We start from the raw sequence: 144,179 nt of genomic DNA, 5'->3' as shown, positions 1-144,179 counted from the left end.
GAGGTAGAATGCCCTTTGAGTTCAATTCCCAATAATACACACACACACACACACACACACACACACACACACAGAGTGCAAATATGTCACTTTATTTTTCTGTTTATTCACTTAAAGAAGGTAGATTCCAGCCACCAGTGGGGGCACACACATGCAGTCCCAGTACTTTGTGGAAGGCTGAAACAGGAGGATTGGAGGCTCAAGACCAGCCTTGGCAATTTAACAAGACTTTCAGCAACCTATTGAGACCCTGTTTCATAATAAAAATTAAAAAGGGCTAGGGGCATAGAGCTGGGAGGTTGAATGCCCCTGGGTCCAATTCTCAGTACCAAAAAGAGGAGAGAGACAGAAGCCATTCCTCCCTGCAGACCTCCCTGGGGCCCAGCATCATTCTCAGGGCACCAGAAAGCCCTCATTTCCAGTGGTGCCACCATCACTGTTGTAGCTGGGACAGGAGCCCCATAGAAGTGAGAATCCGGCCAGAGGATGCACAGCCAGGGCTCCCACCCAAGACCAAGTCCATTCTCCTGCCCTGCAGGAAGCTCAGCAGGCCAATTCTCACCCTTCCCTGAGTCCTGGGCCAAGCCGCCAGGGAAAGGACTCTCCAGGAAACCCGTGGTTTCTGCCCCCCACACGCCTGCCAGGACCACAGCCTTCCCTTCCCTCAGCTCGGAGGTCCCAACTCCTCTCCACACCCGGGGTGACCCAGGTGGTCTGTGGTTGGGAAGGCTGAGCCAGCAGAGGGACCCGTGCCAGGTGGGGGGCCGTGTGACCACAGGCTGGGAACGTACACACACACACACACACACACACACACACACACACACACACGTGCTTTTCCATGGGAAGCCAGCAGCCCGGCCCCTGCTCAACCCCATCCAACCCCAAACCCGATGCCAGCTTTCTCAGGAAAGCTAGACGGGCTGAGGACCCAGGAATTGGTGTGAGAAGCCATCGGCGGCCTCCGAGGTGGGGGGAGGAACGCAGCTGTGGACAGGGCGAGGCTTTTGCTGGCGCCAACTGATCAAGGGCTTCTGTCCCTCCTCAGAACTCAAGGCGAGGGGCCAGCAGGGACCCAGGGCAGGGAGAGGACGCTGCCAACCACAGTCGGAGACAGAGGGGAGAGAGCCCCCGCCAGGGAGAGACATCAGAGACGCAGAGGCTGAGCGAGACTCCATGGAGAAGAGTTACGGGCACCGGGAGAGAGGAGTTGGAGTAAGAGGGACCTGCCAGTCGGGGCATCCATCCCTGCACGGGAGGGGCTCTGGCAGCCACACTCAGGGCAACCAATATCTTCTGCTGATCTGAGTTGAACTGGCATGAGGCTGCCCAGGGAGCCCTGTATCAATTAGGAGATAAATTAATAGCCAGGACACAGGGCCTGGCACCTCCTAGACCCTCAGTGCAGGTAAGCCGTCACTCTATGTTGTTCATTGTTTTTTAATAAAGTGCAGGAGCAGGGGGTAGTGGTGCATGTCTATGATCCCGGTACTTGGGAGGCTGGGATAGGAAGGTCGCAGGTTCAAGGACAGCCTCAGCAACTTAGTAAGATCCTGCTTCAAAATAAAATAATAAAATTGGAGCCAGGATATATGTCAAAGATAGAACAGCACTGGGTTCAATCCTCAGTACCAAAACTCAACAACAATAACAACGAAAGTGTCAGGCGCCCCCAAGCCAGGGAGGGGCGAGCTGCCCAGAAAACCCTGCAAGCCAGCGTGTAGGCCAGCGCTGAAGGCCAGGCATGGCCCAGCAGTCCCTGGATCTCCAGAAATACCTTCCCTCTTCCCTCCAAGATCTTTCTACCCCTTCCTTCCCCAGGTCCTCTGCCTTGCCCACACCATCCAGGCCTAGGAATCCAGTGGCCGCTCTCTGGCCAGAGACAGAGCTTGGAGATGCTTTCTCAGGAAATGAGGCCCATAGAAAACGGGGTACACTGCGCCTCTGCTATGCAGACCCCAGCATCTCCTTCTCTGCTACTTAAAACACTTCCTCACCCCAGCACTCCAATGCCTCCCCAGATGTCAGCTGAGGTCGGCTCAGCGCCGCCAAGTAGCAGGAGGTTCTCCACCGAGCTCAGATCTCCTCATCTGCTCATGACACCCCAAATATCCAGAAGCGTCCTGGGGGTGCGTGCCAGTTCTGAAAGGCGAAGTGACCCACCCGAGGGTCTGGCACAGGCTCCATGCCCACTGCTCACCCAGGAGAATGCCGGGAAAACAGGTTCCCAGAGACACAGCCCTCCCCTGCCTCCTCTGGTGGGGTCAGCCTGGGCCACCTCCCCGCCCTGCGTCCATGTCACCCTGAGCTGCCGACCTACGCAAAGCCAGGCGGCGGCCAAAGATCCAGGGAGAATGTTTGGAAAGGTTGAATGCCTTTCACCATCAGCAAAAGCCTTGGGTCCTGCGCTCCTCCCCCACACCCAGCTTCAAGTCACTGTTGACACCACCACACTTACCAAGTACCAAGCGATGGGTTCGGCCGTGTCCTCCTCGCCACCACCCTGCCAATGAGAGACGACCGTGGCCCCTATTGTAAAGTGAGAAGCAGGCTCAGAGGAGCAAAGTCACTGCCCCGCAGTCACAGAGCAGGCTAGTGGTAGAACCAGGATTGGAACCCAGCCACTGTGACTCCAGAGCTTGCCTGTTCCACCAAATCATCATCATCGCAGTCCCAGACCTCGGCGGTTTATTTCCCAAATCTCACATCCTAACCCTAACGCCGGGAGGTAGGTGTGGAAACTGTCTCTGCGGAAATGCACACCGAGGCGCAGAGACTCGTTCGATCTGGGGCTCAAAGCCAGCTTTAGATCCCAGAATTCGTGTCCCAGGCCTTGCTGCCCAGGTTCCAGGATAAGACACAGCCCTGTGTTGGATTCAGGAAGAGTCCCGGTCCTCGGGAATACAGCTGGCAGCCACAGAACTCAGCCCTGTCCTGATCTCTTAGTATTCAGGGCGAAGTAGAGTGTGGCCCCCACCACTCAGGCCTTTGATTTCCCACCCAAGGGCACCCAGCACCTTGTGCCCTTGGTCTCCTGGGGCTGCTTTGGGCTTGGTTCCCTATGCAGCAGATTGGAGGCAGGGCTGGGAGAACATAGCTGGCCTCTCTGTGCCTACCACGCCTGGGGAGTTTGCAGGGCTGGTGGGAGGGGGAGGAAAGGCCAGCCCCGCTGATCTCCCAACGGAGGAGCTAAAGACTCAAATACAATGCAGAGAAGGGATGCAGGGTCCGGGATCTGAGCAGACAGGGGGGCAAAGGATAGGGGCAGTGGGATTGGTGGGTGACCGAGCCGGCAAGGGAGTGTGGCGGGCACTGGCTTCTGAATGCATAGCAGCTTTGGGCCAACTACCCCTCAGTGCCCAGTGCTAACAGTGGCAGGGATGTTGGGGTGGCCTATCCCCTCCCCCACAGGCCTGCAAGGAAGCACTTGGTCTGGAGACAGAGACAGGGAAGGTGGAAACCAAGACCCACTGCAGCCCCTCCCAGGTACCCACATTTCAGAAGAGTTTTAGGTAATAATTCACCCTGTCCAGTTTTGGCTTGTCGTGGCCATCCAGAGTTTTCTAGCCCACGCACTGACCCCATCAAGCTGGTATAATTTCCGCCCAGGGCCAAGCTCAGTGTTTGAGGTAACTTGGGTGGCCTGAGGGTGGCTTGTTGAAATATTAAATATCGTCTGAGAATACTTCCTGGCCAGTCTGTGACCGGATCTGCCTGCTCAGGGCTATTTCCCCAGAGAACCTACCACAGAATGGGTCTCAAGAAATATTCGGGGAATGTGTGAATGAATAAATGAATGAATGATCCCGTGAAGGTCTTCAGAGTGGTCTCAAAACTCCTAGAGACTCCCAGATTCTTTACTCCCGGCAGTAGGACCGCTTCCCTAAACCCAATAGAATCCTTACCCATCCCCCAGCGCTCTCAGCAGAACCACTCATGGGTTGACAGCATCATTAACTCTGTCCTAGCCGCAGAGAGACAATGGGCTCACACCAGGGACAGACAGGGAGCATGAACTGCAAGGGTGCTGGGGGCCTAGCCGCCGCTTCCAGTGAAAATTAGAGGGTAAAAGGGAAGAGAATTTATCTACAAAACCATAAGGCCACAGCAAGGTCTCTGAGAAAGCCTCTATGCTTGTTTACAAAAATATGCAATTATGTATTAACTGTTCCGCAGTAATTGCACTTGGCACTTGTTTTTAATCTACTCACAGTCGCCATTTCAAGTTTAAAAAGGATGCTGGGCAGAGAGGAGAGGACAAGGTCATTGGTGAAGCTCTCAGCTCTCAGCTCATTGCAGAGGGTGTAAGCACACCCTGGACCTCAAGCTCCTCTTCAGAAACGTGGGGCTCAGAATGGCCAGTAGTCAGAAGATAAGGATGCCACTAAGCCAATACTTCCAGCCTGGTGCCAGGCACGGAGCAGCCCAGGAACACCAGCAGTTTTGATTGGACTCATGAGCTCCTCTGTGTGAACTGTGTCTCTGGGCTTTACAGCAAAACTCAAGGGACAGAATGATTCTTCCTGTTCCCATCTACACACCTGAGTCTCCCAATAGCCCTAGAAAAAGAGGTTCTCAAAATGAAATTGTGCATATAAAACCCTTAACCTGTAGCTAGGTGTGGTGGCACACACCTGTAACCCCAGTACTTGAGAAGCTGAAGGAGAAAGAACACAGGTGCAAGGCCAGCCTTAGCAACTTAGCAAGACCCTGTTTCGAAGTAAAAAATAAAATAGGGCTGGGAATGTAACTCAGAAGCTGAGTTCAATCCCCAGAACAACAACAACAACACACACATACACACACACACACACACACACACACACACACATTGGGTGTGGTGGCACAGGTCTGTCATACCAGTAGTTGGGAGGCTGAGAGAGGAGGATCACAGGTTCACGGTCAGCCTTAGCACCTTAGCAAAGCCTTCCACAACTTAGTGAGACTATTTTAAAATAAAAAATAAAATAGGGCTGGGGGTAGAGCTCAGCTGTAGAACCCCTCTAAGGTCGATCCCCAGTACCACAAAAACAAAAACCCTTACCACAAAACCTGATATGATATTCACTCCCGAAAAATGTTTGCTGTAGCTATTATTCATAATTCTCACAAGAAAAATAATGGGGGAGTTAGTCACTGAGAGGTTAAGAAACTTGCTCAAGGTCACACAGCTAGCAAGCCGCAGAGCTGGGATTCCAGTGCAGGCAGCCAGAGTGTCACCACTTTATGCTCCTTCCGTCTGATAAACGTTTAAATCAATCCACTCCACTCCAGAGACCCGGGCCCAAGGAGACAGTGATTCAAGATTTTTCCGTGACAGATGTCTGAAAGCACACACTTACTTATATAGGAAAGGTGATCAGAGCCAGAGGGGATCTTAGGGCCCATGTTTTATTTAACAGAGACTCTCTCGGGCTAAACGGTAAGCCTAGACTCGGGAACAGGGTGACTGCTGTCCCACCATGGCGTGACAGCCCAGGACAGGAGCCAGCACATGCTAGCTGAGTGACCCTGAGTGGTTTGCTTAGCCTCTCCGTGCCTCAGTTTCTTCACTGGCAAAGTAGAAAGAAAAAGTAATTTACCAGATTATTGTGGAAAAATTAAAAAAAAAAAAACATATAAAAGTACCAGCCACAGTCAAAGAGTTCCACACGGGCTAGTTTAGTTTGTTTTAGGTTTGGTGACGATCGCTGCTATTTTATTCTTTATCAAGCAATATAAAGCCCACTCCTAATGATTGATTTTTGCCCTAAAAATCGACACCTTGCTTTGCAGAGGGCTCCGTGGCTGCGCCTCTCAGCCTGCCTCCTCTGGTCTCCCCCTTTTTCTTCCTTCCCATCCTGATGCCCCATTTTTCTCAGCAGCACAGACCTTTCTCTCCAGACCCAGGGCACAAAGCCTGCACTTCCGCAGGAAGCAAGCACTGAATAGATTTAGCAGGTTCTGATAAATGTCACGTTTATTTTGGTGCCAATAGAGTCACTGCATTTTAATGAGGGCCCCACCCCCACCCCCGCCCCAGATGTTGGTGCCGGTGGGGGTGCCGCGTGTTCCGCCACCACCCCACAGATGAGGCTCTGGTGAGCGCCCGCTGGAAGAGGGTGCAGGGTTTGGCCTGCCAGCCCCGTCTTGGGAGCCAGGCCTTCCCTGCTTCTGGGTGGCTAGCTCTGCCAACCAGAATCTTTTATGCCTCCTTTTAAACCTCAGTCTCCTCATCCGAAGCAAAGAATCCTACTCTTTGTCCCCTGCAGAATACTTGCCACCCGATGGATGCTCCCAGCTGGAGGCTGGGCACCTTGGAGATGTTCTGTGCATGTGTTTGTTGATTCTAATTGATTCCAAAGATTTAGGCCCCAGGGAGTAGGCCGGGAGAGGTTGGCTGGGAGAGCCAGCGCTGAGCTGCTGCGTGGGAGGAGCTGAGCTGGGTGGCTGAGCCAGCAGCTTCCCCAAACCAGAGACTGAGCGCCTCTGATCAGGCCCCTAATCCAGAAAACCCCACCCAGGAGGGGAACCCAGGGCCCTGGAAGGGGGAGGCTGCAGGGAGGGGCAGGGCCAGAAGGAGATCTTCCTTTCATCCTCCTCTGAGCTGCTGGGGGATGCACATAGACCGGGCTGCTCTCAGACCCCCACCCCCACTGTGGCCGCTTCCAGCGTCCTGGGCTGGAGAGTAGGGGGGTGATGAATCGGTGTTGGGGGCAGCCCCTTGAGGATCCCTCCCACACAGGCTGTAAAATAAAATCCAGCCTTTCTTTGCATTTTGCTGAGCCTAGGTGTTCTTGGGGTTCCTATTGTCTCTGGGTTGTGTGCTCTGGAAGCTCCCCCCTCCCCAGAGTTGTGAATCAGAGCCTGTATGGAAACGAGCAGAGTTGGGGGGGGGGGCAGTGCCAGCGTGAGAGGGGCTCAGGGATATCAGAGATGCCGGGAAACAAGGCCTCTGCAGTCCAGGGCAGAACCCCAGGGAGGTCCCAGGAAGCACGGGGAGGGGACAGGGAAAGGAAGGCAGAGAAGAAACCCAGTAGAGGGTACAGGGCAAGAAAGTTGCCAGGAACACAGCTTGGCGGCACAGGCCTGTAATCCCAATCCTTGGGAGGCTGAGACAGGAGGAATGCGGTCAAGGACAGCCTTAGCAATGTAGCAAAACTCTCATCAACCGAATGAGAACCTGTTTCAAAACAACAACAAAAAATTAAGCCGAGCGTGGTGGCCCACGCTTGTAATCCCAGCATTCCTGAGGCTGAGATGGAGGATCATGGTTCGCAGACAGCCTCGGCTACTTAGCGAGGCCCCTTGCAACTCAGTGAGACCCTGTTTCAAAAGTAAGGAATAAAAAAAAAATTCGGGCTGGGGGTGTCACTCAGAGGTAGAATGCCCCTGAGTTCCATCCCCAGTACCACACACACACACACACACACACACACACACACACACACACAATTAGAAAGGGCTGGGGGTATAGCTCAGAGGTAGGATACACAGGGCTCAATCTCCAGTACTACAACAAAAGGAAGAGGCTAGAAGGCTGGGAAGAGGGTATGGGTGAGAGAGGGAAGTTGAATACCTGAAATCAAAATGCAGTGGGGAAGAAGAAGAAATACTACTGCTCTATGGTGCCATCGGGTGAAAGTAGTTTATCACAGCTTACTACAGACTTGAAAGGAACTAGAAGAGAGGATTTTGACAACACAAAGAAATGATGAATGTCTGACGCGCTGGAGATGCTAATTACGCTGATTTGATCATTACACAATGTATGAATTGAAACACCACCTTGTACCCCATACGTACATACAATTATGATACATCAATTTAAAATTGTAAGAAGCCAAGAAAGAATATTTTAGAAGTACAAAAGAAAGGCTATTTTGTCTGCTAAGTTGAGGGCAGATGTAGGGGTCCTGAGAGCAGAAGCCAAGCCCAGAGAGGAGAAGGGCCCAGGGAGGAGAAGGGCCCAGGGAGAAGGGCCCTCATCCAGGGTAGAAACTCGGGGACAAGAGCTCAGGTAACAGTCGTGGGGGGAAGGGACAGGGCTCTGGCTCTACCTTGAAGGTGGAGCCATGGGGATTTGCAGGTGTAGAGGCAAACAATTCTAAGTGCTACAAAGAAAAAGCACAGGGAAGCAGAACCCTTGGTGAGACCCGAGGAGCAACTGAGGAAGCCAGCCTGAAGCCAAGACTCGAGATCTGAGTAGGAGTTAATTTGGTAAAGATTTAGCAAATTCTAAATTCCAGGTCATCTATGGCTTCCTGACCGTGAGGGGAGAGAAGTGTGTGGGGATGGAGGAGGAGGCTGCTTTCTCTAGGGACAGGGTGAGACTTTGCTGGAAAGAGCCCAAAGAGTGATACTTTGTTACCTAGTATCCACAACCCAAAACAGCCTTGCTGAGGTCGACCTGGCCATTATAGATGAGTTAGTGAGTAGGTTTCTTGAAACGACGCCTCCGTGGATCCCGGTGCCCCGCGCGCTGTCGGGCGCTCATCAGGGCTCTGCAAAGACTCTGCCAAGCAGATTGAAGTGCAAACATTTGGAGTTCTTACTCAAGGCTCGACTCTGCAATTAGATGATTGCATAACCTTAATATGACCGATCTCGCTGGATGTGAATTGCGCAGCTGTAACCACAAAAGAAGGTGGCATTTCTGTTTTCTGGTTGAGCTCAAACATTATCTGTGCGCAAGTCATAATTTTATAACAGCCACTTTTGGCGAGAAAAGGCTTTGTCAGTCAGAAGATGCAGTTGAGAAAAACACATATATATATGCAGTACAAGTGCTTAAAGAGACGGTCATAATGTCAGGCTTTGCCTGGGGGAATTCATATACTTCAGGCCAGGAAGTTGGAAAACTCAGAGCCCATGCACGCTGAACCTCCCGGGACAGCACAGTTTAGCTGCCGCACATGCACCACACTGAGAGTCAAGGAATCAGCTTGGTATTCATCAGCAATTGCACATCACACCCCGTTCATCAAGCCTCATTGTTCTGTGGGGACGTGAGCTACGACTCCCGGCTCTTCAGATCCGAAATCCTAGCAGAAATCTTCGCCCACCCCCGGAGGCCCGGCTTGAGGGACTCTAGGACACAGCCCTCAGATGCCCTCCTTGCCTCTCAGGCCCAGCCCAGTGACCCTCGAAAATGGAATGCTGGAGAAATCAGGGCTAAGGAAGCCAAGATGTCTCCTCCATCTCAGGCCCAGGATTTCAGGAGAAACAGGGCTCTGAGCAAGGAGAAAGGGGGGGGGAGGGGAGGGGAGGGGAGGGGAGAAATAAAAATAAAAAAGTATAAAGTAGGTCTGGGAGTGTAGACCAGAGGTAGAAGAGAGAGAAGAGAAGAGAAGAGAGAGAGATGGGGTGAGAGGACCCTAGTAAAGGGACACATACATTTAAGTATCATTATGAATCTCACTATCCTGTACAATTGCATTGCACCAATTAAAAAAAAAACAAAATCAAAACAAACAAACAAACAAACAAAAAACGTTAAGCCAGGCGTGGTGGTGCACGCTTATAATTCCCACGCTTGGGAGGCGGAGACAGGAGGATCACACAGGTTCGAAGCCAGCCGCTCTGGCTTAAGAGACCCTGTTTCCAAAAATAAAAAAGTATAAAGTAGGTCTGGGAGTGTAGACCAGAGGTAGAAGGGCTTCCAAGGAACCCCAGTACCACCAAAAAAAAAAAAAAGGTTAAAATTTAAGAATAATATATTGTAGCCAGGCATAGTAGCCCACACCTGTAATCCCAGTACTTGAAAGGATCGCAGGTTCAAGGCCAGCTTCAGGAACTTAGTGAGACCCCCAGCAATTTAGTGAGATCCTAAACCCAAATAAAAAATAAAATAGGACTGGGGACATAGTTTGGAGGTAGACCATCTCTGAGTTCAATCCCCAGGCCAAAAGGAAAAAAAAAAGAAAAAGAATAGTACAGCGTGGTGGGGAGGTTGGAAGACAAGACCCAGGGCCAAATGGGGAGCACTGAAGACTCTGTCGGGGAGCATGTGTGCGCATGCGTGTCATGGCATCTGGCCAGGGCTATAATTGCGTGGCTGAAACTAATGACAAAGCCAAGACCGCAGGCTAAGCTCCCTGGAAGACAAGCACGGAGACGGGGATTGGATACGGGAGGCTTACTGGGGAGTACTCTCAGGGGAAAGTGTGCCCGTGGGAGAGGCCAGGCAGCGCCAGTGGACAGAGGGGCAGACAGGCCGCTCCTCCAACTGGAGCTCGGAAGCTGGGGTGATCCTCCAGGGTCACCCCCAAGCTGGGGGAAGGAAGCCAAGCTTTTTTGCTCCAAAACGGCCAGCCACTAGGTATGGGCTGCCCCATGAACGGTCTGACCTTGGATGATGTGACTCTGTAGTCAGAGAAGTTTCTGGAGAAGGCTGGCAGCTGAGACCTAGCAGCTAATTGGCCACCTCCCCAGCGGCTGGTAGAATCAGCCCTGAGGTCCTGAATAAGGGCGTGGGCAGGGCTGCAGAGCGTCGCCAACCCCAAGTGAACAATGTGAGAAGCCAGGCCTGGTGGCACACGCCTGCAATGTCAACGCTTGGGAGGCTGAGACAGGACGCCCCCACCTTCAAGGCCAGTCTCGGAAACTTAGGGAGACCCTCGGCAATTTAGTGAAACCCTGTTTCAAATTTTAAAAAAGGATGGGGTTGTAGCTTAGAGGTAGACTACCCCTGGGTGCAATCGAGAGAGAGAGAGAGAGAGAGAGAGAGAGAGAGAGAGAGAGAGAAATTAATTAATTTCAGGGCAGGGCTAGGAGTATAGCTCAATGGTAAAGCACTTACCTGGCATGAGCAAAGCCCTGGATTCAATCCCTAGCATTGAAAAAACATTATTTGAAGGCAAAGAGAACCCAAATTGGGCGGAAGCCATAGCATGTCCTGAGGTGTAAAAGAATCCGGTGTGGGCCAGAGGAGGTATTCATGATGGGTGAACCAATGGGCTACTGGTTCTGAGACAATGGCAGGCTCAGCCTGGTCCCTTCATTTCAGTCCCTGTTCCCCACCCCTCCAAAAAAGCATCTACCTTGGGCCTTTGCCAAATGGTCAAGCTGAGTGAAAGCCAGAGCCTGGGAGCCCGGAGCTGACCAGAAAGGAGGGCCCTCACTCCACCAGCCAGCATCACCATGGCTGCACAACCTGCTGGGCACCCGCACCTGCAGGGCTCTGTGCAAACACCATGAGGGCGCTGTCACACCAACCGCAAGACAGGCCTAGGAAGCAGAAACCCTAAAAGATGCAGTGAGTCAGAGTCGGGGTGGGACTCCCCCATACCTTCCTCCTCCAGCCCAGAATTTGCTTCCCTTATGAAGACATCTGCTTAGACAGTCACAGGACTCTCAAAGTCATTTGCATGTTGCTGGGCGTGGTGGCGCACGCTTGTAATCCCCGCGCTTGGGAGGCGGAGACAGGAGGATCCCGCAGATTCGTAGTCAGCCTCGCTGGCTTAAGAGACCCTCTGTTTCCAAATAAATAAAAAATATAAAATAGGTCTGGGAGTGTAGCCCGGAGGTAGAAGGGCTTCCAGGAATCCCAGTACCACCAAAAAAAAAAAAAATTCATTTGCATGTCAACTGCCCTCCTCTGCTCCCATCTCAAACGTGCACATCACTTGTGTTTGAGATTTTAGTAAATGGTCCAGCACCCACTCAGGTGTATAGAGCAGAACATGTCATGTTGGCCCTGGAGGCCCCTGGCAGCCCACATCCAGCATGTCCTGTGGGTGTGCCCCCTTCAGCCTAGACTCTATCCACCTCTCTCCACGCCCATTAAGCACAGCTCAGCTCCAGGAAACAATACTCCTGGCTACATCCTCCTGCCACTAAACTTGCTCCTTCCAGTGTGTTCTCTCTGTAAAGCCGGAGGCGCTTTCTAAAGAAGTCTGAATGAATCCAGTCACAGCTCTCCTCTACTAAACCCCTTCCCTGTCTGCGCCTATTTCTAGATATTCTCTACAGCCTTCTCTCCCCTTCATTCACACACAAACACACACACACACACACACACACACACACACACAAACACAAACACACACACACTTTATATCTGTGCTGTCTATGTAGTGATAACTGGTCATGTGTAGCTATCGGGCACTTTGAAATGTGTCTACTCTGAGTTAACTAGGTTAGTAAATAATATATAAAAAACTTTGCCACTTGGTCTGTAAAGGAAGGATGTGAATATCTCACTGATAATTTTTATGTCTGAGTGGTAATATTTTTGGCTCATGGATATTAATATTGGGTCATTGGATAATATCGGGTACCTATTTCGATTACCCTCTCTAAGGTGGCCACTAGAAAATGTGCAGTTACATGCGTGGCTCCCATTCATCCCCACTGGATGGTGCTGTCATAACCCACTGGGAGGGAAGAGCCCCCTCGCACCCCACCAACACTCAGGCATTTGCTTGGAGAACATGCCCCGCCTGAGAATGTCCACTGACCTAACAAAAACGTTGTATTTCAGAGCATCCGCCTCTGAGTTGATGCAGAAGAGACAGCCATCAAGGGGCCTTTACTTTTCAAGTTCTGCGAGCCCTGGGCAGACAGAAAGCAGGATGAAACAAGAGGGGCTGCAGAGATGTACCCCCAAAATGGCAAGGACCACGCAGCTGTGAACCCCAGCGATGCAGCCAGTGTGTGCGGTGAAGGGCAAACTAGCCAACACTGTCTCTGAGATGACTTGTCCGGGCAGACAGTGTTATGTGGGTGTGATGAGGACTTCACAGGCGAGGATCAGGATCAAGGGGGGACAGGGTTGCCAGATCTAGGGAGGTAGCTGACATGGGTCTTCATAGAGGTTTAAAGAGAAAGAATATTGTGCTTAGAATAAAAAAATGAATGGGCCTTAAGAAAGACAGCAAGGTTCAGAAATCCCTTCAGATTTCCCCTAGCAGTGTCAGTATTTTTTCTGGAACTCTCTAGACAGCTATGCCTTACAAAGTTTTAAATGCTTTCAGCTATGATAGAATTTCCATCAGGTGCTGTGATAGCCTGGTGCTGTACAGAAGAAGGGACGGAGGTGTGCAGGCAGGAAGGACAGCGTGGTATCCTGGGCAGGGGGAGGTAGTGTGAGGAGCAGCCAGGACAAGCTCTGGCCGGGGAGCTGCAAGCTGACGGAGCCACTACCAGACACGTCCCTGCCTTCCCAGGCTGACCTGGAGGAAGATGACCCGAGTCACCCAACACACAGCCTCCCTGGCCAGCACCGCCCCCTCTGGTCTTTGGACTGAGTTCAGACATCACCTCCTCCAGGAAGTCTTCACAAGTGTCCTCAGTCCGGGCCAGGCATCCTTTCCCAGCATTCCCATGAGGTCCATTCCTGGCTCCAAGGTCACTGGTTATCCGCTTGACGTGCTTCCTGGGCAGTGGGCACCTGGAGGGCAGGAAGCAAGCGTGACTCACCTTTGCCATCCCCGCACCCAGCTCAGCTCTAACACACAGAAGGTGCACGATAGACATGTGGCGGATCAACAAAACATACTAGGTGGACCTTGGATACCAGAGGAGCGCCCTTGCCCGGTGTGGTGGTGCACACCTGTAATCCCAGGACTTGGGAGGCTGAGACAGGAGGATCACAGGTTGGAGCCAGCCTCAGCCACTTAGTAACACCCTCAGCAACTTAGCAACCTGTTTCAAAATAAAATAGGGCTGGGGGTGTAGCTCAGAAGTAGAATGCCCCTAGGTTTGATCCCCAATACCACCAAAAAAAAAAAAAAAGGAAAAGCACCCTCCACTGGTCCTCTCTTCAAGTTCATCCGAGGTCTAGCCGACTTCTGGCTCCTAGAAACTTCTGCTTTTCAGCTTGACCATGTCCAGTGTCAAGAAATAACCCTGAAGTCTCCCAAACCCTAGTTCGGGAGGAGATGATTGGCATGTGTTTCTGCGCCCTCTGATGAGAGAGCTCTTTCCTAATTCTCCCATCATTTAAACCAGCCCGGATCCTGATTGATAGGAGAGCCATTTTTACAAAGACTGGGAAAAATGGCTTTTAATATCAGTTTTTAAGAAAGAAAGTATGGCCCCTATAAACTGTTAAACTTCACTTTATTGACCATAAATCTGTATTTTGCTCAATGCAAAAGTTTTTCATCTTGTACAGAAAAATGCTGAAGCAGCGACAGCCGCTGAAAACAAGAAGTTTTCTCTTACGGACAATTTATATGAAAAAGTTATTGAATTTCTGGTTAGGGAAGCCAGGCCAGGCATCGCGGCGCCCCCCGAGGGCCAGGCCAGCGGTGCCAGACGTGACCCGTTGCTGATCAATGCCAAGAGAAAATTAACCAATTGTAAGTCTATTAAGTTGTGGGCACCAGGGATTTCAGAGCCCAGAGCGAAGACGCGTTTCTCCCTGGAGACCTTAAACGGAGGCTTTCTTTGCTGAAAGGGCAGCCAGTCTTGCAGCCAAAGCGAGAGCTAGAAAGAGCTGACTTGGGCGAGCACCAACTAGCTACGAGGTGCTTTCACGATTAACGTCTCATTTAATTCTTGCGACGGTGGCTTTCGCAGCCGCATTTGGCAAATGAACCAACGCAAAGCTAGAGAAGTGACGGACTTATTCAGCCTGGCGTGGTGGGATGATGCCTGGAATCCCAGGCAGGTCTTGGGAGGCTAGGACAGGAGGATGGCAGGTTCAAGGTCAGCCTCAGCAACTTAGTGAAGCCCTCGGCTACCTAGGGAGATTCTGTTTCAAAATAAAAAGGGCTGGGGATATAGCTCAGAGGAAGAATGCACCTGAGTTCAATCCCCAATATTCAAAGTCTCACAGCTTGGAAGTTACTAATTTCCCAGAGCCTCGGTTTCCACCCATCCATCAAATAAAGCTGAAAGTACTGAGACCAGGACTTGCACAGAGACGATGCTCAAAAAATGTGTTTTCTTCCTGAGGTCATAGAAGGGCAAAACCGTGTTTTGGAGCCGAGGCTGAATGATTCAAATACCAACACCCCAACCGCTCCGGCCACCCCCGCAGAAAGTGTCTCTTTATCAGCCTCCCTGAACCCAGATGCCTTAAGAGCCGGGCGTGGTGGCGCACGCGCTGGTAATCCCAGCATTCGGGAGGCTGAGACCCAAGGATGACGGTTTGCGGACAGCCTCAGCTACTTAGTGAGGCCCTCTGCAACTTAGTGAGACCCTGTTTCAAAATAAAGAATAAAAAATTGGGCAGGAGGTATAGTTTGTTAGTTAGCTAGTTTTTGCTATGGATTGAACCCAGGGGCATTCTACCTCCAAGCTACCTCCCCAGCCCTATTTTTTATCTTTATTTAGAAACAGGGTCTCACTAAGTTGCAGAGGGCCTCACTAAGTAGCTGAGGCTGTCTACAAACCCAGTTCCTCCTGTCTTCGCCTCCGAAGTACTGAGATTACAAGCGTGCGCCACCACGCCCGGCTTCCTCACCAGTTTTAAACCACTGTAACGCCGGGCATGGTGGCACATGCTTATAATCACATTTGGGAGGCTGAGACTGGAGGATCACAGTTCGCGGACAGCCTCAGCTACTCACTGAGGCCCTGCGCAACTTAGTGAGACCCTGTTTCAAAAATAAAAGAGTAAAAAATAGGGCTGGGGGTGTAGCTCGGAGGTAGAATGCCCCTGAGTTCTATCCCCAGTACCGCCAAAAAAAAAGAAAAAACACTGTAAGTGCTATTTTTTGTGGCAGTCTTGATGATATGGTTATGGGGAAAGAAATGTAAATATAAACCTGTAATTAATCAAGCATAAATATGTATATTCTTCAGTACTTAATAAATATACATAACATTTACATATGATTGCATAAATATTTACTTATACATACATAATATTTTATAATTAAAAACCTGTTAGGATCAAATGAGATAAGAGCTGGGAGACCGCCTCAAGAACCGTTGGGGTCTATAGTTGAGAAGACACCAGGAGGCCTGTCACCTGCCTCTGTCATCCTAAGACTCAGGAAATCTATACTCTGTGTGTGTGTGTGTGTGTGTGTGTGTGTGTGTGTGTGTGTGTGAACAGAGATGATTGAACCCAGGGCATTCTACCTCCCAGCTACACCTTCAGCCATTTTTATTTTATTTTTGTTTTGTTTTGTTTGGAAACAGGGTCTTGCTAGGTTGCCGAGGGTCTTTATATGGCTAAGGCTGTCCTTGAACCTGAGATCTTCCTGTCTCCGCCTCCCAAGTACTGAGATTACTGTACATAGAAGGACCAATAATCTGGAGTTGCCTGTGATGAGGAGTGGGGGGGATGTAGGACTTCTGATGCAAAATCTAGGACAGTCTCAGACAAACCAGGACAAGTTGGTCTCCCTAGCTGTAAGGATGGAACAGACCCAGCAGTCCTCACCTCCCTGAGCTACAGACCAAAGAGAAGCTGGGATCCCGGAGGCTACTGGTCTTTCACAGCGCCCAAGCCTCCAGCCCAACTCCTAGGGACCAGGTTCTCCCAGATGCCCATTTTTCTTACAAGATCCCAGGAAGGACTTTACACTGCACCCCTCTCTACTGATGCTGTGTCCTCCCTCCCTCCTATCTACCCTCTCCTCCTCCTCTTCTTCCTCCTTCTTCTACTCTTCCTCCTCTTCCTCCCCCCAAGTCTAAAATGTCCCCCTCAACCAATGAACGTGGCTATTGAAGCCTCCAAAGCTCTTCCTGCTTCAACCAGTTTTCTCTCATCTACTCACCTTTCCCTCCTATCCTTCTGTGATAAAACAAAATAGAAAGAAACAAATAAGAATCTGGAAGTTGAGCACCGATTTTATAACAATTCCCATGCCGGCCACTTAGACACGGGACACAGAGACAAACAGGCCATAGCCCGGGCCCTGAGGAGTGCAGAGGTAGGAGCAGGGCTGGCAGACGGGAGGGAGGCGGCCGGCATGTAAGGGGTGATAAAGCAGCATCATAATAGCAGGGATTTATTGAGAGCGCACTCTGCAGCAGACCTTGTGCCAAGCGCAGTTAAGACAGTGTTTCTTTTACTTCCTGCAGCGTCCCGAGGAGAGAGGTATTACTGTTGTTATTTCTCATTTTCCACCTGAGGTAGTTAAGGCTTAGCTGGTTAAATAATTTGCTCGTCCTCGGCAATGCTAGCAAATGATACAGGTGTCCTGGAACCTCCACTCACCACAAAATCCTTTCTGTTAGCCACTGCATCGTACTGCGGTACCATCCAAAATGAGGAAGGTCGGAGGAAGCTTAGGGCTCTCCCCAGCTGGTAGGAGAGCAATCAGGAAGTCTTCCCAGAAGAGGTGGCCTTTGAGTTCCATCTCTTCTTTTTATAAATATAGTTTTATTGGTGCATCGTAACCAGGCATCATGTCGCGATTTAATGCAATGGAAACATACGTGTACACGGCACCCGGTTCATCTCCCTCATGATCCCACTCCGCTCCCCCTCCTCCCTGTTCATAGTATCGAAATTGGCGTTGATAGCATCATGAATGTACATAGGATTGTTGAACTTTTTCCTTCAACAAGTCTTCCCCCTCCCCTTGCCACCTCCATCCCCAAATCCCCTAACTTTCACAGATGAGAGAAATCGTATGACTCTTCACTTTCTCGGACCGGCTAATCTCAGCACAATATTCTTGAGTCCTATACAATTTTTTTTTGCAAATGACATAATACGGCTGAGTAAAATTCCACTGTGTGCATATAGTGCAGTTCTGTCTTTCAGGGTACAGAGTTCACTGTGTGGACAAGGAGAGACAGAGGCCATTGACTCACGAAAGAACTCCCAACCCCAATCTTCAGAGTGGTTTTCTAGCACGCTGGTTTTGGCCACAGATGTCTATGGGGAAGACCTGTGCGTCAGGGCTGGGGAGGGAGGCAGAATCAGACCACGAGGACCATGTTGCTAGGTGCTGGCCTCTGACCCTGGAAGCGAGCGCTGGGAGCTTTTGAAGGCTGTTAGGTAGGAGAGTCACTGGAAGAAGCAGTGACAGAACTCAGACAGGCCCAGTGGGATAAGTAAGAATGAAGAGATTCAGGAGAGATTTCCTAAGCCAGTGGGCAAGGCCTCGTGTTTGGCTGAACTTCCCTGGGAGACAAGGAAGAGAGACTAGCAGATGGTGGAGAGCAGGAGAATTCCTAGCTAAAGAAAGTATGTAGATTGTGGCACCGTTTGCTATGAGCCAAACAGAGGAGGAGAAGCAAGCTCAGAGAGGAAGCCATGCCTGTGTGAGCTATTGGTGAGAGATGTATCTGGAGACATCCACTAGGCAGTAGGGTGAGAGCTCAGGAGAAAAGGTGGAACTGAAAGCACCTCCTACGTTAAGATCTCTGGGGATATTTGAGTGGTGCACTTGAATGTCACACTTAAAAGTGTCTTCCCATAAAATAACAAGCAGGACGCTGAGAACCAGCTTCTATCTTCATGTCTTTCTCATTTTTTAAAAGTCCACTGACAGCCGGGCATGGTGGTGCACGCTTGTAATCCCCGCACTTGGGAGGCGGAGACAGGAGGATCGCGCTGGTTCGGAGCCAGCCTCGCTGGCTTAAGAGACCCTGTTTCCAAATTAAAAAAATATGAAATAGGTCTGGGAGTGTAGCCCGGAGGTAGAAGGGCTTCCAGGAACCCCAGTACCACCAAAATAAATAAATAAATAAATAAATAAATAAATAAATAATAAATAAATATCCACTAGAGGATGGAATGTATTTACTGAAGCTATACTGTCTTATTAAGAAATTTGAAGAAATACAGAATACTAGAGACTATATCTGAATATCTTTACTTCCTTGTATACACACACATACACACACACACACACACACACACACACACACACACACACACAATTTTGACTTTAAAAAAAAACACCCAGGTAGGTGGCACATGCCTGTAATCCCAGAATTTAGGGGGCTGACACAGGGTGATTGCAGGTTCAAGGCCAGCGTGTAGTAACTTAGCAAGAATTTTTTTTAATAAAAATAAAAGCCAGGCATGTTGCACATGCTTGTAATCCCAGTACTTGGGAGGCTGAAACAGGAGGATGGAGGTTCTCGACTAGCCTCAGCTACTTAGTGAAGCCCTCTGCAACTTAGTGAGACCTTGTTTCAAAATAAAGAATTAAAAAATAGGGCTGGGATTGTATACATAAGCAAATAAGGTGACCTGAAGGGATGGGGGGTGGAATTCCATAATGTACATGATGTACTTTAACAAACATATCAAAGTCAATCACTAAGCCAAGTATAAGAAGGCGGGAGGGGGGAGAGGATGGGGCGGGAATTGCATAAGGGCTAATTGGGTGATGTGTGCATGTAAGTCTCTACCATCTTGTATCCCATTAAGATGTATGACTATAATGCACCAATAAAAAAATTTTTTTTAAATAGGGCTGGGGTATAGCTCAGAGGTAAAATGGCTCTGGGTTCAATTCTCAGTGCCACAATAACAAAAAAACCAAGGAGAGTTTGCAGGGATTCTGCAATCATTATACACAGCAGACCATCTCGAACACTGGACAGCTCACTCATTCAGTCCTTACCACAGTCTTCCACAGTCTTATACTCTTATTTTCCCCATTTTTTTTTTTTTTTGTGGTACTGGGGATGGAACCAAGGGGCTTTCTACCTCCAGGCTATACTCCCAGCCCTATTTTATATTTTATTTGGAAAGAGGGTCTCACTAAGTTGCTGAGAGCCTCACTAAGTAGCCGAGGCTGGCTTCGAATCTGTGCGATCCTCCTGTCTCAGCCTCCCAAAGCGCGGGGATTACAATCGTGCACCACCACACCCAGCTCTATTTTCTCCATTTTACAAAGGAGAAGTTTCAGGCTCAGAGAGATCATTTAGCTTCCATAAGGCCACGATGTAAATAAGTTGTTCAGGGATCTTTTGAACCCAGATCTGCCTAAGCCCGAAGCCTTGGCCGTAACACCATGGCGCCCAGATGTGCTGCGGATCTGTGATAACATGGCAGTTGTTCCACAGTGAAATGAGCCAAGTGTTTTAAGCCCTTAAATGACTGCTAATTGCCTTTTCTGGGGATGGACTTTTCTTTGAAACCTTGCCCTTCCTCTGCTCAGGAGCTGTTTAAATGATCCTGCAACAAAAGGGCTGTTTGCTTTCTTCTTCCTTTATGTCCTTACTTGGCAAAATAAAAAGTTGGCAGCCCTGTGTTCATCCTCAAAATATTCTTGCAGTGTTTCCTGGCCCATGAATTCCCAAATATTGGAAATGACTGTACCGGCCTCATCCTGAAACCATAGCACTTCAAAAGGCAAGGGGCAGAGGGAAGGCTGCCCACCACCATGTCTGGGCGTGAAAGTAGCAGAGACACGTCGGGACCCTTGCTGTCCCCACAAGGGCCAGGGCACACCTGCCATCCCAGGGCTGGCACCAAGAAGGAATAAGCAAAAGTCTTTGCCCGCACCAATGCTCGCCCTACACCCCAGCGGGGAAAGAGGAATGCTTATCTTCCAAAGATCATTTTGTAAACTCCATCCTTGATGGTTCAAGCAGGATGGAGGGGATTAAGAAATGAATATGAACAGTGTAACCCGACAAAAGACCTTTTATATCCTCGCCTCCCCAGACACATGCTCTGCCCGGAGCCCAGGGGAGGAGAGGTTTTCTCTAAAATCTTTGAGGTCAACAAACAGGACTATTTTGAGATTCCAGGACTGAAGCCTGCTTTCTCCTTCCCGAGCCCGTCAGGCAGGAGCCCACGGCACTCTGATTTCTTCTCCTCTGTCTGGCTGCGGCTTTCTGTGCTCCGAGGGAGTTTCTTCTTCCCCTCTTCCTCCCTAAAAAGGATTCTGTATCTGTAAAAAAAAAAAAAAAAATGATTGAGGCTTACTATGTGCTGAAAATAGCATACACAAATTCAAGCATGCCACTAAAATTCATTTTTTTAATTTTATTTTATTTGGTACTGAGGATTGAATTCAGGGGCATTCTACCTATGAACCACACTCCACCCTCTATTTCATTTTTATTTTGGAACAAAGTTTCACTAGGTTGATGAGAGTCTCACTACTTGCCAAGCATGTTCTTGAACTTGTGATCCTCCTGTCTCAGCCTCCCAAGTACTGCGATTACAAGTGTGCACCACCACACCTGGCTAACTTTTTTATTTCAAAAGTAGCACATGCTCATTGTAAAAAAAAAAAAAAAAGACAGAAAGAAAGAAGAAGGAAGAGGAGGGAAAGGAGGAGGAGGAGGAGGAGGAGGAGGAGGAGGAGGAGGAGAAGGAGGGGAGGAGGAAGAGGAGGAGGAGAATCTACACATGCATTGGATAAGTTGTGTATCCTCCATAAGCTTCATTTTCCTTGATTATAAACTAGAAACAAGAATTGGACCTGGTGGCGCACACCTGTTCTCCCAATTCTTGGGAGGCAGAGACAAAAGGATTGCAGGTTCAAGACCAGCTTAAACAACTTAGTGAGGCTCTCAGTAACTTAGTGAGACCCTGTTTCAAAATAAAAAATAAAAAAGGCTGGGAGTGTAGCTCAGAGGTAGAATGTCCCTAGGTTCAGTTCCCAGCATCAAATAAATAAATGTAAGAACAAGAATTAGTCAATAGTGTAGACAGAGACCAATACTACTAACACTCTTGTGTACATACCCCTGGCAGTTTTCTAAGTGTTTATTAATGATCATTGGTATTAATAAATTTTTTGTTCAAAAATAGAATAATATAGCATATTACTTTTTGGCTTATTCTTTAGAAAAAGCTTTGCATGTCAAGGTATCTGTACCTAAGAATCAGGTTTTAGAAGGCAATTGGTAGTGGAGGGAACTGAGTTGAGGGTCACATAGTCTAAGCAAGCCTCAAAGTTCAGAGAGTCAGCAATAGAGCAAAACTCAAGTCTCGTTCATTTTGCTGCACCTCGGGTTTCTAGTTACAAGTCAGGAGACTTGTTTGTGCTTGAACAAGGTGAAACCCTGGAGGCCAAGTTCATACAGCCTGGGGTGCCATGGGGCAGCAGTAAGTTCTAGAATAACGTGAGCACTGCAGACAGTGCTCCCAGGTGTCCTTACTGGCTTGTACCTGTCTATGACAAAGGACAGTTGGACAACCTCTCTGGTCCACAGGGTGCTGGTGTGTAGGAAGGTGGGGTAGTCATAACTTCTGGAAATGGCCCCCAAAGTTCTATACCTCCTAGACCCCAGACCTATAAGTATGATGAGACATCCTTGCTGTGTTGTTTTATGATGTAATTGTCCTTAAAAAGGAAATTGTCCTGCCAGGCGTGGTGGCGCACACTTGTAATCCCCGCGCTTGGGAGGCAGAGACAGGAGGATCACGCTGGTTCGAAGCCAGCCCCGCTGGCTTAAGAGACCCTGTTTCCAAATTTAAAAAAAACTATGAAAATATGTCTGGGAGTGTAACCCAGAGGTAGAAGGGTTTCCAGGAACCCCAGTACCACCAAAAAAAAAAAAAAAAAAAAAGGAAATTGTCCATGGGGGCCTCATATAATCACATGATTTCTTTAAAAGAGAGACTCTTCTCCAGCTGGTGGCACAAGAGGAAATCAGATTTAAGCTCCCTGGTTGAATGTAGGAAGTCTTGGGAGCAGAGAGTGGACCCTGGCAGCCAGAAATAAACAAAACTTCAGGTGTACAGCCATGAGGAACTGGACTTTGTCAAAGACCTGAAGGAGCTTGAAAACAGATTCTTTCTCAGAGCTTCCAGATTCTTATCTGGCCCAATCCAAGCCCAGCCAACTCCTTGATTTCAGCCTGAGATACCCTCAGTGCAGAACCCAGGCGAGCCTGTCTAGACATCAAGCCTAGAGGATGAGGAACCAATAAATGGAAGTGGGGATTTGCTTGAAGCCACTCAATGTGTAGTTATTTGTTACACAGCAGTAGCTAGCTGACACAGAGGGCGTCCTCTTTTCCTCATTCACCGTCCATGTCCGCAGCTTTGGCAGAGAAACATTCTCAGATGTACACAGGAAGCTTGAATAGACGTTAAGTAGTAGACCAAAATGTTATAAATGGAAGATTCCATTCCCAGAGAGCTAAAACATTTATAAAATCCTAATTATACCTTGCTGTTAGACACGGCCCTCAGAAATACATTTATTCTCTACATAGTTCTTCAATTTTGTTCTTTTCTTTCCCATTGCCACCCACAGTCAATCTCTCCAAGCCAAACACGTATCCAGTGGGGCTAAACATTATACTATTTCACAATGACAATATACCAATAAAGATTTTTTTAAAGATTTGACCATTCCATCTTTATCATTATAGTATAAAATTATAAAACTTAGTGTCTTATCACTTGCCTCAAAAATCTCATTTACAGCTGGTCATGGTGGGGCACACCTGCAATCCCAGTACTTGGGAGTATGAGACAGGAGGATCACAGGTTCAAGTCCAGCCTCAGCAATTCAGCAAGACTGCCATAAACTTAGAGAGACCTTGTTTCAAAATAAAACATAATAAAGACTGGAGGTATAGCTCAGAGATCAAATACCCCTGGGTCCAATCCCCAGAATCACAAAAAAAACTCTTGTTTTCCCATTTATTCCTATAAAATGATAGACAAAATTACAATGATATGCAAACAGTGGTATAATGTCTGTTGTGCAAACAAAAATGGTGTCATTGCTCAAACTGGACTCCAAAGAGTGAAAGGTGCCAATGTTTGAGGGCCCAAAGGTCTCGGTTGGCCAACACACGCAAGTGAGACATCGGCCTGAAGCCATTTGCAGGTGCCCGTGGGTTCAAAAGGTACAGTGCTGTGCACATAAGACTCTGGGAGCCGAGGACCTGTCCTGAGTCTTACTTAGGTCCTTTCCTCTGTCGCCCTGTTCTGCTTCCTGCTGACTCCTCCCCATGTCCATGATGGCCATCTGTGTCTGGATGGTCACATTTTGGTCCCCTCTGCTTGTGCAAGATGATTACCAGCTATGGCATCCATAACACCAGGCACTGGTGTTCTCCACCTGCCAAAGCACAGGTCTATGGTTAAAACTTAAGAGACTTTTCCTTCCCCTAAGGTTGTTACTTCCCTAGGGATGCTCTAAACAGTTCCACAGACTCACTCAACAGCTTGAACAACAGAACTTTATTTTCCCCCACTCTGGAGGCTGGTGTCTGAGATGGAGGTGTTGGTGGTTTGGTCTCTTCTGGATCCTCTGTCGGTGGCTCTCCCTGCTCTTTCCCATCATCTCCCCCGGTGCATGTCTCTGTGTCCAAATCTCCTCTTCCAAGAAGGACACCAGTCACACTGGATCCGAGCCCACTCTCATGGCCTCATTTTAACCTAATCACCTCAGACTCTAGATGTAACCACATTCTGCAGTACTAAGAGGTTAAGGAGTCCAACATATGGATTCGGGGGGACAATCCAGCCCCCTTGGGCTGCATCACGGACTGTTGTCCCCTCTCTGCCTTCATCTCCCAGTTGAGGCACTAGAGGGGCCCTTTAGGGCTCTCAGCCTAGACTCAGAGGAGAGTCCAGGTTCTGCGCCCCCAGGCTTCATGGCCCTTCCTGGGTCTTCCCAGCACACAGCACCATCACCATCAAAGGCCCCAGACAAGCCCAGAGGACCTATGTGAAGGCCTCTGAGTGGCTGCCGTCTCAGGTGGAGACATGAGTCGGGGAGTCCTGGGCCCATAGGTACAGGCCAAAGCCTGCAGGGCAGTCCTGATGGCCTGACCAAAGGTAGGCAAGGAGCGGATAGGAGGCTCCAAAGCCACCCAGCATCCCGGGGTGGAAAGAGAGACGGGAGCGAGGAGGCCTTGTGTGAGCCAGCAGCGTTGCTCTACCTAGCCTTGCGTGACCTTTACCACTTATAAAAACAGACCCAGGGAAGCCAATAGATTGACCACACGTCTCCAGCTTGAACATTGATGGCCAGAATTCAAATCCATGTCTGTCTGCCTTCGAAGCTTGTGCTAATTACCCCACCTTCCTTGAAGAAGCTCCAGCCCTAGTCCCCAGGGGAGGTGGGAAAACAGCACAGCTTTGCAGAAGTCTGGATTGGGAAAGTCAGCGCCCTCCAAAGAAACATAGCCCTTAAAAACGATAGACCGGAGAGGTGAGCTGCCTCTGGAAGCATTCATGGTCCAGTGCCTCTGTTCTGCTGCATCTTCTCAGTCTCACACCAACCCAGTGCCCAGTCGGCCCTGAGACAAGGAAGCACAAACACTGGCCCAGCATCATGGCTGGAGGAGAGGAAGGCGCCACATGGGCAAACATGGACAGGGCCGGAGGCCACTTAGGGGTCCCCACCTCTTGCTCACGCTGATGTTTCATTCACACAACATCTGAGGGTCTTTCAGAGGTGCAGCTCGTTCTTCCACCTAAAGTTTCAAGAGACAGCACATCATTGTTCATAAAACCCAAGCTTGTTACTGCGTCCATCAGGACTCATTCCCACTGTCCCAAGACGCGGCCCCTCTCTACCCCGCCTTTTACAAACACACATTCTGGCCGGGCCTGGTGGCGCACGCTTGTAATCCCCACGCTTGGGAGGCTGAGACAGGAGGATCGCTCAGGTTCGAAGCCAGCCTCGGCTACTTAGTGAGGCTCTCCGCAACTTAATGAGACCATGTTTCCAAATAAATATATAAAAATAGGTTTGGGAGTGTAGCCCAGAAGTAGAAGGCCCCTGGGTTCCATTCCCAGTACCACCAACACACACACACACACACACACACACACACACACACACACACACTCCTGTTGCATCTCAAAGCAGAGACCTCGCCCTATCCCACTGTTCTTGGCAGAGAGAAGGCGATATGGTGAATAACTGAATGAGTGAACAAATGAATGAGATGTAAGGGACCAAGGTGGACATTCCTGGCTTTGCAGTTCTCTTCTGAGTGGTGGCTCAGGGCTGTCTCTGGCCTTCCCTGGATCCTCGGAGCTCTCTCCATGCAGGCAGCAGGTGTAGATGGAGCCAGGGGACCACTGCATGGGAGGTGGCAGGGCCCAGCAGCCGTGAACATCACTGCCACTAGAGTTCACCACCCAGACATGATGATGACGGCCCACTTACTGCGGTGCCTCAGAGATAAAGGACACAGTATTGGGTGGGCACCAAAAGCCACTCTGGCAAGGCACCAAGAGTTTTATGCACGCCAAACTCACCAACAGCCTGAAAAAGCCCCCTCCACGTGCCACTGGGACGGGCTCTTCTAATCCTTGCCCCTTCCCTTCAGACCAAAGGCCAGCCTTCATGTCTCTGCCCTCTCTCAAGCAAAGCTGAGCTTCTCTGTAATAAGAGGTGAGTGGGGAGAAGGGGAAGCAGCGTCATTTCCCTAGATACCAGGACATGAACGAGGCTTTCTCTGCCCCCTCCCCATACCCACCCTCAATGTAGCTGTCAAAATGCCATATGTTGGGGGGTCCATGAACAATAGAAATTTACTTCTCACCTTCCTGGAGCTGGGGGATCAGATATCGGAGTACTAGAAAATATGGTATCTGATAAGACCCACTTCCTCACACTCGGCACCTTTCTGCTGTGCCCTTGCTAGGCAAAGAGTCATGGCAGCTCTGTGGAGCCTCTTCTAGAAGGACACTAATCTCACGCACAAGGGGGCCAACCTGTAGAACTTACCACCTGCTGACCATGCCTGCCTCCTAGTCAGGAGGTTGAGGACCTCAACAAATGTTCACTGCAGCCAAGAAGAAGGCTGGCCCCATGAAGGGGTTCTCTACAGCCTTCCTCACACCAACATCCAGATGTTTCCAGATTGGTCACAGCAGCATAGATGGGTCTTTTGGACAAGAATATCTGTTTTTTTTTACCAAGAGGCCAGGTAGGTGGACTGAAACTCTCTCCACATGTCCTGACATCCCAGCCAACAGGGAAAGTGGAGGGACTGAGATTTCACTTTCTCAGAAACAGCAGATTCAGCAGATGTGGCTGCGACAGGAGACACAGATCCGCACCGGCTTAATTTCCCTCAGCCTTTATCACCATACATGGAGCAGGAGCCATTATGCCCTGTCCGGCAGCCAAGGACTCACCTCGTCTGGTGTTGGTGAAATGATACTCCAGCCTCCAGGCTCACCAGACAGCTCTGTTTCTCAACACTCACATGGCTGGGATCCTTACCTGCCCTGTTTCCGATCAGGACAGAGACCCACAGTCCTAGCAATTTGGGGCTCTCAGAGAATGAAGGCCCTTCTAAAAACTGAGCCAGGTTTGGAGTCCATAAGAAAGGAAAAGGCTACAACGAAGCCAACATGTTCTGGGGATCAGAGCCCCATTTCCACATCTCAGAAGGGGAGAGGAGCCTTTTCCAGGAACACCTAGGACAGTTGAGCAGCAGCCAAGAAAGGATGGCTGCCTTAGAGAAGGATGGCTGCCTTAGAGAAGGATGGCTGCCTTAGAAAAGGATGTCTGCCTTAGAGATGGGATGGCTGCCTTAGAGAAGGATGGCTGCCTTAGAAAAGGATAGCTGCCTTAGAGACAGGATGGCTACCTTAGAAAAGGATGTCTGCCTTAGAGATGGGATGGCTGCCTTAGAGAAGGATGGCTACCTTAGAGAAGGATGGCTGCCTTAGAGATAGGATGGCTGCCTTAGAGGATAGCTGCCTTAGAAACAGGATGGCTGCCTTAGAGACAGGATAGCTACCTTAGAAAAGGATGTCTGCCTTAAAGATGGGATGGCTGCCTTAGAAAAGGATGTCTGCCTTAGAGATGGGATGGCTGCCTTAGAGAAGGATGGCTGCCTTAGAAAAGGATAGCTGCCTTAGAAACAGGATGGCTGCCTTAGAGACAGGATGGCTACCTTAGAAAAGGATGTCTGCCTTAGAGAAGGATGGCTGCCTTAGAGAAGGATGGCTGCCTTAGAGAAGGATGGCTGCCTAAGAGTAGGGATGGTTACCTTAGAGAAGGGATGGCTGCCTTAGAGAAGGGATGGCTGCCTTAGAGAAGGATGGCTGCCTTAGAGAAGGATGGCTGCCTAAGAGAAGGGATGGCTGCCTTAGAGAAGGATGGCTGCCTTAGAGAAGATGGCTGCTGCCTTGGAGTAGGAGTGGCTGCCTTGAGGACAAAGACCTAGTCTCCAGACTCTGGATTCTTATGTCAGTGATTTATTTATTTATTAATTTATTTATTTTTGGTGGTACTGGGGTTCCTGGAATCCCTTCTACCTCCGGGCTATGCTCCCAGACCTATTTCTTTTCTTTTTTTTTTTTTTTTTGGAAACAGGGTCTCTTAAGCCAGCGCGGCTGGCTTCGAACCTGCACGATCCTCCCGTCTCCGCCTCCCAAGTGCAGGGATTACAAGCGTGCGCCACCATGCCCGGCTATGTCAGTGTTTTAAATGCAAGGCCTCTGCTAGAACGAGCCCAGAGCCTCCCAGTCTTGGTTAGAGCCTAAAATAAAAGAGGGAGGTGAATGAGGGAAGAGGGGAGAGGTGCTGCCAGCCTCATCTCTCCACAGTTGATCTCCTCCCTCAGGACCCCATCTCGACCTGAGATTGGGCTTCTGGATTCTGCTGTGGGGGGCCTCACCTTTGCCCCAGCCCCCCTTTGCTGCCATAATCTTCCTTCTACTGCACCCCACAACCTGAGAAAGGACCCTCAGCTCCCTGGGGCTGAGACCTCTCCTTCCTATATCCCCAGGCAGGAATCCACAGGGCCCATCTCTTCAACCTACTTACCAAGTTCCCCCAAAAGCCCTGGACATTTTTTCTTTCTTTATGGACAAACCCTCTCTCTGAACCCCTAATTTGTGCATAGCCTCACGCTCAGCTCCAAAGGTAAAAACTGACCAGCAGTGCTCTCGGTACTGCAACTCAGAGGAAGGAGAGAAGAGCAAAGGTAGTGACAATAACAAGGGATAACGCTCCACTCTCTTCCAGCACCTTCTACAGGCCAGAGCCAGACTTTATGAAATGTGCGCTAGAGATGCATTTGCCCCGGTCCCCAGGAGAGACAAAGAAACATCAACACACGATTTCTCACTCTGCTGCGAGTCTGTCCCAGAAAATGTCGAGAGCAAAGACCCAACACCTTGCTGGGCTCTGTTTGGCAGATGCATGGAGGACACCGTTTCTGAAGTCTGAGAGTTCAGAGCAGATGTTTTTGGTGTCCCGTCAGGTCTGTAAGCATCAGAGTTCTTGATGCTCTCCTGAGCACCTTCTCTGGCCCCAGGAACCTGCAGAGGCTGGCAGCCCTGGTAGGGCAGCTCAAAGGACCAAGGAATGAGCGCCCTCCCGTGCAGAGAAGCCCTGAGCAGCTAATGGAGGGGAGCTGGTGGCCTCATGCCCAGCTCCTGTCTCCCACTGGTGGTGCCAGCTCTGAGGTGGGTCCTGGTGGGCCCCCAGCAGCCAGCCAAAGCAGCATCCTGCCATTAACCCAGCCTGCGCCGGCTCCCTCCCCTCCCCTACCTCGATGCCAGCTCCCAGACAGTGCTTCCTGGAGTCACCTCCAAACCCCTTGCACCAGGATCCTTTCTTCAGGGGCTGCTTTGGGAGGATCCCATCTAAGGCAGTGTTCAAAGACTTCCCACACCTCGGTCTCCACCCAAGCCCACCACGTTCTTCCCTTCCACCAAGCCAAGGGCCACCTACATGGGCCTCCACTCTGCTTGGCCGCCCAACCTGGACCCTCCACCCTCACTCCTCCCCACTCTGCTCTCAAATTCTGCTCAAAAGAATCTGTTACCTCACTGGGCAGTGTCACACACCTGTCGTCCCAGCAAGTCGGGAGGTTGAGGCAGGACAAGCACAAGGTTAAGGCCAGCTTTGCAATTTAAGGAGATCTTGTTTCAAAATAGACTTTTTTTTTAATAAGGGTGGGGAGTACTGGGGGATGGAGCTCAGTGGTGGAGCACCCCTGGGTGAGATCCCCAGTGCCAAAAAATAAAATAAAATAAAAATCCTTTTTCTTCTCCAAGGTAAGTTCAAGTTCTGTCTCTTCCACAAGCCATGACAGCCACAAGGACTCCACCTGTGCCAACCGCCCCAACCCCAGCCCTGTGTGGACTGAGGAAGGACACGGAGGAGGGGCAAAAATACTGAGAAACCTGATTGCTTCCCTTCTGAAATCTCTTCTTTGTGTTTGTTTCGTTTCTGTGGCACCACTGGTTGGACCAGGGACATTCTGCCTGCAAGCTAAACCCCCAGCCCTTTTTTATTTTTTGTTTGGAAACCGGTTCTCACTAGGTCGCTGGGGGATCTTCCTAATTTGCTGAGGCTGTTCTCAAACCTGCGATCCTCCTGCCTCAGCCTCCCAAGAACTAGGATTACAAGTATGTGCCACCACACCTGGCTGTGAAATCCATTCTTGAAGAGAAGAAGAAGAAAAAGAAGGCAGAGGAGGAGAAGGAAAAGGAGGAGAAGGAGGAGGAGGAAGTTTTTTTTTTAAAAGATAGATTTAGAAGAGGAAGAGAAAGGCAAGAGCCAGAAAGCTCCATTATAGAGAGATTTGGAGGGTGGAGAGTGAGAGAGAAAGACAGAGAAGAAAGAGAAGAAAGAGAAAAAAGGGGAAAAGAAGATGAGATGGAGTCAGAAACCTCTATCAGCCTGAAATGATTGGCTCCCAAGGGGAAAAAAAAGTAAATCTATTTTTTTACATTTTCAGTTCCACCCCCCATGAAGCCACCCTCTCTGATATTTTTTGAGGCTTCCATAAAAAGATATGTGTTATTTGTGGCCACTGCCAATACCCTGGCCACATAACGAGCCAAGTTTATGCTACACCCTATCTGGAGGTGTGTGTGTTTGTGTTCCGAGGGATTGAACATTCTACCTCTGAGCTACACCACCAGCCCTATTTTATTTTTTTATATATTTTTTTCTTTTTTGCAGAACTGGAGACTGAACCCAGGGGGGGATTCTACCTTCCAGCTACACCCCCAGCCCCATTTTTTATTTTTTATTTTGAAACAGGGTCTCACTAAGTTGCAGAGACCCCCCCCCCATGTTGCTGAGGCTGTCCTTGAACCTGTGATCCTGCTATCTCAGCCTCCCAAGGACTGTGATTACAGGTATACACCACCATGTCCTGCCATTTGGGAATCTTAAAATGGAGGTTCATATCTATTTTAATTCAGTAGCAGAGACCCACATCTGGGTCCTTTCCTTGGGCCCCTAAAAACTAACGGTCCAAATGCCCTGCCAATCCCCCTCTCCAAACTGAGAAAGAGGAGGGGGCAGAGGGCACCTGGCTCCAGGGCCACACTTCCCCTTGGGATAGAGCTACACTGTCCTTCCCCTCCCCCCTGTGATCCCAGCCCTCTCCCACCTCACCCTGAGTCTGACAGGCTGCCCTAATGGATCGACCGTGGCCTTTGCTGGAGGGGCTAAATATAAAACTTTCCTGCGCTCCTCTTGTCAAAGTTAAAAGCTTTTCATGTCTGTGTTAATGTTTTTTTCTGTCTGCTGGCTCCAGTGACAGATGCTGCATCTGGAGCCGAGTAGTAACTGGAGAGTGAGCGCCTGGCAGGGGCCGGGGAGGTGGAGGCGATTTATCTCCGGAGTTTAAGCAGGATGACATGGCTGGCAACCCGAGGGGGGCGAGGCTGTCACCTGATTACTAATTCCAAGATTTCTCCTCGGAGAGGGAGAAGGAGTGAGCTGGGATGAAGGGTACAAAAAGCAAATCAATAAACAGGTTAGCGTGCGCGTCGTTATTAACTCCCGGCCTGTCAGCGCCCCATCGAAGCGATCGCTCCAGGCGGCCTCGGATTTAATGGTCAGTGCGATGGATTTACTGTAAATGTTATCTGAGGCGGGGCAGGGGCAGAGGGCGCGAGGAGCCCTTCATTGACAAATCATTGGATTGCGTGTGGATGCATGCGGCCATTTCTGATTGTGCATAAGTAACCCAGAGCTTAGGTCCTGGGTGGCATTTCCTCCCTCTGACTTAAACGCTGCCTCTCTCCTTTCCCTGCATCCTTCCCTTCTGGAAGTTTCCAACAGCCAGGATCTTTCTATGGGCCTACTGACCTGGTCCTCAGCAAATCTGAAAAGGGTCAAGCAGCAGGTTTGTACCAGGAACCTCTGGGATCCAGAGAGAATCTAAGCCAGGATGGAACCTAGATCCCATAAAATTCAAGGCTGCGTGTCAGCAGGTGAGATGCCTCTGGAAGGTCAGTCCTAAGGGAAGGATGCCCTGCGCTCAGGATCCAGGCCATGTCGCTCTTGATCACGTTCCAGGGCCAGCTTCTCCTGAGCCTCCTTCCCTGTGCTTACTAACCGCAAAGGCTGGTGGGAAGACTTGACTATGCCCACTCATCAGAAATAGGTTTCTGTCCTTCCTTTATGCCAGGAGCCACGGCAGAGCAAGAATCCAGTCAGAGCTCACAGGAGGGGAGGATGGTGTTTTCAAAAGCAGGGACACTCTGCACCGTTGCACTGGTTGTACACTGCAGAAGCCTAGGGGATGTCATTCCCACCGTGACGTCTGTGAATGGCACTCTGGAGTGTGCATCATGAGTGCATGTGCAGCCGTCTCAAAAAAGGGACAGCGCCAAATGGACCAGGGAGAAGCAGCTACCCATGCCAGTGGACATCAAGAACCTTCCCAGAAGATTGCAATCAGCAAGGTCCACCAGGCAAGCCAGGCTGGGTTGTCTCAACTGCTGAGAAGGTTTTTTAGAGCCCTGTTGAAAACTGTTTCTGTGAATACCCAGATTAAAAAAAAAAAAAAAAAGTCTGTGGGAATCCCAGGGGAGGCAACGTTTATCTTAGCTTCTCTAGATGTATTTTTTTAAACCAAGCACATAAACTCAAGGTCCAGCAAGGGGTTTTTGTTCTACTGATGGGTGAAAAGCTTAGATGCAAAAATACTCTGCTCTCCCAGGCACTGAGACTGCTCCTGGGGTCAGAATCGGAGCACGTGTCCTCTGGACTCTCAAAAGTAAGACATGAGCCAAGAAAGAGGCCACCACACCCGGCTCCCAGGACTCTTTTCAAGAAACCATGTGACCCAGGCATGGTGACTGTATACCTGTAGTCCCAGTACTTGGGAAGCTCAGACAGGAGGATTGCAGGTTCAAGGTCAGCCTCGGTAATACAGCAAGACTCTTGACAACCTAGCTAGACCCTATTTTAAAACAAAAAATTAAGCCGGGCATGGTGGCTCATGCTTGTAATCCCTGTACTTGGGAGGCAGAGACAGGAGGATCACAGGTTCATGGCCAGTCTAGGCTACTTAGTGTGGCCTTTTGCAACTTAGTGAGAACTTGTTTCAGAATAAAGAATAGGGTGAATTCATTCGAACCACCCCCTCATGTTACCATGAGGCTGTAACTATCTTCTGTATTTCTCTTTTTAATAAACTTCTTTAAATCTTCAGCAAGAAAAATAAAGAAAGAAAGAATTAAAAATAGGGCTGGAGGTGTGTGGTTCAGAAGTAGAATGCTCCTGGGTTCAATCCCCAGTACCACACACACACACACACACACACACAAAAAAAAAAAAAAATGGCTGGGGATGTAGCTCAGAGGTAAAATGTCTCTGGGTTCAATCCTTAGTGAGAGAGAGAGAGAGAGAGAGAGAGAGAGAGAGAGAGAGAGAGAGAGGAAGGAAGGAAGAAAGGAAGGAAGGAAGGAAGGAAGGAAGGAAGGAAGGAAGGAAGGAAGGAAGGAAGGGAGAAAGAAAAAAATCTATGTGGATTACTCCTCAGAATCACCTTCAGAAGCACAGAGCAAGGGTCGCCCAGGGCATCAACCCAGCAACCACTCTGGAGTGCTGCCTCTCAGCAGCTGAGCCACTTCCTGTGCAACCAGAGAGAGCCCTGGAACAAGGGAAGAAAGATTCCTGGAGGCTTAAGAGAACACAGGAGTCGTCTCAGGAGCAGGAGGGCAAGAGGGGCCAAGAGCCTCTGGGGTAAGTCATCAGCCGCATCTTAGAGACCCACCACCCTCAGGCCAAGTCCCACCTGCCCCAATCCTCCACTGCAGAAACACTACCGCCTGCAAACCCGCTGCTCTGGGGCAAGCAGCCACTACTGTCTCTGCAATGTCAGCTGGGTACCCCAAGGAAGGTGCTTAGTCCAGGACTGTCAGGTGTAGGGTGTTTCTCTGAGGCCAAGATACCTGCTTCAATGAGCGCACCCCAGAGATTGCTTTGTATTTCACTCTGGGACATCCTTGGCAGCAAGCATAGACCCCTAATCCTCCCCTGAGAGGTCAGCTTTGTGATTCACATTTCCCCTTAACACCCTAAGGCGCCAAAGGAAGAGGTGATTGCAGTTAGCACGCCCAGCAGCTATCAGCCAGAATCAGCAGCACTGCAGGTACCTCAGGGTGAAAGTCACCTGCAGAGCTGGACCCGAGAAAGGCACCCATAGCCATCATCCACAGGGCAACCCTTCATCCCCCAGAGTGGTGGCCACGTCCCTCCAGGGCCCTCCCATCTCCTGAGGGTGTCCCAGCTCTTCCTTCCGTGGAACCAGCTCCCTGTTGAAATTCCCTAGCCGGATTCCGAGCCAGTGTTTGAAATGCCTACAGTGGGTCCTGTGCTGCTGTCTGACCCGGTTCCCAGCCCCCTCCCAGCAAAGGTCGCCGTCCAGTGCCCTGTCTTTTATACTGCTTTCTGTCTTTATTCTGTCTCCCACACCAAAACACAGGGCCAGGATTTCCCTGTGTTTTGTTCACAGGGTCTGTATGGTCTTACACATCCCTGGCTCACAGATGGTGTACAACAATTACTTCTCAGATAATTAAATGCAGAACATGCCAGACAAGGACCCCAGACTCAGACAAGGACCCCTAAGCCCCATTCAGGTCCCTGCCACTTCTCCACTGCACAGCCCAGCTGCCCCTCTGCCTGCCGCCCCAACCCCACACTTAGCAGACTCCTGACACACCCCCAGCAGGCTCCTGACTCGGCCAGTGGGTGTGTACAGTGAGGCTGGCTGCAGAGCCTGGCACTGGGTACATGCAGGGACACATGCGGGAGACGTGCCAGGCGGCACCAGTGACCTGGACCGCCTGCCCTGCAGGGAATGCTGAGCCAGGGCCAAGCTGCACAGGCAAGGTCCATCCATAGGGCGAATCCAACTGCTGGGCTGCTCCGGCCCCGAGCGGCTCAGTGTATATGTGCATGTGCTCAGATCTACTGCTGTGAGTGAATCCAAAATTCACCTGCAGGAAGTTCTGTCCCGAGGTGATGGTAATAAGAGGCTGGGCCTTGAGGAGCGATTAGGACACAAGGCTCCACCCCCTTGAAGGGGATTAGTGTTCATAAGACAGAAGCTCCAGAGAGTTGTCTGACCCTCCCACCTCTCCTGCCATGTGAGAACCCAAGGGTCACATCTCACCAGACACTGGACCCGCCTCTGCCAGCACCTTGGCCTTGCACTACCAGCCTCCTGACTGTGAGAAAGAAACTCCTGTTGTTTCTAAATGACCCAGTCTAAGATGTTTTGTTATAGCAGCAAGAAGGGACTAGAACACCTACACATATGCATACACACTTGTACATGCACACTGTGTGCACACTTGGACATGTCTGTGAATAAACCACACATACCTGCACATATGCCTGCGCTATGAACACACATGCATGCCTACATATGTGTGCGTGTGCTCACACATGTAGGCACATCTGCACGTGTACACTGGCTCCTACACGTGCTCACAGGAGCACGTGCATGGGCCCATGTGTGAGAACACATATCCACGTGCACCTGCACACAAGAAAGCCCATCGGCTCTTCCCTCTGTTCACCTGCGCCCCATCCCCTCACAAGCTGATCTGAGCTCTCCCCAACATTCTGGTTTCCGTCTCTGTCTGGAAGCAAAGGGCCTCCTTTTCCCTTCCTGCAGAGAACTAGGCATCCCGGCACATCACCTGGACTGTGGAGGAGGTGTGGCTAAGACACAGCTGGTCTGGGAGTGAACCCACTCTTACCCGCAGGCCTGGAAGAGGGTAAGGAAAAGAACCAAACCCTCATTACGCAGATCTGAAAATTAGTGAGAACAGGTAAGAAAACATCTTCCTCTTTATAGACCTCAGCACTCTGCCTCTGAGAATTGCTGTAGATCCCCAGGGCAGGGCCCACAGCAGTGTATGTGTGCTGCCACTGTATGTTTGCACTGACAGGGGTGTGTTTAGGTGACTGTTTTACATGTATGTTACACAGTGCTATGTTCATGTGTGTTGCTGTGTGTGATAGGTGTTTACATGTGTGTCATGTATGAAATGTGTTGTGTGGTGCCTCTATCCAGCATGTAAATGTGTGCTGTGTGTGGTATGTGTCTGCTGTTGTGTGTGCTTGTATAACGTGTACATGGTATGTGGGTGTATGCATCTCCATGTGTCTGTGTATCTGTGTATGTCCAGTGTGTATGTTTGGGTAGATTTGTGTGTCTGTCGTGCTGCATGTGTTCTAACATGTGCCTACAATTCATAAAGAAGATCACAAAAGGGCTCCACCCAGGACAGAGAGGGGCCCCAAAGCACCCCAAATTGTTCAGTGAGGACTGAAGCATCCCAGACCATCACTGTTGGCCAAATCCCCCAAACCCAGACTGGGGCACCGTCCTCCAGAACGGGGCCTGCAGGTGGAAGTGGGTGGGACTCCCTGAAAGGTGAGGGAGCCATACCAGGAACCTAGAGAAGAGAGCGTCCTGCAAGGGCAGCCATCCCAAGAGGCCATGGGACCGGCCAGAGGCACTTCACCAAAGCTTCCAGGCGGGTGGGCCCAGAGCAGCACCTAGTTAGCCACCTGCCTCTCCTGCGCACAAGTCTTCTACAGAGCCCACCCATAGGACAGAAACCCGCAGGCAAGAACCCCAGGCCGCTGCTGTGGAAAAGATGAGTGCTGGGAACCGGGAGGCCGCCTGCACAACCTTCTCTGCGGGCACCTGGGCTCAGGGCACCGCTGGAGAAGGTGATGCCTAGAGCCAGGACGGGCAGGGAAGAAGCCAGACACATGGAGAGCTTGGGGGGAGACGGTAGATCCCAAGTCCTGGTGGCGCATGGGAGCAAGCTGTGACCTCCCAGGGGACAGTGAACCAGACAGGAGTGCCCGAAGTGTCACAAGGTGACTTACCCAGCTGGCACGGGGCAGCTCCTGGTGGGCCCACAACCCCCACCCGCTGCCCAGCCACGTGGGGCAGCGGCTGAGCCAGGCCATCCATGGGGGATGTGCCAAACAATTACTTTCCTTATTGAATATCTGATTAATTATTCAAGAGCCGAATCAATTATTCATATCTCATTTAAGCGAGGGGGGAAAAGCCACTGCCCCTTGACAGAAGCTTCTCAGCGCCCCCCAAGGCCCTGGGGACGGAGTCATCAGCGGGAGAAATTGTCACAGCAGGAATGCGGCCACGCAGGGCGGAAGCAGCCTCCTCCTGCGCTCCTCCTGTGCGCGCATAGGCACCTGCGCGTGCACACGCCAGCTCACGCTGCCACTCTCGGGAACACAACTCAGAGCAGCAGCAGGAGCTGGCCGGTCCACCAGGAAAAGCAGTGAACAGCGACTGGCATGGCAATACCTAGACATGGAAAGGGGAAGAGGTGTGCCATCGCGCAGAGAAGAAGCCAGCGCCCCAGTCATCGGGAAGGTCCCCGTGGACAGTGACACCTAGGTTAAGATTTGTCAGGGGAAGCTGGGCGTGGTGGCACGCATGCCTGTAATCCCCATACTTGGGAGTCTGAGACAGGAGGATCACAGGTTCCAGACCAGCCTCTGCAACTTAGCAGGACTCTCAACAACTTAAGGAGACCCTGTTTCAAAATAAAAAAATAAAAAAAGGCTGGGGGTGTAGCCAGGAGGTTGAACGCCCCTAGACTCCATCCCCGTTAATCCCCCCAAGATTGCCAGGGGAAACAGCAGAGAAGCTGGGGGCTGCTGAAGCAAAGATGAGAGTTCCTGAGGGGTCAGGGCTCCGGGATAGGAGGGAACAGGAGGGGACTGGAGGGAGCAGAGACAGGTGGCCCTAGCTAGGGCTCCCCTGGCAGGGAGCTGGTAGAAGTGGGGGTGCAAGGCTTGGAGCCCCTGGGAGGCAAGGGGTCCCCTTCCAGGCCTGGCTTTATAACTCCAGCCCTGGGTCTGTCCAGGGACCATCTCATCATGAGCCCTGAAGCTTTTCTAAGTGCCAGAACCTTTGCCTCCTTCTCAGTCCAAATGGCTGGTGGCCGAGCTGCAGCAGGTGGGGCTTACAGACCACTCTTTTGTTGTTGGGGAGGTGTGCTGGGGACTGAACCTCTGAGCTCCACCTCAGCCCTATTTTAATTTTTATTTTGAAACAGGGTCTCGCTAAGTTGCTGAGGCTGGCCTCAAACCTGCAATCCTCCTGTGTCATCCTCTCGAGTACTGAGATTACAGGCACAGCACAGCAACCAACTCCAGACCACTGTTTTACAGATGGAAAAAGTGAGGTTCTGAGAGGGAAGCTGGCTGACCCTTTGTCACCGAGAGCCAGGACCAGGACTCTTGCAGCCCCCAGGCTCAGGGGTGGGATAGAGTGGGAGGCTGGGGCTGCCCACCCTGCCTCCATGCAGGCCCGCCCTGAGTCCTGGGTATGGGGTCTTCCCAGGTATCCCCGAAAGGTCAGCCAGGGATGAGGCTCCCACACAGTCCTTGCCCCTCCGACCTCTCCTTGCGCCTTGCTCAAGTGCTTGCTGTGTGTGTGTCTCCCTCTCTCCCTTTCTCCTCTCTCTCTCTCTCTCTCTCTCTCTCTCTCTCTCTCTCTCTCTCTCTCTCTCTCTGTTATTCTGTCTCTACCTACCTTGGAGTTTTGGTCTGTCTCCCACTCTCTTTGTCTCTTCTGCTCCCTCCCTCATCTCGTCTCTCTCCTCTCTTTCCTTTTTCTCCTTCGTACTTTCCAACCTGAAGCCCATCCCCAGCTGGAGGGCCTCTTCTTCTCCCCAGCCTTTCGGTCTGACCAGACCCCAGTGCCCCACACCCACTAATCAAATCTGCAACCTGATTCAATTACACCCAGCAGAAACGCAGACGTGTAACCTTGTTAATATCACGTTTATTAGAGGGAGGGGAAGAGAAAATTAAGATAGACTTCGTGTTGCTGCTAATTAGAAAAATTGAGACTTTACATCTGCGTAGCGCTGAGCAACATGTGGTGGTAACAGATGTGGGCTCATTACACAGCTGCATGGGGTGGGGGTGGGGTGGGGGTCGTGTGGAAAACGTTCCTAAGCTGTCTCATTCCCAAGTCTCATTCCCTCCATAGAGGCCTGGTGACACCCCAGAAGCAAGGAAGGCCAGGAACCAGGACCTGGGACCGGAGGCAGCACAGAATAACTTGAGCTCAGACTCCAGCTCCATCTACCACACAGCGGCCGCGTGACGCGATCCAGCCCTTAGCCTCTCTGTGCCTTGGGTTTTCTGATTTACAGGAAGATATTATCAGCACCAAGCCTGTAGGGTTTGGGAGGGCAAGGTGGAAAAAGTAAACCAGGTGCAGAGCAAGGGGGTTGTGAGCGCCGTTCAAATCCTGGGTCCCCAGTAGCTGCAGATCCTGGGTCCCCAGTAGCGGCTGCAGCAGCATGGGGGTCAGTAGCACTGTTATACCACTGCCCAGCCCCACTCCACGCCCCTCCACCGCCCCCACAAAGGCCAGTGGGATCCAGGGCTCAGCCTACCAACCCCTGCGTGCTTTATGGGTGTGAAATGGCCCCATTTAAGAGCTGTTCAGGCTCGGAGACTAGACTCCTGCCGAGAATGAGAACGCAAAAGAATTCTCTCTAAAGAATGAGAGAGAGCACGCAGTGAAATTCCACTTCTGGGGCCAGCGGAGGGAGGAGGCAGAGGCCAGAGAGGGTGCCGGGGCAGGGTCCACAGATTAAAAAAAAAAAAAATTACACAGAAACCCAGTGAAATCTGGACTTCTGGTAAATAAGGAATCATTGTTTAGCATAAGCACACCCCGTGCAAAGCTTGGGACATACTTCTGTGCTCAACGATGATTCATAACTCATCTGAGATGCAGATCTAAGCGGACGCCTCTCTGTTATCTGGCTACCCTAGGTGGAACGTCAGGACAGGCTGAAGCTGGGAGAGTGTCTGAGGCGCCCTTGGGCCCAAGGACACAGGGGATCAGCCATGGATGGGTGAGGAGAGGCCCGCTCCTGGTGCCAGCCCGGGGGGCTCAGCCAGCTCCACCTCCACCCAAGGCCTCCATCAGAGCCAAGTGAAGAGGCCTGGGGCCCAGCTCATGGGAACTACAGATCCCTTGAGTGAACAGGTGCCGCCAGACTGGGAAGGACCCACCAGCAAGCAGGCGGGGCCACAGGAGGAAGTGTGCCACCCCCTTGTCCTTCTGGCCCTGACTCCTTTGCCGATGGCCCTCCTGCAGGCAGCTAGAGTATGGGTCCCACGGAAGCCCACAGTTTCTGTAGAGAAGGGGCTCAGGAAAGCAAAACCAAAGCTTCTGTTGCACCCCAAGCAGCTCAGCGCACAGGGGCCTCAGGGCAGGATGGAAGCTGGGCCTGTTTTCCCCGGCAGGGCTTTCCCGGGCTCCTCAAGTCCACCACTGGAGACACAGCCAAAAAGCCTTAGATGTGGTACTGGGGGAGACAAAGGAGACGGAGCAGGGCCGAGGAATGTCATGGGCAGCACTGGGTGGCTGTTCAGGCCAGGGTGTGGAGGCCCAGGTGAGCTTCCACGGGTGTGTCTATAAGCTGGGCTCCCTGAGGGCCCCGCGCAACCAGCCCAGGCTGGTCCTCACCAGCTGCAGGAGGAAGAACAAGTAGCCTCACAAGGGAAGGGGCCCCGCAGAGGGTTATGCAATGTACCTTGTACCCCAGGGGCTAACACAGGTTTCGTACATCAAACACCATATACAAACACTGCTCTAAGAACTTAGCAAATATCCACCCCCCATGCTCCTAGCTATGGGGCTGCTAGGGGGCTGCTCTCGCTGGCACCCGGCTCATATCTACTCTCTGACCTTCTCTGACATAAGCCACTTCAGGAAGCTGACCTGCCCCCGCCCCCAGCTGTGGGTTGGGTCACCGTCAAAAGACCTGCAAGGGGGCCTGACCTGCTTCCAGCACAGCGGGGTCCTCCATGACTGTAGTCAGAGCCAGGTAGCAGGGGTGAGCAGGCCTCTGAGACCCCAGCTCTCATTAGCCTTTGCAAATACATTTCCCTCTCCAGCTCCTTCAGCCTGGGAGGGGGACATCTTTCCTGCTTCTGCCAACCCAGCTGTGCCTGACAGTTCTTCTGTTCCCTTAATCCTGTCCCCGCCTTGTCAGCTGCCCTGTGGCTGTGTCCTTTTCACAGAGACCCTTTCCAGTGCTATCTATTTCCTGCCAGGGTCCTAACTGATCTAAGAATCCTGTGAGGTAGGATTATCACCCCCATTGTGAAGGTGAGGAGACCAAAGCACAAAGAGTTTACTAACTCACCCAAGGTTACACCTGCCCTGTTCCTGTCCCCTCTACGGTCCCTCCGGCTCCTCCCTGGGCTGGGCTTCCTGCTGCCAGATGCAGACCTTATTTGATCATTGAAAAAAGAAAAAAGGAGACTTCAATTCCTGGAGCAGGAAAGGTTTGGAAAAGAGGGCTCCGTAGCCTCATGAAGTTAGGATAGTGCAGGCCTGGGCCCGAGCCTTGCCTTGAGGATTATAAATTTTATGACCAAATCCAAGGCTGTTCACTAAGAGAGTCCAGCGAAAGCCCCTGATCAGGGACTCGTGAGCCTCAATTATCATTTTAGACCAGTGGTTCTCACTGGGGTAGTTTTGCCCCCTGGGAGACATATGGCAAGGTCTGGAGAAATATTTTTCTTATTAAAACTGGGAATGGGCCAGGCATGGTGGCACATACTTGTCATCCCCGCACTTGGGAGGCAGAGACAGGAGGATCTTTTGCAGGTTCGAAGCCAGCCGCGCTGGCTTAAGAGACCCTATTTCCAAATAAAAAAGTATAAAAATAGGTCTGGGAGTGTAGCCCACAAGTAGAAGGGTTTCCAGGAACCCCAGTACCACAAAAAAAATTTAACTAAAAAAAATAAAATAAAACTGGGAATGGGAAGCTGGGCATGGGGATGCACACTTACAATCCCAGCATTCCGGAGGCTGAGACAGGAGGATCGCAGTTCGCAGCTAGCATTAGCTACTTAGTGAGGTCCTTTGCAACTCAGTGAGACCTTGTTTCAAAATAAAGAATAAAATATAGGGCTGGGGTGTAGCTTGGAGGTAGAATGCCCCTGGATTCCACCCCCAGTACCACAAGAAAAAAAAAAAAAAAAACTGGAAATGGGGGATTGCTCCTGGTACCTAGTGGCTAGAGACTAGTGATGCTAACCATTCTACGATGACAGAGGAGAATTACAACAGAGAATTACCCGGTGGTGCCAAGGGTAAGAAGCCCAGGCACTTTACTCAAACATCCACTGAATCTCAGGACTTTGAGAAGACACTGATCCTGGCCAGAATTCAAGTCCAAGTGATCATTTGCCTCCAGATTGTGGAATGGCATGGGGTGGACATTTACTGACTTGACCCAGTAAGTCTCTAGCTGCTCCTAAGAGACCCTCAGCTGCCTCCCCCAACGAGGGTGTGGTGAGATCTAGAATGGCAAATCCTAGGGACTCCCTTCCCCAGAAGATCCCGATGAGTCCAGACACCTTCCCTTGGTGGGTTCCCCCCTGCTCTCCAGGGCTCTCATCAGGAACACACACATGTGTGCGTGCACGGGCTCACACACTTTGAGGCACAGCCTGAGCTGTGTCTACTTGGTTATTAACCACCAGCTCATCCACGGCCCAGTGCTGTCCCCTCAGGAAGCCCTGCAGGTAAACTGACCACACAGCTGGCGACCCTCAGGGCCTGCAGACAGCCTCGTCAGAGGCAGGCGCTGGTCACTGGTATTTTGTGAGGAGCTGTGATTTCAGAAGCAGCCCCTGGCCACTGGTATTTATTCTGGTGTGCTCCGTGGAAAACTGGCTGATTAGGCCATGTCAGGAGAGTTTAGAGAGGAGGCCACTTAGCTGGGCTTGGTGGTGCATACCTGTAATCCCGGTTCTTGGGAGGCTGAGATAGAAGATAGGTTGGCAGGTTCAAGGACAACCTCAGGAACTTAATGAGACCCTGCATCAAAATGTAAAAATAAATAATTTTTGAAAGAGGAAGTCACCAAGCCAGGCATGGTGGCGCACACTTGTAATCCCAGCATTTGGGAGGCTGAGACAGGAAGACTGCAGTGCGAGGACAGCCTCAGCTACTTAGTGAGGCTCTCTGCAACTCAGTGAGACCCTATTTCAAAATAAAGAATAAAAAAATAGGGCTGAGGGTGTAGCTCGGAGGTAGAATGCCCCTGTACTCCATCCCCAGTACCACAAAAAAGAAGAAGTCGCTTATGGAAGTGGGGGTTTGGTAAAGTCATTGTGGAGGTGGCTGATGGGAGCCAGGGTCATCCGGCTGGGAACATGGACACACGATCTCATGCTAGGGACAGGACCAGAGAACTAGGAAGGGAACAGGGACTTGGCTGTGCAGAGCCATTGCCCATGAGACAGAGGCAGCATGAGCTGAAGCCAGTCCCCAAACCACACACTTGAGGGAAAGGAAAAGCCAGATCTGGGCCCACAGCCAAGAGTGGGGCCAGAATGTGAGGACAGGTGAAGCTTTGGGGGTCATCTAGCATCCGCTCTCCTGTGCCTGGACAACGCCATCAGGATGGCCACTCAGGGGACTGTGCAAAAACTGGACTCCAAGTATAAGACACAGATGAGGTATCTAATGCAGAAACACAGATAGTGTTAATAAAACAAACACTGGATGGTGAGGCCCCAACACTAGCCCTAGTAGGAAGCAGTGATCATGCCTAGGGTGTAAGAAGGGATCATCCAGCAAGGTATGGGGACAAGGACTGCTTGAGAGGGTCTAGCACCAAAGGAAAGGGAAGAGGGAAGAAAGACCCAGATTTTCTCTCCCTTTTCACCTGCCAGTCCCCAAACAGTGCCTCCCACTGGCCAGACCCAGTGAGAAGCCCAAGGGTTAAGTCCAGGGGCCCTGGACCTTTTGGGATCTAGAGAAGAGCAGAGAAAGAAACTGGGAAGAGAGGGAAGAACACTGGATAAAAACCAACACACCTGTCCTCTTTGGCCAAGGGATGGCACTAACCCTGAACCAAGCAAACAAACCCTGCTTCTCCCATGACTTTAAAGCCAGCTGGAACAACAGAGGAACACAGGAGAAGTCCTTTTGTTTTCATAGCGGTACCCATCCTACAATCACACCCAGACATACAGGACCATAGTAAAGGGGCATCCTAAAAGCCCTCAATCTTCCCACTGTCCTTCACCATCAAGGCCAGGTGGAGCCTGCCCTGAGCAAAGCATGTCTCTGAGCCCCTCCCACTGATAGCTTCATAGCGAGGTCGCCTGGACACCTTAAATCATGCTAATGAACCATGAGAATCCCCTGTGTGGGGTGCTGGGAAGAGACCACACCATCGCCATGGCCAGAGGGGAGACCTTTTTATTTCTTTTCCCCAGAAACGACTCAATAAATGCTTTTAGCATCTTTTTTAAATAAAAAAGGAATGAAATGTAAAGAGCATATTAGCATCGCTCCTGGTTTCAATTAGTCCAAATGATAATGTTAAGCGCTATTAATAACCCACCACGATGGAGGTCACTGGTGGAGGGGCGCATCGGGGAGCAGCCGGCAGCCCACAGCGGAGTCTTGGGCCGCTGCAGAGATCTCTCTCTCTTCTCACCCTGCCTGGCCTCCAAAGCTTCTGCCAAGGGGACCCACCACATTGTCACAGGGCATGGAAGGGCAGGATGACAGGCTGGAAGCCTGTGCTAAGACCCAAAGGAAGAAAAGGCTCACCACACTCACCATGCCTGCTCAAATCCAGGAAGAAGCAAGACCCTGGTTTGGAGTTAAATAAGTAATCAGTTGATGGTCTCAGTTCTATCAGGAAAAACGGCCACATGAGCCAAGCCCAGTCATCCCAGGGGTTCATGATGATCGGTCCTGAACAGGATCCTTTTATCCTCGCTGGGAAAGGGGCTTGATTGACCCTGGCAGAGCAATGGCTCAGAGGCTAGTGGCATGCTTATCCTGTATCTACTGTTCCCACCCTAACCCTGTTGGAAGAGTGACTTTGGTCTACTTACTGGCTAGAGGGAGACTGCAATCTGTCCATGCCCAATGAGTCAAGCACCTCCTGCTGGCCTCCTAACCAGCATCCTGAGCCTTGCTTCCGGCAGGCAGAGTCCACAGGAGAGGGATCCTGGCAGCATTTCTTCTCAGTGACAGCTCAGCATAAAGACTCAGTTCTGTTGTTCCTGAGCATGCCTCAGCTAAGAGGAGGGATGAGACTTCTTGTCCTTCCAGCAACGTCAGGCCAGATTTTCCAGTCCCATCTAATGTCATGATCTGAGCTATGTTCCCTCCTGGATTTGTGCAAGGGTTTCCCCACATGTCCTTGTCCCCAGTCTCCTACCCCTAGGAGCCACGTTCACATTGTCTTGGAATGATCTCCACAAAACACAGCCCTGATGCTGTGCCTCTTCTACTGGGAATCCCTTTATGACTCCTGTTGCCCTCACATAAGGCTCACCTCCCATCTCTCCCCGTGCTCATCTTCCAGTTGCTCCAAACTCTCGTGCATAACAATGTCATGCATGGGATGCCCCCAAACTCTCTGCTGCTTGACTACCCTTTCCCCCCTCCACCCTGCCAGATACCTCCTGCTTATCCTTGAAGTTCCAACTCAGAGCTCGCTAGCCCCACCCCAGGGCTCATCATCCTCTAAGTCAGGGTAAGCTGCTACCTGGGATTCCAAAGCCCCTTATACCTGGACCATCAGTATCTATCTGCAAGTCTGTCTCCTGCCCCATGTGACTGTGGCCAATGATGCAAACTATCAGCCAAAACAAAAAGACCAGGAAATAACCTTGGGCAGGCTCCAGAGGCAAGACCTGTATGCCTCTCACCCTGCTATCTCCCTCTTCTCCAGGGCCCAGATGTCCATACCCACCCAAGTGGAGCCCCAGCAAGAAGAGACGCCAAAGGAACCCAAATGATCCCAAGGGAGGTTTCAGGGATGTGGGAGATATCCCCAGAAATGACTCAATAAATGTTTTTAGCATTTACCTGAAGGTAAAGACAGCAAAGGGGTTGGAATTATCAGTAGGACCACAGGGACACTTCACCTTGGTTATACCCCTAAGAGGAACATAGACCCCCATCTCCTTCTCCATCCCTTATGCTACTTCCAGGCTGCAAAGCTAAGAGAAGAGCTAAGCAAGGGACAAGGCCTGGGGACTAGGGTGGAAGTGGGTGGCCCACAGTACGATCCTGGAAAAGGACCCAGCCTAGGATGGACAGGAGCCACCCCTCCCTCCAGTTCCTAACACCTCCCACCCACCATGATGGATCATGAACAGATGCATCAGGCCCCCCTGCTTCTCCTACGGAGGTTTTCTTTCTTTCTTTTTTTTTTTTTTTTGTTAGGTTTTGCTAAAGCAACCTGCAAATTAATTTAATATCCTCCTTTGGTTGGGAGCTATGAAGCTGGGCTCGGGGCTGATGATGCATGAACCATCGGTGGCAAGTATTTAATCTCTGGACAATGGATAGAGATGTTAGTGCACGCCACACTAAATTCTATTTACGCTGCCTATTAAGGGCAGTCAAGCTGAAGGGAATCGGTGCACATTACAGGCCCTAATGGGAGAGGAAGCTCCACAACAGTACATTAAAGGCGGAAAATGAATTAGGAGGGGATGGTGGAGGAGAAAGCAGGCAGGCCGAGGGCCTGTCTGGAGATAACTCTTCCTGACAGCCGAGCACACACTCCCAGCCACACTGGTCAGATGTGCCAAGGAATGGAGTACCAATAGATCTCCCACAGCTGTGGGTACCACCCTGCCCAGGGCCCAGGGATGCGGGAGATATACTCCTGAAGGTAAAGACAGCAAAGGGGTTGGAATTATCATAGGCCACCAACCCACCCTCCCTGCCCACTCTGGGTGGGTCCATCCAAAGGTCTGGGGCACTCTGCATCCCTCCAGCTTCACCTATACTTCCCCTTCCTCAGGCAGAAAGAAGGGGGCAATGGCTCTAGAAATTAGGTCTGTGGGGTGGTGCTGCTGGTGTTGCAACTGCTGGGATCACATTACTGGGAAGACCTTGGGGACAGTGGTTGCAGAACAAGGAAATGGCCACAAGAACTCTGGGAAAGTCACACAGCCTCCTTAAGCCCCGATTTCCTTCACTGTAGGTCACAATTTTGTTCACCTTCTCAAGGATCATAAGAGTTTAAGTCTGTGCTCACATAATCTCAGTTCTATTTTTTTCTTTCTTTCTTTTCTTCTTTTTTTTTTAGTACCAGGGTGAACCCAGGGGCATTTTATCTCTGACATATGCCCTCAGTCCTTATTATTTTATTTTGAAATAGGGTCTCACTACATTGCTGAGTCTGGTCTCCAACCTGCAATCCTCTGGGTTCAGGCTCCCAAGTCCTGGGATTATAAGCAGGTGCCACCATGCCAGGCTCATCCTCCTCTTTTCTGTCTGTCTTCCTTACAATGTTTTGTTCTTCCAGAGGCCAGCATATGGCTGTGCAGAGCGAGGGCATCAGCCAGTGATTGCTTGCTAAAGAATCTGCCCAAGGTCACTCAGCAGAATTTGTACCATATCTGTCTGTTTGGCACCTATCATACTTTTCTTTGCAGCACCCCTCTTATAAATAGGTACTTGGGTACTTCCCCAGGGTACTTGGGGAAGATCTTAGCAGGCATTCTCCCCTAGAAGCCAGGCAGCAGAGTTGGGATTCTGCAGGGGGTCTCCAGGCTCCTTCATCCTGCCCAGTGGAGGAGGTAGATTCTAATGCAGCAAGCCAAGAGGTAAAAGGGCTGCAGAGAGTGGTGATACTAGCAAAGGTATGGCTAGGCTGGTCAGTGAAGGGAGGTGAGGCAGGGCGCCCCGGGCTTCATCTAATAGGATGAGACACTTTCATAGGAAAATATCTACAGCCAGTCAAGCCCCAGCACCTGCAAGATCTCAAGAAGGAGATGGGAGAGGGATAATAATGCCATCAGGGAACTACCAAGATGGTACAGAATGGACAGGTAAGCCACTGCCTTCAGAGCATTCCAAAGTCCTTAGGGCATCTATATTCCTGCATCTCTCACCACCCTATTCCTTACCTGTATGCTCTGATAACACTGAACTACTCAGAGCTCCCTGGCTGACGTTTCATACCATGCTTTTCACTTGCTGTCCCCTCTATTCAAAGCATCCTTCCCCACATTTCCTGGCCTATTCCTATTTGTTCCGTACAACTCTATTATCTCCTCTGAGAAGCCTCCCAGGTATCCGGGAGACTGAATTGGGTGCTCATTGTCTATTCTGTCCCAGTGCTCTGTACTTTCATCCTAGCACTTATTGTACCACTGTATTGCAGTTTGGGTACATCTCTCTGGTTCATTCTATATCCCCAGTTCCTAACACAAGATAGCACTTGGCAAAAAAAAAAAAAAAAGAAAGAAAGAAACACAATGGCTATCTGTTGAATTGAACTGAAATGACCCATTGGTTCTGGCATGTCATTCTATGCAGATTTCCAATGACCTTTGTCATGAAAAATTATCTTTATTCAATACCATAATCAGATATAAAACTTAGGATTTATGTAGGCTATGTAATAATGAAACACTGTCATTAACTGTTTACATTAGTCACAAAATAAAAGGATTATATATTAATCATAGTTGCTGTAGCAGTGTAGGCAAGGCATTACTCTGAGGCCAAATCCTAGCCTTGACTGCATCTCTTAGAGTACAAGAAGTATTCAAGATAAATATCTCAAATATTTCTGCCCTATTTAATTTTTATTTTAAAACAGGATCTCACTAAGTTGTTGAGGGACCTTGCTAAGTTGCTAAGATTGTCCTTGGACCTGTTATCCTCCTGTCTCAACCTCTCAGGTACTGGGTTTGCAGGCATGTGCAACAATTCCCAGCCCCTGTATGCTCTGAATCACCTCTAAAGTATTCATAATACTTAGTACAATGCAAATGCTATTTAAATGTTATTATATTTTAATGGAATAATAACCCCCAAAATGTATATATCTTTAGTACAGATGAAAATTTTTTCTCAAATAATTTTCATCAGTCAGGTGTGGCAGCACGCCCCTATTCCAGTACTTATGAGGCTGAGACAGGAGGATCATAGGTTTGAGAACAGCCTCAGCAACTTAGCAAGACTCTCAAAACCTAGGAAGACCCTGTTTCAAAACAAAATAAAAATAAAAGTTTTAAAAGGCTGGGGGGATATAGCTTGGAATTACTTCTAGTTTCAATCCTCAATACCACAAAAAATTATTTTTTCCTCTGAGTTTAGTCGACTCTGCACATATGAAGAGCCAACTGTGGCGGTTACATATATGTTTGATAAATAAATATGAATAAAATTGGTTTAAAACATTTTTGTCACTAGGAATTGAAGCCAAAGCCTCATACATGTTTATACACACACGCTTCCTCTCTCTGAGCTGGGCCCTTGGCCCCTAAAATATCTTAAAGAAGTCATCAAATCCCTACACCGTATCTACTTTTTTACAAAGAAGCAATTACCCCTGCCCATCTTAGCAGGCGAGTGAAAAAGTTTTATCCAGAGTATAAGACAAAAAATTATCAAGAATAAAGACACAAGACAGTGTTGAGAGAAGGGCTCCTTACAGGAAACAGGAAACTGAGCTACAAGGGCTCACCTCGCCTACAAGGGCTCACCGTATCTACTTTTTTACAAAGAAGCAATTACCCCTGCCCATCTTAGCAGGCGAGTGAAAAAGTTTTATCCAGAGTATAAGACAAAAAATTATCAAGAATAAAGACACAAGACAGTGTTGAGAGAAGGGCTCCTTACAGGAAACAGGAAACTGAGCTACAAGGGCTCACCTCGCATGGGGAGACCTGCCATGCTCTTCTCCCTCTTGACGCTCAGGCCTTTGACAGCCAAAACGTTACCTCTGTAGGAGACTGAAAGAGTCTTCTCTAGGCATCTAGCCATCCCACGAAGACTTCAAAGGGATAGGATAGCCCCAGCAATCATCATGAAGTCAAACAACAGTAAGGCTGGCGAAGATGTGGGTAATTGGAACTCTTCTGCACTGCTGGTGAGATTGCAAATCAGTGCAAGCACCATGGTGATCAGCATGGAGAGTCCTCAGGAAATCAGGAATGGATCTGCCATATGATCCAGCTATACGACTCCTGGGTATCTTTGCAAAGAGAGTTAAATCAGAAAGTTATAGTAATATATGCGTTGTGTGTTTATAGCAGCACAATCCACAATAGCCAAATCATGGAACCAACCTAGGTGCCCATCAGCAGATGAATGGATTATGAAATTATGGAATATACACACAATGGAATTTTACTCAGCAATAAAGAAGAACAAAATAATGTGATTTGTAGGAAAATAGAAGGATCTAGAGAACATTATGTTTAGCCAGCCACAAAAAGTAAAGGATCATATGTTCTTTCTCATATGCGGAAGCTAGGAAGTCATTGGGATGCCAGAGGGGCTCCAGATAATGGAGGAGGAAATCCAGTGGAGCCAGGAAGGGGAAGTGGAGAAAGAGGAAGGATCAACGAAGAATCACTTCCATCGCCATTATGGGCATGTATGAGAATACCAATGTCAATCTCAAGACCCTGTAAGGGAAGGGAGAGTGACTGGGGAGGGACCTGGTGCTGTGTGCATGTATGTGACAATCACTACAAACTACATTATAATGTGAGACTATAATGCACAAAAATGTATTTTTTAAATATGATGGCTTCAGAGTTGTTCTAGCAAGTAAGCCACTGGTCACCTTAGAAGGAAGTTCAGAGCCACAAGCCCCACCTGTGACAATCATCTGGCTAAAGCCTCCCTGACACACATACTTCTTCAATAAGAATAATCAAGCAAGGATTCAGACATCTGGAAAAGACCTCTGACATGGAAGACAGAGGCCAAAGAAAATAACTGCAGAGAAGTTATACACAGAAACTGTGCTGTTTGAGAAACGTGATTGCACTTACATGAAATGTCTACAGTAGGCAAGTAGAGAGAGAGAAAAAGTAGGTTAGTGGTTGCCTAGGGGCTGGGATAGGGAGGAGGTGATAAAGACGTTCTAAAATTCATTATGGCAATGCTTGCACGATTTTGTGAATACACTGAAGGCCATTGACTCGGACCCTCCTGTGGGTGAATAGAATGTTGTGTGAATTATATCTCAAAAAGACCACTTCATCCATATGTATGTATATGTAGTATATAATGTATACATATAGATTAAGCTTCTTTGTAGACACGAGAAGATATAGATCTTTAGAGAAGCAAGAAAAGGGACTTCATTAAATGAATGTTGAATAATAAAAAAAAGAAACATCCGGACACATAGACAGATCTTAGAGATGTGAAGTGCAGCAGAGTTAAAACACTCAAAAAAGATTCAGAAGATAAGTGTGTTTCCCAGAAAATTGGGCATAAAAACAAAGAAATGGGAAATATGAGGGAAAAGATGAGAAAATTAGAGAATCAGTCAAGGATGTCCAGAGCCCAGAAATGGGAGTTAGAAGGAGAGAGTAGAGACAATGAAGAGAGAAAGTCACTGAAATTACTCAGGAGAATTTCCCAGAGCTGAAAAATATGATCTTCTATTGAAAAGGTTTATAAAGAGGATGAGAATGGTCCCACTCCAGTCATATTATAACAAAGTGTCAGGAAGGTGTTAGGGCCCTGGATACAAACGGAAAATTCTAGGAGAGAAAGAGAGAGAGAGAGAGAGAGAGAGAGAGAGAGAGAGAGAGAGAGAGAGAGAGAGAGAGAGAGAGGGAGGGAGAGAGAGAGAGAGAGAGAGAGAAAGAAAAGAAGAAGAAGAAGAAGAAGAAGAAGAAGAAGAGGAGGAGGAGGAGGAGGAGGAGGAGGAGGAGGAGGAGGAGGAGGAGGAGGAGGAGGAGAGAAGTGATTGAATGAATCAAAGAATCAGAGACCAGAAGTGCTTCAGACCTCTCAACTAGAAGGCAAAGATGCAACATGTATTATTTATCTATTGCTGTGTAACAAATCAACCCAAAACAACAGCTTAAAGCAACAAAAAACATTGCCATCCCATTCAGTTTCTGTGCATCAGGAGTGGATTAGCTGGGTGGCTCTGGCTCAAGGTTGTAAGAAAATGTCAGCCAGGGTTTCAGGCATCTGAAGGCCTGGCTGGGGCTGGTGGACCCATTCTCAAGGTGCCTCCCTCAGGCAGAAGAAAGTTAATATTGGCTGTTGGCAGGAAGCTCCAGTTTCTCACCATGTGAACCTCTCCAACGGGCTGCTCGAGGGTCCCCATGACATGACAGTAGGCTTCCCTCAGCAATGATGTTCCTAAGAGAGCGAGCCAGAAACCACATGTCTTTCATGGTCATCATTTCTGTAATGTCCCATTGGCACAGAGGTTATCCCTGTTAAAGGCAAGAAGACTCTACAAAGTGTGAATACCACGAATCTGAAATTATTGGGGGCTCCTTTAGAAATCAGTTACCAAGGAGTAGATTTAAAATTATAAGGATGGCATAATTATAATTTAAAATTATAAAGATGACATAATTTTGTTCTTCTTTATGGCTGAATAGAGAACATTTTCTTTATCCATTCATCTGTTAATGGATATCTAGGTTGGTACCCGAATTTGGCTATTGTGAATTGTGCTTCTATAAGCATGGGTATGCATGTATCACTCTAGTATTGTAACTTTCTTTTGGAAAGATACCGAGGACTGGTATGACAGGGTCATATGATGGCTCCACCCCTAGTCTCTTTAGGAACCTCCAAGATAAGCCAGTCTCAGAAAGTCAAGGGTTATGTTTTCTTTCATATGTGGAAGCTAGATCAAAAATAAGAAGCAAAAGGGACTTTAGTCAAATGAGAAGAGAAAACAGTAAAATAGTGCAAGGGGATTGGTAGAGGAATACAAAGAGGGGAAACACAAGGATTGAGGACAGCAAAAGTTCAAAGGTTATGTCCATATACGAAGATTTCACTACCAGTCCCACTAGCATGCATTGGGGGGGGGGGCACCAAGGGAGATGGCAGGGTCAAAATACACCAGGTGAGGTACACATGCATGTTTGTATCACTTATAAAAATAAAAATAAAATTATGAAGAAAATACATTCTAAACAACTAATGTACTTCCAGTCCAATATTCAAGTGTGAAAATAAAACTGTACTTTTAGACATGAGAAGTCTTTAGTATTTTATTTTGTGCGTGTGTGTGTGTGTGTGTGTGTGTGTGTGTGTGTGTGATTAACCTCTTAGGTACCTCTTCTTAATACACAATTAAAGCAGGTCATCCACAAAAAAATGAGTATGTACATCAAAAAAGAGGAAACTAAGATTCAAGAGATAGGAAATCTAATTCAGAAGTGAATGACAGGGGATTCCCAGTGGGATGGTGGAAAGCCAGCCAGGAAGACAGCTCTGCACTAGGCTCAGAGGGCAACCAGGCCAGAGAGGGCTGGGGGATTCTCCTGGAAAAAGATATTGATGCCATGGCTGGCGTGAATCCACGACTTGGTAGCAGAGTTTGTTTGGGGTTGAACTAATGACAAACACAGATCAACTATGCTTCAAAAACAACAAGGATGAATACTAACATCAGCAAAGTGACCCGTTGTATGGGAAAAGAAAAGGGATAATAGCTTTCTACCTGGCCCAGTCGTGAGAGTGTTTAGAGAGCCATAACGATATAAATGCTAAGCGTTGATCTTAACCAAATCCTGGTAGAACTATGGTGGAGAATGGGGGTAGGTGAGAAAGATGGATGAATGAAAGGGTCGAGACTATAACATGTTTTCAGTAAATATTAGTTTCCTTTCTTTTTCCTGATGGAGTTGAGAAAAATGGTAAAGAAGAAGAGATAATATCATCAATGCTGGTGATGTCAGCAGAGGTGAGGTTGGGACGGAACAAAGAAGCTATAACATTTACCGTAATGTCTCATTTAACCCTACAGAATCCCTAGGAAGCAAATGCTCTTATGGTAGCCATTTTACCAATAAGGAAACCCAGGCATAAGAAGGTTAAGTGAACCATTCAAAGACGCAAATGTTATCATTGAACCAAGATTCAACCCAAACTTCAGACCCAAGGATATAACTTTTTAACACTGATGTATTTGCTGGGGTTTTGGGGGGCCGTTCAATGGGAATTGAACTCAGGGGCATTCTCTCTCCAAGCTATACCCCTGACCCTGGTCTCATTAAGTTGCTGATGTTGGTCTCAAACCTGCCATCCTCCTATCTCAGTCTCCCAAGTACTGGGATTATAGGTGTGCACCACCATGCCCAGCGGTAAATGTGCTTGTAGCACACTGTCTTGGGTGTGTTTTGCTGTTGGTGTTGTCAGCTTCAGAAGATAGATGGCCACCAGGGTGATAAGTAAATGATTTGCTGGGCGATAATCCAGTGAAATAAGTTACCAGATCAGTAGAGACAGGGCTACACCCCAGTTGTGATGTACCTCAGCAACCAGCCTGCTGTGGAGAAAACCATGCCCCATCGATATAGGAGCACAGAAACTGTTCCTGGTGGAAGAGACACCTTGTTCAATCCAGGAGCAGCAGGGGATAGTGGGACATGCCTGTAATCCTAGTACTTTGAAGACTAAGATAGGAAGATCGCAGGTTTGAGGCCAGAGGCCTCAGCCACTTAGTGAGATCCTGTTTCAAAACAATAAAATAAAATAAAATAGGCTGGGGTGTAGCTCAGAGATAGAATGTCCCTGGGTTCAATTTCCAGTACAAATTTTTAAAAAATATCTCAGGGCAAATGAGAATGGTAAGAGGTAGTTCAGCAGAGTCTCACAGACCTTGAAAGGACTTTTGTCTTTATCTGAAGGAAATGGAGAGTCCCTGGAGAATTTTAAGCAGGAGAGTGATGTGATAAGACTACATTTTAGGAAGGTCAGGCTGGGCACTGTGTAGAGAAAGAATTTTAGGAGGCACACACCAGCAATCCCAGTACTTGGGAGGCTGAGACAGGAGGATCAAAAGTTCAAGGCCAGTCTTAGCACCTTAGCACAACAACTTGTTTCTAAATAAAAAATAAAATAGGGGTGGAGGTGTGGCCCTGAGGTAGAACACCCCTGGGTTCAATCTCCAGGACCGAAACAACAAGCAAACAAACAAGAATGAGGGCCAAGAGAGACTGAAAGATGGTTCTCAAGGTCTTGCAGAGGGAAGACAGGAGAAGGTAGGGGCTGGAGGAGCCCTGCTGGGGAAGACAGAGAGATATAAAGTCAAGAGAGAAAACACTCAAGACAAACTGCCCAGGTCTCCAAGATGGAGGTGAGGTCCAGGAAAGGTAAAATAGAGGACGGTGGGCCTCAGAGACACAGGAATAAGCTACTTGACCCCTTCTTCAAATTACTTATGGGCTTTATCACCAAGCTGGGGTGTTCCCAGGGGAAGGACAGAGGGGAGAGAGAAGAAAAGAACACTCCCAGAGCAGCTCTTGCCTCTGCACGCCGTCCATCCTTCCCTCTCAAGCCTCTCCAGGTCCCTGGCCTGTTCCTTCAAGGACAGCCCGAGCTTTGCCGCAGCATCTGCCAGCAGCTCCCGCCCACCAGCTGCAAACCCACTGTTGGAAATTAAGCTGTAGTGCTTACCAGACCTAATTAACAAAATCGCTCATCATCCCAGAAGCTCACTGACTGCACGTCACACGGTTTGAAATAAATCAACCCCGCGCCCAGCGAGGCCATCCTCAGTGCAGTCTGGACTCCATGCTTGCCCCAGACCCCCTGGCCCACCTCCGGGGCCTCCCTTTCACCTGGGGTTCCCAGAAGCCCTTGCAATTAATAGCTAATTAACAAACAAAATGAACCGGCCAGGTGGAACAACAGGAAGACATCCTCAGCCCACAGAAAAGCAAGTAATTATTCGATGTGGGCAGGTCTGCAAAAAAATCACTTACAAGATAAATCAGCAGGTCATCCCAGCTTGATGATCTGTTGGGATGGGGGAAAGCACCTCAACATCAGAAGACGGAGGTAAAGGGGAAATTCACCCTGGCCGGCTTCCTCAACAGCTGATCGCATCCCGGGCTCACCAAGCCACAGAAGGTTGGGGTAATACCTAGGAAGGATTTATTGTGCACCTGCCAGGAATGAGGGACACGGAACTGGCACCCACTCTCTTGGGTCTTTATATTCTAGTGTTTGGGAGATGGAAAATAAGCAAGAAAACCAACAAGATATTATAGACAGCAATAAGGAGTTTGGGGGAACAACTGATAGGGTGGCGTCGGGAGGAGGACTAGGCTACTTTATAGGGAGGAGGGTAAAGGGAGATTCTCCAAAGAGTTGGTATTGAAATCAAGTCCTGCTAAGAGCGGAGAGAAGAATGTCCCCTGGGGTGGGGAAGATGTCAGCAATTCTAGAAACAGAGGGCAGACGGGTGTGGCTGGGACACAGAGTGGGGAAGAGAAAGGGGAAAAGCAGGCAAGCTCTGAGAACAGGATGAGAAGGGTCAGATTGGCTATAAGGCTATATATGTATTTTTTCTAGATAAGTTAGGAAATTTTTGGAGGGTGTTGATCAGAAGTGACATGCTAGAAATATGAGTGGAAGGGCAGCGAAGCTCAGGGCCTTACTGGTCCCTCCCTGTTGACTCCTGCCCAGCCCTGAACTCCTAGCACTCCCCAGCCCTTTGTGAACCAGAGCAGAGCATTCATCTCCAGAATAGGTCTGTCACCCATCTGCTCAAAATTTCTTTATGAGGAAACTGAGTCATGATCTATGCACCAGCTTCATATGCAGAATCTCAGATACCTTGCAAGTACCCAATGAGGTGGGTACTATTATCCAAAGTTAACACATAAACTGAATCAGAGAGAGATCATTTGGAGCCGGGCGCGGTGGCACACACTTGTAATCCCAGTACTTGAGAGGCTGAGACAGGAGGACCGCAAGTTCACGGCCAGCCTCAGCTACTTAGTGAGATTCAAAATAAAGAATAAAAAAATAGGGCTGGAGGTGTATCTCAGAGGTAGAATGCTCCTGCGTTCAATCCCCAGGAGAGAGAGAGAGAGAGAGAGAGAGAGAGAGAGAGAGAGAGAGAGAGAGAGAGAGAGAGAGAGGAGAGGGGAGAGGGGAGAGGGGAGAGGGGAGAGGGGAGAGGGGAGAGGGGAGAGGGGAGAGGGGAGAGGGGAGAGGGGAGAGGGGAGAGGGGAGAGGGGAGAGGGGAGAGGAGAGAGGGGAGAGGAGAGAGGAGAGAGGAGAGAGGAGAGAGAGAAAGAAGAAGAAGGACGAGGAGGAGGAGGAGGAGGAGGAGGAGGAGGAGGAGGAGGAGGAGGAAGGAGAGGAGAGGAGAGGAGAGGAGAGGAGAGGAGAGGAGAGGAGAGGAGAGGAGAGGAGAGGAGAGGAGAGGAGAGGAGAGGAGAGGAGAGGAGAGGAGAGGGAGCTAATTTGTCTAAAGTCACCATTAGCGAGCACCAGACAGAGCTGGGATTCAAACACAGGCAGTCTGAGGGGTCTGTTCTTACCACTACACCTCATGCCTTCGTGGTTTAAATGGTCCCCCTGAGCTTTGGCACTCATGCCCACCTGGAACTCAAGCCTCTTCATGAGCACCTGTCATAGTTAGCTGAGACTCCTGTATCAAGAATTTACCCATGAACATCATGGGGCACTGTGAGGGTAAGAAGTAGTTTATGCCAAGTCCCCAGCCCACAGCCCACCGTGATGCCCAGCACTTAGCAGGAACTCAATAGATTTTTTGCAAAGGAAATAAAAACAGTTCTGTTGATGTGAATGTGAAGCCCCATTCTCCCTGAAGTCAGGTGCAGGGGATGGCAAGGAGGGAAGGGAGGTCCTCCTCAAGGAGGACCAGCAGAACACAACCACTCCAGGAAGTGGCCCTCACTTCTAACACATTTTTTTAATGAATGACCTGTTTTATTGTTTGTTTTCTTGCTTGCTTGTTTGTTTGTTTTGTGGTTCTGGGGATTGAACCCAGACACATTTTACCTCCAAGCTACACTCTCAACTCTCCTTTTTATTTATTATTTTTATTTTATTATTATTATTGTTGTTGTTGTTGTTGTTATTGTGGTACTGGGGTTCCTGGAAACCCTTCTACCTCTGGGCTACACTCCCAGACCTATTTTATATTTTATTTGGAAACAGGGTCTCTTAAACCAGCGAGGCTGGCTTCAAACCAGTGCGATCCTCCTGTCTCTGCCTCCCAAGCGCGGGGATTACAAGTGTGTGCCACCACGCCCGGCTTTATTTTTTTTTTCATTATTTTATTTATTTATTTTTTTTTTTTTTGCAGGTCTGGGGAATGGAACCGAGGGGCATTCGACCTCCGAGCTACACCCCCTGCCCTATTTTTTATTCTTTATTTTGAAGCCGGGTCTCACTGAGCTGCAGAGGGCCTCACTAAGTAGCTGAGGCTATCCACGAACCGCGATCCTCCGGGTCTCAGCCTCCCGAATGCTGGGATTACAAGCCTGCACCACCACGCCCGGCTTTATTTTTTTTATTTTAAAACAGGATCTTGCTAGGTTGCTGAAAGTCTTACTACAATGTTGAGGCTGTCCTCAAACCTGTGGTTCTCCTGTCTCAACCTCCCAAATACTGGAATTACAGGCATATGCCACCACGCCCAGTAGTTTCTGAACAAATAGTTTAATTTCATCTAAAGGTGGGTCAGATGGAAGTTGGTATGTTTCAAAAACCTGTATTTTTCATTGTCATGCTTTTATTTTAGCCATTTTCCTTTTTCAAATATACTCTTATGGGTGCATTGTAATGTTACATCATAATGAAGTTCAGAGCAACCAGAACACAGGTGCACACAGCATAGGTGAGCTTCCCCGGCTCCCCTTCCCCATACACGGTATTGAGATCAGCATTGATAATATGCTGATAATATGTGCACATAGCATCTATGGACATTTTTAGCTACTTTTAGTATACTTTTATTGGGTGCACTGTGGTTATATACCACACTGAGGTGTACAGTGATAGGAACATACATGCATATAACTCTTGGAACACTTCCGTCTGGGCCCTACTTCTCCCTCCCCCATACATGTCTTTGAGAATGGAACTGGTAATTTTATATATGTATGTAGTAGCGATATTTCAACTGTTATATTCGATGGAAGTTTAAAATCTTTAAACGGGCTGTTTTAATGTCTAAACACTCTAATGGGTTAAGTACCACTGTGTGGCCAAGTAGTTGCCTCCTGGAGCTAACCCAAGGCGTCCAGAGCAGGGTCCAGGACAGAGAGCAAGAGGTACTGCTGCTCCAGAACCTTCAAGAAGCAGAGAATAGTCCTTGCAGACCCAGAAGACTGGCTCCCCAACTCTACTCGAAGCATCCTGGCTCAGACCTGGCCTTCAGACAAGACTCTGGCCACTGAGTGGTCCTCTGTGACTAAGAGTCCAACAGGAAGAGGAGAAGCCAGGCCATCAGGGTTCACACCTGATACCAGGGCAAAGTCCAGGCTTTAGATGGGTCCAAAGCATCAGCATCACTCCTTACAAAAAAAAAGCCAAGAACCTTCCCTGCCAAGCTAGCAAGATGAAGAGGTGTGATTCCTCCCATCAAAGGCTCTCGTTGCTATGATGAGATCCCAATTAAGCGGGTGCATCCTCCACGAGTCCTCCTTCCTTTATACCTCATCCTCCTGCTCTTCACCCCTCTGAGCCCCACTCCCTTCCAGACTTCCCACCTGCCCCGACCACAGTGTCTCCTTAAAAGGTCGTTCATGGGCCAGCACAGGGTCTGCGTATGCCTCAGAAGGCACAAGAGGCCACCAGCCCAACTCCCCTACCCCGAGGACACTCAGGGACTGTCCCCATATGCAAAACAGCAGGCGCCTGAATTCATAATTGGACGTTCCAAAATGTAATTATGAAAGATGAAATGCTCCTCTCAATGAGAAGGCTGTAAATAGAATAATTAATTTTGTGTTTGCTTGAACAATTCTGTATTATGGACCTTACAGTGGAACTGAAATTAATTAAGTGCACCAGGATTTATGGAGGAGGTGAAGAGAGAGGGAAAAAAAAGAATTAATCCGAAGTAAAAGATAGATGAGTTTGGGAGTGTAATGATGTGTTAGCCTGGGGTATTCTTTAACAAATTTACCAGGCACGTTCTGGGTATAAAAGGCATGCGTTGACAGAATTATCTCAACTAATACAGCTGCTGGTCAAAAAGCAAATGAAAGGAAAGTGGATGGATTGGACCTGGGAGGCCCCTGAGGGAGATAGAGACAGGGGCTATTTTTTGAGCTGGCCAGAAGGGGGCGCTACCAAGAGGAGAAAGGGGGCAGGCAGAGCAGAAGCTTCCAGCCCCACAACAAAGCAGAAGACAGTAGAAAAGGCCTGTCTGTCCCAGGAGGCAAGTCAGAAGGACCAGAAAGTGAGGACTAACCACAGGAGAAATTCCTCCACATTCCTGGGGCCCCTAGGTAGTTTCATTCCCAGCCCCAGCAGTATTTCTAGTCCCACATATTCAGTGAGTCTATTTCTGCTTCCCTTGAACCTGGACCAGAAGCGATGCTGCATGACTTCCGGGACTAGGTCATAAAAGGCCTATACCATTGGAATCTGACCGCCATGCTGTGAGGAAGCCCAAACTAGCTCAGCAGAGAGACTATGAGGGATGGAACTGAGGCCCCCTACCCAGAGCCACCACTGACCATCAGACCTGTGAGTGAGTGACCCTTTGGATTTTGTCCCCAGCTTTCAAGTCTCCTGACAGACATCATGGAGCAGAGGCAGCCCATCCCCACTCTGCCCCATCTGAAAGTCTGACTCACAAAACCTGTGAGGAGTCAGAAATGAGTTGTGTGTAAGCCACTACACTTGGGATGGTTTGTTATGCAGCAGTAGACCACACCAAATTGCTTTTTTCTTTTTTAAGAAAAAGGAGGCTTTCTGGCTGAAAACACTTTGGAAGTACACGGTTCTGGTGGGAGAAAAGGAAAAAAAATAAATAAAAACAGATTTGGAGTCACCCAGACCTAGGATGAATCCCAGCTCCGAGTTTCCTGGCTATGGAGCATGACATAACTCGTGTCATGTCTCTGAACCTCCTTCCCAGAGAGGTAAAGAAGGGGAATAACACTGGCTCACTGACAGGAGGATTTGGGAACTGTGGAAGCACCTAGCCCATGAGCCAGCAAAATGTCCCACTTAAGGGTGAGGTTCCAAAGTCAGACAGAACTGGGCTCCGGTTCCAGCTCTGTCCTTCCTGGCTGTGTGATCATACACAACTCTCCCTCTGGAGCTCAGTCTTGCCGTCTGCACCATGGATAATGATTGTACCTAGTTCATGGCGTAGCACGTGTAGTAAGTGCTCAGTAAACCAAAGGCCGATGTGTGATGGATGCTCGCCAGCTCCAGGTCCTGCCCTCTCCCTCCATGGACCAGGCTAAATGAGCACCGCAGCAAATCAACCACGAGTGCTTCTCAAATGCCATTCCGATGGCGCTCCCAGTGAAGCCTCATGTCAGAGTCAGAGGCATGGGACAGCAGCGTGGGCCCCTCTACAACACATGTTCCCACCCCCACATCTGTCCTCTGCAAGCTGCTGCAAAATGGCCAATAGGAACTTTATGTGTCTACCCAAATGACCATGCCATTCATCAGACCACAGCCTTGCAGACCACCAGGTGGAGGGAGATCCCAGACTGCTGCAAGATTCCAGACCAACAGGCAGGTTCCTCCCATCCCAGCACCCTGGCCCCCGGTACACAGCCCCGATGCAGACTCCCGCTCCCCAGAGTGGTATTAAGCAGGCATTTAGATACCTGACTTGGAGCAGGGTGATGGATGGCTTTATTAACCCACCGAGGCGGAGCCGCTGACAGTGAAGGACTCCCCTGTCAGGTGAAGCGTCCCTTAGCCGCAGGCCCCTCACCAGCCTGCCTGACAGTCTGATTCCCTGACGGATGGGCAGCTACTGCAAAAAATGTGAGGATGGCGTGGGGACAGGGCCAGCAGCCTTCCCGATGGTAAGTCTCCTGCATCCCCGAGCCCCATAACACCAGGCCCCCCATGTCACCTGGCCCTACAGGCCAACAATGGCCATCACCCCCATCCTCAGTATCTAGGTGCAGCTCAGGAGGCAGCGCTCCCCTTGAAGCCCCCAGGCGTCCTGCATGGCGTCTGCAGGCCTGGCTCTGTGCTGAGCATTTTCCACGTATTGTCCCACCAGCCCCACCCATACCTTGCAGAAAGGGAAGTACTATTCTGAGTATCCACTTTGTGGAAGAGGAAACTTGGGCTCAGACAGGGGAAATGACTGACCCGAGGTCATACAGCAGGATTAAAGCCTCTCCCTTCTCCCTGACACCAGGCAGAAGGGCCCCTCCGCAGGGTGGCTCGTAGGGCTCCCCATCCCCTTGTCACCTCCCCACACCCGCACCCCCAGACTGCACTAGGAGACCTCGCAGGCCCATCAGCCATCTGAACTTGAGGCCAGAGAGGTGAAGTCAAGGTTAAGGAAGGTTCTGCCCACTCCCATTTCTCCATAGCCCCCATGCCCGAAAGCACCTCAAGTCTCACATACCCCCAATCACCCCAGACACAACCTCCTCTGTGCCTTCCTCTGCCCTCCCCGCAACCACCACCACCATCTGTACCCCATGCACCACAGCTCCTGCCCAGGGCTTTTTCATACTTGGCAGACCCACAGCAGAGTGGGCCTTCCATGAAACCCAGACTCCATCCTGCCCTGCCCCCAGACACCTTGGGGGCTCCCCTGGCCTTCAGCACCAAGCCCAAACCCCGGAGCCAAGTCCACCATCCTTCACAAGCCCCACCTGCCTCTCTGGGCTCCAGGCACAATGGTCCTCAGGCACCCTCTCACACAAGCCTGGATCACCAGACCCTCCCCCTCCTGAGAAGGCCCTCTCCTGCTCAACATCTGACATCCCCGCTCCTCTTATGACCCAGATTCCCTCCCCTGTGCTCCACTTCCCACCCCCACTGCAGGACCCCACACAGTACTTGGCGCTTTGGCTTCACCCCTGCACGTGGATCACTTAGCACGTCCCTCACTGCCTCCCTGCACTTCTGTGAGTTCCAGGACTCCCTCCCACCCACCCAGGCTTGTCCCATCAGAGATGCTCAATAAATTAGAGCCCTTATGGCTTGCTATGTGATTATTATTTCAAGTAAAGCCTCTGTTCCTGCAGATCTTTCTTGCTCCTTAGCAGACATGGGCTGGCCTCTGCCATCTCTCAACCTCATCATAACCAAGCCCGTCTCTGCAGGTCCCAGCCCTGGTGGGACCAGGATCCCTGATTCTATCCAGGTTACCAACAACGCAGAGCTCAGAGACCACACGCCCCCAGTTTGGAGTATTCTTCTTCTCTCTTCCTTTGGCTAACTGCTACTCATGCTGTGTAGCTCAGCTGGAATGTCACACCCTCAGAGAGGCCTCCTGCAATCACTCATAGCATGTACAAAACCAGGTTGTGCAGCAAGAGACTGATGTCCCTGTGTCCTCCCATCCCCTCTGTATCCTTTGCCTTATGACTTTACGGTCCCTTCAACTAAGAAGGCAGAATCTATTTCCTCACCACTAAAACCTGGCTGGCCTTGGGACTTGCTTTGGCCGATACAAGCAGAAGTGATGGAGTACTAGCACTAAGCCTCACTCACAAGAAGCACTGTACCCTTTTTGTACCAGGCTAGAGAATTAGGCATGAGAACAGAGAGTCATCCAGTCATCCCAGCTGAAGCCGTCTCGATCAGCTAACTCACATCCATCACCAGAAAGAAATAGGACTTGACTCAGCCAAGACCAGAATGATTGCCACACTGGGCTTAACTGGTCGACTATGACTTAATTAAATGCTGGTATTTCTGGATACTAAGTTTGGGGCTGATTTGTTACACAGCATTTTGTGACAATCAAGAACTGATGCATGCTTAAAATGTCCCTTCCTAGCAGGTTACAATTGTAACTATATATTTATTTGTGCATATGTCTTATGAATGGTTTCCCTCCACTAGACTATAATCTTCAACTTGACAGGTACCATGACTACCATGAATTCCTTGTCCTGGCATCGTAAATGTTTTTGGAGATGCTCCAGAATTTCATTGGATGAATTAATAAAGTGGCTGAATGGTTGAATAAATAAATGCACCCATTTTCCTCCCACTCTTCCAACAGCAAGGCAAGAGCTGTTTTTAAAACCACCTACAGCCGGGCGTGGTGGCACACACTTGTAATCCTTGCACTTGGGAGGTGAAGACAGGAGGATCGCACAGGTTCGAAGCCAGCCTCGCTGGCTTAAGAGACCCTGTTTCCAAATAAAAAATATAAAATTGGTCTGGGAGTGTAGCCCGGAGGTAGAAAGGTTCCATCCCCAGTACCGCCAAAAAATAAAAAAATAAAAAAATAAAACCACCTACAGAAGAGAGATTGGCAAAGCAATCAGTGTTTCACCCCTGAGCTGTGGCCACATGGGCCAATGAGCCCCTAACACAAGCTTGTGTGCGTCTGGAAGTTGTGTCCACTGGGGAGAGTCTGTCCCGCAACAGCTTCTCTTAGTGGGGGCAGCCACACCATTTCTCCAGGTCCAGAGCGTGGTGGGAGGGGAAGCCAGGAAGTGTATGTTTTCTCCCTCCCTTCAACCACCGAACCAGGGGCAGATAGAACCTACCTCTTCCCATGCTCTCAGAGCATGTGGGCACCCGCACCAGGAAAACCCAAAGCGCACCCTTTCTTCATCCCCTCACTCCTGCTGAGAAGTCGGTCTTTGCAATCCAAGCCACCACCCCCAGATCAAATGAGAGAGGAGGGGCGCATTTATCACAGAGTTTGGGGACTTAGGCTGCACCACAAGGCAGCTTGGCCATAACCACTCCTTTGGCTACAGTTTTGTGGGAGTATTTTGGTTGGTTTTTTTTTCAGGTCTGGGGATGGAACCCAGGGGCATTCGACCTCCAAGCTACACTCCCTGCCCTATTTTTTATTCTTTATTTTGAAACCAGGTCTCACTGAGTTGCAGAGGGCCTCACTAAGTAGCTGAAGCTGTCTATGAACCGCAATCCTCCGGTCTCAGCCTCCCCAATGCTGGGATTACAAGCGTGCACCACCATGTCTGGCTTAGCTACAGATTTTTTTGTTGTTATTGTTGAGTGTGGTGCCGGGGATTGAACCTTGGAGCATTCTACTTCTGAGATACACTCTCAACCCCCCCCCCTTTTTGTTTTACTTTTTAAATGGAAATAGGGTCTCACTGCATTGCTAAGAGCCTCACTAAGTTGCCAAGGCTGGCCTCAAACTGTGATCCTCCTATCTGGACCTCCCCATGTACTGGGATTTTAGGCATGAGCCACCATACCCAGCCTTTGGCTCTAATTTTAAAATCTTTGTACAAGTCATTCTGGACATGGATTGGCCCCGGATTGTTTCCCTGGCACCTAACACAATCAGGCAGGGGGCAACAAAGAGGAAAGCACTTAAGTGCACTTTTGAAATTTATATATATTCAACAAATATTTTACGAAGCACCTACTGCATGTCAAGTCCTAGGGATACAGTGATATGTAGGAAAGACATAGGCCATCAGGTATCTTAAAATCCAGTGAGGAGCCAAGCATGATGGTGTACACCTGCAATCCCAGTACTTGAGAAGCTAAAACAGAAGGATCAGAGTTTCTAGACCAGCCTCAGCAACTTAGAAAACCCCCCTTTTTTTTTTTTTTTTTGGTGGTACTGGGGTTCCTGGAAGCCCTTCTACCTCCGGGCTACACTCCCAAACCTATTTTTACATTTTTAATTGGAAACAGGGTCTCCTAAGCCAGCGCGCGCGGCTGGCTTCGAACCTGCGCGATCCTTCTGTCTCTGCCTCCCAAGCGCAGGGATTACAAGCGTGCGCCACCACGCCCGGCCAGAAAAACCCTTTTTTAAAATTAAAAAAAAATTAAATGGGGCTGCAAGTGTAGCTCCGATATAGAATGCCCCTGGATTCAATCCCCAGTGTAGAAACGAAAAAAATCCAGAGGAAGAGCTAGAAGATGACATACACGGACATAATGCAGCAGGGAGGCAGTGTCCAAGGTCATTCCCGTTTTATTGCAGCTCCTGAAGTCATCTCTGTGCACCCTGGAAGTGGTGCAGCTGGAATTTGAACCCATGCAGGTGTGACTTTTACCCCCCTATTACACTCCCTCCTCCACCTCTTATGAGTTGAACCCAGGGGCATTTTACCTCCGAGCTACACCCTCAGTCCTATTTTTTTATTCTTTATTTTGAAACAGGGTCTCACTGAGTTGCAAAGGGCCTCTCTTAAGTAGCTGCAGCTGTCGGCAATTCTACTGTCTCGGCTTCCCGATGCTGGGATTACAAGCATGTGCAAATCAAATCAAATTTAAATCTTCTTTTTTACAAAGATTGGAGAATGTAACTCCAAGAAGAATGCATTGACAATAATAATAGAGACGATTGCTCCTGAGAACTTACCGACCCCTCCACGTGCCTCTCCATTGCCCAGCCGAAACCTCGCTACAAAGCTTCCTCTTTCCCCACGATCTGTAGCCCACAGGTACGACCAAGCCTAGACCCATTGCCAAGGGTCTCCCATCAAGGCACCAAGGCCCATCTCCTACATGGCGCCTGCATGAGTCTCTGGGGCAACTACATTTTTGTGCACTATTCTTCTTCCCCCGAGGAGAGCATGATTAAAACATATTTTACAAAATGCATTAATTCCTAGACCAAGATAAAAATTTCATTTGACACAAATAGATTTTCCATGGTGAGTTAGCACTGCATTGAGGGTAATGGATGGGGGAGGGGGAGGCATCCGGCCCATAAATCAGCAGGGGGAAGGGAAGGGGGAAAAAGAGTTGATGGAGGGGAGGAAGAGGCCCCAGTGAAATTTCAACCTGTGAGAGTGGCGCCCCCTCCCTTCCCCCAGTTCTTAATGATCTCATCAGGGGTCCAAGATCGATTCCCAGACTTGTTCATCTATCCCCTTCTGCATTCATTATTTTAATAGCATCCACACCGGACCATTTGACATTTGCGTCACGCAAGCATTAATGGGAAGTTTATTTGGGAAGTAAGAAATCGAGGAGACGCCGGCGCCCAGGGTTGAGGCCCAGGCAGTCTGAAAAGAAGAGACACAGAGAGATTAGGGAAATAAGGAAGGAAGAAATTACCAACCAATGGTTCTGTCCAAATCAGACCAATATGACTGAGTCTCCTCTTCTCCTCATAGCACCCCTCCCCACGTTGCCCAGGCCTCTTAGCTAACCAATGAGTACAAAACTTAGGCTGGTGAATTTGAATAAAAAGGAGTCCAGATATTAGCCAGATAAAATAGACTATCATTATAATCCGCCCCACAAACATTTCCCAGATGCGCAGCTGAGCCAAGCATTGTGCTGGGCTTGAGGGATGCAGTGTGAAGAGACCCCCCAGGCCTGCCCTCGAGGAGCTCCAGTGTAGATCAAGGAAGAACCGGCTTCAGCTCAGCTCAGTTAAGTGTTGTACTAGAAATAAAGAAAGGGGAAGGACTGGGCAGTGGCTTCCAGAGACTGAAATGCTGGAAGTGAAACTTGAAGGTAAAAAGGAATTTGCCAAGCCCACTGGATAGATGCACTTTTGTGGCAGAGGGAAAAGCGTAAAAAAGTACAACGCACAAAACACTCTGGTGTGTTTGGGAACTGCAAGAATTTGGGAGCCCTGGACGGTGGACAACCAGCAAAGAGAGGTCCGCGCCTGACTGCCAGACAGTTCAAAAAAAGCATTTGCTAGATGTGTGCACGTACATACGTGTACACAAAATATGAAAACAAATGTGGTGTGTCAACTTTGAGGGAATCTGGGTAAAGAATTTAGAGCAATTATTTCAATCACTTTTTGTAACTTTTCTCTAATTCTGAGGTCATTTCAAAATAATTTTAAGAGTTTATTAAGCCGGGCGTGGTGGTACACACTTGTAATTCCAGTACCTGGGAGGCTGAGACAGGAGGATCTTGGTTCAAGGACAGCCTCAGCTACTGAGTGAGGCTCTCTGAAACTTAGTGAGAACCTGTTTCAAAATAAAGAATAAAACAAATAGCTGGGTGTGGTGGCACACGCTTGTAATCCCAGCATTCGGGAGGCTGAGACCGGAGGATCACGGTTCGCGGACAGCCTCAGCTACTTAGTGAAGCCCTCGGCAACTCAGTGAGACCCTGTTTCAAAATAAAGAATAAAAAATAGGGCAGGGGGTATAGCTTGGAGGTCGAATTCCCCTAGGTTCCATCTCCAGACCTGAAAAAAAGAATAAAAAAATAGGGCTGGGGGTGTAGCTTGGAGGTAGAATGACCCTGGATTCCATCCTCAATACTGCAAAATAAGAGTTTATTAAAAGTACTTAATCCGCCGGGCGTGGTGGCGCATGCTTATAATCCCCGCGCTTGGGAGGCGGAGACAGGAGGATCGCGCAGGTTCGAAGCCAGCCGTGCTGGCGTAAGAGACCCTGTTTCAAAAATATAAAATAGGACTGGGAGTGTAGCCCGGAGGAAGAAGGGCTTCCAGGAACCCCAGTACCACCAAAAAAAAAAAAGCACTTAATCCCACTGGGACTCACCTGCCTCATTTTTCTTTGCTTTTTTTTCTTTTTTTCTTTCTTTCTTTCTTTTTTTTTTTTTTTCAGTACTGGGGATGGAACCTAGGGGCATTCTACCTCTGAGCTATACTCCCAGCCTTATTTTTTTATTCTTTATTTTAAAATTCACTGAGTTGCAAAGGGCCTCACCTAAGTAGCTGAGGCTGTTCGCAAACCGGGATCCTACTGTCTCAGCCTCCCAAATGCTGGGATTACAAGCATGTGCCACCATGCCTGGCTCTCATTTTTCAAAACAAAACAAAAAAAAAGAATAAAATGAATTCCAAACCATTGCAAAGTGTGACAAAGAAAGGGCCCACTATCAGCCTGGAAAATGCCTCTAAGGAATTATCAGAAAAAGTCCTTGGCCCTGATGGACTTCCTGGATATTTCCTCCTCTTTTGAATCCTTTATTCATTTGGGAGCTGGCCCATGGAAATCAACATCAGACAGATGTCCCTGCAGTGGCAGGAAACAGCCTCTAGGCATGTCAGCCTCCCTCTGGGCCTACTGGGCATAGAGTCTCATCTCTTGTGTATCTCAAGGTTTAATTTGGCCTCCAGACTCCCTAGCTCAAGAAGATGCTAATGCTGAACACAGGCACAATGACAGGGTTTGGAAAAGAGGTGGGAGGGAGTCATTGCTGGAGATTGCAGAGGTCAAGACGTGGGTTCCAGCTTTGATGCCACCTCTAGGGCCGGTTGTCCCCATTCCTCCTGTGACCGAAGGAACCATAATACCTATCTCACAACCTTGTTTACCTGTTCACTCACTAGTGGCATTTGCTGAGGACCCTGTGAGTCCTCGTGCCAGATGCCACGTGAGTCACCAGGGCAGAGGAGTGAAGGGAGCAGGTGTGGTCCCTCCCTCCCAGAACTGACCAGCGGATGGGAGGAGGCCAACGAGTGCAAGCAGGTGAATGAATGAACTTTGCGGACCGTGGTCAGTGTCGTGGAGGGAGTGACGCAGTCTGTGACAGATGAGAGGAGGTGATCTTCTTGGGTGGGCTGTCAGGGAAGGCTTCCTGAAGTGTGACATTTTGCTGGGACCCGGAAGCTGAGAGGTTCCAACCAGGGGGAAAGGTGTTCTTGAGACATCGGGAGATCCCCTGTGAGAGGCCATTTGAGTGTCTCTGCCTTTCTCCCTCCTCTGTCCTTCTTGTCTCCACCCAATGGAGGCAGCATTCAACTGAGGGGCAAGAGCCATTTGGCTAGAAAGGTTAGCAGTGTCCTGGGCAGGACCTCCCCCTTCTCACCCCAGCACAGACACAGGGGCTGTGCCAGAGTCCAGAAGCTTCCTCTCCAGAGAGATATGAGACACTGCAAGTTCCCAGTGGTGATCCTGGAGAAAGCGCAAAGCAATGGAAGAGCCCTCTCTGAAATGTCCCTCACAGGGGCTGGCGGAAGTCACTAGATGAGTTCCCATCTCCCTCAGCTCTCGGGTGGAGTAACTCTGAACAGTTGTTCTACACTACCCTCATGAGGCCCCACTGGACTGAACTCCATTTCCCTGCACACAAACTGGCCATAGGAACTCTATTCCCTTTCCTGGCCCACATCCCCAGTTCCTACCACTGTTTTCTGGGGTCACCTCCCAAATGAACCACTTACATCCACATTCTTGTCTCATAGTCCTCCTGGCGGGGAGCCAACTTAAGATGGCTCTCCATGATTGTGTAGTAGTCTGAATAGAATCCTGAGCTCCTTTAAGACTGGGGTACCTCTCTACTAGCTCATTCTGCACCCCAACATTTCCCCCCAGAGTTTGAGATAGAGAAGGTGCTTTAATGTTTGTTGAATGAAAGCCTGACCTCACAGAGCTAGGCAAGAAGCCCTGAGGGCAGATACTGGATCCAGCCTTGCTCAGGAGAGCCCTGGAGGGTGTTGGGCCCCTGGGTCCTGGACACTTAGCTTCTACTCCAAGGAGGTTCCACTGATGGGGCTAGAATGTGGGCGCTTCCAATAATCGGGAGAGCCAGGTGGCATGGCAGGCAGGGCTTGCTCGCCTGATGCAGCCTCCTGCTCTGCTCTGCTCTGCAGGGGAGCCAGCTCCGCTGGGCACCGTTCACCACAGTGAGTGTGCAAACAGCCACAACACAGGGGCCATTTCGGTTAGTTCAGGAAAGGTACAAGAGCATGACAAATATATGTAATTTGTAAATTGGCCAGTCTTTTGCAATAATTTAGAGGCACTAGTTAGGAGCAATAGAAACCCCCCAATTACTGATGTTTAAGGCTGGCACTGTTGCTGGCTGAATATTTCATGCATAAATGAACTTCCACTAGGCCACCCGCTGCTTCTGATGAGGCTCTTGTGGGCTTTATTGCCCAGCGCCCAGCAGGGTCCCGCCAATGGGCCCCATGACGGATGATGCATGGTTTTGCCGCTTAAATAATGCAAGTGCGGGACAGGCTTGGTGCTGGTGTGCTTTATTTACATATCAATTGAGTGGCCACTCTGAATATGAAGAAATATGAGCGGGGGAGTCGCTGGCACTGAATATTTCATGGCCGTGAGCCCCGCAGGAAGCAGATGTCCCCAGCCCAGAGCTGGGTCTGGCGGTGTGTGTTAGAACTCGCATTAACAGTCCAGGAGACGAGGCAGGAACACTCTCTGGAGCCAGGAAGGAAGCTGCTAACTGGAATTGATGATCCCCCCTCTCATCTGGACACAGCCTGTCACAGCTTTTTCAAGTCAGCAAAGTATCTGCTTTCTGACTCTAGTTTTGGTTCCCAGAAACTTGAGTAGAAAAGGGAGTCCTTCCAAGCCATGACTTCCCAAGTCAAGTGGGTAGAACAGAAGTTAGCTGAATGTAGGGAATGGCATGTCCCAAGGATCTAGGGCTTTCTAAGAATATTATAACAAGACCAATCGGCAGCCCCAGTCCAGCCCCTCCCCACTAAAGTGCCTCCAGGAAGCCCCATCCCTGCAGTGAGTCACTTAACAATCACCTTCCCATTCTCTACCATGTCCAGGCTCCTTGCTAAGTGATGGGGATATGGCTGTGACGAAGACATGGTTCCTGTCCTTTGGGTCCTCACAGTGGAAAAAACAGAGAAGAGAATGGAAATTGTATCGGTTTGGTAGTTCAGTGTATTGGTGTATTGGGTGTCTATTACTGCTTGACCAATTACTCAAAAACGTATTGGCTTCAAACAATAAGCATTCCTAACTGGATCCAGTTCTTGTGATTCAGAAATTTAGACATGGTTCAGCCGGGTGAGGATTCTCATAAGATGGCCATCAAGATGCTGGACAGGGCTGTAGTCACAGGAAAGGTAGACGGGGGCTAAAAGGTACAACTCCAAAGCTGCTCGCTCCTGTGCATGGAAAGATGGTGCTGGCTGTGGGTGGGATGCCTCACTTATCCAGCATGCTCCATAGAGCTGCTTGAGTTTCCTCACAACATGGCGGCTGGCTTTTCCAAAGCAGATGGTCCAAGAGAGCAAGATGGGAGCAGCAGTGTCTATTCTGACCTACCCACAAAAGTCACAGACCATCACTTTGACTGTATTTCATGGATCATGTGGATAAATTTTGGTACAGTGGAGAGGATACTACAAGGACATAACACCGGGAAGCAAGTATCATCTTGCAGGGTGGTTACCACAGGGAGCAAGTAGAAGCAGAAGGGGGGACAGTAATTTGATATAAAGAGCTCTATTAAGGCTTCCTAGAGGGGATGACATCTGATTAAAACTTGAAAGATAAAGTTATCCCAGCAAAGAGAAAAAGGAAGAGTGTTCAGCAAAGGGAACACCCTGTGCAATATTCCAGAGCCCCATGCATGAGAAAGCCAGACAACTAAAACCAAGAGTTCCTCCTGGCAAGAGCTAGAGATGGCTTTAGGTGGCAGGCTTGTCCTTGAGGGGCCGGGGGAGCTTTTAAAGGGTTGAAGAAGACTGTCCTGTGGGTGTGCCGGACCCCAAGTTGGCTACATCCCAGCAATGGTGAGTGTGTTGGAGAGATGGAACCAGAGCCCGGTGTCTGCCCTGGGATTTACCATCCTCTGTAGAGAATTCAGTGAAGAATTTGAGTTAGGTTAGGATGACAAATGGAGAAACAGAGAAAGGTCACCAGAGAAAGTTAACCTGTCTCAAATGTCAGCCCCGCCCACACTCCCTTGCCACCTGTGTGATCTCGTGTAAGTCACTCACCCCAAATGGGTCTCGGTTTTCTCATCCATGAACTGGGGACAATAATAGCATCTACAGCCGCTGTGGGTGTTGACAGAAGTAAGGCACCCAGCACCTAGTTTCCACTCGGTAAGTTCTTGGGATGTGAGTGAGGCCCTCGCCTGTGTTAAAGGTCTTCTCTCTGGGATCTAGACAGGCACCTTTTCCTCCACCAGCCTTCTTCCCAGCTTTTAGATACTGAGATTCTGCTTCTGGAAGTCTTGCCACCAGCCTCCCCTGCCAGATCAGAAGCTCCCGGGAGCGGGCAAAGCCAGGCTAATACCTGCTAGGGACTGACCATCCCCCTGGCAGCACCGTGCTCAGCCAGGTGAGTCCTTTTCATTCCACGGCATTTTCCAGATAGTGCTTTTCCAGATGGTTGGCTGTGTTGTACTTGATGGCTGTCATTGTTTCTCTGTTTTGATCTACATTCTGCTCTTGTTCTACATCCCCCAGAATGAATGCCCCATGAAGTCAGAGACTGCCTGCCTTCTTCTCTTCTGTACAGTGCTTTACAATGAAACCCCAGCAGAGTCTGGGCCAGACTGCCTGGCTTTGAATCTCAGAACTGACTCTCTAGCTGTATAGCTTTGGACAGAACATCGCCTCAGTTTTCTCCTCTGTATACTGAAGCCAAGAATTGTCCTTATATCATTAGGGAGATTAAATGATACTCTGTGTAAAACATTCAAGGACCATGGTAGAATGCAGTACATGCTATATAAGGCTTTTTAATGTGGCTATAGATAGATGCAGACATAAAGAGATATAATAGTAGCCGGGCGTGGTGGCGCACGCTTGTAATCCCCGCGCTTGGGAGGCTGAAACAGGAGGATCGCACGGGTTCGAAGCCAGCCTCAGCTACTTAGTGAGGCTTTCAGCAACTTAGTGAGACCCTGTTTCCAAATAAAAAATAAAAAAGGTCTGGGAGTATAGCCCGGAGGTAGAAAACCTCTGGGTTCCACCCCCAGTACCACCAAAAAATAAATAAATAAATAATTAAATGATACTCTGTGTAAAACATTCAAGGACCATGGTAGAATGCAGTACATGCTATATAAGGCTTTTTTATATGGCTATAGATAGATGCAGACATAAAGAGATATAATAGTAGATGCCCAATAAATACCTGCTGAATTAACAGCATACTGAGTCTAATAAGAGGGACAGAGTCCTAACTGAGGCAGAGCCTAAAATAGGGATGAAGACACTCCCAAGGGCACGTTCTTGAACAAGGAAGAGCCCTGAACTTGAGAGCTTTGGGAGTCAGATGCAGCAGAAAAGGGTGGCCATAAGAAAAGGCCCAGTGGGAGGGGGCAGAAACCAGAACACGCCCCCTGTGGAACCCCCATCTGGGGTTGCCAGCCCGTGTACTAACACACACTGAACAGCTAAATCATACATTATTGATTTGTCAAACGTATTTGCATATAAATAAGCATGATCATTCATGGAGGCCCGAATGGTGCCTCCTCTCCTCAGTGCCATGATTACAGATGGATGGCCCTAGTTAGACACGAACCAGGGACGCTGCCACCCCAGCCGCAGAGTCAGCGGCTGATTTAAAACTACATTTACTGGAGCATGTAAGTGTGACAGCCTGGTGGTGAGTTTGGGATAATTAGTCTAAAAGACAAGATAAACGACTCCTAAAACTGGTATTGTGACGAAGATCCCGCCCTAACTTCCCCCCTCCCACCCCACCCCACCCCCACTGCTCAGCCCTGATGCCAAAAATACAGCCGATGATAATTAACTAGAAAATGTTAACAGGCAGGATTGCATTCCAATTGCATTTTCCAAAGGACTTTAGAATTTTATACCCAAGTTGATTGAGCCACCCGCCCCTCCGTGATTAGGCAAGAGGGGGATTCTCAGCTCTTGGCAGAAACTGGGGCGGGAGTGAGGTGTAGGCAGACGGCCCCAGACAAGGTCCCTAAGGCCAGGCAAGCAGGTAGCCTCAGTCAGCCTTCCTGGAGCTCCAAGCGAGATGGATCTGCAGGGTGAAGCATGCTGACCCAAGGAAATTATATCTGCCATGTTAATTCATTCTGCGTGGGAGATTGGCCGTGAGCTGAAAGGCTGGCATGGGCCGTGTCGGATGGATCGAGGGCCCCGGCTGCTCGGCTACACACCACGCTAGAGACACATTGTCACCCAGAGAGCACGCTGCTTGCTAACACTTTGTCTTGATTGTCCCAAATTACACTTGAAATCTTATAGCCCAGCAAGCCAGCCAGCAAATGACAAGCGGTACCTGGAGGACTGGTTTGGCCAAGAGGGGAGCCCTTGGCCTCTGGGCTGGGCCTCAGCACTGTGCTGAGGCAGGAGGGGAGACTTACTACTGTTGGACTCCCTGCTCCCAACGAAGCAGTGGGGGCTACCCTGTGACCTCCGACCTATCCCATCTGTAAGTGTGAAGGTTCGCCTCAGAGGTATGTCTTATGGACCCAGGCAAGGAGAGGGGGAGGAGCTCTGTGGGTTTGCATGAGATCTTCAATAAATAAAAATCCAAACCCAGGTATGGTGGCGCACACCTGTAATAAAAGTACTTGGGAGGCTAGCCGGGCATGGTGGCGCACGCTTGTAATCCCCGCACTTGGGAGGCAGAGACAGGAGGATCGTGCAGGTTCAAAGCCAGCCGCACGCGCTGGTTTAGGAGACCCTGTTTCCAAATAAAAATGTGAAAATAGGTCTGGGAGTGTAGCCCGGAGATAGAAGGGCTTCCAGGAACCCCAATACCACCAAAAATAAAAAAAAAAAGTACTTGGGAGGCTGAGAAAGAGGATTGCAGGTTCAAAGACAGCAACTCAGTGAGGCGCTCAGCAATTTAGCGAGACTCTGTTTCAAAAATAAATAAATATATAGCCAGGAGTGCAACTCAGAGGTAGAATGTCTCTTGGCTCAATCCCAAATACCAAAAAAGATAAATAAATTTTAAAAATCCGTAAGAGAGGGAGCCCAGAAGAGGAGTCTATAGTAAGCAGAATAACGGTCCCTTCAAAGATGTCCACTTCTCAGCCCACCAAAACCTGACATGACAAAGGGATTTTGCAAACACGACTGAGGCTATTGAGATGGGGAGGTTGTCCTGAATTATTCAGGAGGTTCAACGCAAGTGCAACTGTGCATGCACTTGGTCCTTATAAGAAGGAGGAAGTAGGAGAGGGAGAAAGGGGAGATGCTATTATGCTGCTGGCTTGGAAGATGGGAAGGAGGACCATGAGCCAAAGAGTGCAGGCAGCCTCTAGATGCAGGGAAAGGCAAGGGAAAAGATCGTCCCCCAGAAGGAACGAAGCCCCGCTGACACCATGAGTGAATCCAGGAAGACCCACTGCGGCCAGGTGCAGTAACAGAGACAGGCGGATCACAGGTTTAAGACCAGCCTCAGCAACTCAGTGAGACTCCCAACAACCTAGAGAGGCCCTGTTTAAAAATAAAAAATTAAAAGGGCTGAGGGGGTGTGACTCAAAGGCAGAATGTCCCTGGATTTAATCCCCAGTACCAAAAAATAAAAATGTTTAAAGGGCTCTGTTTTGCTCTTCATGAGTCCACAGCAAAGCACTGAGCCAAGTCTAATTTAATGAGACAGGTAAGTATGCTCCTCCCATGGACATGGAGGGAGGAAAAGAAGAAGAAAATACTTGTCTGGCCACTGTGTAATCCACTGCATACCTTAAAACTGTCTGGGAGCCAGCCTGGTGACACATACCTGTAATCCCAAGGACTCGGGAGGCTGAGACAGGAGGATCACAGGTTCAAGGCCAGTGCTAGCAATTTAATGAGGCCTTCAGCAACTTAGTGAGACCCTGTTTCAACATTAAAAAAATAAAATAGGGCTGGGGGTGTGGCTCAGAGGTATAATGTTTCTGTGTTCAGTGCCTAGTACTATAAGAAAGAAAAGAAAAAAAAAAACCTCTTTGGGATAGAGAGAAAAACCCAGGGTCCTTGCCTCATGTTACACACAAGAGTCTAGGCCTCATATCTCCACTCTGTGTATCTACCAATTTTTCTGCACACCACCTAATTTCCATGATGACCCAGATGCCAAGTCCCAAAGCCCATTGTTGCTACTTATTTCCAGGCTTAGATAATTTGATAGTCGCCACCTACTATCCGAAGACTGAGCTGGACTACCAGACACATAACGGATGTGCAAGGATTATTTGGTAAAAAAATATATATATAATGAATGAATGAATGAATGAATGAATGAATGAATGAATAAAGAAATGAATGAATTCCCAACCCACCCCTGAGGCATCATTCATTGGTCTATTGGAATCCCTCTACCTAGAGTCAACCCCACCTCCATTCCTGCCACACGCACCACTTGGTAGGGATATTTTGCACGTTCTAACACCTACCCACCCAAACAATGACTGTGAGCTCCAATCCCCATCTTTCTCAGCTTTCACAAACTGGCCATGCCGTTGGCAGAAATTCCAAACAGCCTACGAAACGTGGATGTGGGAGACCGTATCCTCAGAATGTTTCCTAAAAATGAAAATATTGTGACAAACCATTGGAAATGTGGCACATTTATCTGCACTTTTGATAGCTGCTCATATGTTCACATTAAAACAGTCAAAAAATGTATAATTAAAAATCTGTTTCAAAATGCAGGGAACATGTAAAAATAGTTTATCCATTCGCAGATGAAAAACCAAAACAAATAGGTATGAGCCATGAAAGGGGGAAAAAAATAAAGTAACTTCAACAGGATGTGAGTCCATTGGAGGGCGGCTAGAACAAGCCTCTTAATACACGTTCTCTCTCAACATCCAGCATGGACCCCGGAGGGTCTGGGCTAAACCTACACCCTTTTGACCACCCAGTGTCATGAGAAGAGTCGTGGAAACAAACGTGGCGCTCAAGATCCAGACGAATGGAATGCAGAGACAGCCTTCAGATCACCAGTAGAGAGAGCAAGCAACATGGAAGAAGAAACTGCAAAATGACAGGTGTTTCCTGTAATCCGCCTCCCAGAGTAGAAAGGTAAGCTCTTTGGCCTCTCCAGCCCTCTTCTCCTCTTCTTCATCACAGGGAGAATCTGAGCCTGGGATTGTTTTTTTTTTTTAACTTATGTTTGGGAAGGAAAACCACTTGGGAGAAAGAAAGGACTTGAGAGGAAAAATAAAGTACAAGAAATCAAGAGCAGTGGGTGCTTTGGCCTCGAGAGAACTGTAGTTAACTATCAGGAGGAAAAAGAGCCAGGTGTGGTGGTGCATGCCTGCAATCCCAGTACTTGGGAGGCTGAGAAAGGAAGGTTGCAGGTTTGAGACCAGTCTCGGCAACTTAGTGAGACTCAGCAAGTTAGCAAGACTATTTTTTGTTTTTGTTGTTGTTATTGGGGTGTGTGGGTGTGTGTGTGTGTGTGTGTGTGTGGTGTTGGGGACTGAACCCAGGGGCATTCTGTCTCCAAGCTACAGCCCCAGCCCTGTTTTATTTTTTATTTGGAAACAGGGTCTCACTAAGTTGCTTAGAGCCTCACTAAATTGCTGAGGTTGGCTTCAGTCTTGTGACTCTCTTGTCTCGGCCTCCCAAATACTGAGATTACGGTATATACCACCACACCTGGCTGAGACCTTGTTTCCAAACATAAAAAGAGCTGGGGATATAGCTAGGAGATAGAATGCCCCTGGGTTCAATCCCTAGCACCAAAAAGGAAGAAGAAGGAAACGGGTATGGTGGCGCACACTTGTAATCCCAGTACTTGGGAGACTGAGATAGGAGGATTGCAGGCTCAAAGCCAGCCTCAGTAACTTAGTGAGGCTGTCAGCAACCTAGTGAGGACCTGTTTCCAAATAGGATATAAAATCAGGCTAAGGGTATAGCTTGGAGGTAGAATGCTTCTGGGTTCAACCTCTAGTACCAAAAAAAAAAAAAAAAAAAAGAGGAGGAGGAGGAGAAGGAAGAGGGCAAGTCTGGGCAGATACGTTGAAAAGAAGAGGCTGAAAGACAAAGGAATTTGGAAAGAGGATTTTAAGAAGAATTGCTGTGAATTATGACTTAAATTCTCTCTGCCATTCTCTGAGAGATATCAATAAAAGACATAATTGCTTCAAACTCCTTTGATTGCTGTGTGTGATTCTTTGATGTGATACCATCCTGGACCTGGACCACACGGGACCTTGGTTTTCTGTGGGTTACACGGGTCGTTATGCATTTGCTCTGCTCTGTGAAATCTGCTCCCATTGAGGTATGGACACCATGGCCTGAGAACATAAGGAATGGGGTCATTCCAGATGGAAGGTTTTCTAGAGGAATTTGGGTTGAAGCCTAAAGAATCTGTTCACCTCACAGGCATGAATTGCTAGGGCATTTCTGGTAGAAGAAATAATATCTGTAAAGACACAGGATACCCAGGGAAAGGGAGAAAGCCCACTGGAGTGAAGAAGAAACCAAGAAAGCTCAAGAGGGTAGATGGGGGCCACATGGTGGAAGCTTCAAGTGTCATTAGGAGAAGGCTGGTCCTCACAATTTTCTCAATGGGCATGGGTTTTAGTGTGGGAATGGCAGGTCCCTGGTTTCTCATCTTCTTGACCCTCTTCCCAGGGAAACTGCAGCCCCACAGAACAGTCTGCCTTCTTCTGAATTCCATCCTGAGAAGAGTGACCGGAAGAAACAGAATCAGGCTTGGAGCTGACTCCAGAGGTTAAAAAGGCACTTTCAAGCCAGGCACAGTGGTAATCTCGTGTACTTGGGCAGCTGAGACAGGAGGATCTAAGGTTCGAGGCCAGCATCGGCAACTTAGTGAGACCCCTCGGCAACTGAGCAAGACCCTGTTTCAAGATAAATTTAAAAAAAGAGCTAGGGATGTGTGTAGGAGGCAGGAAACCCCTGGGTTCAATCCCCAGTACCAAGAAAAAGGCACTTTCAAGAAGTTCATAGTTCCCAGGAAAGAGAAAGACGCACTCAGAAAAATAAGAAAGCTATTTGTCATCATCTGGATTCATGCTCAGAGAACACATTTGTCTCCAATGAGTATGCTTCACAAACTTGTTTAAATGGAAATGGACTTGATTTCAACAGCAATGCAGTCTTGGTAACAATATGATGTCTTATTTTATTGTTTGCAATTAGTGGCAAGTGAGGAAAATACCCAAATCACTCTACATCACGTGGGGTGTGTGTTATCCAAGTACTTAGCTCTGATGAGAGGATGGGGGTTGGGGGATGCAGCCAGGAAGAACCTGGACCCCCAGAGAAGACACTAAAGCACACAGAGGCCTCAATCCTTAAAGTCAGGACAGAGCCAAGCGTGGTGGCACACGCCTGTAATCCCAGAACTTGGGAGACTGAGACAGGAAGATTGCATGTTCAAGACCAGCCTTGGTAACTTACCGAGACTTTCAGCAAGACCCTAGCAAACCCTAGCAAAACCTAGCAAGACCCTGTTTCAAAAAAATAAAAAGAGCTGGGGGGTGAAACTCAGAGGTAGAATGCCCCTGGGTTCAATCCCCAATACCACACACTTACGAAAAAAAAAGTCAGGACATATACCAGCTACTGAGATATGGAAGGAGTCAGTGAAGGGAATTATCTCCAAAGTCAGGATAGGCTGAGGATCTAGTGAACCCAAGCCAGCCACTAGGGACTCTGGGAAGGAATTCCCGGTGATTTCTAAAAGATAAACTTTAGATTTCTCCACTCACCAGCTAGGAGTGTAGAAGGGCAGGATTGCCCTGGGCAGAGTCTCTGGGCCTCAATACCTTTGATGTCTGGGGAGGAGTAACTCTTTGGGGGTGCTGTACTCCGCACTGGAGGATATTTCTAAGCATCTGTGGCCTCTACCCACTAGATGTTGGTAGCAGCACCTGCCAGGCACCGCCTGCCAAATAGGAACAAATCTCCCCCAACTGAGACCCTGGCTGTTTGAATTCCAAATTCTGAATCTTGTTATCACTGGAAGAGATGTCATGGAAAAGGTCGGTCCAGCTTAGAAAGGCTCTATCCTGAACACTCCACACTTCAAGAAAGGCTGAAGAAAAGTTGGTCAGATGGCCTGGGCTGATGGGAAGAGCCTGGACTTGGAGTTCTGTGGACCAGGGTTTGAGCAGGGGTCTTTCCTTGTGGCCTGTTCTTTGCTGACCTGGACTCTCTCTTCCTTACTACACTTCAGCCGCACTGGTCTACCAGCAGCTACTCGTACATCTCACCCTCAACCTCAGGGCCTTTGCATATGCTTTCACCTCTACCTAGAACACCATACTCACACACACACACACACACACACACACACACACATACACACACACTCACTCACTCACACTTAGCTCATTCTTTCTGCTTACTCTTCAGATCTCAGATTAAATGCTACCTGCCCACCCTAATGCCCTGCATTATGAACTACCCATGCTACACTGTACAGTACAGAGTACACTATACACTATTCATAATTAAATAACTATTATATTGGGAGGTTAAGACAGGAAGTTTGAGGTTTGTAGGTGTGAGGTCAGCCTCGGCCACTGAATTAAATTCTGTTTCAAATAAAAAATGGGCTGGGCCTGTAATCCCAGTACTTGGAAGGCTGAGACAAGAGAATCACAGGTAAAATGTCCCTCGGTTCAGTTACCAACATCACAAAAAATAAATAAATACAAAATAGGACTGAGGGTGTAGCTCAGAGAATGCCCCTGAGTTCAATTCCCAATAACACACACACACACACACACACACACACACACACACAATTATAGGTTAAATATGAGCTAAGTATGAGGAAAAAAGGGATAAAAGAGTAAGCTTAAGAGAACATACTAAAGAAAGAGAAGGATGAGACAAAGAGAGAGAAATAACTCCATGTAACTTTTTTTTTGGTACTGGGGATGGAACCCAGGGGCATTCTACCTCTGAGCTACAGCCCTAGTCCTCTATTCTATTCTTTATTTTGAAACAGGGTCTCACTGAGTTGCAAATGGCCTAAGTAGCTAAGGCTGTCTGCGAAACATGATCCTCCAGTCTCAGCCTCCCAAATGCTAAAATTCCAAGCATGCACCACCACGCCCAGCTCCATGAAACATTTAAAAAAAATTTTTTTAGCGTGGCGCACGCTTGTAATCCCCGCACTTGGGAGGCGGAGACAGGAGGATCGCTCAGGTTCAAAGCCAGCCTCTCTGGCTTAAGAGATGCTGTTTCCAAATAAAAATATAAAATAGGTCTGGGAGTGTAGCCCAGAGGTAGAAGGGCTTCCAGGAACCCCAGAACCACACAAAAAAAAAAAATTTTAAACCCATGGAGATTGAAAGAGAACCCATTAATTAGAGCAAGGTCTTCCCTCATCTTGTGACATATTTGTTCAGGACTGCCTTCTTTCTGGAATGGGACTAGAACTGGACAACTTTCCAGGTGCTAAGAGGAGGAGTGCACCTGTGTCTTATTTTATGCTTATATCAACCCCACATGAGAGAAGCCCTCATATCCCCATTTGACAAGTGGTGAAACTGAGGTTTAGAGAACGTATGAAATGTTCCCTGAGTCCTATCACTAGGGAGCCAGAACTTGGACCCAGATGCTCGAGGTGCCAGAACCTGCATCCCTGGCCACCAGTAGTGTGAGCCTTGGCCTCCAGGGGGGAATGAGTCTGATAATGGGCTGGGGCACCAAGTTGACCGGTAATATTTACTGAATGAGCATGACCAGAGGTGGAATTCACTTCGGGGAAACTTTCATCCAGCCTTGACCAAGCCCGCCCCACCCCCTCTCACTTATCACCATGTAATTGAAATAATGCCTATCGACAGAGACGCACAAACAACTGCTCAATTTTCCTCAAAATTCAATTAAACTTCGTTTATTCTGGGGATCGATCCAATTAAAAGAAGGAAAATTTCAGATGGTCTGAGCAACACCATCCATCTTCAAACATAGTGTCTACCCCAGTGATGTAATAATTCGCCCAATCAATGCTTTAAAAGCATTTAGCAGTCTTGATAATGAACTTTTGTCAAAACAGCCTTGCAGAGCAATAAGTGCCGGGAGATTAATATGAAGTCATAACGGGCTAATGCCTCGGGGTGGGCGAGGGGAGCCATGGCTGCGGCCTCCTCCCTCAGCAGCTTCTCAGAACTAGGCACCTGCAGTATCAGCAGGACCCGGAAAACACCAAACATGTGTTCCCATTTCTGCTCAGTCTGCAGGTTTCTCTCCCTTCCACAGTCTCAAGGACACCAGCTCTACCAGTCAGGACCCAGGATGCCCCCAACCCAGGTCATCTTGAAGCACTTGGGGCAGCGTGCCCTGGTGAGGAAAAAAAAATGCCCCTGAGTTAGGGGGTTTTGCTTGGAAAGGCTTCCACCTGGCCACCTCCATTCCACAAAAGTTCTGGCTTACAAAATGGTACTTGAGCTATAAGACCCTCCCTTTCTCCTTTAGGTTTCTCCTTTGGGGGCGGTATTCAACTTCCTACCTGTGGGGACTTTAGAAAGTTATGTAAGGTCTCTGAGCCTTAATGTTTCCATTTGTAAAGTAGGACTAGTAGCATTTGTTGAAGGTAGGGGACAGAGGTTGGGTTGGATATGTAGCTGACAAGGATGTAAAGATTAAAAAGATCAGGGTTTATCTTTAAAGAGCTCAGAGGCACTGGGGAGAGATGGATACAAACAGCTATGATGTAAGAGCTAACCCTGTTAGAGATATCTGAACCTGGTGCTAGACACCACACCCGAGAGATCAGAGAGGACCTGACCAGAGCAGACAGCTGCCAGGTGGACAAGAGAAGGGGAGTCCATGAGTGAATCCAGGATGAAACAGGACGGGTTCACCAAGCAAGATCTTCAAAGATCTCACTTGCCAGGCTGAGACTATCCTTTACTCCAGGGGACCATGGAAGGTCCTAAGTGAGGGAGTGGTATGAGGAGAACTGTGCTTAAAAAAGTTCAATCAAGGGCTGAGGCTCAGTTGTGAAGCACTTGCCTAGTGTGCTCAAGACCCTGAGTTTAATCTCCAGGAACACACACACACACACACACACACACACACACACACATACACAATGATTGCAAGAAAGTTCAAGCCAGCAAGCCATGAAAGGGGTGGGTCTGTGGGGGATGAGACAGTCAGAGTGGTTTAGGTGTAGCCTGATGGTAGCCAGGGTGAGCTAATCACACGGCTCCCCTGGGGTCCCTCCAGCCACCCTCTCCCCATACTATACTCATTCACCCCAATCTCCTGTTCCCCACAAGTGTCCCCATATACCCGGGCAGGGAACCCAGGAGCCCTACACACCATCTGTTTCCATTCCCACAGTCTCTGAGATTCTCTTGCAAACCTTCTATTCAAATTCTAGATCAGGTAGAAGGAAAGATTTTATGGTACCAGAACCCCACAATGAAGCCCACTTGAGTCTAATAAGGCCCACTGACTCTCAGAGAGAAGCCAGGGTAGAGTGTCCCTTGCAACCAGACCCAGCGGGCCTGGAGCTGTCCATGGTGCTGGCTGTCTTCAACCCTAGGAGAACGGGAAGGGAAGGTGAGATGCTTCCCCAGGCAGGACTAGTAAGTCACCTGAGGGGAGCTGGGCCAGTCAAGTGAGGTAGCCAAGATGGACTGAGGGGGCAAGCCCCCGCGCCCTGGGGTGCTCTGTGATCCATCACCAGCTGGTTCTCTAGTCCCTCCGGAATGGAGGCCACCTCTAGTGGTCTCTGCCCTTGCAGGTAGAATCAGGCTGTGAATCCTGCTCCCACACTAATAATTCCTCCAGCAAGTCCTCTAGCACCTCCTGTCCAGACCTGCACTATCCCTTTAAATCCAGAAGAAAGTCTCTGGGCTGGCTGGTGCTTTAAAAGCTGGGGAAGTCTGGGTGGCCAAAGGAGTGACCCTCTTGTTCTATTTGTTGGAAATCAATGCCCCCCTAAAACACACGGGGCCCTGACCTGCCATCAGAGGCCCAGGATGTAGACGACCGGGAGGACCGATATTTAAAGGGCGTTGTGGGAGAGGGGAGCTTGTGCTGCTAGATTAGGGGGAGTATTAAATGATCCAAGCCCAGAAACACCTTTTCAAAGACTTCTGCTATTAGGACTTAATATTGAATTTATTCCTTCTGTGCTTTAAAAAATAGCTAATTTTTTTTTTCAAAAGGTGCTTTTGATGCCAAAGGTATGGCTTAGGCTGAAAGGCACGGGCACATCAAACATCATTTGGGGGATTTCAAAGGGCCGTGGCAGCAGGATTCTGTTCTCTCCGTCCCCCTCCTCAGCTGATGAAGTTTCTGAGCCCCCTGAAGTCGGATCTTGTGTTCTTGGCTATCAAAGGCCCCAGCAAACATCGAGTCTGTCTGTCCGTCCCCCGTGAAACTTTCGCAAAGAAAGCCTCCCTTTTACACAGAGATCTGAGGGGAGAAATAAAAAGGATGCTGATTTGCGAGGAAACCGGAGGGAAGCCCTGCTGGGCCGATAGGAATCTTCTGACTTAACGGAGGCCAGATTTGAATACATTTTGGGGGTGGGGGGGGGGGAATCCATTACTTTGGAGAAAAGCCTCACCGGGGTTCAAAAGAAAATATGTTAATGTCGGGAGAAATCATTTGCGTAGGAGTGTTTCAGAGGCCCCCAAGTTTAATATCTTCAACCCAGAGCAAAAGCAGAAGCAGGAAGAAGCTGCCGCTGCCGGGAGGCCTGGGGGCGCTGGAGGCTGGGTCTGCAGCCTCCGAGGCTCCCCTGATGCTTGAACAGCTGGGCTGGGGGCTGAGGATCGGACATCTGGGGGGCCCAGCCAGAGCCACAGTGCTTAACGGGCTTTCCCTTCCAGAAGGCCCCTCCTGGGGGTCTCTAGGCTGGCACTCACAGCATCTCCCAGAAGTTCCCAGTGTACAGATGAGAAGACCAAGGCAAGGCCTGAGAGAGGAAGGCCCCTGCCCATGGCCTTACACAAATAAGCACCTGATCTGCTCTCTGAGGCCCGCACCTGGGTGGCCTTAAATATCTCCACCCCTGGAACCCCAAAAACAAGGTGCCGGTCCTACCCACTACTTGGGGACAGGTGTTTCTGTGACCTGGCCTCGCCCGAGGCCCCATGGAAACTGAATAATTGCTTCCAGATAGTTAAAATCTCCCGTTAATAATAATATTTTTTAAAAATCTCCCCATGTGTCCTTAAGAGGCCGTGTGCCTGCATCCTAGGCTCTTTCTCTGGGCCTCTTTTCCTAACTCTGTAAGATGCTGGTAATCCCATCAGCCCTTTCTCTACTCCACAGGACCACTGTGAGACCCCACTTAAGAATAAGAGCTATGGCAGGAAGTCTGAAAAACGGGGCAGGGAAGCCCTCCCCTCCCCAGAAATTTCAGGCGTGAGCAAAAAGGACGTGAGTTGTTTCGAAGGCTGTGCTCTGTGGTTGTGGAAAGGGTGCTTGTGTAGGTAGGAGGCCTTGCACCCTCAGCTTTTTACAACTCACATTACAACTCTTTACCCTGGCATTGGACTCTTTACAACAGATCCAGGGCTCTCTTCTTCATTAGGAAAAGAACTGGTAGAACTTAGAGAAGAAATAAACCCTAAGGACTTGCATGCAGCAGCCGAGAGGAAGGATGGGTGGGAACTGAGAGCTGGCGTTGTCTAATTTAGGCTCCTATCCTGAGTTTATTACCCAAGGAACTGGATGCGGAAGTGGGGGGGGGGCAGCAAAATCCCACCCTGGAATCTGAGCATTGTCTTCTTGCTGCAAGAGGAAAGTGAGCCCATAGCTCATCATTAATGGTCTTGAATTAATATAAATTAGTCGAGCATACCCGGTTGCTCCAGGCAGGCAGAGCTGGGGGCTGCTGGGAGACGCATGGGGTTCCTTTCACCTCGAATTCCCACGGCCATCCATAAAGTCACTGCTGACCGTGCACTCTTTCCTCCTTCCTCCTCCTTCCCTTCCTCCCTGTCTCCAGCACCACCTCCTCTCCGGCTCCCAGGTGTAAAACAGAATGGTAATGGGACCATGGGACAAAGCCCCCAACCCCCAGAGCCTGTGACTTTTGGAATGACCTTGGAACATTGCTGTCCAGAGAGTCGGTGCTGGCAGGAGCAAGGGGGAATTCTGAGCTCAGCTGCAGACCAGGCCCCCTCTTACCCCATCCCACCGGCTTCCTCTGGCCAGAGGCAGCAGGCATGCATGTCTGCACTCAGAACAGGGCTCACAGAATAAATGCTGGCAATGGGGGATTCCAGCACAGCAGCCCTGGGCAGCCAGAGATCTAAGGTATCTCTCAGACATGCCAGAACCCTGGCATGTCTGTCTGTCTCTCTGTCTCTCTGTCTGTCTATTTGAACATGGATTGAGAATTCTGTTGCAAGTCGCCCAAGTCAGGCGGGGCCACCATGCCCACGTCGCTGCAGCTCTAATTCAAGGGCTGGTAGGTGACTGCCCATCGGTAGCACAAGGCCTTTTAGTGCCAGCGAAGGGGCAGGACTGAGAATCTGCCAGGGACTGTGTGTCTCTGAGTCAGGGTGGCCCACTCAGATGCATAGGGACAGACCCTTGGAGACATGTGGAGCTCCCGGGTGCAGGCTCGTACCGGAGCACACTGGGACTTCCTGAGTGAGGTGCAGATTCCTGAAGCTGTTGAGATATTCCCAGGACACAGCAAAATGCTGGCTCCTCCCTGGGGGACTGGACTTTTAACTCCATTTACAGATAAGAAAATTGATAAGCAAGAGGGCACGTGGCTGGCTGTGATGTCACACACCCAGTAATTCATGACATGGGGATTACAGCTTTACATGTGCTTTCTCATTTAATTCTCACAGCTTCCATGGGACCAGGACAGCCTACTCTTAAATACACAGCTGGTGAAACTCAGAGATGTTCAGACATATTGCCCTGTAGCACAGTGGGTAATCAAATGAAGCAGGAATTCCAACTCATAACTCCAGCAAAACCCAGACTCTAAAGCCAGCCTGCCTGGCTCCAAATCTGCCTTTTCTATTCACTGATGATGTGGTACATTAGCAGATTCTCAATCTTCCTACCTATAAAGTGGAAATGACCATCGTAATGTTGTAATAGTTAGGACTACATCGTTGAAATCCATAGGACACTTAAAACAGGGCCTGGCAGGGACCAAGTGTTGGCGTTTGACACGTGAATCTTTCTCCTGCACACCTGTCATCTCACTAACTCTGTAAGCCGTAGGACAGAAGTTGGCAACCCGGAGAGCCCTCTCCTCCAACCTGACTCCTGCCCTCTTGGGCCCGAGGCTCTGGAGAGGCACAGTCCCAAAATACATCTCAGATCTTGAAGCCATAATGCTTCTGTCAGAGCAAACGAGGCCCTTAACTGACGAGCTCCATGATGGGATTGTCCTGGGTGGTATTTATTATAGGGTCCTTTCCCTGACACCTCCCGGGGAGAGAATATTAAATATTTAATGCACGCAAGGCTGCTCATTTTTCATCCCCACTTCAGCGCCCGAGCCAGCTCCGGTGCGGGGGTGAACCAAAGTCCTGGCACCCTTGGGGCTCCACTCCTGCCTCCTGAAGCCCCCCCTCTCTGGGGCATGAGGCCAGATGCAGCCCAAAATGGCAATATGACAAGGACCCTCCTCAGGGACTTGGAGCTGAGTCCCCAAAAACCCTCCATCTGCCATCTTTGGCTGGGGCCTGGGTGCTGAGGAGTGGACACAGCTCCCACGGTCACTGGCCACTGTTGCCTGGAAGCCTCTCACGCCCTGCCTGCATCACCTCTGTACGTGCTCTGCCTCCCCCACCTGCCTGCATGTACAGCTCCTTCCAGCCACAGGCACCTGCTCAGACAGTATGCAGGGAGCCAGAGGCTCTGGGGAATCCACACCCCTAAAGCAAACCTCAGTTTCAGACAGTGAGTCAGTGCATGGGAACCCCAGCTCCCTTGCAGGAAAACTCAAGGGTGCATGTTCTACACTGTCTCCCAAGGGTCTCCAGGAGGCTTGTGCTCCAGCTGCCCACTGAAGTATCCTGCTCATAGCACACCCTACAGTGACTTCCTTTCCCTCGCTGTTCTGACATCCCCTCTCCTACAAGTACCTCCTAAGGTCACCTCCCAAATCAACTTCTGTGTTCAAATCCCCATCTCTGGGACTGCTTCTGTGGGAACCAAAACTAAGATAAAGCCTTGGTCAGGTGGAGGGCTTGTCGGAGAGCACAGGGGAGCGGGTCTCTGTGTTTGGTTATTCTGTTGCTGAGCACCTACATCCGGCTCCCTCGCCTGCCCTCCCGGCAGCACACAGCCCGGCTGCCCACCTGCCTCGCCGCAACTGGTTTTCTGATTTCCCATGACACCATGCTCAGCCTGGTTCCTTGTCTATCTGCGCCTCCTTATCTTTGCAATTCTCTCTCTCTTCTGTCTCGCAGCTTCTCAGCATTGGAGCACCGGGGGCTGAACCTTGGGTTTCCTCTCACTCTCTCTCCACCTAAATCATCCCATCCATTCCCAGAGCTGGACTATCATCAATACAGTCACGCACCTGTGTATACATGTGTATGCTAGGCATGCAGTGGCTGTACCATCTAGGTCTGTGTGAGGCCCTCTATGATGATCACACAGTGACAGAACTCCCTGATACGTTTTTCGGAATGTTTTTCTGTCAAGCAGTGCACAACTATATACTGAAAACTTCTAATATTTTATCTCTAACCTCCCCCCTCTCTCTTTCTCAGACTCCTTTCTTGGTGTACACTTCCAAATGGCCACAGGAAACTCTTGATCTCCGCTGCTATCTCAGTAAATGGTGCAGCAAACACCAAAGCGCCCTCCTTGACCCTTAGCCCTTGCATCTGTGGGCCCTGTCTGCGCTGGCTCTGGTACCTCCTCCCGGAATCCAGCTGCTTCTGTTTTCCCTGCTTCCATCCTGTACCAGGCCTCCACCTTGCTTGTCTTCCTGCTTCCCCTCCAGCAGCCTCAATCCATTCTCCACCCACCATCCCAGGTGGTCATCTAAAAATGAGGCCCCCGCTGTGGCAGAAGAGACAGCAGCTGCTATGCTTGTGCACAGAGCCCCAGGGCCCTCCAGGTAAAAGCCCCATGCAATGCCTCCAAGAAGAGACCCACCCACCAAGATGGTGGCAGGAGCAGGGCTGCCCAGAGCTCAGCACACCCTAACCACTAACTACCAAAGAGTTTCATTTCACTGATAGCAATAGCAATAATAGAACTCTTCACCTTGCAGTTTCCAGTGTGTTATTACCGTGACTCCTTCAACAACCCCCCAGGATCAACACAATGACCCCCATCACAGGTGGCGGAACAAGAACTCCATTCTGGATCTTTTGGACACATTTAAAACTGTAGATCCTAGATCTTCTCACCCACACGTGGTATCTACTTGCTATAAGCATTTCCTTCAAATCCAAATAAAACACTATTTCAGCTCCCAGGTGACACCTCTCAGTTAACTTGGGAAATGTAAGCAAAAATCCTTTGCCAGTCACCAGGTTCTAGTTTGGATTTGGGGAAATCCTTGGCATCTATTATTCTGTCCAGAGGCCCTGCGCCCGATCCTTCTATTGTAGAAGAGTCTCTTCTAAACCAAACCTGTATTAAGTTCACCAGTGGAACCCCTATGAACCCTGGCCACACTTGAGAATTTCCTGGAGAAACCATGCCCAGAGACTGAGTGTGTTGGCCTGTTGTGGAGACAATTCTTTAGTATTTTCTAAGTTCTCCCAGGTGATTCTAAACAGCCATAGTTGAGAACCAACCAATAGTCAATCCACAATCACATGCGGAGCACTGTGTGAAGACCAGGGACTAGGTGAACAAGGAAGGATGCCTTCCAGATGCTTCTACATCATACTGGAAATAGGAAGGTAAACAGATGCTTTCAATGAGCTATTTCCAGGTATTTGTTTTTGTTTCCCTGTTTTCTTTTCCATGTGTGTGTGTGTGTGTGTGTGTGTGTGTGTGTGTGTGTGTGTGTGTTACTGAAGATTGAACCTAGCAGCATTCTACCTCTGAACTACACTTTCAAGCCCTACTTTGAAATAGAGTCTCACTAAGTTGCTGTGAGCCTCGCTAAATTGCTGGGCAGACCATGACCTTGCAAATCCTCCTGTCTCAGCCTCCTAAATACTGGGATTCCAGATGTGTGCCACCACACACACTAACTCTGAAAGCATTTTTATCACCTGTTGCATACAAGGCCCTTCACACACAACTCATTTAGACCTGAGAACAATGAGATACTATTATTCTACAAGTGAAGAAAAGGAGACACAGAAAGCTGAAGTCACTACTACAAAATCACATCTAATGAGTGGCTGATCTGGGATTCAAACCCAGAGAACCAGACATCATGCTTCTAATGACTATTCTCTGAATGCCGTGGTTCCCACACCCTGGAAGGATCTGTACAGAAACCCAGATTCTTGGCCCTGTTCTCCTCCTCCTGGTCCCTATCATCCTCAGCATCCATCCACTGAGTAGAGACCTGGGACCTGCATTCTTTAAGTGTTCCACGTGCTATCCTCTGAAGAACTTTCTGAGTAAACAAGACTGGTTGCTTTAAACTGTATCCACAAATGCCCTGACACTTCTCCCTCTGAATGGCAGACCCTGATCTTCCTCCTCTTGAGGATGGGCTGGACTTCATGTCTGGCTTTTGACAACAGACTAAAGCAGAAGTTATACTATGGTATTGTAACGGCCAAGAACAAGACAAGGGCTGACCCTTTGGTCAGGGAAGTTTAAGAAGCACTACCCAGCCAGGCGTGGTGGCACACGCTTGTAATCCCCATGCTTGGGAGGCAGAGACAGGAGGATCGCACTGGTTCGGAGCCACCCTCGCTGGCTTAAGAGACCCTGTTTCCAAATAAAATATATAAAATAGGTCTGGGAGTGTATCCCGGAGATAGAAGGGCTTCCAGGAACCCCAGTACCACCAAAAAGAAGAAGAAGAAGAAGAAGAAGAAGAAGAAGAAGAAGAAGAAGAAGAAGAAGAAGAAGAAGAAGAAGAAGAAGAACAACAACAACAACAACAACAACAACAACAACAACAACAACAACTACCCAGGACATCAGAGCACGGCAGCTCCCCCCCCCTCTTTCCCAGGGCACTCATTTATGGGGGGAGCTGCCATGTCGTGAGGACACTCAAGCAGCGCTCCAAAGAGGCCGGCATAGAGAGGAACTGAAGCTTCCTCAATGGCCAGCACCATCTTCCCCCTGTGGGAGAGGGCCATCTTGAAGTCAGACCCTGCAGCCCTGGTTGAGCCTTTGAGTGACCACAGCCCCAGAGGACATCACCCAATTAAGCTGCTCCCCAATTCCTGGCACCACCCAAACTGTCAAATAAGTGGTTCTTTGTTTTGTTTGTTTTGGTATTAGGAATTGAACTCAGGGGCATTCTACCTCTGGGCTATGCCTGTAGCCCTATTGTTTTTTATTTTAAAAACAGGATCTTGCTAAGCTCTGAAGCTGATCTCAAGCCTACAATCAACCTGCCTCAGCCTCCCAGTTACTGGAATTATTACAGGTGTGTACCACTGCACCCATCTGGTATTTGTTGTTTTATACTTGTGTGTGTGTGTGTGTGTGTGTGTGCGCGCGCGCGTTTGTGTGTGTGTGTGTGTGTGTGTGTGTGTGTGTGAGAGAGAGAGAGAGAGAGAGAGAGAGAGAGAGAGAGAGAGAGTGAATATGTGTGTATGTGTGTGTGTGTTACTGGAGATTGAACTCAGGGGTGTTCTACCTTTTAGCTACACCCCCAGCCCTATTTAATTTTTTTATTTTGAAACAGGGTCTCACTAAATTGCAAAAGGCCTCTCTAAGTTGCTGAGACTGGCTAAGAACTTGCAATTCTCCCGTCTCAGCCTCCCAAGTTCTGAGATTACAAGTGTGTGCCACCATGCCCTCAAATTTGCTACCTTTTAAGGTATTCATTATCCACAAAGGGACAGCTTTGACTGTCAGTGGAAGTCAGAAAAAAACACAAAAATCGCCATCCATCTAGGGCTAGAAGAGAGAATGCATGTTCATTCCAGGCAGAGACAACAATACGTGCCGAGGCAGAGGTGAGTGAGTGAGCCGGAGCAGGGCTGTTTGAGGAAGCACAGAGCCACACAATACATGGCCAGAGACGAGATAAAGGCCAAACCATGATGAGTGACCATACATCCCAGTTTGCCTAGCACGGTCCCGGCTTACGCCTGTTGAGTAGGCAGCCCGTGAAATTTACAATTTATCATGGGTAAAACTCTCCCAGTTTAGATGATGAGAAGTGACCAAGCCACCCTGTTGGTGAGCCCAGTGTGCAGAAGAAGGCATTTGAAGCAGGCAGTGGGAGCCATGGAAGGGTTTTAAACCGGGGAATGACCTGAGCCGACTCAAATTTTAGGAAGAGTCACGTGCAGAGACCGCACCAGGGCGCAGGATGGACCGGCACAGAGGGCACTGGTCTGGAGAACGGCCATCGAGGTTTGACCGGGAGAGAATAAGATGGGAGGCTGGGGAAGAGATGCGTGTAGTCCCTCGACCAGAGCAGTCAATGACAGTGACAACCTTCTGTAAGGACCACAGCAGTAGAGATGGGGTCAAGAGAAGTTGAAGAAAATTTAATAGATCGTAAACAGACTTGGTTGCAGTAAGAGATGGAGAAGTAGATGCCGGGGTGACTCTGAGGCTACCGAGGGAGTGTGACCCCCACATTTTAGGGACCAGAGTTCTGTCTAAATATAGCTCTCAAATGAGTCAACTCAATTGCAGCCAACAAGGATTTGGCTGGTTTGTTACTGAATCGCAGGGGATTTGGCCAAGTGGACTGAAACCAAGTGCAGTCTTGGCTCAAGAAAATCCCGCTGGACTCAGTCTCCCGCTAAGGGCTGCTGCACCACAGTCCTGATTCGTGCGTAATTTCATTTTCCTCTCTCTACAATTCTTCAAGAACACTGTAATTTTTTTTTCATTTTATAGTTAAGACACTAAGATTGAAAGAAGCAAGTACATATTCCCAGGATGTAGGCTCTATGTACTGTGCAAATTCAAACCCAGATACTTGGTATCAGCTTGAAGGAGGTTTGGGGTAAAATCCCTAGAAACACTCTCTGGCCTCAGTCCGGCTGGGATACCTTGGCTGAACTCAAGTCACCCTCCTAATAAAAATTCCATGTTCCATCAGCAAAACGTTTCCATCCCAATTAGATCAATTTTCTCTAAGTAGCAATAAATGTGTTTTTCTTTCAGAGGCCAGCCCGACACATTAAGCGGGCTAGGGGCGGCCATTCCCCAGGCCGCAGGCTCCGAGTGCGGGGGTGTCGGGGTCACGGTGCTGCTGCCTCCAGCTCATTAGTGGGACCCATTCATCTTTTCTGGGGACACCGGCACTCAACATGGTGGAAGGCCTGGGTGGGGGTGTGCAGGCAATTCATCAGAGACTCTGGTTCTGGAGACAGGAGCAGAAAAGCCGGCCTGCTCTGGGTCTGCAGGAGCCCCAGGCCCAGCAGCTGAGGACTAGAGCTGCCTGGTTAAAGGTTAACCTGGTCCAGGATGTCTATCTGTGGGGGCCACAGCCACCATGCAGGGAACCAAGGGCCAATCAGTCCCCTTTCGGATGCACCTGGCTTCTGTCTGCTAACAGCTTCCCTTCCGGGCAGCCTCCCCAGAGAAGCTCCTGAGACTATCAAAGCAAGACCCACAGGGGCTCCCTGTGGCCTGGAATAGGCCCTTTGATTTGCAAATCCAGACTCTAGGAATGGAAGCAAAGGATGGCTGGGTCCTATCCTGCCCTGTCCTGCTGGGATCCTGGGCAGAACCTGGACAAAGGATTGAGCCTCTCACTTCTTCAGGTCTTGGGACTCAGCCTCCACTAACCTGTGAGTATGTGCGCGAGCATGCACACACACACACACACACACACACACACACACACACACACACACACCTGAGCCACCCTGAGCCAGGCAGAGCAGCAACCCTGAACACGGAATTCCCAGAAGGCATTGTGTTCATGTGCTAGGGATGCCACAATGCAGTCTTGAACACTCAGTGAGTGTGAACAACACAGTCATCCTCTCCCAGTTCTGAAGCTGGAAGCTGGGATCGAGGCGTGGGGATGTGCTACCTCTGAGGGCCCAGGGAAGAGGCTCTGGCCTCTCTCCTGGCTTCTCGCGGTCCTTGGTTCGTGGCAGCATGACTCTGTCTTCCCGTGTGCTTGACGTGTGTGCACCTGTGTCCAAAGTTCCCCTTCTTATAAGGGCACCAATCATATGAGTTTAGGGCCTTAATCTAGGCCTGTCTGGTTTCTTCCTAACTAGTTCTGTAATCACCCCATTTCCAAATACAGTCACATTCAGAGGTGCCAGAAGTTAGGGCTTCAACATACGAATTTGAAGGGGCCGCAGTTCAACCCACAACACTCCCACTTTGGGTCACTTGAGATGCAAGCCCCAAGGACCCAGCACCCACCAGGCCTAGGGCAGGGTGGTGGGTAGGCATGCAGCAATTAGCTGGCCTGGCTTGTGAGCTCCCGGGTACAGGGGAGACACACCGACCAAGCTCCTGAGCAGAAGTAAGGTTGCAAAGTGCACTGGGTGATTTGAAGCAGGATTTTGAGCAGCACAAACATGGAGAAGTAGGCCCCACCCCAGGTAAGAAGGCAGAACAATTACATAACCCTTCCAGGCTTCCTCACCCAGACTAGCCTGGCCCTCCAGGCACTTGCTGTCAGCCCCCAATGCCTTTCCTGGAAGCTGGATTAATGGCATCTGAGCAACCTGGCCAGGAACCACAGCTCGGGGAAACCTTTCTGCAGAGCCCAGGAGCCTGGAAGAGGCCTCCTTGATTTATACAGCCCCTGGCCATGCTGCCCTGGCATCAGACAGCTCCTCCTTCAGACTCCCTGCTCCTGCGGCTCAGTCCACTCCCAGGATTGCAGGGTAGACTCCCTGTCCAGACACTGACCGGCCAGCCCCAGACCCAAATGTTACCTCCTCCAGAACCTTTGCCCGCCTGACTCCCTTGGCTCCAGCACATACATCTTTCGGTCCCCCAACCACAAGTGAAATTCAATAACAGGTAACAAAATTTAGCTCAGTGTCTGCCTGCCCTAAAGCCTATGAGCTTTTCAAGAGCTAAGACAACATTGTCTCCTGCGTTCAGATACCCAAATCCATCCTCTGCCTGTGACGTAGATGGGTTCTTAAACATCTGCTGAAGAAATAAAATTTATTCTTTACTCTATCTCCTACCCAAACCACAAACTGACCCACAGGCTTGATGCAAATCTGTGCAACTTGTGAGGTTAACAGGAGAAGAAAGATGAGGAACAGGAGGGTGGTGTTCAGGGTGCAGGGAACAGCTTGGGCAAAGACACAAGAGGGAGAAATACAAAGGCTGGGATGCCTGGCCTTGATGCTGGACTTAGATGAACATTCTAGAAGGCTTTGAGTGGCAGCGTGACCAGAGCTGGGCCCGTGGATAGGGGACCCAGGCAGGACCACCAGACAGTAAGAACTGTGGGAGCCGAGCTTCAGAAAGAGTTTTGAGCTAAAAGGAAGGTTCCAGAACTATGCTGAGGGAGAGCGAAAAGAGGGCAGAAATTGTAAATTAGGGACAACTGCAGTCCAGGCAGGAGGGTTTCAGGAGAGGTGGCACAATCAGAAAAGCAGAGAGGGAGGAGGAAGCCAGGTATGCCCAGCCTGCTAGGCAGGAGGCACTATCATTGGTGACATCATTTTATCTACTCATTATATGGGTCAGGAAGATCTGATTCCAAAACCCGAACCCAGTAGGGACCAGCTGCACACCTGGGCAAGTGGCCACATCTCCAATAGTCCATTGTCTCACCTGCAAGTTGGAGCTGGAGAAACTCAACCTGTCAGGAAAAGGGCTATGTCCCATTGAGATATTCAGCGTGGGTCCCAGCACACAGCTGTCTCCCGGGCTTTTCAGGTACTTGGTCCTGGTCCAAACCAGCACTTCCTACCCTCTTGCAACTTGGTAGGTCTTTAATGCTCCTATGCACCGTTTAGCAGCATCCCTGGGAACCAAAAATGTTTGCAGTCATTACCAAATGTCTGTCCCCTGGGGACAAAATCCATCCCAGTTGAGAACTACTGGTGTCGACCATGCAGATCTGTACTCAATTCCTTGAGGAAGGTGGTGTGCACACACCTACCTGCTACTGCCCCTTCCCCCCGAGGAGGGCCAGTGTGTCCATGCCTACGTGCATCAACAGACCTTCTCTGAACACTTCTCTGCCAGCCTTGTGATGGGCTCCAAAGAGAGTGCCAGCGATCCTACTGTCCTCGGGAATTTAGTCAGTGAAGAAAACAGCTTTGATACAAAATTATAATAGGCAGGATAACAGCCCTTATCTTCATCCCCCAAACCTGTGAATACGTTGCCTCTCCTGACAAAGGCCCTTAGCGGATGCGATTAAGGATCTTGAGATGGAGAGATTACCCTGGATTACCTGGGTGGGCCAATAATTAAAACAGTCTTTATAAGTGAAGGAGGAGGCAGGAGGGTCAGAGTCAGAGAAGGGGTTGTGAGGTTGGATGCAGCTTTCAGAGTCAGAGAGAAAACGATGCTTTATACCACCGGATCTGAAGACAGGGGAAGGGGCTGTGAGCCCAGAAATGCACTTAGCAACCTCTAGAAGCTGGAAGAGGCGAGGGAGATCTTCCCGGGATCCTCCAGAAGGGCTGCGTCTCTCTGCCACTACCTTGATTTCAGCCCAGTGAGATGCATTTCAAACTTCTGGCCTCCAGAGTCATAAAATAACAAACCACTTGGCTTATGATGCTTTATTAAAGCATTTGTGGAAAAGTAACATACAGCCTGGCATGAACACTGGGAGCTTCAGGATCTCAGAGAAAGATGTGCTTGTCCTCAGGCACTGTCCAGAAGTATCCAGCCAGGGAGGTCAGTGGGGCCCCATCCTCCACTTGCCAAGCCACCAGCCCTATGAGGACTGACTGTGCTTCTGGAAAAAGAAGCCCCCTTTTTTTTAACATAGGCACTTTCAATTTGTCAAAAGATGTGACCAGCCAGGCCGGGCAAGGGGACTCTTCTTAATTTGTACAAAGGGGTTAGGCAGGCAACTGTGGCCTGGCAAGAGATCTGATTCTTCAGGGGAAGCCCAGGAGGCTGTCTTTCACAGAGGAGGTGTCTAAGCCAGATCCTTTTGTTAATATCCTTTTATTGGTGCCTTGTAATTATATATCATAATGAGGTATCACGTGATAGGAACATCAGGCTCGCTGAGAGTCACTGAGATTGGTAGTGATAATTTTGTATTTGTATACAACATTATTTGAATTGTTGCCTTCACCAAGTCATACACAAACACACACACACACACACACACACACACACACACACACACACACACACTCCTGACTGTTTTCTGGGGCTACCTAATCTCACTTGCCATAATATTCTCTTAAACAGGTGCAGAGGGGAAGGCGAGCCATTCCAAGGAAAGAGCACAGCACTGGAAGCCTGCAAGGGCTGAGGCCCTAGGAGAGGAAGATGCTCCGCCCAGCTGGGGCACCAGGTGCTCTGCAGGATGACTCAAAGATGCCTGGGGAGGCCCACAGCAGCACAGCAGAGGGGCCGTGGGACATTCGAGGGGAGATGCTGGGAGGCGCCAAATGCCTCATCTGAAGCTCTGGCAAGAGGGCTGGGCTGTTCCATTGGCCTCAGGATGCCGCTCCAGGGAGCCTGACTCAAACCAAGCTCAGGCTCCCCCAGCCCAGCCCCGGAGACTTCTACCCTCCGCGCCCAGGGCGCCTGGCTGTTCCATGACTCGCTGTCAGGGTCTCAGAGTGAGTCTGCCCCCCAAGTGGCTCCACTTCCCAGCACTTAACTCCGAGACAGGTATTGATGGCGCCTTGACCTTCCCTAATATATTGCCACAAGGTGACACGGGCCAGCCCTGCAGTCCCAGTCAGGCCACCGCCCCTCCCTTAGCCTGAGCGAAGAACAAGGAAAAACCATCAAGCTGGGCACGAGGTTTGTGATACAAATAGCAGAAAGTTGTTTTCAGGAGGCGAATGGGCCCCCACAGACTGATGGCTTCCGTGGCTTCCTCCCCTCCCCCGTCCCAGAGCTGGCCCAGCTGGAATGCCACCGTGGCTCCAGCCACCACCACTCCCCACCCCCGCCCAGCCCTTTTGCTGACAGTATAACCTTCAGGAACCTGAAATTCCTGAGTGGTCCCTAGAGCTCAATGCATCTTGAAAGAAAATTTGTGTAATGTCATTTCAGGCTGTCCCTAATCCAGAATTATTGAGGGGGGGCTGGGACCTGGGAATTGCCTCTGACACTTGACAAATACTTGGCTTTGTGTAAATGGACAGGCTCCTGAAATAACTGCCTTTGGATGTCACATGAAGAGAAATTAATTCTTTATTAACTTCCGCAATGATAATCTAATAAACCCATCGGGCCTCCAGGCCCCAGCATTTAAAGAGCTTGGTGGTTTGGATGCTAATGTCTGCCGACCCCATTTTGTCGGGAATACGCTGGTGGAGAAGAGGAGTAATCAGCTCTGGGGGTCAGATGGCAGCCCAGGGTCAAACGGGTGACTTTCATGGCTCCATTCAGACCTAACATTAAGGACACTCAGCCATATTGGGGGCCAAGAGCTGTTCCAGATTTTCTGGGACAACCCTCAATTTCAGATATTATGTCTCTTTGTTTCCAAATGAACCTATTTTTTTTTTCTCTTCAGATGATTGTCTCTGGGTCTTACTCAGATGATGAGACCACCAGAGCTATTCCCCATGAATTCCAAGAGACCGGCCGTCCATTCTTTCTTCCAGCTCCCAGGTGCCCATCACGGTCCAGACATAGAAACACAAGGCCTCTGTCCTCAGGGCTCACAGTATAGCAAGGTGGCAAACAACACGTTAGCTGCAGTTGTACATTGGGGAAAATTCTATGAGGCAGAGAATACATAGGGAAGTGGACAGTGTGTGGACCCTCAGTGTGAGCAGGCCGCCCAGGCCTCTAGGTCCCTCGGGCCCAGCCTCTGTGTTGAGATCCAGGCTTTACTCCCTGCCATCAGCACTGATAGCAACAGCAGTTTGAACATGCACCGGGCTGACAGGAAGAGCAGAAGGCAGGGGCTGCAGAGGCCTTCCAGGGCAGGAATATCAGAAACGCCCAGAATGCCAGGGGCAAAAGATCCCAGCCTGCACCGATGCTTGACCCTGCTTGCTTACCTCCCTCAATGGGGCACTTGCTAATCCCAAGGAGGAGCGCAGATAACTAGGGATGCCCAATTTCCTCTAGAACAGACCATTGTGCACGTGTGCGCATGCATGTGTGTACGTCTGCACACACACATACACACATGTACAATTAGGACGTGCTAAAGACGCAGCAAACTAAAGGAGTGAAGAATTATTCAATCCCTGCCTCTAGATCAATGGCCTAACCATACAGAATCCCAGGTGGATTTTAAAACTCAGTAAAAATCAAACTAGAAAAATCACGTAGGTAGCCGGGCGTGGTGGCGCACGCTTGTAATCCCCGCGCTTGGGAGGCGGAGACAGGAGAATCGCGCAGGTTCGAAGCCAGCCGCCCTGGCGTAAGAGACCCTGTTTCAAAAATATAAAATAGGTCTGGGAGTGTAGCCCAGAGGTAGAAGTGCTTCCAGGAACCCCAGTACCATCAAAAAAAAAAAAAAAAAAAACCATGTAGGTGAATGACATTTGAGGATAGGCAAAGGATTTCCTAGGCATAAAAAAAATGGGGAAAACTCATGAAAGAAAAGATAATGAGTATAGTTACATAAAAATTGTAACTTTCAAAAAGTATTTTTTTGAAAATACAAACCCACACATCTTTAGTCAATTAATCTTTGACAAAGGGGCCAAACACATATGCTGGAGAAAAGACAGCCTTTTCAACAAGTGGTGCGGGGAGAACTGGCTAACCATTTGTAAAAAGATGAATCTAAACCCCTATATCTCACCAAACACAGGAATCAACTCAAGATGGATCAAAGACTTAGAAATTAGACCTGAGACTGTGAAGTTAATAGAGGAGAACATAGGTTCAACACTACAACATATTGGCACAGGCAGTAACTTTCTCAACAAAACCCCCAAAGCTCAGGAAATTAAAGCAAGAATAAACAAGTGGGATAACATCAAACTAAAAAGTTTCTTCTCATCAAAGGAAACTATCAATAACCTTAAGAGGAAGCCCACAGAATGGGAAAGGATCTTTACCAGCCACCATTCTGATAGGGGGCTAATATCCAGAGTATACAAAGAGCTCAAAAGACTCTACACTAGCAAAACAAACAACCCAATCAAGAAATGGGCAAATGAACTAAATAGACACTTCACAAAAGAAGAGATACAAAGAGCTAATAAATACATGAAAAGATGTTCTTCATCACTGGCCATCAGGGAGATGCAAATCAAAACTACACTGAGATTCCATCTAACCCCAGTCAGAGTAGCAAGCATAAAGAAATCAAACAACAACAAATGCTGGCGAGGATGTGGGGAAAGAGGAACTCTTTTACACTGTTGGTGGGAATGCAAAATAGTTCAACCACTATGGAGATCTGTGTGGAGATTCCTAAGAAAGGTGGGAATAGATCCACCATATGATCCAGCTATACCACTCCTGGGTATCTTTCCAAAGGGGTTGAATTCAGAGAAATATAGCAACATATGCATACCTATGTTCATAGCAGCACAATATGTAACAGCCAAAATATGGAACCAACCCAGATCACCATCAACAGATGAATGAATAGCAAAACTGTGGGAAATACACACAATGGAATTCTATTCAGCCATAAAGAAGAACAAAATTATGTCATTTGCAAGGAGATGGAAAACCCTGGAGAACATTATGTTAAGTGAGATCAGCCAAGCACAAAAGAAGAAGATACATATGTTTCCTCTAATATGCCCAAACTAGGAAACACAAAGAATACCAGTGGGACTCCAGTTATTGAAGGGGAAATACTAGCTAAGTTTGGATGGTAAGATAGGAGAGGAGGAAGGTCAGTCTTGATTAACGAGGGTCTACACCTGAACATGTGTAAAATTATGAATAGGTCATGGTTAACCTGGACAGCCACTGGTGGGAGGGGGGAAAGGAAAATGGGGGTGGGGGGGAGGGCATCAAATATAGTGTAAATGTATACTATTTACGTTCAATAAAAAATTGTTTAAATAAAAAAAAAGAAAATAGTAAAAAAATTAAGTTTCTCTCTGTTATAGACTCGGGTATGATAATCAATAGCATGCTTTAAAGGGGACAAAGGTCAAAGCAGATAATTCACGAAAGAAGAAATACAAACGCTTGACATGCATCTGGAAAAAATGTTCAGTCATGCTTATAATCATAGGAAAGCAAGTTAGAGCGACAATAAGATGCCATCGCTCACCAACCAGATGATTTTTAGAAACGGTCGTGCACTCAGTGCTGAGGACGGAAAAGACTTGCACTTTCTCCCATTGCAGACAGAGATGTGAATTGCTCCTTGGAAATCAGCTTCCTAAGATGTATTGAGAACTGTAAAAGTCTTTCTACCAACCCTTTGTACAAAGAGCATGGCTTCTAAAAAAAGAGAGAGAGAGAGAGATCTGTAAGATGATCCATGAAATCACAAAATGTGGACTTTTGTCTGGATCCTGATTCAAACAAGTTGGCTCTAGACAATGGGAGAAAACTGGACATGGACGAACATTCGATAATACTAAGATCATGGTTCACTCTTGAAGCTGTGCTAATGGCATTCTGTTTTATGTTTTTTATGAAGTTATTTTACCCCTTTGACAAGTAAAGCAACTTTCACAGGGGAAATGATACAACATCTGGGGTTTGTTTTAAGATATTCCAACAAAAACATCAGGAAGTGCTAACTAAAACAGAATTGTCAGAATGCTAGAAGTTGTTAAAACTGGGTAATTATATGGGGTCCATTATACCATTCTCTTTTGTGTATATTCAAAAATTTTTAATAAAATATATTTTAATATATCCATTAAACCAGGCCTACTTTGAAATTCCATCCTGAAGAAATTACCAAAAACTTACACAAAAGATTTATATAAAAAGATAACAAGGAAACTGGTCACAAAAGCAAAAAACAAAAGCTAAAAAAAATCAGTTATAAGCAATATATTCCCTACAAGTTATATGGCATAGCTAAAGAACTGAGTATTAGACCACTATTACAAAAAATGTATATTTTAAAAACACACTTGGACTGTGAAAAATACTCATGTGTTAAGTCAAAAGAAAAAAACATAAAATTGTATATCTACTACAATCCCAATTATCCTAGAAATGAATATATTTGTGCAGAAAAGAAAGGCCAAAATGTTAACTGTGGTCATCTTTGGGAGGTATAATTACAAATGATTTTTATTTGCTTCTTTAAACTTTTCTGGATGCAAGAAGGTGGAAAAAATGTAATTATCCTAAGAGCTAGCAGGTGCCAAAATTCCTCTTGGAAAAGAATTTAGCTTTGGCTTGGCGAAACACCTAGACAATCACATGAGCTGGCAGCTAGAACCTCAAAGACCCAACCCCGGGGGAAACCAGTGCCAACCAGCACTCCTTCTGTGTCAGCGTGAGCGGAGCTAGGGCCAACATAACGCACCAGGGATGCATAGACCTCCCGGCCCGTGCTGAGTGCCCTCCACCTGCGGCGTGGGAGCCCATGTCACCTGCAACTCTGAGAGGCGATGTTTCTGCTCCTGCTCAGCTGACATCTTAGTAATTCATATGTTCTAAGGTCTCTGCGATGAACAGGGACAGCTCCAATCAGAAGAAAGAAGTGCTTTCTTTCTTTTTTAAGGAAAACCAAGTCAGCTTTAATCCCAGCCTGGAAGCTGCCTTTCTAGAATCTTTCCACTCCTACTGCTCCACACCGTCTTTCTCCTGCAGCCTCAGTCGTTTAACTGTACCATCCACTCCCTCTCTCTGCTCCCTGATCCCGCCACAGTTCTAAATCTCTTCCCCATGTGAAGCTGCCTTCTCTGGGTAGGCTACAAGAGATGTAGACCTTGTTTAAGTAACAGTACACACACCGGAACACAATAGGTCTGGCCAGTTCAAAATAAAGGGGTAGCACAACTTAAAACTACATCAAATGCTCATTGGCTTGTGTTGTCAGTGATAAGCTGTTAGCTATCGCCTTCAACCTGTCCTTCTACACTCAGATTTTTGATGTTGGTGTTGGAGCTTTGAGAATCACGTTTCTCTCTGGCCAGAGGCTCCAGGTTAGGCTTTGCCAAAGGAGGCCTTGTAGAGAGACTGGGAGGCTGGAGGAAGAAGAAGAGGCATGCTCCTTCATGGTCCCTCTCTCTTCCTGTTTCAGTTCTGGTTCCAGGTAGCATCACCCCAGCTCACTAGTTCACCCTGGCAGGAGCATCTGATCCCAGGAACAAAGACTGAATCCAATCTTCAGTGTCTGCAACACATGCAGAAACGGTCTTGTCACATCCTCCCAGAGACACCAGCCCTTGCCAGCTGGCATTTCCTCCCCAGGGTCTGAGTCCCCGCTCCCTGGGGCTCCTCCTCCCAGCCTCAAGCTTTTAATAATACCAGTGTCTTCCCTGCGTTCCCATAGCCCCAGATGGCTGCTTCCTGCAATTGCCACCCCCTATACCACATACCGTCCTGTTCATTCTTACCATCCCAGTTTTCTGACAACTGTCTTCTTTAGCAAATTCTTCCTGATAGAATATCTAAAGTCAGATGCTATGGCTCAGGCCTATAATCCCAACTACTCAGGAGGCTGAGGCAGGAGGATCACCAAGTTCAGCCTTAGCAACTTAGCAAGACCCTATCTCAAAATTAAAAAGAAAAAAATAGACTGGGGATGAGGCTGTGTTAAAACATCTATAGGTTCAATTTTTAGCATTGGAAGAAAGAGGAAGGGAGGGAGGGAAGAAGGAAAGAGGAAGAGAGGGAGGGAGGGAGGAAAGAAGGAGGGAAGGAAGGAAGGGAGGAAGGATGGAAGGAAGGAAGGAAGGAAGGAAGGAAGGAAGGAAGGAAGGAAGGAAGGATATAGAATACCTGCTGTGGTTTCTGTCTCCTGATATGACCCTGGCAGACACACTGCTGCTAAATCACATCTCCCTCCACTGCACACCTACTGGGTGATCTTCTAGATGTAACTTGGGTTTCCTCCTGTTGGGTTGGAACACAGCTCTGACCTGTCAAGAGATTGGGAGTTTCTCGCTCTCGTTTCCAGCATGCTTACTGTCCTTTCCAGTTTTGTGGCACCTACGGCGTGATTAAGCTCTGCTAGACACCTCATGCAAGTCATCGATGGAAACACCACCCTGGAAGGTGGCTCAGTGAACCCCAGCAGGCCTCCTCCTTTCCCCCTAAATCATCGCCCTGGAGGCCGTCCTCATAGTTGGGTACTCATGAATCACACAAGAGCTGAGATTTGTAGAAAGCCAATGGGAATTGTCCTGAAACTGCAGTCAAGGCGAGAGGTGCCTGGCTGGAGTCTGCCGGCCTCGCCTGGGGTGCTGTGGGGGGACGGGCCCCCACGGTGAGGACCTGTGCATCATTTGGAGAGCTGCAGCTCTGGGCCTCCTTCCTTTGGAGCACCCCGACCCAGGTCCTGTGTTCATACTGCTTACTACTTTCACAGCACAGCAGCAACACAAATACTATCAAAGGTCTATTTTTTAAATTGTATGTCAACTGCATAATTTTCCTAGAAATGATTTTTACATCTAATTAGCACAAATTGTCTTACCATACTAAAAAAGAAGAAAGGGGAAGAGGAGGAGGAGAAGGAAGAGGAAGAGAAGGAGGAGAAAGAGAGGAGGAAGAAGAGGAGGAAGAGGAAGGGGAGGAGGAGGAGGAAGAGAAAGGGAAGGGGAAGAGGAGGAGGAGGAGGAGGAGGAGGAGGAGGAGGAGGAGGAGGAGGAGGAGGAGGAGGAAGTTGCATCCAAAATAGCACATGGAGCCAGGCGTGGTGGCACACACTTGTAATCCCAGTACTTGGGAGGCTGAGACAGGAGGATCATGGGTTTGCAGACAGCCTAGGCTACTTAGTGAGGCCCTCCACAACTTGGTGAGACCATGTTTCAAAATAAAGGATAGGCTGGGTGTGGTGGCACACACTTGTAATCCCCGCACTTGGGAGGCAGAGACAGGAGAATTGCACTGGTTTGAAGCCAGCCTCACTGGCTTAAGAGACCCTATTTCCAATATATATATATATATATATATATATATATATATATATATATATATATATATATATATATGTTAGGTCTGGGAGTGTAGCCCGGAGGTAGAAGAGTTTCCAGGAATCCCAGTACCACCAAAAATATAAATAAATAAAAAATAAGGGAATTGAGCCAGATTAATTTAAAAAATAAAGAATAAAAAATAGGGCTGGAGGTATAGCTTGGAGGTAGAATACCCCTGGGTTCCATCCCCAGTACTGCAAATAAATAAATAAATAAATAAATAGCGCATGAGTTTTGGTTACCGTAATTAGAAACATTTCCTCTAAAATGGAAATAATCAAATTGGCAAACCAAAGAGGCTCCAAGATCAGGCCTGGGGAGCTTCAGCTTTTCTTGAGTCCAGGAGGTGATCGCAGGACAGCTCTCAACAGGAAGAGTTTATTTAGGAAAGAAGGGTCTCACCCGTGAGACTGAGGAAGGGAAAGTCCTAAGGAGCAGGTGAGCACGCCTTTCTCCCACCTGCAGGGGGCCAGACCCCTGCCCATGCGTGGCCTGTGTGGGCCTCACAGAGATGGGCAGAAAGGAGGCAACTGAGCTCTGTGGAGCCCAATTCGCCTGTGAACTCCATGAACCAGACCTGAAGCACAGCCCGGCTTCCCACTCCATTCCCTCCAGGCTGCTGCGACAGCCCCAGAGGCTTAACACAGCAACCGGCTCCCAGGGGGAGAGCTGGCTGGCAGCTCTCCAGGGCGACGGTCCCCAAGTAAGGACCCCAGGACCCAGGTACATCAAGCCTCCACCCCGCATCCCCTCCACTCAGCCAGCAGAAAGGAGGGAGAGGAAGCAAACAAGAAAGGGGCATTTCCCTCCCAATCACCCCGCCCACTGGTACCACCCATCACCTCTCCATCTGTCCCAACAGCTGAGCAAAGCGAACCCCAGGGGCACTGAGCTCACCGCAGACTACACTGCCAGCGGCCCCCACACTCGGTGGCACTAGTTTTTGCTCTCCTGGGATAGAAGCAGGAGATATGTGTACTACAGGCCCAGAGAGCTCTGCTCCCAGCCCACCATTACACCCAGGTCTTACCAGTCCCCTCTTTCATGGACCACGCACCGGTCCTCTCCTCTCAGCCCCTGGCTGGACACCCGGTCCAGGTCCAAAGATAACTCCTGCCAGGGAAGGAAGGCCTCTTGTCACTGTTTAGGGTCTCTGGCTGCCACAAGACCCCACCGGCCCATTGACAAAGATGGTTGCCAGCTTGACCCAGACCAGGCCAGGGTGCTGGCTGCCACCAGGTAGCTCACCAGTCCTTCCTCCCTCCCCCATCCCACCAATGAGTTCCATATTAGCTCCCAGCAGCTACTATAGCAAAGTATTACAAGTTGAGTGTGATTCAACAATAGACACTTGCTATTTTCACAGTTCTGAGGGATCAAGGTGTCAGCAGGGTGGGTCCCTTCCGAGGGTGAAGGAGGGGCCGCTCCCCTGACTCCTGGTGTTCTGCGGCCAATCTTTGGCATCCTTGCTTTGGAGACTCATTGCCTCGATCTCTGCCTTCAGCTTCACGTGGCATTCTCCCTGTTCTTCCTAACAAACTATCTTTCTGTGCAAATTTCCCCTTTTATAAGGACACAAGACATGTTTGGTTAGGGCCCAGCTAAGGACTTCATTTGTGTGTGTGCATATGTGTGTGTTACTGGGAATGAAACCCAGGGGCATTCTACTTCCAAGCTACACCCCCAGCCCTGTTTTTTATTCTTTATTTTGAAACAGGATCTCACTGAGTTACTGAGGCTGGCTTCAAACCTGGGATCCTCCCGTCTCAGCCTCCTAAGCACTAGGATTACAAGCGTGCCACACCAGACTATGACTTCATTTTTAACTTCATTATCTGAAAACAAAAAGCTATTTTTAAACAAGTTCACGTTTACTCATAGTAAGTGTCAAGCAGTCAATACCATTTATTTATTTATTTATTTATTTATTTATTTATTTATTTATTTTTTGACAGTACTGGGGATGGAACCCAGGGGCATTGTACCTCCGAGCCACACCCCCAGCCCTATTTTTTAATCTTTTTATTTTTTGAGACAGGGTCTCAGTGAGTTGCAGAGGGCCTTGCTAAATAGCTAAGGCTGTCCCTGAACCACGATCCGATGCCTTTTGAAGGGGACAATTCAACCCAGAAGGTCCGGCAGGTTTGGGGATGTTGACTGAAGATGCTCAGACAGCCCTGGGCCACCCCACCCACCTAAAACTCAGACAGAGGGACAAAGGCCCCTGTGACAGCAACACCCACCACCTCCAGCCCCTGTCCCCAAGCCTGAAATGTGAGTGGCTGCGGGCAGCCGGCATGTGGGAAGAGAAATGGGAGCCACCAAACTCAGAGCCCTGCAACATCAGTAGCTTCATGATGATTAATCATTATTAATAAGTCATTAATAAAGATTAATCAAACCCCTTTGCAGAAGCTCCGAAGAGGCTGGCTACTGATACAAACAGATAAAAACAATGCAGGGCCGGGCATGGGGACTCCTGCCTGTAATTTCAGTACTTGGGGGGCTAAAAAAGGAGAACATCAGGGTCAGAGCTAGTCTGGCTCAACAACTTAGTGAGGCCCTCAGCAACTTAACGAGACCATGTTTCAAAATTTTAAAATACTTTTTTTGTGTGTGGTACTGGGAATGGAACCCAGGGGCATTCTACCTCTGAGCTACACCCCAAGCCCTAGTTTTTATTCTTTATTTTGAAACAGGGTCTCACTGAGTTGCAAAGGGCCTCACTAAGTAGCTGAGGCTGTCCGTCAAGACAGATCCTTCTGTCTCAACCTCCCAAATGCTGGAATTACATGCCCGGCTCATTTTTTAAAATAGGGCTAGGGGTGTATCTCAGAGGTAGAATGACTCTGGATTCAACCTCCAATACCAAACCAAACAAAACAAAACAGAAAATCAGCTCTGCGGCCTGGGGACCACATGGCTCCCTTTCACCTCCTGGGCCCCAAAGCCCAGGTAAGGATGAACCCTCCTCTGTCATCCTTGGGCTAAACCACCTCAGGCAGGTACATCCCTTCCTCCCAGGCCTGGGTGAGCACTGCATAAAAGTTTTTGACAAAACACTGTGATCTGCATGTATTTGTCAAGTGCTACAGGGAAAGCCTGAGCCTGGAGCCTAAAGCCCAGTCATGGCCAGAGCAGCTGAGCGGAGGAAGGGAGAGGAGGCATCACAGCTTCCCAGCCCTTAGGGAATCTGATGACAGTGACAGATCCTTGTGCTTGGCTAACAGCAGTAACAGCGAAGTCTCCTGGAAGTTTTCCAAGAGCCTCCTGTGCGCCCAGGGCTGTAGAAGGTAACTGCTGTTATGGCCCCCCACCCCTACTTCTCGGAGGAAGAAAGTGAGGATCAGAGAGATTACAAAGCTTCTCTGAGACTTGGCACAGAGGCTGGACAAGACTTCTTTCCGGTGATGGCCGTCAGGGCCTGAGCCAGAGACTCCTAAAATGAACCCAGCAGGGCAGCAGAGTTGGTAAGAGGTGGGGATGGGGGAGACCCAGACAGACAGAGGCAGAGGCATGCGCGCACACACAGCGCCCAGGTTTCAGATCACACACTTAGGGCCCAGAACCAATGATTCCCACGGTGCCCCATCTCACTTTCCTCCGGGTGTCCCCAGAACCTCCCCTTCTGAGGTCCTCAGCAAGTTTATATTTGGGGATAATTGTAACGTAATTTGATACATAATTAGGGCAGAATAGAAGACTGCGTTTTTAACTACCCATACATCCCCATCTCATTTAAATAATTCCTAATATATCTGAGCAGGCCGCCGCGTGCGGCGCTGGTGTGTATTGAACTGAAGATAATAAAATTAGGGATGGCGGAGGGAAAATGCTATTTCAGACTCTGAAGATCACCAATTAATGACATGAAAAACCGAGAGGGACTCCATTCACTTAATGTCCCCCGCCCGTGCAGGGCACAGACACAGGCTGCTGACAGGCTCCCTGCTCAGCCCCTGGAAGCAATTAGGACCAGTTAGAGGGACCAGGCAGGAGGGTTACACAGTGCCTGACACCTGCAAAGTACTAAATAGTTTTTTTTTTTTAATTTGAGCTGGACACTAATGATATCATATAACAAAATATAGTCTCATTTGTCCCATTACAACCCTCTCCTCTTGGCCCAACCCCGACCCCCACAGGCTCACAAGAGCCTAATCTGGTGCCTGAAGCAGAACTTTCCAAACCCCTGTGTGAGGCAGAGCTCTACCCCCGCTATCCAGAGATGCCCGGAGGGTCTCCTAACCCAAAGACATCCTGTCCCATGGCCCCTTCCCCCATCTTTCTGCTCCAAACAGATGGACCCCCGGGGGCCGCCCCTGTGGAAGGGCCACTGTTTGGCCTGGTCCAGGCCTCTTTCACGCCCAGGTAAAACTTTAACCAGAGGCCTTTGGCGGCTGAGCTGGGCCTGCGCTCCCATTCAGGGCATGATAAATGGCTGCTGTCACCTCGACATGAAGGCTCATATTGAAAAGCCCTGCTCGCTGTCTCCCTCCCTTTCAGGCCGCCAACTTCTTCTCTCTTAAGTCACTGGGTGTCACTCATAAGTCACACTGTCCTGAATGCCCCCCTATCAGGGACCCCTGCTCCCTCTGCCCCTCTCCTCCCACCTGCCCGCCCTCCCCCTTCCTCCCAGGGCTCCTTCCTCTCTTCTCCATCCTCCTCTGCCTCCCATCCCCTCCTCCACCTCTGAACTGCCTGTGGCAGTCTCTAGACTAGAGAGGCTCCAGACTCCGGTCCCCACCACCACTACTTGTCACCCACACACAAGCCCACTGTCCTGTGTCTCATGCTGGGGTTACATAAACATGGGCACTACCATGCCATCCTGGGGGAGGAAGGTAACACTGAACAGGGGCCCCTAGAAGTAAAAGAAGGGGAGCGGGTTTGCAGCACCCCAATATATGCCCTTTCAGCCTGGACACCAGGGGTATTTTTTTGTCTGGGGAGAAGAACCAAAGATTCCATCAGATCTCCCAAAATACACCAAAAATTACCACTCAGAAGCTCCACTCAGCCCTGGGGAATATTCATCCACACAGGAAATCCCAAACTAACCACAGTGGGGAGTTAAGCTGTGCCGGGAGGGGCGCCTCACATCTGAAGCCTGAGCCCCATGGCTTTCTTCCCTCACCAACAGGCTCATCGGCCACCAGAGCCACACCCAGAGGGCCCAAGACGATGGCCCAAACCTCGCCACGGAAAGTAACCCTTTGTCCCATCCAGGAAGCCAGGAACTTGCCTTTTTCTTTGAAGGGAAGAGAACTGGGATTCGGGAGTGGGGAAAAACCGTGTGCTATTGGTGAGTGTGTTTTCAGGCCTAATCTCCATCAGTCTGGCAGCCAAGGAATAAAGATGGTGCTGCGTGGCAGGCCTGCTCGGTAAGCTGCCTCTTGGGGTACACTAAATACGAAGCTGTCAGCCGGGCCTGGTGGCACACACCTGTAATTCCAGCATTTGGGAGGATGAGAATCACAGGTTCAAGGCCAGTTTCAGCAAAGTAGAGAGACTCACAAGAACCTAGTGGGACCCTATTTCAAAACAAAAAATAAGAAAGGCTGGTAGTATAGGCTGCAAGTAGAATGCCTCCAACTGGTTCAAATTGAACTGGTTCAAATCCCAGTTGAACTGGTTCAAATCCCAATTCCAGGAGGAAAAAAAAAAAAATGACCCTTCAAAGGTGTTGTTTATTCAGGAGGTTTGCTGCTCATTTAGTCCAGTGACTTTCATTTTGGGAGCAAATGGAGCTTCAGGACGATGGGTGAGGCGAGAGCGTGGTGGCCCCGTGGTGCGACACAGCCCCCCAGGGCTGCTTTCCAGGTGTATCTCCACACCCACCCTGGGGACGAAATACCCAGGGCTGTTCTGTGGCTAGTTCCATGTAATGAGCCCCTCTGCATCATGGGAAAGAGATGAGGGCATACAGGAGCCAGGACCAAGGCTTCTGTACCCCAGGTTTCACTCGATGCAAAGGGGAGACAAGGATCTGCTCACTCCATGGGTCTCCCCCCTACCTCAAATGGAAGTTGTCCCCCCCACCTGCAATGTTAAAAAAGGACCAGGTATGGACCTACACAGGACATGGGCGGCCACGGCTGGCTTTCTAAACGCAGAGCTGAATCAATGGACACAGTACCGTGAAATGCCCTTCAAAACAGCGTTCTACAATTAAACATATCAAGGAATTACAGCCTGCTAATGTCACAATGAGCATGATTGCTCAGAGCTTACTCAGAGCTCTCAGAGAGCCTACAGTAAACAAGCCTCGTTAATTTAAGGTTCCCTGCCCTTGACAGCTGAGCCCTTTTTTGGGCAGAACCACCACCAGCATTCCTAGAAATACTGTCTTCTTCAAGGCACGTGGCCCGTGCGACCTCACTCTATGCTCCAGGAGGCAGGTATAACCCTTATCCCATTAAACAGGTGAGGCAATGAGGCCCCAGAAGGTTAAGAAAGTTCTTAACCAGCCAGTACCTAGCAGATCTGGGATTTGTCTGACTGCTAACCTGGTCACCTGGTCATGTAATTCTTGGAGCACCTAAGGATAAACTTAGGAAAATCTGACACCATCCCACACTGGAAGCAAGGAAAGGAAGTGGCATTTTCTTCACTTGGTGGCCTCCACGGTGTAAAACAGATACAGAACATGCTCAGTATCCGAAAAGGAAGGATAGTAAAAGAGAAGGCGACCCCTGCCAGTGGGTCCTGAATATGACCATAGCTCCCCCAAAGAGTCCTGCTTCCAATTGTCCCTACCACAAGCTTCCATTTCTGAGCCTCCTCCCAAGTTGCTGGAACCTGGAATTTGCCTGGATTGGGATGTTTTTTGTGCACTAGTTTATTTAACTTCCTGATCTGCTCGGAGGAGAGCAGCCTCCCTTGCCTGGTCTAAAAGCAGCAGCAGATGAGAGGTGAGGTCAGACGCAAAGGGAGCTACGCCCATCATCAAAGGCACGAGGGCAGGGTTGGACCAGTCTCTGAGATGCTACAGTAATCAATTCTCAAGCGCCAGAAAGAGATGCTAAGTATCCAGAGCCTATCAGCACCTGGCAGTCCATCTCTAGTTTTAAAAGCTCAACTCCTCACTAACCTTTGATGGAATTGCTCGGTTTAGAGACGGAGTCTAACTTCTTAAGGCTTTTTGTTTCTTGACATAATTAAATTCCCCACTGAATAAGCAAATTTGAATGTGATTATTTGTTACTTGCAGCCAAAGGCATTCTTTTTTTAATATCTAATTATTTTTTTTAATTTTATTTTATTGGTGCACTGTATTCATACATCATAGTGGGATACAAACTTTTGTAGACATACATGCACACATCGCCCAGTCAGCCCCGACCCGATCCCCACCCCATTCTCTCCCCATCCCTCCCTCCCATGCTTGGCTTAGTGGTTGAAATCTAGTATTATAGCAATTTATCCAAAATTAAAAATGATAATCTCACATAACAGTTTCATTTGTCTGATACCAAGCTTTTGATGACTTAAAGATAACATTTCAATATTTCTTTTTGCTTTCTTTCTTACCAGAGAATATTTTTTTCTTTTTTTTAGATGAAACTATCATATATTTATTTTTCAGAAAAAAATCTATCCTGATATGGAATATGGACTCTAGATACCCAAAACAATCTCGAAGCAAAAACAAAGCTAGAAGATGTATATTTTCTGATTTCAAGCCATATAAAGCTACAATAATTGGAACAGTGTAGTACTGTTCTAAAGGCAGATATATAGACCATTGGAGTTAAATACAAGCCTAGAGCTAACTTCTTCCCTATATTGTCAAGTTATTTTTGACAAGGTTTCCACGAAGATTTGGTGGTGGAAATAATAATCTTTTAACTAAATATTGTTGAAAAATAATAATTACATGGAAAAGAATAAAATTGGACCCTTACCTAATCCCACATACAAGTATTAACTCAAACTAGATAAAAGACCTAAATATAAATCTTAAGACTATAAACTTTTAGGAGAAAATCTGGGTCATAAAACCTCACAACACTGAAATTGGCAGTGATTTCTTGGATATGATTTCAATGGCACAGGCAACAGAAGAATATACAAACTCCCTAAAAAATAAAAGAAAATATTGTATATCCAAAGACAATGTAAACAGAGTTAAAAGTTACTAATAGAATTGGATAAAATATTTCCAAATGCTATATCTGAAGGTATATTAATATTCCAACTAGAAATCCTAAAAATTAACAACAATAAAGGCAAACAATACAATTTAGAGATAGGTAAAAGACTAACATAAATAATGAATCTCCACAGATAACCAATCTTAGTTGTCTGTTGGATGGAAAATCTTGTTTCTCTGGTTCTGGTGAGTGTTACCTATTTCTTCTTTGTAGTTAATCTCTTTGAGTATTTTCTCTAGTGCTGGTTTTGAAGACATAAATTCCTTCAGTTTCTGTTTGTCATGGAAGCTTCTTATTTCTCCATCTAATTTGATAGAAAGTTTTGCTGGATAGGAAATTTTTGGCTGGAAGTTGTTTTCTTTCAGAGTTTGGAATATGTTACTCCAAGCCCTTCTGGCTCTCATGACTTGGTTTGGGAAGTCTGGAGTGATTCTAATTGGTTTGCCTCTGAATGTCACTTGGCCCTTTGTTTTTGTTGCCTTTAAGATTCTCTGCTTGGCTTCCACATTGGTCATTTTGACAATTATGTGGCGTGGGGATCCTCTTCTCGGATCCTGTCTAAAGGGAGTTCTATAAGTTTCCTGGATCTGTGTATCAACCTCTTGCTCTATATTTGGAAAATTTTCTGCTATTACTTCCTTGAAGAGATTGTTGATCCCTTTGGTATCACTTTCTTTTCCCTCCTCTATTCCAATTATTCTTAGGTTAGCTCTCTTAAGATGGGCCCATATTTCTTCAATGTCAGATTCCTGCTGTTGGATATCTTTTTCTAGATTAGAAACTATGCATTCATTTTTGGATTGCTCATCTTCTAAGAGCGAGATTCTGTTCTCCATGTGGTCTAATCGGTTGTTTGTACTTTGAATTGAGGCCTTTACTTCATTAATTGCATCCTTTATCTCTTTTTGGCTCTCTCTGAGTTCTTTTCGAAGCACCTCTATTATTTCTACAGTTATTTTCCTGATTTGATCTTCTAGAAATCTCTGATTTTCTGTTTTATCAGGTTCTGATGTTGTGGGGTTGTGCACATTCATTACTTCAGTGTTATTCCTCTTTCCCATGATTTCGGAGGTTTGTGCCTTCTCTGGGTTCTTCCCTTGGGTCACTATGGCTTCACTTAAGGTGCTCTGGATCTCGAGTCTGTATTATCTCAGACCCTACTACTCCTTTACTGGGTTGTATCACAGAGTCTCCGACCCAGAGAGTCGATAGAGGCTGCTTTAGACTGTGGGGGGTGCCAGGTTGCACGTTCTCCTATGGTGTGATATCTCTGCCACCGCCCCTCCCCCACTGGGTCAAGTCCCAGGGAGTACAGTACTGGGATTTCTCCTCTGTGGCCCGCAGTTTGACTCACTGTTCTTGAGTACGTAGATGTAGCTGTACTGGACTCGGTGAATTCACTGCTGCTGCCGCCGCCGGTGGCAATATGGCGCCTCTGCCACGCCCTCGGCCATGAGGCTGGCGTATTTTTTCTTCTCTGGTTTTGATTTCCACTCTGAATCCCTGCAGCGTGTGCTGAGCTCAGCCACTGGGAGCTTTAAATGCTGTCTGCGCCGAAAGATCCCGCCTGGCTGTTCCGCATCGGCTCACCTCGGCTTGCTGTAGCCGTCCGCTGAGTTCGCCGCTGCCGCCGGCAGTATGGCGCTGCTGCCGCGTCCTCGGGCGCGTGTGTCTCCTCTGTGGCCCTGAGCTCTGTTCTCAGTCCGCTTTCTCTCTGGAGCCTGGTGGTTTTTTGTTTTTCTGGTGATGGTGTTTTCTGGCTATGAAAGGCGCTCTTTTTGTGGTAATGGAGATTAGTTGTTAGCGGGACTCTTAAGCCCCGCTTTTCTTGGTCGCCATCTTCCCGGAAGTCCGCCAAAGGCATTCTGACGCACTTTTTTTTTTTTTTTTTTTTTTTTTTGGTGGTACTAGAGCTACACCCTATTTTTTATTCTTTATTTTGGTGTGTTTTTTGTTTGTTTGTTTGTTTTGTTGTTGTTGTTGTTGTTTTGCAGGTCTACGGATGGAACCCAGGGGCATTCGACCTCCAAGCTACACCCCCTGCCTTATTTTTTATTCTTTATTTTGAAACCGAGTCTCACTGAGTTGCAGAGAGCCTCACTAAGTAGCCGAGGCTGTCTGAGAACTGCGATCCTCCGGTCTCAGCCTCCCAAATTCTGGGATTACAGGTGTGCGCCACCACACCCAGCTCTTTATTCTTTTTTTTTTTTTTTTGCTTCTTTTTACACATGCTTATTTTTTTATTTTTTTAATTTATTTTCTATTGGTGCAATGTATTCAAATGTATTCATACATCATAATGGTATAAAGAAAATACTTTTGGGGACTTCCGGGAAGATGGCGACCGAGAAAAGCGGGGCTTAAGAGCCCCGCTAACAACAAATCTCCATTACCACAAAATCAGCGCCTTTCATAGCCAGAAAACACCATCACCAGTGAAACAAAAAATCACCAGGCTCCAGAGAGAAAGCACACTGAGAACAGAGCCACAGAGGAGATACACCGGCCTTGCGCCGAGGACGCGGCAGACGCGGCAGACGCGGCAGCAGCGCCATACTGCCAGCGGCACCGGCGAATTCACGGGACGGCTACAGCAAGCCAAGGTGAGCCACTGCGGAACAGCTAGGCGGGATTTCTCTGCGCAGAGAGCATCTAAAGCTCCCAGTGGCCGAGCTCAGCACACGCTGCAGGGATTCAGAGTAGAAATCAAAATCAAGAAGAAAAACGCCAGCCCCATAGCCGAGGACGTAGCAGCGGCGCCATATTGCCACCGGCGGCAGCAGCAGTGAATTCAGTGAGGCCAGTACAGCTACATCTGCGTACTCAAGAACAGTGAGTCAAACTGCGGGCCACAGAGGAGAAATCCCAGTACTGTACTGCCTGGGACTTGACCCAGTGAGGACGGGCGGTGGCAGAGATATCACACCATAGGAGAACGTGCAACCTGGCACCCCCCACAGTCTAAAGCAGCCTCTATCGACTCTCTGGGTCGGAGACTCTGTGATAAAACCCAGTAAAGGAGTAGTGGGGTCCGAGATACTACTGACTCGAGATCCAGAACACCTTAAGGGAAGTCATAGTGACCCAAGGGAAGAACCCAGAGAAGGCACAAACATCGGAAATCATGGGAAAGAGGAACAATACTGGAGCAATTAATGCCCACAACCCCACAACATCAGAACCCGATAAAACAGAAAATCAGAGATTTCTAGAAGATCAAATCAGGAAAATAACTGTAGAAATAATAGAGGTGCTTCGAAAAGAACTCAGAGAGAGCCAAAAAGAGATAAAGGATGCAATTAATGAAGTAAAGGCCTCAATTCAAAGTACAAACAACCGATTAGACCACATGGAGAATAGAATCTCGCTCTTAGAAGATGAGCAATCCAAAAATGAACTCATAGTTTCTAATCTAGAAAAAAATATCCGACAACAGGAATCTGATATTGAAGAAATATGGGCTCATTTTAAGAGAGCTAACCTAAGAATAATTGGAATAGAGGAGGGAAAAGAAAGTGAAACCAAAGGGATCAACAATCTCTTCAAAGAAGTAATTGCAGAAAATTTTCCAAACATAGAGCAAGAGGTTGATACAAAGGTCCAGGAAACTTATAGAACTCCCTTTAGACAGGATCGGAGAAGAGGATCCCCACGCCACATAATTGTCAAAATGACCAATGTGGAAGCCAAGCAGAGAATCTTAAAGGCAACAAAAGGCCAAGTGACATTCAGAGGCAAACCAATTAGAATCACTCCAGACTTCCCAAACCAAGTCATGAGAGCCAGAAGGGCTTGGAGTAACATATTCCAAACTCTGAAAGAAAACAACTTCCAGCCAAAAATTTCCTACCCAGCAAAACTTTCTATCAAATTAGATGGAAAAATAAGAAGCTTCTATGACAAACAGAAACTGAAGGAATTTATGTCTTCAAAACCAGCACTAGAGAAAATACTCAAAGAGATTAACTACAAAGAAGAAATAGGTAACACACACCAGAACCAGAGAAACAAGTTTCCATCCAACAGACAATTAAGATTGGTTATCTGTGGAGATTCATTATTTATGTTAGTCTTTTACCTATCTCTAAATTGTATTGTTTGCCTTTATTGTTGTTAATTTTTAGGATTTCTAGTTGGAATATTAATATACCTTCAGATATAGCAATTGGAAATATTTTATCCCATTCTATTAGTAACTGTTAACTCTGTTTACATTGTCTTTGGATATACAATTTTTTTTTATTTTTTAGGGAGTCTGTATACTCCTCTGTTGCCTGTGCCATTGAAATCATATCCAAGAAATCACTGCCAATTTCAATGTTGTGAGGTTTTATGACCCAGATTTTCTCCTAAAAGTTTATAGTCTTAAGATTTATATTTAGGTCTTTTATCTATTTTGAGTTAATATTTGTATATGGGATTAGGTAAGGGTCCAATTTTATTCTTTTCCATGTAATTATTATTTTTTAACAATATTTAGTTAAAAGATTATCATTTCCACCACCAAATGTTCGTGGAAACCTTGTCAAAAATAACTTGACAATATATGGAAGAATTTAGCTCTACGCTTTTATTTAACTCCAATGGTTTATATATCTGCCTTTAGAATAGTACTACACTGTTTCAATTATTGTAGCTTTATATGGTTTGAAATCAGAAAATATATATCTTCTAGCTTTGTTCTTTTTCAAGATCGTTTTGGGTACCTAGAGTCCATATTCCATATTAGGATAGATTTTTTTCTGAAAAATAAATATATAAATATATGATAGTTTCACCTAAAAAATAGAAAAAAATATTCTCTGGTAAGAAAGAAAGCAAAAAGAAATATTGAAATGTTATCTTTAAGTCATCAAAAGCTTGGTATCAGACAAATGAAACTGTTATGTGAGATTATCATTTTTAATTTTAGATAAATTGCCATAATACTAGATGTCAACTACTAAGCCAAGCATGGGAGGGAGGGATAGGGAGAGAATGGGGTGGGGATTGGGTGGGGGCTGACTGGGAAAAGTGTGCATGTATGTCTACAAAAGTATGTATCCTACTATGATGTATGAATACAGAGCACCAATAAAAAAAATTAAAAAAAATTAAAAAAATTAAAAAAAAGAAAATACTTTTGTAGACATACATGCACACATCGCCCAGTTAGCCCCTACTCGATTCCCACCCCATTCCCTCCTTCCCATGCTTGGCTTAGTGGTTGACATCTAGTTTTATAGCAATTTATCCAATATTAACGATGATAATCTCACATAACAGATTCATTTGTCTGATACCAAGCTTTTGATGACTTAAAGATAACATTTCAATATTTCTTTTTGCTTTCTTTCTTACCAGAGAATATTTTTTCTTTTTTTTTTTTAGGTGAAACTATCATACATTTATTTATTTATTTTTCAGAAAAAATCTATCCTGATATGGAATATGGACTCTAGATACCCAAAACAATCTCGAAGAAGAACAAAGCTAGAAGGTATATATTTTCTGATTTCAAACCATATAAAGCTACAATAATTGAAACAGTGTAGTACTGTTCTAAAGGCAGATATATAAACCATTGGAGTTAAATAAAAGTCTAGAGATAAATTCTTCCATATATTGTCAAGTTATTTTTGACAAGGTTTCCACGAACATTTGGTGGAGGAAATACTAATCTTTTAACTAAATATTGTTGAAAAATAATAATTACATGAAAAAGAATAAAATTGGACCCTTACCTAACACATATACAAATATTAACTCAAAATAGATAAAAGACCTAAATATAAATCTTGATACTATAAACTTTTAGAAGAAAATCTGGGTCATAAAACCTCACAACATTGAAATTGGCAGTGATTTCTTGGATATGATTTCAATGGCACAGGCAACAAAAGGGTAAAGAAACTCCCTAAAAAAAAAAAACATATTGTACATCCAAAGACAATGTAAACAGAGTTAAAAGTTACTGATAGAATGGGATAAAATATTTCCAAATGCTATATCTGAAGGTATATTAATATTCCAACTAGAAATCCTAAGAATTAGCAACAATAAAAGCAAACAATACAATTTAGAGATAGGTTAAAGACAAACATAAATAATGAATCTCCACAGATAAACAATCTTAGTTGTATGTTGGATGGAAAATCTTGTTTCTCTGGTTCTGGTGTGTGTTACCTATTTCTTCTTTGTAGTTAATCTCTTTGAGTATTTTCTCTAGTGCTGGTTTTGAAGACATAAATTCCTTCAGTTTCTGTTTGTCATAGAAGCTTCTTATTTTTCCATCTAATTTGATAGAAAGTTTTGCTGGGTAGGAAATTTTTGGCTGGAAGTTGTTTTCTTTCAGAGTTTGGAATATGTTACTCCAAGCCCTTCTGTTTCTCATGACTTGGTTTGGGAAGTCTGGAGTGATTCTAATTGGTTTGCCTCTGAATGTCACTTGGCCTTTTGTTGCCTTTAAGATTCTCTGCTTGGCTTCCACATTGGTCATTTTGACAATTATGTGGCGTGGGGATCCTCTTCTCTGATCCTCTCTAAAGGGAGTTCTATAAGTTTCCTGGACCTGTGTATCGACCTCTTGCTCTACGTTTACGTTTGGAAAATTTTCTGCTCTTATTTCCTTGAAAAGATTGTTGATCCCTTTGGTTTCACCTTCTTTTCTCTCCTCTATTCCAATTATTCTTAGGTTAGCTCTCTTAAAATGGGCCCATATTTCTTCAATGTCAGATTCCTGCTGTCGGATTTTTTTTTCTAAATTAGAAACTATGCGTTCATTTTTTGAATGATCATCTTCTAGGAGTGAGATTCTATTCTCCATGTGGTCTAATCGGTTGTTTGTACTTTGAATTGAGGCCTTTACTTCATTAATTGCATCCTTTATCTCTCTTTGGCTCTCTTTGAATTCTTTTCGAAACACCTCTATTATTTCTACAGTTATTTCCTGATTTGATCTTCTAGAAATCTCTGAATTTTTGTTTTATCAGGTTCTGATGTTGTGGGGTTGTGGGCATTCATTGCTCCACTGTTATTCCTCTTTCCCATGATATCAGAAGTTTGTGCCTTCTCTGGGTTCTTCCCTGGGTCACTACGACTTCACTTAAGGTGCTGTGGATCTCGAGTCTGTGGTATCTCAGTCACCACTACTCCTTTACTGGATTGTATCGCAGAGTCTCAGACCCTGGGAGTCAATCAAGGCTGCTTTAGACCATGGGGAGGGGTGCCAGGTTGCACGTTCTCCTATGGTGTAATATCTCTGCCACCGCCACTCCCCCACTGGATCAAGTCCCTGGGAGTACAGTACTGGGATTTCTCCTCTAGGGGCCCCAATTTGACTCACTGTTGAGTGCGCAGATGGAGCTGTCGTGGACTCGGTGAATTCACTGCTGCTGCCGCCGGTAGCAATGTGGCGCCGCTGCCGCACCCTCAGCCGTGAGGCTGGCGTATTTCTTTTCTGTTTTTGAGCTCTGCTCTGAGTCCCTGCAGGGTGTGCTGAGCCCAGCCTCTGGGAGCTTTAGACGCTCCCTGTGCCAAGAAATCTGCCAAATTCCTCCCAGCTGATTCGCAGCGGCTCACCTCAGCTCGCTGTCCGCCGCTCCTCTCTGGAGCTTGGTGGGCTGTTGAGTGCATTGGTCTGTAGCCATCCTATGAACTCGCCGCTGCCGCCAGCAGTAAGGCACTGCTGCCACGTTCTCGGGCGTGAGGCTGGCGTATCTGCTCTCTGATTCTTTTTTTTTTTTTTTTTTTTTTTTTTTTGGTGGTACTGGGGTGGTACTGGGGTTCCTGGAAGCCCTTCTCCCTCCGGGCTACACTCCCAGACCTATTTTATATTTTTGAAACAGGGTCTCTTAAGCCAGTGTGGCTGGCTTCGAACCTACGCGATCCTCCTGTCTCCGCCTCCCAAGCGCGGGGATTACAAGCATGCGCCACCACGCCCGGCTTCTGCTCTCTGATTTCTGAGCTCTGTTATGAGTTCCCTTCCTCTCTGGAGCCTGGTGCTGCAAGGGAAAATGGCGCCCACCGCTTCATGCCGCGGCTCCGGCTGCAGCACTGCGGTCTGGTTTCTGATGTCTCGTTTTTCCAGCCCTCTTTTTCTTTGTCCCTTGAAATTACATTTTTTGTTTCTCTGCTGATGGTGTTTTCTGGCTATGAAAGGCGCTGATTTTGTGGTAATAAAGATTGGTTGTTAGCGGGGCTCGTAAGCCCCGTTTTGCTCCGTTGCCATCTTCCCGGAAGTTCTTCTATTCTTTATTTTGAAACAAGGTCTCACTGAGTTGCAAAGGGCCTCACTAAGTAACTGAGGCTGGCCACAAACATACAATCCTCCTATCTCAGCCTCCCAAACGCTAGGATTACAAGCTTGCGCCACCACGCCCCACTCAGACACACATTTTTAAACAAATTGTTATGACACAATCTGTCGTAACATGATCCTGATGGCAAAGACTGTCGTCAAAGTAAACACATAGTTTTCCACAAAGAGAGCAGAAGAGGAGAAAATCAGCTAACTTGGTTGGAGAGAATCTCAAAAAATACTTTTGTTCACCAGGCAACAAAGCAGAGTGTCATGAACTACAGAGGAAACGGACCTTTGCCGAGCTCCTGCTACTGATGAGCCCTTGGGGACAGTCTTCCACTGAGGAAATAATGAGCTCCTTGTCCAAGGGGGGCATCACTATTAAGCCACTCTGCCAAAATCTGAACCCAAGTTGGCTTGACTGTTCAAGTCCCTGTTCCTACCACCACAGCATGCTCTCTGACTGCCAACCAGCAAGACAGACACTAGCACTTCTTTAAATGGAACCCCCTTCCTTACTCCAAACCCGGCAAAGCTTCCTGGACCCATTAGGAAGGTTGAGCCCAACTCCACACCACTGTGTGCTGAGTTAAGAGCAATGAGCTGGAGGAGGGTGTCTCGGCTCTCAGTTTCCAGGGAGAGTGGGTGCTTGCTGGGACAGGCAAGAAGTCTCTCTCCTTCTGAGTCCTATGAGCCTCCCAGAGTGACTTGGGTCAAAGGGCAATCCAGTCCCCAGACAGGCCATCATGGGTGATTGGATAGACATTGTAAAATTTCCTGCAATGCGGGCGTGGTGGCGCACACTTGTAATCCCCGCGCTTGGGAGGCAGAGACAGGAGGATGGCGCAGGTTCGAAGCCAGCCGCGTGCGCTGGCTTAGGAGACCCTGTTTCCAAATAAAAATGTGAAAATAGGTCTGGGAGTGTAGCCCGGAAGTAGAGGGCTTCCAGGAACCCCAGTACCACCAAAAAAAAAAAAAAAAAAAAAAAAAATCCTGCAACTAAAAACATGATCTCTGTGCTGTTATTTATTACTAGAGTATTTTATTTTATTTAACAAAACTTCTATTTCTTCTATTTCTAGACTATGCCCTTAAAATGAAACACTCAGGCGACTGTCTTCATGAGAAGTTCTAGATTTCTATTACAAAAATGAATCTTGCATCATTAAAAAAAAAATTTCTCCCAACAATTTCTGCTGTGTGATTTCAATGCCCCATTTCTATACATTCGGGAACTCGACTCTTCGAGGGAAAACTGAGTAAGCTTGGACCTAAAATGAGAATTGCCTCATTATTATTAGTGAATAATCACCTCCCTATTAGTGAATTAACTTTAAAATATCAGGCTTAATTACTAATTAACCTCTAGTCAGTGTTTTAAATAAATTTTATTATAGTTACTTTCCAAAGTAAAAATATCATTAATAACATATGGTCAATGTTATATATCTTTCATATACTGTAATTAGTAGAAAGTATTTTTTTTTAATTTTCTAACCTTGCTGGTTTTAAGTGGTATTCAAGGATAAGGCTGGGGAGAGGGGGACAGGCGCCCTCTGATCATGAACAGCCAGCCAGAAACCATAAGCAATATACTAAGAGCTGAACCTGGAGAACAACACAGCAGCTCCCCACTCCAGTAGGAAAGGCCTGGCTGGGACTGGGCAGGTTTAGGGCTGGAGTAAACATCCCTAAGTTCTTCCTATCCCCGACTCAGTTGGCCACATGGAATTAGCCAGAGCCAGATTCTGGTCAAAGGGAACAAGGCACTCAACTCGTGTCCTGGATGCTGAGAGGCCCAAGCAGCCAAGCTCCTCTTTTTTCTTCAGAGCTTTCTCCCAGGAATGGAGAAGGGGTTCCCCAACACATTCCAGACTCTTAGTAAAGCCCTAAGGCTGTGGGTATCATTACAAAGAGCTACCAAGGGCCAGACCCACTACAAAATACTTTCTATGCGTTGTATTACTACATCCTCAAAATGACCCTGAGAGGCAGGTATAACAGGGATTACCAGTGCAGCCCAAATCCGCACACTCCTCTACATTTCCCAGCTTTGCTTGCAACCATCTGGGGGTCATTCAGCTGAGGTATGGACAACGGGCTCTAGGTGAAAGGATAGGATTTGGTGGGTTGGGAACAGGCACCATTTCCAGGCCTGACCCCTAAAATAGAGGTGAGTGCATATTTCCTGTAAATAGCCAGGGAAGCAAATACTTGAAGCTCTGCAGACACCATGGTTTCTGACACATTGACTCAACTCTGCTCCTGTGGTATGAGAGCCATCATAGATGGCAAATGAGTGAAGGGGTGTGTCTGTGTGCCAGTAAACTCAATTTACAAAAGCAAACTAGACCCTGAATTTGGCTGGTGAGTGTGGTTCACCAACCCCTGCATCCCCTCCAAAATAAAAAATAAAAATACACTAAATCCTCACTCTTGGATCCAGCAGAAAGCCCCAAGGAGGCCTTATTGGGAGACAGAGCCCCTAACCCACACTGTACAGTGACAGGAGCAAGGAACAACTTGTGTTAGCTATGGAGATTCAGGGGATTGACTGTTATTGGCAACTTGTGTTGATTAACCTGACTAACAAGGTAGGTTTAATTGTACTTTTCGACAGCTGTAGAGGACCAGAAAGGGAAGGGATGCAGCCAAGTTTATGGAGCCAAGAAATAATGGAGCCAAGGTTCAGAATGGCCAACTCGTCCTGGGACTCTGGGGCTTTCCTGGTGTCAGCACTGAAAGTCCACATCCCTGGCCAACAGGCACCACGGGTCATGGAGCCAGAACTTGAACGCGGGTCTGGCTGGCTCCAAAGCCCATGCTCACAGCCCGTTAGGAAGACTGCTTCCTGGAAGAGGTTGAGTGAGCCCTGCTTGGCTCAGCCTGATTGGGCCAAGAGGCCTCACACACCAGCATCCCCCCAGAGATGCCAGACCTGGAAGATGAGAATGGACCTTCTCCCCAAAGGCAGTGAGTCAGGCATGAATTTTAAATAGACACCAGCTTCAGTGTGGAAGTCAGCCCTGACATCTATAAAATGGCACTAAATCCTGCTTTTATGAGCTCTTGCTGCATTCTGCTGAGTGTTTTATCACACTCGTTGAAGTTCACTGAAGGGAGTTAATAACCCCAAAATGCTGGAGCCTGCCCGTCTCAGGACTGAGAAGTAGAACCCCCCACCTGGTGATTTTCAAGATACTCAAATGCCCTAAGACACCAGCACCTGCAGATCCCCCCAAGCCCCCCAAGGCACCTCACACTGCTCGGCCAGTCCTGCCTCTCCTTCTCTCTTCCACTTGTCTGCCATTCCTGCCAGATGCTGCCCAGTGGTTGGGGAAGGGCTCTTCGAGGATGGGCTCTTCAAGGGTGGCCTTTGAGCCAAAAGCCAAAAATAAGTTGGTGGGCCGGAAATAAAGGGAAGAGTGTTGAAGAAAGAGGGAATCGCATCAGCAAATTTCACCTAACCCAGGAAGAGAAGGCTTCTCAGAAAAGGACCAGAGGACCAGGATAAGTCCCGGAACAAACAGGGCTGATTAAAGACAGAAGACGGGACATCCACAAAGGAGACTGCAATGGTTCCCATGCGATTTGAGTGTGTTCCCCAACAGGTAGGCGCTTGATCCCGAGTGTGGCAGTGCTGAGAGGTAGTGGTAACTTTAAGAGACGGGGGCCTCATGGTAGGTCTTTAGATCAGTGAGGGAACTATCCTTGGAAGGGATTAAGGTAGATCTCACGGGAACCCTGAGCTCTCCTGAGAGCAAGTTATTATAAGAGGAAGCCCAACCCCTAAATCACTTTCTGGCTTCCTATTTTGAGATGTGATATCTTCCTCCTACCCGCACTCCTACCATAAAGCCACGAGGTCCTCACCAGAGCTGAGCTGAAGCCAAGCACCATGCCCTTAAGCAGCTAGGATTTTGAGCTAAGAAAACCTCTTTGCTTTATAAAATAGCCTGCCTCTGGTATATGGCGATAGTAATGAGAAGTACACCAATACAGAACAGTGAGAAAGGTGGGAGGGACCACCGAGCTAGAAGAGCCGCCATGTCAAGGAGAATCAGCAGCAACTCTAGGAAAGGGGTCCCTTGACATTGACAATGTCAACGTCACCAATATTTATTGAGTACCTGCTCTGAGCCAAGCTCCAGGGAAGCAAACATAAAAATAAAGCACAGGAGTCTGAGGGTGAGGAGAGGGAACAGAGAAATACACACTCACAGAGATGTGTTACATACTACAGGATCCCAGAAGAAGGGCAGAGGAGCTCTTCCTGGGAGTCAAGGGGGCTTCTGAGAAGAAGATACATCTGAGTTGGGTGGTGATAGTTTAGTAGATAGGGAGGGAAACAGGGCACATTTTGAGCAAACACCCTGGCTGATATGTTCAGGAATGAGAGGAAGAACCTTAACCTGGGAGAGGTGAGGAGACGAGGCTGAGTTAGAGGACAGAGGGGAAAGGACCTCCTGCTCTGCCTGGGAGTGTGGGTTTATTCTCCAGGTGATGAGGAGTACCGGAGGGAGATGGCATCAGATTTGCCCTTTAGAACATAGTTCTGAAGCAGGACCTGGTGGCACACACCTATAATCCCAATACTTAGGAGGCTCACAGGTTCAAGAACCGTCTAAGCAAAGTAGCAAGACTCTCAGTAACTTAGGCCCCATCTCCAAATTTTAAAAAATTTAGAGGCCAGGCGTGGTGGCACACGCTTGTAATCCCAGCATTGGAGAGACAGATCGGAGGATCGCGGTTCGCGGACAGCCTCAGCTACTTAGTGAGGCCCTCTGCAACTCAGTGAGACCCGGTTTCAAACTAAAGAATAAAAAATAGGGCAGTGGGTGTAGCTCGGAGGTCAAATGCCCCTGGGTTCCATCCCCCAGAGCCTGGGGGAAAGCCCACCAAGTGCTGTGTGCAATATGATTTACATTATGTTGTGAGACTATAATGCACCAACAAAATTATATTAAAAATAAAATTATTTTTAAAGGGCTGGGGGTATTGTTCAGAGGTAGAATGCCCCTGGATTCAATCCCCAGTACAAAGAAAGAATTGAGAGAAGAAGAAAGGGAGGTCTCTGACTTTAGGTCCGAAGTCTTTTCCAAGCTCTAGTAAGTATGAAAGCCTTGAACAAATCCCTTCCATTTCTGGGCCTCGGTTTTACCCTCTTTGAGGTGGGAAGATGAAAGCATCCTTTCCAGTCTGACAGCCTGAGAGTCTGTGGTTACCAGGAGCTGGTGCTGCCCTAAGAACACCTTTTGTCTGTATGTGTCTCCTAAAAATAAATTCACCTGGCAGGTTCTGATATTCAGTCATAATTTGCCTGGAGTTTTTGCAAAAGGCTGAACAGCTCTTGGGTCAACCATGCCACCAGCATATGTGAGAGGCTTTCTCCTGATTCCCCGTGGGGATGAGAAGCCAGGACTCCGTGGCAGCCCAGGGGAAGGGTTCACATTTGGTGAGATGTCTGTATTTAACTTGGCATCTGTTTCCAATTAATATGCCTGTGTTAAGAGGGCTGCTGGCCTGAGCACAGGATTCCAGCTCAACTCTAGAGAGACAGAGAGAGGCAGCCACAAAGTGTGCGGCTGAGCCCAGTCCCCCTACTACCCCAACACACCCCCAGGGGCTCCCCTGACCTTCAGCAACACCTGGCCTGCAAGGACCTGAAGCCCTAGTCCACACCCTCCTTTGCAATTTACACTTCAGTGATCGCAGATGTGATATATGTAAGAACTTTTTTAAAGTGCCAGGGTCCTGGAACGTGCGGATCAGAGGGGAGAGGGGCTAGTTCATGCAAAGCCGTGTGGACTGTAGGGGTTTTCATTTTTATCCTAGGCCTGGTGGGAAGTGACATGGCCCAATTTGTAGATTTAAGATCCTTCTGGCTGCTTGGATGGAGGCAAGATGGAAAAGGATCATTTTGAAATGCAGGGACACAGCTTCCACCAGCCACAGGAAGCACTTGAAATGTGGTCAGTGTCACCCAGCAGCTCAATTTGTTTTATTTTAAGTTAATTAAAATCAAATACTACTTTATTCCACCTTTTTTTTTTTTTTTGTGGTACTGGGTTCCTGGAAGCCCGTCTACCTCCGGGCTACACTCCCAGGCCTATTTTATAGGTTTTATTTGGAAACAGGGTCTCTTAAGCCAGCGTGGCTGGCTTTGAACCTGTGTGATCGTCCTGTCTCTGCCTCCCAAGCGCGGGGATTACAAGCGTGCGCCACCACGCCCGGCTATTCCACTATTATAAAACTTTTAGGTATGTTTGGAACAACTTTGGTATGTGAGTCTACTTTTCTCAACTGTAAATTTTATAAAATCTAAATACAGATCAAGAGTTTCCAGTGAAAATTTAGCAGTCACATTGAAATGTGCTGTAAGTGTAAAATGCACACTGAAATTTTTTTTTTTTTTAATCCTGGAGGTTGAACCCAGGAGCATTCTGCATTCTCTCTGAGCTATACCCCCAGTCCTCAGTACTGAGAACTAAACCCAGAGCACTATACCTCTGGGCTACACCCTCAGCCCTTTTTATATATTTTGTTTTGAAACAAGGTCTCCCTAGGTTACTGAGGCTGTCCTCATACCTGCAATCCTCCTGTCTCAGCCTCCTAAGTACTGGGATTACAGATATATACTACCACACCTGGATGCACACAGGATTTTGAAGACTTAACAATAGAAGGGGAGGAGAAGGAGGAGGAGGAGGAGGAGAAGGAGGAGGAGGAGGAGGAGGAGGAGGGTAAAGTATCTAATCGTTTTTTACTGATGTTAAAATAACAATACTTTGAATTTAGTGAGTTAAGTAAAAGACAATGTTTTGTGGTACGAGGAATTTAACCCAGGGGCGTTCTACCTTTTTATTTTTATTTTGAAACAGAGCCTCACTAGCTTGATGACTCACTATTTGCTGAGGCTGTCCTCGAACCTGCGAACCTCCAGTCTCAGCCAGCCTCCCAGGTACTGGGAAAGTAAGACATAATTAAAAGTAAAGTCACCTGTTTTGCTTTTCAGTGTAACCTCAAGAAAATGCAAACTTTTATATGTGACCCTCCTTATGTTTCCACAGGTTAGGACTGAATTATAAGGAGTGATGGTCATTTCGACCAGGGTGGTGGTGATACATACTAAGAGAGATGACTAGTCTGAGATGAGTTTTGGAGGCAGCCCTGGTAGATCTTGCTGATAGACTGGGCATGAAGGATGCGGGAAGGGAAAGGAAGCTGAGAGATGATGGCTTTGGTTCTGGCCTTAGTATGTGGAGGACGATGGTGGTGTGTCTTTGAATGAAAAGGGCTCTGGAGAGCTAGCAGTGGCGGAGGACTGTGCCTCTTCTGGGCCTTGCTGAGTTTTACGTGCTTGCAAGGTGCAAGCAGACAGCTGAATACGGGCCTTAAATTCAAAAGCAAAAGCAAAGGAGAAGATTGGCTCTTGGAAGCAACGACTTGGAAAAACCAGGTTGCTTCTTTGCATATGCATCTCACCACAGACAGACAGACAGACAGACAGACAGACCGAGATGTTACTGCATTCCCCGATCTTTCCATTACAGCAAAACCGTCTCAATATGCAAATGTTCTCTCCAGCGCTGAGTCTCCTCTCCGTATCACCAGCTCTCTCTTCCTTACTCACCCCCTAAACCCCTTCCTTGGCTCACCCGCCCCCCCAAACTCGCTGGGCAAAATCGTGTGGCAGAGGCGCCCAGGGCGGACCGTCTTCAGCAGCAAGCTGTGGGTCAGGATGTTTGCACAAATGCCTCCCAGCATCATTTATCTTGAGGGATGTCAACTCGAAAAATGTTAGTTCATGTCACTGTCAGAGTAAATGCCAAAAATTAGCTTTCTTTCATCAGAAAACGGAATAATTAACTTTGCAACTGTTTCCAAAACTGCTAATTAATGGGTTTTACCCACTTGATTTGTCAGGCTACGGCACGGGCTGAGCAGCAGCCTCGGCCCCTGGAGGATTCCTTCTTCCCTTTACGTCTCCGGCAGAAGTTGCAAGACGTTGCAGGTAAACAAGAGGAGGAGAGCAAGGCCAGACGCAACCACTGCTATTTTGGAACAAGGAACTTGTCCCTTTTCTTTCAAAATCAGTCTTCTATCACCTTTATCTTCCACCTCACAGCCCCTGGTTGATCTCAAGATTGCCCCCTACCTGTCCCCTAAACATGGAGGTCAGATCAGATTCTCCCTCACCCCAGGTAGGAAAGCCCTGGAGGCGGGCAGAAGAGGTTTAAGGCCAACTGTTTGGCCTATGCAAGATACTTTTTTTCTTACACCTTCCTCATGTATAAAATAGGATTCGTGGTAGACCCACATCACTGGGTTGCTGAAGTCTTAAAAGAGAGAATGAATCTAAAGCCCCAGTCAGGGTATAAGAGAGACAGCAGGTCCTCAACTCACTGGCTGCCACTCCATCTTTTACCACATCTCCTCCAGCTACTCCACTCCTGGCCTGGCCCGGGCTGTCCCCTCACCTAGATCATGGAGAGCCAGCCTTTACTCCACTGCGAGTGATTGCCAGAGGAAATTTTCTACTATGTAAATCTGAGCATGTGAAAAACGAGATTATTGGTCCCAATTCCTTTTTTCTTTTTTATCCAGTATTGGGGATTGAACCCAGGAGCATATACACAATGGAATTCTACTCCGCAATAAAGAAGAACAAAATTACATCATTTGCCAAAAAAAAAAAAAAAAAAAAAGGATGGACCTGGAGAACATTATGTTAAGTGAGATTAGCCAGTCACAGAAATTGAAGTGATATGCTTTCTCTCATATATAGAAGGAAGCTAAGGAGTGCCTGGGATACAAGAGGAGCATTAGAAAGAGGAGGAGAAACCCTCCTTTTTTTTTTTTTTTTGCGGAAGTGCTGCAAAAATATTACTAAAATTAAATATTTAATACATGTCTCTTTTTTCAGTACTAGGAATGGAACTGAGGGCCATTCTACCTCTGAGCTACACCTCCAGCCTTACTTTTTTATTTTTTTATTTTGAAACAGGGTCTCACTGAGTTGCAAAGGGCCTCACTAAGTAGCTGAAGCTATCTGCAAATCACGATCCTCCTGTCTCAGCCTTCCAAATGCTGGGATTACAAGCATGTGCCGCCACACCCAGATATACATTTCAAATAACAAGCATAAAACAATGCAAAATATCATGTAAAGTGTAAATGTATAAAATATAACAATATATTATAACTCTAATATAAATTATTAGCAGATGCTAATGAAAATAAAGTATTCTACAAATGATTCTTTTTTACACTTATTATTTATTGCTACATTAGCAGTAGAAATAAAAAACTGTGAGAAGTTTCACACATGCAACTGTGTGAAGACAAAGAAGCAACGGAACACCCACTGGAGGTTAGACTTGGCTCACCCAGTAGGGGGCGCGAGCCCTACACCATCGCAGGTGAGCTTACTGCCAGCATCTGTATTCTGGAATTTATTTACCCACCAATGGGAAGTTTAAAGTGAGTTTAAGAGAATGTTGACTACTGTTGACCTCTTAGCCAGTACAGGTGAGAAGCCAGAAAGTGCCTAAAATCTCTACAAACACCTAGGTTTACAAAAAAAAAAAAACAAGCCTACAATTAAGACTCTCAGGCAATGTTGGAATTAGCTCTTGGGAGGAGATCTTCATTTTATGATGTTTGAACATACTCTCCTGCTGGGCAGTTTCCTTGGAGGGGAGAGAAGCATTTTTTTTTCCCTTCGGTATTAGTTTTCTTTAGTTTTGTTCTGTCAAACTTCTTTTCTGATAAGTCAGGGTTTTAGCTCATCTTGACTAAAAGACTGGAGGCTTGAAGGGTACTGGAGAGGCATCCCTGGTCCAATCTGGACCAGGTTCAAAAAAATCTAAACACAACATGAAAATAAAATTTTAAATGAAATAAGTGACAAATTTAATATAAAATAATATTTTATTTTTAAGTCTCTCTAAAATACATATATGTAATAATAAAAATTTTTAATATTAAATTTTAAAAAAGACTAGCTGGGAATGGTGGCCCATGCCTGTAATCCTAGTACTTGGGAGACTAGGACAGGAGGATTATATATTCAAGACCAGCCTCAGCAACCTAGCAAGATTCTCAGCAACCTAGCAAGACCCCATTTCAAAACAAAAACATAATAAATAAAAATTTTTAAAAGGGCCAGGGACGTATCTTGGAGGTAGAACACCTCTTGGTTCATTCTTAGTACCACAAAAGAAAGACTAGATTATTAGTTCTAATTCTAAGGGTTTTTGTTTTTGCAGTACTAGAGATTGAACCTAGAAGCATTTTACTTCTAATCTATACCTCCAGGCCTATGTTATTTTCCATTTTTGAAACAGGATCTTGCTAAGTTGCTAAGGGCCTCAATAAATTGCTGAGGCTAGCTTCAAACCTGCAATCCTCCTGTGTCAGTCTAAATGTGTGGTACACACGCTCCAGGGGGCCTCAGAACCCACTCGTCTCAGTATCTAGGCCTCTGTGTGATCCCTTCCTTCTAAGTGGGAGCAGTTTCCTCTGCCTTGCTTCTAATAGAATGCTTCAAAGCTAATGCTATGTACATGATTGCCTGGACATGGCTATGTTATATAAGACTATAATGCCCACCTGCTGAAAGTCTGCCCAGCCCGCCCCTCCCTCTCTCCCTTCTCTTCTTCCTCCTCCTTCTTCTCTTTCTTTCTCTCTCTCTCTCTCTCTCTCTCTCTCTCTCTCTCTCTCTTCCTCTCCCTCTCCCTCTCCCTCTTCTCTTTCTCCTCCTCCTTCTTCTTCTCTCTTCTCTTCTCTTCTCTTCTCTTCTCTTCTCTTCTCTTCTCTTCTCTTCTCTCTCTCTCTCTCTCTCTCTCTCTCTCTCTCTCTCTCTCTCTCTCCCCATCAGCATCTGACCCACCAGGCTGCCATGTTATTCACTATCTATGAGGAAGTACCTGTGCAAGGAATTGAAGGAAACTGCTTCACAACAGCAAGCAAATGAGCCAGCAAGAAACTGGGCCCCCAGCCCACCAGCCTGCAAGGAACTGAATGCTGCCAGCAAATACAGGAGCCTGGAATTCATCCCTCTACAGTTAAGCTTCAGATGAGACCAGAGCCCTGACCAACACCTTGACTGCAGCATCATGAGACCCTAACACAGAGGATCCAGCTAAGCCATGCCCAGACATCTGACCCAGAGAAACTGTGAGATAATAAATGTCCATCATTTTAAACTACTAAGTTTGTAGTATCATGGAAGGACCAAAATACTCTAGGACTCTGGGGTATACTGTGTGTGTGTGTGTGTGTGTGTGTGTGTGTGTGTGTGTGTGTGTGTTTGCCTATCTGTCTTTCTCTGACACAGCAGCCTTCCTCATTAATATGTGGTCCAGAGGACCAGAACAGAGGTTTGAGTAAGGGATAGGGGTCAGCTAAGGTTTGAATATGTCTCTCAAGTGTTCATATGTCTCTGGGAGATGATTAGGATTAGATTAGGTCATCAGCATGGAACCTTCATGGTTGAATCCTGGTGGTTTTATAAGAAGAGAGAGAGCTCAGAGGAGACACAGGTCAGCTTTCTGTCTCTTGACCTGTGGTGCCCTGCACCACTTGAGGACTCTGCCAGCAAAAAATGTCACCACCAGATGCAGGCCCTTGAGCCTCTAGAACTGTGAGCAAATAAACCTCTTGTCTTTATAACCTTCATAGCCTGTGGTGTTGTGTTATTAGCAGGAGAAAACAGACCAATACAGAGTGCACCAGATGAAAGTGCCTGGGGCCAGTCACGCACACACTCTCCTGAGAGATGGAGGTCAAAGCACTTATGCCTGGCCACTGGCATGCCAAACAGCCATGGGCTTTACCTGCATTTCTTGGATGAAAAATATATGGAACCATAATGAACCCAGGGTTGGTGATACCAGTGTGTGGCCAATTATGGATGACCTAACTGTCAGACCAGAACTGATGCAATCATGATTTGGTGTTTCCACCCACTTCTGTTGATAACACTGTATAAGCCAAAACACCATAGAAGCCATTTAATCTATAATTATCAAGTGTTATGAAAGTTCTCACTATCTATATTTGACACATCTTATAAATTCTGCCTGAGACTCCCAAGCTTTCCCGTTGTGTATACGTGACACATTCTCTAAGTTCTGCCTCTATCTCATAAGCTGCCAACTTATGAGCCACCTATGCCAGACACTTTTTTTTTTGCAGTACTGGGGACAGAACCCATGGGCATTCTACCTCCAAGCTGCCACCCCAGCCCTATTTTTATTCTTTATTTTGAAACAGGGTCTTACTGAGTTTCAAAGAGCCTCACTAAGCAGCTGAGGCTGTCTGCAAACCACGATCCTCCCATCTCAGCCTTCCAAATGCTGGTATTACAAGCGTGCACCATCATGCCTGGTGCAAGATACTTCTTAGAAGATTCATCCATCTTATTTGTTTTTCTTGTCCTTTATAGCAAGATTACATATTCTCAGGCACACAACAAATATGTGCTATACTTTCCAAACCACCCACTTTCCTGTAACACCCCACAGCATCCAGAGGAAACTCTCTCTATTCAGCCTGGCTGTAAAACCTGAACTCCCAAATAGTGTTAAGGCCTATCATGAGCTCCCCCCCCACTCAATCAGTTTAAGTCCCACCCTGTCCATCCTGCCCAAACTGTGCATGCTGATCACTAACCTGCCTTTATACACACCCTCCCTACAATGAGCTCAACCCCTGCACACTCATTAAGACCCAGCTCAGCATCACCTCCTCTTGGAACCATTCTCTGATTGCTCCTCCAATAATATTCAGAAAGGACAGAAGGAAAAGAAAAATGCAGGGACACAAAAGGGTAGAAGAAGAGAAGAAGGGAGAGTTATAACCATCCCACTAGAGAAGGTAATGCCCTCAAAGATGATGATCACCCCTCTAGGTAGGTATGAAAGCAATAGACTGAATGATGTTTGGGAAAAAAACAACCAAGTTAAATTATTCAAGTAACAGAATATGCAATTGGATCAAATGCAGTCTACAATCTTCCCTTGAATTCTCAGTGTTCCAATTATCTTTTGGTGCAAAACAAACTGCTCTAATACTTAAAGGCTTAAAACCACAGCCATTTTATTATGTCTCATGATTCCATGGCAGAGTGAACCTGGGCCATTTTTCTATTCTTTGTGGCACTGACTATATTCACTTGGTATTAAACCAGCAACAGGTCTTGGCTGAAGGGTCCAGGATGGCACCGCTCATGGATCTCAGCAGGAACTAGAAGGCTGGGCTTAGCCTAGTGCCTGCCTCCCTCTTCTCTTTCTCTCTCTCTCTCTCTCTCTCTCTCTCTCTCTCTCTCTCTCTCTCTTTGTCTCTCTTCTCTCTTCTCTCTCCTCTCTCTCTTCTCTCTCTCTTCTCCTCTCCTCTTCTCTTCTCCTCTTCTTCTTCTTCTTCTTCTTCTTCTTCTTCTTCTTCTTCTTCCTCCTCCTCCTCCTCCTCCTCCTTCTTCTTCTTCTTCTTCTTCTTCCTCTCTCTCTCTCTCTCTCTCTCTCTCTCTCTCTCTCTCTCTCCATTAGGACACAGGGCTTTCTGGTGTGTCTAGCAGCATGGTCAGATAGACATGGCAGCTAAGGCTCCAGGAGCCTAACAGTGAGCTGCCAGTCCTTTAAAAATTAGGCTCAGCCAGCGAAGCCAGGATCAGAGCCTACTGTGAGGCAAGGCCAGTGCTGGGGCCTCCGAGGCAGGGATCGGAGCCTGCCATGCAGCAAGGCCAGTGCTGGGGCCAGCGAGGCTGGGATAGGAGCCTGCCTTAAGACAAGGCCGGTGCTGAGGCCTCCAAGGCCAGGATCAGAGCCTGCCATGAGGCAAGGCCGGTGCTGGGGCCACCAAGTCTGGGAATGGAGCCTGCCAAGTGGCAAGGCCAGTGCCGGGGCCTTTGAGAGTGGGATCGGAGCCTGCAATGTGTCATCCACAGAGAAATATCACAGAAAATAAAAAATCAGATGCTTTCCCTAATATGCAAAAACTAGGTAAATGGGTAATAGGAGGAAGTCTAGTTGAAGAAAGGGCCCTATGGGGGAGCAATTAAGGTAACCTATCAGAGGGGATGGGATGGGGGAAGATGGAATCTCTTTAAAGCACATGATATACTTAAACAAATATATCAAAGTTAATCACCAAATCAAGCATGGGATTGAGGGAGGGGGAGGGAATGGGATGGGGATGGATAAAGGCTAATTGGATGATGTATGCTTGTATATCCTCACAATACTTGTATTCCATTGAGATGTTTGACTACAATGCACCAATAAAAAATATATTAAATAAAATTAATTAATTAATTAAAATTTTTAAAAAATGAGGCTCAGAACTGCATAGTACAGCTTCTTCCAAATTCTAACCCAATATAATTGGTTAAACATTGATAGGCCATGCTAGGTTAAAGGAAAGGGGAAATAGACCCTACATTTTAGAAAGAAGAGTACTGGGAATTGAACCCAGGGTCATTCTGCCTCTGAGCTATAACCTCAGCCCTTTTTTGTGGGGGTTGGGGATACTGGAGATTGAACCCAGGGGTATTCTACCTTTGAGCTACATCCACAGCCCTATTTTACTTTTTACTTTGAAACAAGGTCTCACTAAGTTTCAGAGAGCCTCACTAAGTAGCTGAGGTTGGCTGTGAACCTGCAATCTTTCTGTTTCACCCACCCAAGTACTGGGATTAAAATGTGTGCCATTACGCCTGGCTAACCCCAGCCCTTTTTTTTTTTTTTTTTTAACTTGGAAATAGCGTCTCTTAAGCCAGCAAGTCTGGCTTCGAACCTGCATGATCCTCCTGTCTCCACCTCCCAAGCATGGGGATTACAAGCATGTGCCACCATGCCCGGCTTAACCCCAGCCCTTTTTATATTTTGTTTTGAAACAAGATCTCACCAGGTTGCTGAGAGTCTAAGTTGCTGCAGCTGGCCTCAAAGGTGCGATCCTCCCATCTTGGCCTCCCAAGTACTAGGATTACAGGCATGCATAAGCTATCCCATCCAGCTTGGCCCCTCTTGATAAGAGGAATATCAAGCAACCTGCAGCCTTCCCTAAATCCAGAGAGCAAAAGTGCTGAGTGCAGCTCCAGAAAGCCTCACCAGACCTGGGAACAGACCAGAGAAAATAGCTCCTAAAACCCCACCACAGCAATACAGAAGATAATTAACATTTATTCTCATTTGAAGCGAGTAAGTTTGGGGGTTAGTTGTCACACAGCAACACATTACAAATCTATTTACTTTCTCCAAAGCTGTCCCTCTGATCCAGGCATGGTGGCGCATGCTTGTAATCCCAGCATTTGGGAGCTGAGACAGGAGGATTGCAGTTCGCAGACAGCCTTGGCTACTTAGTGAGGCTCTCCGCAACTTAGTGAGACCCTGTTTCAAAATAAAGAATAAAAAAAAGAGGGCTGGGGACATAGGAGTGAGTGATATATCAGCATGGGAACCTGAAGATAGATAATTTAAGAAATTTATAAAACCAGATCTTCAAGAACCTACCCTCAGAGACAATTCTTGTTCATATATTCATTAAAAAAAAAAAATTTATGTGCACCCAGCCTGGGCTGGGCACTAAGCAAAGTGCTGAAAGTGAAAGGGGTAAGTAGAAAGAGACAAGGTCCCCCAAATTGCAGACCTCTCTAAGAATATCTGCCCTGTCCTTTCCCGTGACCTGGAACATTCACCCTAAGGCAGACACTGCCAGGTGAAACTCAGCCCAGGCCTCTTTGGTTAGTCGTAAGGCTCTCTTGTATTCTATTTCTCTTTCTTCTTGTCTTCTGACCCCTAAATTCATTTACTGTTATCAAACTCAGCTCATGGCTTGGACCTAAGTCTGACTTCAGGCTTCCCTGTTAAGCCAAATTCACTCCCAAGTTCCAAACCCAGTGGCAGCCATGACTTGGTGTTTGCTGAGAGCCAGGCCCGGAAGTCCTGGCCACCCTTCGGGAAGTACTTCCGGGTGCATTCTCTCCTGCGTCTCCACTGGCCAGCTTCTCCCTCCGCTGAACACTGCGAGGCTCCTCCCAGGCTTGGGCTGGCTTGTCGCTTCTTTTCGGCCCGGGAGCCATTGTCCCCAGCCAGCGAGGCGCGTCTCAGAAGCACCATCTCCTCGGGCTCTTTTCCTGCTCGGTCTGGATTGGGCTCATTTACTAAAAATTAGTTGGGAATGAAAAAAGCCCCTAGTTTATTAGCGTGCCATTATTCCCCTCCCGCCATCCCCCTGCAGCATGATGGATTGCCTGGTGAGGGGACCCAGCCCCAGCCGGGGAGTGAGCCAGCTCCACTCCGTCCCCGGCGCAGACAGATGGGGAGGCTGAGTCCTGACCATGATTGATTAGCTCCGCAAAGCCTGTTGAGTGGAGTTCCATCAAGATTGATGCTTTCTCCTCATAACAGCATTTCCAAAAAGTTTCTATTACATTTTGATTATGTTTATAGAATCTCGCCGGTCCAGAGGAAGATGCAATCTCGCTCATTCCCAGTGTGTCTGCGTGGGCCGCCACCGCCTCGCCCAGCCCTGCCTGCGTGGCCTCTGCAGAGCCACACTTTCTGGGCAGCAGAAGGGACTCCATCACCTTCCAAGATCCAGTTGGAGGAAAATAATGCCCGTTCTTCTGATGCCCAGAGTCCAGTCTCCTGGCGGCTCTAGTTTTCCAGGGCCAACCACAGCAAGGGTTCTAATTCTTGGGCCTGATGGTAGAAAGAGTCCCGGAGAGCCAAGGCATGTCCTGAGGTCTGCAGGTTGTGGGGAAGAGACTACATAGCCCCCACTCTCCCACCTGATTCCCAAGGACACAGTAAAGCTAGGTCAAATGTCTGATAAGACATATGTTTGAATATTTAAGTAAATGTATCTCTGTGTGTGTATCCCCCACCTTATCCCACAAGGGAATTGAGCAATGTACAGTAAATGGTGGAAAATGAATAGAGAAGAAGAATTAGGGAAATGCAAATCAGGCTAGAACGTCAAGACCAATAGAAAAAAAATAAATATATATGCAGTACGTAAAATCCCACGTAGTCTTTATACTTCGACCTTTAATTTGGTCTGAGCTTCCTGATAAAGTAAAGATAAAAATAAAATCATTTACTTGGGTTTTTTTTTCTTGCTACCATTAATCTTTAATTTTTTTTCCATAAAAGCTAATTCCTAGCCAGGCGTGCTGGCGCATGCTTGTAATCGCAGTACTTGGGAGGCTGAGACAGGAGAATCTCAGGTTGACAATCAGCCTCAGCTATTTAGTGAGACCCTACACAACTTAGACCCTGTTTCAAAATAAAGAATAAAGATCAGGCTGGGCATACAGCTAGTAGGTAGAATGCCCCTGGGTTCAATCCCCAGTACTGGGAAGAAGAAAAAGAAAAAAGCCACTCCTTGGGGGGAATTTTAGAGTTTCTTCGAGTTGTCTTCTAAAGATTTATACTTAATTATAGACTATGAGGAATAATCTCAACATCACTGATTTCTCAACCTCAACATTATTGACATTTTCAACTAGGTAATTCCTTATTTGGGAGCTGTCCTGTGAACTGTGTAATTTCTGCCAGCACCTCTGGTCCCTGCCTACAAGATGCCAGTAGCAAACCTTCCTCAATTTGTGGCAGCTAAAAATGTCTCCAGACACCACCAAGTGTTCCCTGGGGTCAAGTTTCTGGAGTTCACAAATAAAAAATCCTGGATGTCCAGTTGAATTCGAATTTCAGATTTTAAAAAAAATAATACTTCAGTACAAATTCATCCCATGCAATATTTATTACATGACCTATTTATGCCAAAATACTGTTCTTTTTTATCTGGAATTCAAATGTAACTTGCCATCCTACATTATACTGAGTAACCCCATCTGATTGGCAGTGTCCTCTGACGGAAACCTTTCAAACATGATGTATTGTGAAGTATCCACCCTTCCCACTCCCCATGCCATATATTTTAATGTTACAGTGACAAAATCATGTTTCTCTTCAGTGCACCTTTTTATTTATAGACGACCTATTTATAGGTAACCAATAGATTACCTTCTGTTCTGTATCTTATTAATAAAATTTAATTGTAATGTATCTTGAAAATAAATGATACTTGATCTTTTTTTAAGAAAAAATGCAAGACTCTAGTTGAAAACTACTAAGTTAAATGATGTCTTCAAAATAGCCGTTCAGGTAATGCAGCCCAGGAAATAAGGGTTCTCTAGGACGCCTCTTGTAGCATCCATCGAAGGGACCAAGGGTGTAACACCATGACATAACTTTGAAACAGCAATTCTGCAGAGTTCTAAACAGTTCTGACAGCTCTATACTGTTTTCTGGCAGTTCTTCTTGACCTAAGTGAAAACCCAGAGATATACCCTGCACCCAGTCCTGACTCTAGGTTAACTGCCCGGGATCCCTCAGCTCACCTGCACCTGAATGACCGGATGCTAGCTTCGTGCAGACCCTGGAGTTAAAGATAAACTCCACCCATCTTTAGAAATCATCCATTCTTTCTTTAGGCACAGTGGGACATGCCTGTGATCCCAATACTTGGGAGGTTAAGACAGGAGGATTGCAAGTTTGAGGCTAGTCACCAACAACTTAATGTGACCCTGTTTCAAAATTTTACATATATATGTGTGTGTGTGTGTATACATATATATGTGTGTGTGTGTGTGTGTGTGTGTACACACACACACACACACACACACACACACACCCGGCATGGTGGCGCACGCTTGTAATCCCAGCATTTGGGAGGCTGAGACAGGAGGATTGTGGTTCGCAGATAGCCTCAGCTATTTAGTGAGGCTTTCTGCAACTCAGTGAGACATGGTTTCAAAATAAAGAATAAAAAATAAGGCAGGAGGTGTAGCTCAGAGGTCGAATGCCCCTGGGTTCCATCCCCAGGCCCGCAAAAAAATAAAATAAAAATGAATTTTTTATTATTATTATTATTATTATTATTATTATTATTATTATTTCCCAGTACCCCCAAAAATAAAATTTTTAAAGAAAACATCCATTCCAGGGTTACTCAATTGTAAAACCTAAGCATTTGGGAAAATCAGTTTGATCCCTTCCTCTCTTCACACCAAAAGAAATCATATATATATATATGGGCTGAGGTACAACTAAGCTATACCTTTGAGGTGTAGCTCAAAGGTACAATCCCCGTGGTAATCTCCAGCACCAAAAAAAAAAAAAATTAATTCCCTCAAAATAGCTAAAAGAGAGGATTTTAGGTATTTTTTACCACAAATAAATGATAATTATTTGAGGTGATAGATATGCTAATTCAACTGTACGATCATTCCACAAGGCATATATGTATCAAAGCATCACATTGTGTTATTATTATTTGTCAATAAAAAGTTAAGCCAGATGCAGTGACACACACACCTGCAGTCTCAGTATTTGTGAGACTAAGACAAGATGATTGCAGGTTCAAGGCCAGCCTCAGCAACTTAGTGAGACTCTCAGCAATTTAGCATGACCCCATTGTAAAATAAAAGATAAAAGCTGGGCATGGTGGCACACACCTGTAATCCAGTACTTGAGAGGCTGAGACAGAAGGGTTGCAGATTTGAGGCCAGCCTAAGCAACTTAGTGAGGCCCTCTTTTACTTAGTGGGTATATTATATTATATATATAATATAAAAAGGGCTAGAGTATTGCTTGAAGTAGAACACCCTTGGGCTCAATCCCTAGTACCAAAAAATATATATTTTAATTAAACTTTAAAAAGAAGCCTGTAATCCCTGTATTTGGGAAGCTGGGACAAAAGAATCACAGTTTCAAGGACAGCCTCAGCAACTCAGCACAACTCTCAGCAACTTGACAAGACCCTGTTTCAAAGTAAAAAATAAAATAGGTCTGGAGATAAAAATGGGAAATAGAATTTCCCTGGGTTCAATTCCCAGTACCCCCAAAAATAAAAATTTTAAAAAGAAAAAAATCCATTCCAAGGTTACTCAGCTGTAAAAACTAAGCATTTGGGAAAATAGCAGTTTGTTCCCTTTCTTTCTTCACACCAAAAGAAATCTGAAATATATCAAAAACATTCAATACAAAAATGAAATCAGGCCGGGCGTGGTGGCGCACGCTTGTAATTCAGGAGGCTGAGACAGGAGGATCGCGGTTCATGGAAAGCCTCAGGTACTGAGTGAGGCCCTCTTCAACTCAGTGAGACCCGGATTCAAAATAAAGAATAAAAAAAATAGGGCAGGGGGTGTAGCTCAGAGGTTGAATGCCCTTGGGTTCCATTCCCAAACCCTCAAAAAAAAAAAAAATGAAATCAGAGTAGTACTAGACAAAGACATGTAATAACTTTTGGAATTTCAGAATGAGAAAAGGCTTTCTGTGTCACCTCTGAACACAAGATCCAGAAGCAATCGAATTTTTTTATGAGAAATTTAACTATATTTAAAAAGTTTAAGTCTTGGCTTAGCAAACAGAAAAATAAATAAAAGAAAGAGCAACAAACTCAGGAGGAAAATGCCAGATATATATAGAGAGTGAGGAGTCATTTCTCCATTACATAAAGATTATTTTTAAATCAATAAAAGACAAAAATAGAAAATGGAGATGGGGAGAGGGCATTAAAAGAGAATTCCCAGAAAAAGAAATCTGAATGACTTTCAAACACATGAAAGAAGTCAACCTCAGATAACTACAAATTGAAATCGTGATCAAAAACCTCTTGTATCCATCCTGGATCAAAGATCCAGATGATTAATAACATGCTATTGGTAAGAGTAGAGGGAAGTAGATACTGACAGTGTAGATACTGACGTGGGTGCTCCTCCTTGGAAGGCATTTTGGCAATTAGCGTTCAGATTCTAAAAGGTGTCCTGCCTGTCCTGGTCACATGATCCCACCTAACCCAATCAGGCTGATTCTTAAGACTTTCAAATGGGTGATCTAAGAAGAGAAAGAACAGAGGCCCCTTGATCCAACTGGTCACCCATCTGACCTCATAGCCTTCAAAAAAAATTACTGGTTTTGCTTGTTTTAGTCAGAGTGTGCTCAATTTTTTGGTAACCAAAAAAACATTCCTGATAGGACTAGTATCTAGAATATATAAAGAATTCTCAAAATTCAAGAGTAAGAAAAGTCTTCAATCAAATACTAGCAAACCAAATTCAGCAAATAGGTGGCCAAGCAGCATATAAGTAAAGTAAAGCAAAATTGGCTTTACATAAAAAAGCAATCAATGTAATATACCATATTTATAAAATACAGTCTAATAATCACCTGGTTATCTCAATAAATGTTGGAAAAGCATTTGACAAAATACAATACCATTTTATGATTTTAAAAACACTTAAATTAGAGCCAGGTGTGGTGCCCACGCTTGTAATCCCCGCGCGTGGGAGACGGAGACAGGAGGATCGCACAGGTTCGAAGCCAGCCTCGCTGGCTTAAGAGACCCTGTTTCCAAATTTAAAAAAATATATATAAAATAGGTCTGGGAGTGTAGCCCAGAGGTAGAAGGGCTTCCAGGAACCCCAGTACCACCAAAATAAATAAATAAATAATATATATATATATTTTTTTTTTTTTTTGGTGGTACTGGGGTTCCTGGAAGCCCTTCTACTTCTGGGCTACACTCCCAGACCTATTTTTACATTTTTATTTGGAAACAGGGTCTCCTAAGCCAGTGCGCGCGGCTGGCTTCGAACCTGCGCGATCCTCCTGTCTCTGCCTCCCAAGCGCGGGGATTACAAGCGTGCGCCACCACGCCCGGCAATAAATAATATTTTTAAAAATATATCCAGCCGGGCGTGGTGGTGCACGCTTGTAATCCCCCAGCTTGGGAGGCTGAGACAGGAGGATCGCGCAGGTTCGAAGCCAGCCTCAGCTACTTAGTGAGGCTCTCAGCAACTTAGTGAGACACTGTTTCCAAATAAAATATAAAATAGGTCTGGAAGTATAGCCCGGAGGTAG

The sequence above is a fragment of the Muscardinus avellanarius genome, assembly GCF_963383645.1.
Source record: "Muscardinus avellanarius genome assembly, chromosome: 19".
In the NCBI taxonomy this organism is placed as follows: domain Eukaryota; kingdom Metazoa; phylum Chordata; class Mammalia; order Rodentia; family Gliridae; genus Muscardinus; species Muscardinus avellanarius.
This window is presented reverse-complemented; position numbering follows the sequence as displayed.